This window comes from Eriocheir sinensis, chromosome 48 (genome assembly GCF_024679095.1).
Source record: "Eriocheir sinensis breed Jianghai 21 chromosome 48, ASM2467909v1, whole genome shotgun sequence".
NCBI lineage: Eukaryota > Metazoa > Arthropoda > Malacostraca > Decapoda > Varunidae > Eriocheir > Eriocheir sinensis.
Window position 1 is genome coordinate 11,090,210 of NC_066556.1, and position 144,179 is coordinate 11,234,388.

The 144,179-nt window shown below is 42.8% G+C and overlaps 4 protein-coding genes across 13 annotated transcripts in view; 2 read left to right on the plus strand and 2 right to left on the minus strand.

The window, feature by feature from the left end:
- Window positions 1–11,215: 11,215 nt before the first annotated feature.
- Window positions 11,216–20,404, minus strand: LOC126981588 (protein zer-1 homolog). Of its 4 annotated transcripts, none has more exons than XM_050833009.1 (13): window positions 20,263–20,404; window positions 15,578–16,423; window positions 15,163–15,328; window positions 14,877–15,023; window positions 14,432–14,634; window positions 14,089–14,260; window positions 13,783–13,947; window positions 13,519–13,680; window positions 13,192–13,341; window positions 12,821–12,975; window positions 12,463–12,560; window positions 12,141–12,274; window positions 11,216–11,661 (listed from the first exon to the last, which is right to left on the minus strand). In XM_050833009.1, the coding sequence occupies exons 2-13, from the start codon at window positions 16,357–16,359 to the stop codon at window positions 11,617–11,619; spliced, it is 2,379 nt and encodes a 792-aa protein (XP_050688966.1). In that variant the 5' UTR covers window positions 16,360–16,423; window positions 20,263–20,404; the 3' UTR covers window positions 11,216–11,616. The 4 variants fall into 4 exon arrangements, with proteins under 4 accessions (XP_050688966.1, XP_050688967.1, XP_050688969.1 ...); XM_050833010.1 differs by having other exon boundaries at window positions 20,173–20,362; XM_050833012.1 differs by having other exon boundaries at window positions 20,163–20,362.
- A 10,153-nt stretch (window positions 20,405–30,557) lies between these two features.
- On the plus strand, window positions 30,558–57,764 carry LOC126981589 (PHD finger protein 10-like). Of its 2 annotated transcripts, XM_050833013.1 has the most exons (15): window positions 30,558–30,724; window positions 33,935–34,817; window positions 34,978–35,859; window positions 36,117–36,240; window positions 36,428–36,642; window positions 43,805–43,930; window positions 44,204–44,321; window positions 45,124–45,258; window positions 48,930–49,058; window positions 49,593–49,732; window positions 49,994–50,141; window positions 51,875–52,013; window positions 52,318–52,495; window positions 52,784–52,933; window positions 57,618–57,764. In XM_050833013.1, exons 2-14 carry the CDS (start codon window positions 33,962–33,964, stop codon window positions 52,906–52,908), a joined length of 3,315 nt encoding a protein of 1,104 aa, XP_050688970.1. In that variant the 5' UTR covers window positions 30,558–30,724; window positions 33,935–33,961; the 3' UTR covers window positions 52,909–52,933; window positions 57,618–57,764. The 2 variants fall into 2 exon arrangements, with proteins under 2 accessions (XP_050688970.1, XP_050688971.1); XM_050833014.1 differs by lacking the exon at window positions 34,978–35,859.
- Window positions 53,188–108,211, minus strand: LOC126981591 (ankyrin repeat domain-containing protein 13D-like). Of its 5 annotated transcripts, none has more exons than XM_050833018.1 (17): window positions 108,039–108,211; window positions 103,327–103,482; window positions 96,573–96,827; window positions 96,108–96,243; window positions 73,067–73,191; window positions 72,551–72,596; window positions 72,276–72,419; window positions 69,838–69,881; window positions 68,677–68,816; window positions 68,367–68,433; window positions 67,880–68,038; window positions 63,638–63,766; window positions 59,030–59,180; window positions 58,660–58,821; window positions 57,918–58,080; window positions 57,610–57,690; window positions 53,188–57,283 (listed from the first exon to the last, which is right to left on the minus strand). In XM_050833018.1, exons 3-17 carry the CDS (start codon window positions 96,810–96,812, stop codon window positions 57,010–57,012), a joined length of 2,061 nt encoding a protein of 686 aa, XP_050688975.1. In that variant the 5' UTR covers window positions 96,813–96,827; window positions 103,327–103,482; window positions 108,039–108,211; the 3' UTR covers window positions 53,188–57,009. The 5 variants fall into 5 exon arrangements, with proteins under 5 accessions (XP_050688975.1, XP_050688972.1, XP_050688973.1 ...); XM_050833015.1 differs by having other exon boundaries at window positions 96,573–96,860; window positions 108,039–108,210; XM_050833016.1 differs by lacking the exon at window positions 108,039–108,211 and adding an exon at window positions 107,612–107,630 and having other exon boundaries at window positions 96,573–96,860.
- A 31,471-nt stretch (window positions 108,212–139,682) lies between these two features.
- Window positions 139,683–144,179, plus strand: part of LOC126981592 (cell surface glycoprotein 1-like) — a 6,130-nt gene continuing 1,633 nt past the window's right edge. Inside the window, exons 1-2 of one of the 2 annotated variants that reach the window (XM_050833021.1) lie at window positions 139,683–140,165; window positions 141,929–142,688. In XM_050833021.1, coding sequence (XP_050688978.1) covers window positions 140,156–140,165; window positions 141,929–142,688 — 770 coding nt within the window. In that variant the 5' untranslated portion in view covers window positions 139,683–140,155. The other variant, XM_050833022.1, reaches the window with a different exon arrangement.

Here is a 144,179-nt window from a genome sequence, read left to right on the forward strand (position 1 = left end):
TCACGCTGGTCGCGGGTTCAATCCCAGACAGCCGGGGAATACCTTCTTGTTGTGATTAATTTCTCACGCAGAGGACGTGTGGGACCGAGAGAGTAACAGAAAAAAAGAGAATAGAAAATCTTGTCATTAAACTGGTGGCAAAGCGGTGGGCATCCTATCCTGCGGTTCTGTTGAGTTTCCCCGAAGGGGTAACAGGTAGGATGGCCCATGCTCTCCGAGGATAATAGAAAATGGGAGAGTTGGAGGTATGTCTCTACGGCAACATTGTGGAATAGTGAACCGATAGTGGTCACTGTTTAAGGTCTCAACACACAGAAATTAATCTACATAGAGGGGAAAGTCGTGTAGTGCGGCGACTATGCCTGATGAACGAGCCTCCCATAACCCACTTAGCCAGTGGGGTACCTCTTTGGCCGACTCGGTAAGGAGTGGCTCTCCCGTCACGCTGGTCGCGGGTTCAATGCCAGACAGCCGGGGAATACCCTCTCCTTGTTGTGATTAATTTCTCGTGTGTTTCGATACAAGCAGAGGACGTGTGGGACCGAGAGAGTAACAGAAAAAAGAGAATAGAAAATCTTGTCATTAAACATAGTCAACGCAATGGGTATACTTCTTAAAACTAAGTTGCACTCCTAAATACTTATAACATTGTACTCGGCCTAAGGCGACAGTATTAAAGCTCGGTGAACGACATATTTTGAGACTTGTCTGATATTTAGTTTTTGAGGCATTGACAATCAGACCCATATGTATACAAAGGTCCTCAAGGTGCTGCAGGGCTGTGGTCAGGGTTCCAGGGGAATCACACTGAATGAGGATGTCGTCGGCATAAATGACAATTTCAGTGCCCCGAGGAAAGGAGTGCCGGGCAATCTTATCCATAAGGATATTGAATAACATGGGGCTGAGGACTCCACCTTGAGGGGTGCCTAGGTCAAAGGACTCTTCAGTTGATACTGCACCCTGGAACCATACCCTAGCCCGTCTGTTGTACAAATACTCCCTGATCCACCCTAAAAGTCTCCCTTTCACACCTTTCATGATGAGTTCCTCCATGATAACATCTTTATTGGCCCTATCAAAGGCACCCTTGAGGTCTATAAAAGCTCTGCAGGTGACAGTGTCATTACTCAAACATTTAACAAAACAATTGGCAGTGGAGCGACCCTTCATAAACCCATGGAGATTAGGGGACATCAAGTCACCCACCTTATAAATGAGTCGTTGCAGGATGACCCTTTCCATTAGCTTGCATAAACAACTGGTGAGAGAAATTGGACGAAAAGTGCTGTCACCCTTAGGTATGGGAACAATGAGAGCAGATTTCCATGAAGGAGGCAAAACACTGGAGGAATACGACATGTTAAAGAGATTAAGAATGGGGTTATCAGGCAGGGCAAGGAGAGGGTAAAGGACGTCATAGGTTAAACCATCCTGACCAGGGGCCGTCGACTTGCCAGGCCGAATAGCGCGGAGGAGCTCATCCAAAGTAAGAGGAACACAAGTGTCGTCTACCAGGGCCACATTATGATGTACAAGGGCCATGCGCCGCAGCTGATGGCTGGCAAGAGCATCTCGATGAGCGGCAGGCAGCCCAGCCACAGCAGAGGCATTCATCCATGTTTGCAATAAACTCTGTGCCCTCCCAGCAGGATCAGGATCCCTAACGGGATGGTTAGGTTTGCCCCTGATCCTGTTGACATGGAGCCAAATCCCCCGCAGTGTCCGAGTCTTACGCAGTCGCCCCAAGAAGTCACCCCAGTATCGCTGCCGAGCCTGTTGACGAAGGTCAGTGAGGTGTCGAGCAACAGACACCATTGCATCCCTGGCATCATAGTCGGTGGGGTCACGCTGCCATCGCCGCTGATAGGTGGCAAGAGTTTACTGGCAAGAAAGTATGACAGGATCCTTAGCATAAGAGGAGGAGCAATGAGTGACGGCACATACCCTAGGAGCCCTATAAGATGGGGACACAAAGCCTTCAATAACTGCAACAAGGCCCTGATACAAGGAATTAACATCAGAGAAGGTAGCCTTGGCAACAGTGTACCAAGACTCAACACATGAAACAAGTCTTGGCACTCGGGCAGCAGGAACAGTAGCCTCTTTCTAGGTGTAATAGGCACAAAAGACCAAGGGAGAGTAGTTTCCAGAGCAAAGTGGTCGCTGAGTAAAGTTGGCAACAAGCAAGTCTCAATAGAACACGGGGCATGTTTGACAGGGCTACATAGTCTAACCTGCCACCTTGAGTGTGTGTAGGGACACTGTCACCTGTGAGCGTTACAGTATCTGTGGCATCAAGAAAAGCTTTCCAACGAATCCCATTTACATTGGTGGTCAAATGACTGCCTAGGTCCTTATGACGAGCATTGAGATCCCCCATTAGCAATGATTTTTCTTCCAAGAAGCAACCTGGGAGGTTGTCAGCACGAAAGGCACAAGCATGAACATACAAATTTATACAATACAGGGGACCATTAGGAACATGCAGACACACAATAAGAAACTCCATACCCCCCGTAGCCCCCATCTCATGAAAAGTAACAGGAAGTCCATGTTTGACATATGTTGTTAACCCTCTACTGCGACCATCTCCAGGTCCTAGAGAGTGATTCACATAACCTCTCAACTGTGGCACCTCGGGCCCGACCTCTTGTAGGGCAATGACGTCAGGTTTCTGCGTTATAACATATGAGTGATCAGTGAACCGGGCACGCAGCCCGTTAATGTTCCAGGTCAGGAAGCGATAGGTCGTGCAGGCCATTACGAGGTCAAGGAGATATTCAGGGGCTGCTGCGGAGTGCCATCCATTCTTGCAAGGATGGCCTGCATGGTAGTATGTATGCCCGCTACCGAAGTCTCCAGTGAATCTAGCCGAGAGTAGACTGCGGTCAGGCCAGAGTCACCCACAATCTGGGCACTGCTGCCGGAGGTGTGTGAAGCTACATGGGTTCCCGTAGCCTGTATAGGAGGAACTGAGCTGAGAGGAGTACTGGCTGTTGCCTGAGGCTGGGGATCGGCCGCCGGCGAGAGCGGCAGAGAAGAGGACCCACCAGCGTCAGCAGTCACAGGAGCCGGGCCAGGAGGAGAACATGGAGCAGGGGGAGCAGGGCGAGCTTCCACAGCAGCGAGGCGCACAGAAACTTGAGCCAGGACAACTGAAAGGTTGGCTATTTCCTTTTGTAGGGAAAGCAGAATACTACTAGAGAGGTCAGCAGCAGAAGCGGAGACTAGTGGACCCCCAGCGGGGACTGCAGGGGCAGGTGAGGACTCACTGACAGTGCCAGCGGAGGGTTGTCGAGGTCCAGAGCTTGGTAAAGGAGTTTCCCAGGCATTATGGGCAGGGGGCGGTGCAGGGCGGTAGGCTGCAGGAGGGACAGTTTGATGGGTGTAGGGGTCTGACTGCTCTCGAAGGGGGCTGAAGAAGGGAGCAGGTTTCACAGGACACGCCCTGGAGTGGGCATTATGAGGGCCACCACAATTGCAGCACCGAGGAGGAATGGAGGCACCGTCCTGAATACGTTTCCGACACTCCTCCGAAAGGTGGCGGCCAGCACAGAACCGACACCGAGGCAAGGATCTACACTTCCAGTCCTTATGACCCCAGCGACTGCAATGGTGGCAGAGGTCAGGCTCATGTCAGTAAGGAGTGACCCGCTTCCTGCCAACACCACATATCCACACTTCATCAAGAATGTCACCCTGAACTGAACCAAGTATGCTAGTTGTGGACGCGCCTCCAGTCCCACAAACCGCCTCTTCAGTGACAGAAAGCCCGGAGGAGTGGCTAAGCAGTTCACCGACACATAGGTGGGCACACCATGAACAAGAACTGTTCTTGGTGACCCTTCCAACGGGACCAGGACCTCCCCAAGAAAGCCCTGCGTCACAAGCTGGTCGTACACTGGCCCAGTATCCAGCGTGATGTAAGGAACGTTCCTACCTTCCTTGAACAGCGGGTTGGCCTCTGGGTGCTGTTGGAGGAGTCCCATGAACCACAGGTGTTTGGCAGCCGTCGAGTTCTGACCCGTGGTGAGGGGCCACAACAAACTGCGCCGTGTCTTGGGCACCTGTCCCTGTGTAGCAGTAACACCCGCAGCTGCTGAGACATCCATACTGTGACCCTCTTCCGGGGCAGGAGGGACGAGAGCCGCTTCTGCCGGACCGGGAGGACTCAGCTGAGGCACGGGCGGCGAGGAGGGTGACTCCGAGCGTGACTTTTTTTCCATGGTGTCGGGCGATGGCGAGGAGGTGGAGGAGGCGTCACTGGTTGTACTACCGGCTTGACTGTTGGCAGGACTCCGTGAACGGTCTCTGGGCTCATTCCCAGGAAGGGAGGAAGCACGCTCTCGCCGAAGAAGCTGCCTGGACCGAGCAAGGCGACGTTTTTTGGCTTTGTTTTTCATAACAAAGTCAGTGTGGGGGACGGGAGCGTAAACCAAGCAACCCGCATGCGGGCAGCAGGAGCGACAGCTCCTGCTGTTTTTTTCTTTTTTTTAAGTTGACTACCGCCACTTTTTTGTTATAGTTTTGCAATGTGCGACAGCCTAGGTGTAAATAATTATCCGAAAGGCTTTCTGGTATCACTGAGCGTGATTCGCTGGTCCCTGTCAAAATGCTCCCAAGACGTCATCAACACCGAGCCGGCTGAGGAAAATGGCGTAACCGAGCAGGAGACAGCGTGGTTTGCTGCATGGACCCACGCTACCTAATTTATATGTTGCAGGTAAGGCTTCTTAAATATCTATTATTTTTTGTTCTCTGTTATATACCTATAGGGACTATAGCACATTTTCAGTGTAATTAAGTACAAGCTTACAGTGGTGTTGGCGTAACGCAATTTGCCTTGTGCTTACTGTAAGTACACTGTAGGTATGTGTAAAAATATGACTGGATGTATAATGCAGTTGTGCATGCCATTACAACTGTTAACATGGTTTGCATATATACTGTTACACCACCGCCCCGCACACCACACTCCAAGCGATGCACCCCACGTCGCCGGCCATCACCAGCCCTCCGCGCCCAAAACTAGCACTCTCCCACACAAAGACAACACAAATAACACATGCAAATATACATGAAAATATACCCCCTGACGTAACACTATCCCCCCCTTAGAGAAGCAGTCGACCCGACACAAAAATACATAGATTACACATAAATCAGTTCTCCACCACGTCCTCCACAGTCTCTTCTCGCGCCCCCCTGTCAGCCACGCCGTCGACCAGCCGCCAGTCCTCAGTGGGCTCTTCCACGCCGTCCGCTCCACGAAACGCTCGGGACAGTCGACACCGGCTCCTGGCCTCCTCCCTCGGGGCAAGGTGCCCTCGCCCGGCTGTGACTTCCCCACGCAGCCAAGCTCAAAAACCTCCTGGAAGCAAAGGGTACCTCTCCGGTCACCCTCTCCGGCTCCCGTCCAAGGCCATCACAAGCCTTGGCCTGCGTCAGGTAGTCGAGGCCCAGCAAGCACGGCTCGTCTCGATCGGCGACGTCCACCGGCCGGCGCTCCACAGCGCTGCCCACGCCGATACGAACCTCCACTGGCCCCTCAAGCAGCACACACTACCCCGTGTCAGGCCGCGCCGAGGACTCCTCAGCCCCGGTGTCCACTGTCACGAGTCGTGGCTACATCCGCTAATCCTCCCACTGGCAACGCGCTGGTCAGGCGGTGGCAGCTTACACAAGGCGGGGCTCGGGGGCGGGAGACGGCTGAAAGTCGGCCCCCTTCTCCAGCCCGTCCACATCTCCCGCCCGCGCCGCGTCCCTGTGCCTGGGGCAGGCGCTCGAGCGGTGGCCAGACTGGCCACAATCCTTGCAGCGCGGCTGGAGGGCGTCGGGGCTCTGCCGGTCGAGGGAACGCGTCCTTCGCTCCCCCGGGCGCCGACTGCGCCTATGCCCCTTCTCGCCACAGCCCCCGCACGAACCATGGAAACCCTCCGGGCTCGCCTTCCTCGACGCTGCCTTCATCTTCACTTTCGCCATCCGGCCACTGAGGTCATGGCAGGGCGGGGCGGCCGCCCCTAGGCCGCTGATCGTCGTCAAGAAGGCCCCGAACTCCAAGGCCCTCGCCAGCGCGTCGGACGTGTCCTCGGTCCTTGGCAGGGGGTGAGAGTCCTCGACCGTCTCGTCCCTCAGCGCCTGGCAGTCCACGCAGAAGCGTTGCGTGCCTTCCTTCTTCCCAACTCGGACTACCGCTGAGGGCCACGGACTGTGTGACCGCTCCGTCACTCCCTGCGCCGCCAGCTCGTTGACGGTGCGCTGCAGTTCCTCGATCCCGCCTGGCTGGTGCGATTCGTCGGGGCGGGCTCTTGATGGGCGCACTATTTCCCGTGTTAATGTGCTTCACCAACCCCGTGCGGCCCAGGTCCAAGTCACCCCTGCCGAACACGTCCGCACACCGAGCCAGGGTGTCGCACATCTCCGTCTGCGCCTCCGTCAGGTTAGCGGCGCTCCGGTGCGCCAAATCCTCTCAGGAAGTCGAGCAGCGGCCTCACAGCGGCCGACTCCGCGCTCCCCGACGCCTCCTCTTGTTGCTCCACCTCCTCACAGGTGCCCAGCTTGGCACCAGAGGGTACTTCCCGAGTCTCGTCGGAGGAGTTAGCCACCAGCACTGTGACTGACTCCTCTCCCGCTCCTTCGAGACTCTGTCCGGCTGCCACACCATCAGCCAGCTGCAGGCCCTTCGTGGACTTCACCGTGCCTTCCTCTGGCATCGCGCCCGACCGGCAACACAGGACCCTGGCCTCCGTCCCCGGGGCAAGGTGCAGTCGCTCCACCGCGACTACCTTTGCAGAGTCAACCTCTGGGAGCAAAGGCGCTTGTCCGCGCAGCCTCTCCGGCTCCCGTCCACGGTCGGCACAGGCCTCGCCCTGCGTCAGGTAGTCGAGGCCCAGCAGGCACGGCTCGTCTCGATCGACGACGTCCACCGGCCGGCGCTCCACAGCGCTGCCCACGCCGTTACGAACCTCCTCTGGGCCCTTGGACTGCACGCAGTGCCCCGTGACGCCACACAGCGTCTGTGGCGAATCCTGGAGTCGTGTAGCGGCCAGCATGTCAGGCCGCCCCAAGGTCCTCTCGGCCGCGGCGCCCACCGCCAAGCGGCCTGGCTCGTCCACTGAGCCCCGTAGCGCTGTTGCCAACTGCAGCGCCTTCTCAGCCTCGCCCCAGCCCTGGGCAGCAGCTGGCATCTCGAACTGGGCCTCCCATGCCAGCTTCCCGTCGTGCTCCGCTGCCTTAAGCCTCCCCGAGTGCCGGGAGACCGAGGGGCCGCAGAGGGGAGGGGGCAGACCACGTGGGATGCAAGCCGGCCGGCATGGCGGAGAGGGAGGCGGTGAGAGAGGCCACGAGGCGGGGTGAATGGGTCCGACTCCAGCACCAGCTGGACCCAAGGGAGCGGCTCCGACGGCTCCCCAGCCTCCTGCAGCCTCCATCGGCTCCGCCACCAGGCTTCAGGGGTCCTTGCCAGTGGCCCCACGCGGAGCCCCACCAGTCCGCCACCCCGGCCCCCGCCGCCAGCACACGTGACGCTTCCTGTTCCTCAGCGCACGACTTTGCCACCTCTCGCCGCTGCCATGGGGGAGAGAGCGAACCAAGTGGCCTGCGAGCCGGCTGGCATGGAGGAGAGGGAGGCCACCAGGCGGGGTGAATGGGTCCGACTCCAGCGCCAGCTGGACCCAAGGGAGCGGCACCGTTGGCTCCCCAACCTCCTGCGCCAGCTACTGGCTCCACCACGATGCTACCAGGCTCCAGGGATCCCTGCCAGTTGCCCTAGATAGGCCCCAACAGCCCCGCCGCCCCGACGTCTCCCGCCAGAACTGAGCCTTCTTCCTTCGCGTGCGACGTTGCCACCTCGCGTAACTGCCTCTCCGCCTCCACTTCCTCAGGTCCTGAGCCTCGCCTTCCGGGGTCTGCTGCACCTCCTCCAGCTCTGATCTCTGATCCAATTCATGCCTCATACTGCCCAGCATGGCAGCGATCAAGTCCATCTCGCTCGGTGTAAACTCGCCCGCACCGGCCTCGGCCTTGCCCGCCTCCTCACCCTCACGGCGGCAATCCTGAGACGCCATAACGACACGGCGTAACTCACTGTTCACTACTCACTTATCCTCACTCCCATGACACCAAATGTTACACCACCGGCCCGCTCACCACACTCCAAGCACGGGCAGGCGGTGTGCCTCAACCCCAGACCACCACACACGGGTCGCGAACACCCAGAACAGCAGGACACACCACGCCGACACTCCCAACACGAGGGAAGCAGGGCAGGGCAAGGATGCTCACAGCGCAGATTTTCTACTTTACTGAACAACTCCAACACGTACAGAACACTGGTTTACAAGGCACAATAACTCCCAGTACTCAGAGGGGCACGGACACTGCACAGGGCTTACAAAAGCGGGCAAGGCACGCACAGGAGCGGGCAGGGCACACAGGCAGCGGCGCGTACGTCTATCGCCCCTGTAAGCTGGGCTCTCTCTGCCTGGCCCCGCGGCTCGGCCTGGTGGCTCCTGGCCGGGCCGCCGCGATGCACCCCACGCCGCCGGCCATCACCAGCCCTCCGCGCCCCAAACTAGCACCCCCCACACAAAGACAATACAAATAACACATGAAAATATACCCCCTGGCGTAACAATACATTCAGGGGAGAGTCCCAGAGACCGTGAATCAGTCACATTATCAGTGAGTCAACCATGAAATATTAGTGGCCTCCCCAGGCTCCTCCCTGCCGTCAGGGCCGGATTTATTGGGGGCAATTACTCCGGGGCCCCCCAGGCCAAGAATCTCCTTGACAAAACATTGTAGTAATTATAAAATTGTTTTCTATTATAAAGAATAAATTGTGTGTGTGGGGTACCGGAAAATAGAGAGGCAGGATGCCCCCATCCATTTCAAGGCAGTGCCCTCTTTGAATAACTTGATAAATTGGTAGAAGTAAAATATTGAGGAAATTAAAGTGTGACTATCAAAGTTTAGACAAAACTGCCCTTACCTCCTCCACTAACGACACACCCCATGAGCCATTACTGGCAGAAACACAACAATAACAAATGAGACTTCAGACGAATGTACAGAGAATGACTCAATGACCTCGAGAGCTGCTCTCAATGTTTGTATGTGAGTTGGTCAAAAAATTACTGAGTTGGTCATAATTAACCTTACCCCCCCCCCACTAAGTACTCTTCGGGCCATCCCTGTAAGTCCCACTGATTATGTCTTACTCCTGAGGGGCCTCGGGGTGGGGATTGATCAGTTGGGTGCTTGGCAGGGGCGAAAGGCCCAACACTTAAGTTCGGCCTATGTGTATTGCATAAAAGTACCAGTAATGTTTCTATATTATATGCCATAGCAATCAATCAATCAATGGGGGCATACGCCGGGGGGCATGTCGCCTCCCCCACCCTACGACGCCAATCCCGGGGGTCCCTCCGAGCGAGTCTCCATGCAGGCCCCTTTCCCAACCCGAGTACCTCCCATTAGGATCTATTGACTTGCTCCAACCACGAACTCCGTGGGCATCCCCTTGACCTCCTCCACTCAGGATTGTCTCTTACAGAGACAACCTGATGAGTAGGATCAGCTTCCGGAAAACGTGCCACGTGCCCGTATAGCCGAAGTTGGCGTTGACGGACTATGCAGGTAATATATGTCGAATCAGTCTCACGGAGTAGTCGCAGGTTTGACACAGTCATTCCAGCGATATCCCATGATTCTGCGTAGACACTTATTACCAAAGGCATCAATCCACCTCTCAAAGTCCCTGGTGAACCCCCACTCCAATTTCAAACTCATCTGATATTCCCACCACTGTTTTCATTCTCAATTTTGTACCTTCATTTTGTCCCGTCACCGATTCAACCAATCTTTCTGGTAATCTTTGCCTTCTCAATGCCCATCTTATAATTTCCCTTGATACTTCTCATTGAGAGTAATTAACATTTGGAACGGCTTGCCGGATTCTGTTGTTTGTCATCTCGGTGAATTCCTTCAAACGCCAGCTGGACAAGCATCTTGGTCTGATCTTAAACGAATTTGATTAATTTGTTCTGGTGGTTTGGTTGTTCTTTGGGTGTTTTTATGGATTGTTGTTGTTGACTGTGTCTTGAAAATAGTAGTTGTTCATGCCATCTCATGATGTCATATTAGCCAATCATCTAACCATCTTCATGAAAACCATCCGCTGCAGTTTTGTTGGGGACATTGCACTGTTTTTGGATGGGGCATGTCCCCATCCAGGTAAGAAATCCAGGTAAGAACATGCCAGTAGTAGTGCTACAGACTTTGCTTCATTTAGGGTTGGAAAGGTGCTTCTAATTGACCCATTGTATTGGTTTTGAATGGTACTTGGCACCTCTACTTTAGGAAGGGGAATAAAAATCCATTTATATGAAAATATTCAACAAATGTTTTCAATTGCTTAGCACTCACATACCAATTTCCACCCAATTGGTGCATCAGCTCAGGCTACACACATCACACCTTGCATTTGCACTCTCCATGGAATCACCTCATGCAGCTACATTTACAGTAAAAGTACCTACTAGTCTGTTTCTGAACTGCCTGGAGAAGATTACAATAGATTTTTTTTTTTTTATTACTAGAGAGAGAACAGTTTTACCATAAGTCAAGGGAGCAGCCAAAAATAATTCAAGTTAAAGGCCTTAAACATATGTACTTAATATAAACTAACCTTCAATCTGTATTATAGTGTGCTTTCAGGAAATATTCCTTAATGGACAGTGATGATTTCCCTCCAATGTTTCCAGTCACACATTAGTGGCTTTACTGCACAGCCACAGTATTGAAGACCAATGGGTATGCATAGATGTTACTGTATGTGCTGCACACACTGCCTTTGCTTTCCTTCCTCTGACCACTATTACCTCCTTTTGGTCACAAGGAGCAGTGCCTATATTGTTATGCAGTTAATAATAAAAAGAAACAGATAAGCATCAGCTATATAAATATATTGATAAGTGGTGTTAATTGTTCACTATTAAAGTCCTAGTTGCTACTAATAAATAGTTTACATGACTGACTCTGAAGAGTAAGTGGTTATCCTCTTTCTGAGCAGTAAGTAGTAGCAATGCTGCTGTATACGGGTGTGGATGACTGCACGTAACACTCAGACAGGCTTAACATGATAGGACTAGCTGAATGTCACTGTATGTACAGTAAATATAGAGCTACATGCTAAGTAAAAGATATCATGAATGCATAGAGTATTTATTAAAATTTGCATCAAAAAATCAATTTATAATGAAGTGGAGTTTCGTGAGCACATATGTAGTGACAAATCAATTAATGCCTGATAATATATTACCAACATATTGACAACAAATATAAGTCATATCACTATCAGAAGCTCAAACCATTTACCTTTGATTAATATATTCAACTTTTTTTAAGACAGTGTGACTCGGCATAAAATCTCATAAGTGGGCACAAAAAACTCTTTCCTTACATGAATGCCAAAGAAGTACTTTTCTGTTTGATTAACTCTGCCAAGAAAAAAAATCATCACCAGACACTGTCAAATGAGAAAACAACAAATATCACACTAAAATGTCATTCTAGACACTTATGAATGACTCAAACTTGAATCATGTTTCCTTAAGAATTTGAATCCAAATCCATTCGCTCTAGGGACCCATCCTCCTGAAAAAAAATAAGTACATTTTAGCAATAATCATACCAAAATACTTTTTGTAATCTGTTTTTATCATACTACATAGCATCATTTGTGATATAAAGTAAATTACAATATAAAAATATTTCTTATGCTTTTTTGACAGACCAGTTTCACCTGACTTTTAGTTATTGAATTTAATAGTAGCTACATATCTTGCAGGCTTCAAAGTACTCTAGAAATATAAACACAACTACATAAAAACTTCAATGTACACAAAATTTGTCCCTAAATAATGAAAACACAACACAATTGAAAATACACAACAAACAGTAGTAAAATATAAAGATCCCAACTCTCAACATAAAGGATGAAACTCATTACACTTACCAGTACCACCACCCTGCCAAGATACCTTACAGAACTGATATCATTACATTCCTGACAAGATTACTACATTCCTAAGACTTTACATTGTCCATATGGGTGCTCTAGGGTTGGCACTAACCTTGTAGTGTTGGCATTGAATGATGACAGTCCTTGCTAAATCCTTAATGCGATGGTATGGCGTTGGGGAGGCAAGAAGGGCTTGTAGAAGCTGTAGGCCTCCTTCTTCCTCCACCAGAGTGCAGTACTTTTCAGCTGATAAAATTATAAGAATCAAGTATAAACTGGCCTGTTTGTAACTGTAACCAAAGATAACATAATAATTCAAATACACAAGTATAATCCAATCATCATCAGATCCCATTTCTTGCCATTGAGAGATTAAGAGCCTTGACTAGAAAAAAAAATTACTATAAAGATTGAAAGTTAGCTTGGTGACTCACGATAAACTCGAGTTAGGTTAGCCAGTGCCCAGGCAGCCCAGTGTTGGCACTGAGGAGTGTGGTAAACTTCAAGCAGCCTTAGAATGGGTTCAAATGACCTGAAAAGGAAGGCAACAATGAAATGGTAGAAACTAAAAGTACATACATTAAAAAAACTCAGTCATGTCACTACTTATTCTAGCAATAATATTTTTACAAACTATTGATATTTCAAACAGTACAGTTGCCATAGAATTAAGAAAATTGTAATGTCTAAACTACCCTACTCCACATCAAAAATTTGAAAAAATGTAGGAAAATTGCTTTGTATTAGAAGAAGCAATTTTCCATATACAACATTACTTTTTAAACGTCTCACCTGTAATTAATGTTGCGTTTTGAGGCCAGGTCCCAGCGCTCTATTGCTGCCACCATCCTCTCTAACACCTCGGCCCGTGTGGGGCGATCAATGGTCCAAGCCTCTGCCCCACCACTGGCGATGTGGGACAGCACTCCTGCAGCATTGTAGCTCACCTGCACCACAGACACCAAGGCAGATATTTATTTATTCAAGTAAAAGCTTGCCACTGCATCAGGCAACACAGTTTCAGAATATATAGAGTAAATTAATCAGGCAGCTGCTTTTTCAGGAGAGGCACACTTAACATTGCCAAGGAATGTAAGGAACACTTTATCTGAACAGTTCATATTATATCTGGAGAAAAGATAATCGCCGACTATAAGACTGACCTCAATGCCATCGGAGTTGGAATCAAGGAGGTCAGCAAAGGTGGTGAGGAGATCTGGCGTCATGAGGCGGTGTCTCAGGTCCTTTACCTCTGCCACGTTGCCCAACAGTCCCATCATATTCCTCAGTAACTCAGGTTTATCAGGAAATTCCTTAAGGCATTTAGACATGGAGCACAAAGTTAAAATGTGGAATGTAACAATACATTTATTAGAATAAACATTACAGCCAATGATGACTTACTAATATTACACTTATGACAATTAATGAAATAAGTCACTTAAGAGATTGTTGTAATGGTAATAAAAATTCATGGTTGCAAGACTTACCTTAAGACACTTTTGAAAGTATGTCATTCCCTCGCCATTGAGGAAGCGGAGGCAGTTGACAGGAGTCTCATCTGTAACATTCCACATGGCCGACCAGGCAATCTCCAGCATGTCATCATGCACGTGACTCTGCAGCCGGTCACTAATGAGCTTCAGCATTGTCTGAAAAGACAGACATAGAGAAATTATCAACATGCAAGAAGTAATAAGTCATATTCTCAGAGTAAATTTGAATGTTATCAGAGTAGAATGAAAACAACTCACTTCTATAGCTCCTAAATCTCCAACAAGTTCTTTCTGTTCCCCATCAACTTGGCAGGCAAGAGAATTGAGAAGATAGATGGCAATCCTTCGCACAAAGTCATCTCCGTCTCCTCTACCCTTGATAAGGCGCAGCAGCAGTTGCACTAGACGCCGATACTCAAACAGCTGGTGAGGAAAAATAGTTTATTCTATTGTTGCATAATTTTCAAAGGTCTTGATGTGGAAATTATTTTTTGCTTTCTTAATATGTCCTACAGTGTCTGCATAACTCCCCATCCATTTGTAACCCAAGGTGCTGATACTTGCCACGTCTTGAGGTATCCTGAACTGGCAGAGAGTGAGGCAGCCATTGCGCATCATTGTGGAGTCATTGAGGTGGGTCTCCATGGCGTCTAGCAATACTACTATCATCTTCTGTCTTGCCCTCACACTCAGACTGCTCTTGTCTTCACTCTTGGCTATGTAGAATAGTGATGCACTGTCCAAGAATACAGTGAGAAAATGTTTTAACCATCCCATATCAAATTAAATGAGTAATGTGCTGTTCAAAGAAAATACATTACTGTCATCCAACATAGAACAGGGAAGAAGCAACAACACACATAGATAATACTGTGATCAGCATTAAAAAGCCACATCAGTGATTTACCTTCCGGATATCTGAATGTGTTTCTCCCAGCGGTGCCTAAGCATAGCCAGTAAGATGAGGTTCAGGGCTCGCTGCTGGTAATGGCAGGTCTCAAACCGGAAAATGTGGAACAGTTCATTTAGGGCTTTGACCAGGACCTCAGGCCGATCCAGGTAAGCTGCTGTAGCTGCTAATATCTGTTCTTCATTGGCATCTCCTGTGATCTATACAAACAAACAAAAAAAAATCATTTCTTTTCTGACCAAGACAATTCATACAATAGTTAGTTTATTGACCACAAAAAATATACTGAATCATGGTGTATGGTTGTGTACTACATTGTATGAGGCCATGACTGACTGTATAGTAGATATAATGCCTGTACTTACTTTTACATACTAATAGAATTATGAGCATTGGCAAAAGGGTTTCTAAAATACAAAAAGGCAAATCATAGTTAACTTACCACCTTAGCAGGGATGTGGTTTCTGTGGCAAGCATCATGATGAGTGTTGTAAAGACCTAGAAACTCCAGGGGATTGTTGATGCGACTCCTCAGTCCAGGAATATCACACAAGTCTGTTTCTGAATCTCTGTCTCTGCTCCTCCCTTTCTGCAAAACAATCATATTGTGATCAGCTTTTAAAATTCACTCCTAGTAGATTCCTAAAATAATGCACATATAATTTACATATTACTATGACAATAAGCATTTTTTCTATTTCAACAGAAATTTAAGGAGTATTCTTTACGGTGTCAGACTCTCGGTACTCATCAAAGGTGCCGTCCCCTGACAAGTTTGTGCCGGAAATATCCAAACTTATAAGGTTTGGCAGGCTCATCACCAGGTTGGCAAGTGTTGTATTAGGACACTCAAACATGCCGTACGTCTGGTTGGCTTGTGACACATCTAAAAATCTGAAAAATAAGGAAATGTAAAAACAAAATTAAATAAGATGTACAAGTATGAACAAGTGCAATAATATCAACTAAAACTTTTCAAAATTTCACAAACCTAAATATAAAAATTTACTGATAGCTTCTTGACATACATAGACCACCATAGGCTATTAAAACTATATAATTTATGCATTCATTCATTAAATTTTAACTCATAACTTGTTTCTAATTTTGTGCTTCAAATAAAAAATATAATTTTATACTGACTTTAATGTTTTGATTTCTGAAAGAACTGGGATTGCATCTTGTATTCTCTGTGCATTGTGGAGGTTGATGGAGACTAGATTCTTCATGGGGAGGATGTACTTGATGTCATGAAGGAAGAAGCAGCCAGACAGGTCAAGATGAGTGAGCCTGGTTAGTGGCTGCAGGAGCATGACGAAGTACTCATGGTGCTTGGGCTGTATCAGCTCCCGCACCACCAGCTTCCGCAGGTTAGGGGTTCGTAGGATGTAGTCTCTCTGTTTCCCCTCCTTTATTGGGCTGTTTTCAAAATCATTACTGGACTCAGCATGGGACCAGGATAACACAGAACTTGGCAATATGTCTTTAGTTTTTCCAATCACTAGTGTCATGAGACTGTCACAATACTTGTTTATATTGTCTAATGTTCTTTCTGAGAGTTTACTACAATTACTAATATCAAGTTCAATTAAATTATGAGCGAGAAGAACACTAAGGCCATCGTCTGACACCGATGAGTTTCTCAAATTTACTCTCTTTAGCCTTGTATTTGTCAAATCTCTGAATATATTAATAAACCTATCATCAAGCGCTTCTGGATCCTTGTCTTGCCACAAACTTATTAGTTTTTCACACAATTCTGTTGGGAGAGCCGTGCCTGGTCGCAAGAACCACAGCCCACTATATTGGTGCTTGACACAGAATGTCTCAGGATGACCAATGACATATTTTCCACAGATATCCAGGAGAGGTTCAGGAGAGTTGTCCTCCCATGGACAATGAATGTTTATGTTTCCCACACTCATCTTCCTCTTGTCCTTTGTCTGCCTTCCTTTGTATCTTCTGTTAGTGCATCATCCTTTCCTACCTCTGTAGTGAGAAAAGGCATTGCAATTAATTTAAATCAAAACACATCTTTACGAGAGCTTCTTTCAATTTTGAAAATTTGAAAAAAAATATAACTTTTCTTGGAAAATCTACATTTTTTACAATAAAAATCTAGGGAAGAAATTAGGGGAATAGGCGAGATTCCATAAATAGGACGTGCTACCCTCAAAAGTAACAAAAGGGAGTAGTTGTGTTAATGCTGCCTCACCTGGTTTTGCTTTAAAACCCAATTAATGACAGCCTTGTGTTGACAGAAAGTCAAGCATATGTAGTGCGGCGACTATGTCAGGATGAATGAGCCTCCCATAACCCACTTAGCCAGTGGGGTACCTCTTTGGCCAACTCAGTAGGGAGTGGCTCTCTCGTCATGATGGTCGTGGGTTCAATCCCAGCCCAGGCAGCCGGCGAATACCCTCTCCTGGTCTTGATTAATTTCTCGTGTGTTGTTTCGATACACGCAGAGGTCGTGTAGGAAAATAGAGGAAAAAGAGTAAAATAATGTCAGGATGAACAAGCCTCCAATAACCCACTTAGCCAGTGGGGTACCTCTTTGACTGACTCGGTAGGGAGTGGCTCTCTCGTCACAATGGTCATGGGTTCAATCCCAGCCCAGGCAGCTGGCGAATACCCTCTCCTGGTCTTGATTAATTTCTCATGTGTTGTTTCGATACACACAGAGGTCGTGTAGGAAAATAGAGGAAAAAGAGTAAAATGAGCTCTCAGGGCATGACACGTACTAGTATCACTTTATATGTAAGGAATTTGTACCTATCACTGGCATGTATCAGACGTTATCACTGATTTTGTGGAAGTCTTAGTCTTGGTTTGGGAGGCAGCCATTCCATTACTTTAGCTCCATCACTCTTTAATCAGGTTAGTTTTACACTTTATTGACATGGAATAAGGTCCAGACTGAATGTGTTGTTTTGGCAAAGGCTATAGTTAATTGATTTGCTTAAGAATTTGTCTCATTCCATTTAACGAAGTGGGCTTGTCTTGCTTACTGAGGCATGAGCAGTACATCAGGGCCAGTATATACGAAAACTTTTAAAGGTAACAGTTGGCCTAAGCATTATTAAGTCCCCTATTAGTAATACTCAAAGATTACTAGCGAGTTGACAACCTTTAGCAGGCATCAGTAGGTGAATGGGGTAATGGGGAATATTAGTTCACTGCTAGTCACTACTTGTGTCCAAGATACCCAACCACTGAATAGCTACTGCAGCCTCATCACTTACAAAGTCATAAAAGACCTTGTGGCTAAGCATCCTAATAGTGAGTGAAAAGATGCTGAAAAGGTGCTAAAATCCCTTGAGGTAATGGAGTGTTGCTTTGGCTCACTGATATAGAGTTGGCCATCTCACCTCCCTGGTCACAGGTTCAAATTTCCCCTGAGGAAGGTTGTTGCTCTTGAACTGACCATACACACATAGGCCCGGGCTGTCAGGCTGACAAAAAGCGGCGGGGCTAGAGGCAGCCTGTGTGTGTATGGGAAGTTTTGCACCTGACCAGGCCTGTTGCGGCTACTGGATGAAAAACAGTCAGCGTTTGAAAATTCCGTCGCATAACACCTGCTGCCTGCATGTGTGTGGGCACATGAGGCGCAGCTCATAACTACCTCAGCCAGAGATCTCACTGTCAGTCATGTTAACAACATTATTTAGGATTTTTATCAAGTTATTGAGGATTTTTATCATGTTGACCACATTATTTAGGATTTTATGCTGTATAATGCACTCAAAGCAATCTCCAACAAGTTGTTGTCCAACAGCAGATCCATGTCATCAGCATGGTGGTCCAACATATACTGTTGAACTTAACGACTCAAGGCTGGAGGCTGCAGAACGCTTAGCCTCTGACCTTTCTATTATTTCCGATTGGGGTAAGAAGAACCTGGTGTCCTTCAAAAAAAATCAGTTTCTCCCTTCACCCTCCCACTCACACAATCTTTCCAAACAACTATCCCCATTCTTTGACAACACCCAGCTATCACCTTCCTCAACACTAAACATCTCGGTCTATCCTTAACTCAAAATCTCAACTGGAAACTATATCATCATCTCTTTATTAATCAGCTTCCTCGGCTGGGGCGCTCTGGGCTGCTCCCGCCAGTTCTTTCCCCCTGCACCAGTTGTTGTCCATATACAGGGGCCTTGTCTGCCCTCGAATGGAGTATGCATCTCATGTGTGGGGGGGCTCCACTCACACAGCTCTTCTGGACAGAGTGGAGGCTAAGGCTCTTCGTCTCATCAGCTATCCTCCTCATACTGATAGTCTTCTACCTCTTAAATTCCGCCACAATGTTGCCTCTCTTTCTATCTTCTATCGATATTTTCATGGTGACTGCTCTTCTGAACTTGCTAACTGCATGCCTCCACCCCTCCCGCGGCCCCGCTGCACTCTACTTTCTACTCATGCTCATCCCTATACTGTCCAAACCCCTTATGCAAGAGTTAACCAGTATCTTCACTCTTTCATCCCTCACGCTGGTAAACCCTGGAACAATCTTCCTTCATCTGTATTTCCTCCTGCCTACGACTTGAACTCTTTCAAGAGGAGGGTATCAGGACATCTCTTCTCCCGTATTTGATCTTGCTTTCGGCCACCTCTTTTGTTTCTTTTTTAGGAGCAGCGAGTAGCAGGCTTTTTTTTTATTATTGTTTTCTTTTTTTGTGTGCCCTTGAGCTGCCTCCTTTGTTGTAAAAAAAAAAAAAAAATGTGTGTGGGCCTTGATGCCCCGCCCCTTTTTGTCGGCTGAACAGGCTGGGCCTGCGTGTGTATGGCCAGCTTTATAACTATAATGTTATTTCAACCTCTCATGGACCTCTTCTCCCAAGTATGTGATTCAATTTATCATGTGCTTCAAGCTAAGAAATGTCTTTCATTACATAATATGCTGATAGAAAGATACAGGTTGGATAATGCAAACATCCGGTATGTATCTGCTTGTGGTGACAGGTGCCTTGCAGAATCAGATAATGAGGAGCAAGTCATGTTGAAAAGCCCAGCAAGATTTTTTTTTTTTTAACAAATCCCCAAAAAGTACACATGTAAAACTACACACAAAGATGACTCCATTGTACAAAATACATGTGAAAAATATTTGTCCTGTTATAATAGTTTATCTATCTATATCTCTGATGCCCTGTTCCCTCAAGGATACTTCCCTCAGTGGTGAAGGTGTCACTCACGTTTGCATATACGTTTTCAGTGCAGGGGAAGATGTAATGATACTCAAGGTTACATCTTCAAAATCTCACCTCAAAACTTAATAGAAAGGTTTTTTTTTCCAAAACATGTTCTTTCAAACAATCAAGGTGGTGTACATGATTATTCTATTAATAGTAATATATTTTTCCTCATATAGATGTTACAATTGTAAAGTTGATAGGCTTTCTTGATCTGTTTATTTAGACTCCGGATGTTTGATAAAATAGGCTCATGTTAAGTTGGGCCAGTCTCTAACATTGGCGTTAAGCTTACAAGAATGGAAAAAGTACAAGTGCAAACTCTTCTCGGGGTTAAAACTTAGCAAGACAGTAAACAAGGAAAATATTTCATATACTAGCATTCACATTTGCATAAAATAGCATTTAGGGACACTGTATTCAGCTGTAACTGTTAACAGTGGTGACACCCTCCTCCTGACCACGAAACCCCTCATCGGACCTGGCATACGCAAACCAACGACAGAAAATACAGTTTGCAATTTTTACAACACTGGAACTTGCTGTGTGGGCGAGCCTTTCATCTCTTCAGTCCTGACCGCAGCACACGGGAAGGTCAAGGTCACCTCCAATACTCCCAGCCAAGCACCCCACCTTGCTCTGGCGCCCGTGACCCCGGCCCCGCCTCAGCTGATGCAGCCCAGCACACGGCTGCTGTCCTGCTTGTTTACACGGGCTCTGGGCCGAGCCATCTGGGCTGGCCTGTAGGATCTGATCCCATTGTTCACGAAGGAAAAGAGGATCACTCACTCTTTCAACTTACCCATTGTGTGTGTGTGTGTAAGTGTGTGTGTATATATATATATATATATATATATATATATATATATATATATATATATATATATATATATATATATATATATATATATATAATTTCCTCTGTTCCAGCAAATTTGATGGCTCCCATATAATAAAATATAGGACTTTCAGGCAAAGCTTCATCCAATATATTTGTGTTAATTTTAACTGAGCTATCTATACGATGATTGAAGTTAATGGTCTACTCTGCTTCGATTTAGGAAGTGTATATGAACTGTAGGTAAATATATAACTTGATTTTGTATTAACGTAAACAAATTTCTTTGACGGGAACAGGCGTACTCGTTTACTGATAATTTATCTGTCAAAGCCCTCCCGACAGCTGATGAACGTGTTGGTGTCTCTGAATATTACAGATGCCCATTTCCTAAAGCTATAGACGTATGCTATATTTATATAGCTAGGTCATGATGTTGCCATGTCACCTGGTTCGAGCTGCAATATGATCACCTCCACCCGGGCTACAAGAAAGGAAACATCTTAATTTGACCCAAGGGAAGAGCCTACCTGAAATTGTAGCCCTTATGTCAACACCTTTAAAAATCAATATATTTGAGATGCAGAGAGAGCTAGGTACCCTTAAGGGAAATTAGCTCCCAAGCCTCTTTAAAATCAATCATCAGGGGAAACTTGAGTGTCATTAATTAGACCCGTGACAGCTGCCCCGTGCCCAACACATACAGCCATATATTTCGCCCTATTATTTTAAAGAAACAAACTATATAGCGCTTGAAGATCAGTGTTGTGATCTTCCAGGATAGCTACTTCCTTAATCTGATGAGGTGAATAAAAAAAAAAAAAAGGATAGGTATAGGAATCTTTTAGTGGGATTCACTCATCCCTGTACTTTCACAACACATATGTCGATCTTTTCTTTCTGTCATGTTATTTACAGAAATTTCATGCAAAATTTCTTTATTTATTTTGCTATGAATAGAAATCCGAAGTGCAAGTTATTGGAAATGTATGCTGGAGGTGACGCTGGCTTCCAATAACACTGGCGTGATGTTGACAAAGTGATGGCAGCGTGCCGCCGTGCTGGGAGTGTGAGGAAGGGGTGGGCAGGTACCGTTAATTTCAGTACCGATAATATTGGTACCGAAAACTCTGGTACCAATACCGGCTATATAGATTTACACAGAAATTCAGACCAAACAGACCCCATGGTCCAGACTAGGTAGTCTGTCCACCTAAGTGTTTCTACATAAATCAAATAGCTCCAAAACTCTGCGCATTTCTACTTTAGAAAATATTAAGTTGAAGGAAGTGTCGGTCGAACTTGTTTTTAAGGAGTCAATCGTGTTTCACTGGACCACGTACGTATAGGTACTGAAGGTGGGAGCTTGTTCCATTCAGGATCAAAGGACATTGATCCCGGTTCCATTCTCGCATCACAACGTTGGTGAAGAAAAATTTGGTGCAGTCTGAATTTACTTGTTTACATTTAAGTTTTGTGCCATTATTTCTCGTTCGCAAAGTGTCATCGATCATAAACGATTTTGAATTGTCTACATTCGTAAAGTCATTCAGTAATTTAAAACATTCGATCAGTTTTCCTCGGAGGCGACGTTTCTCAAGAGAACATGCATGTTAAGGGTTGAGAATTTAACCTTTCGTCGTAAAAAAAAAAAAAAAAAAATGCGCAAAGAAGGGATCCTTTTTGTTGCCCGACGTACGTTGAACACCTAATTTAGCAATGTTCTTTGCATGGTGGGGAGACCAAAACTGTATGTACCGCCTACATTCCAAGGGGGGGTCTGACTGAAACTATAACTATTGTAAAGCGGAAGTATTAAAATTGCTTCTTTATATTAAAAGTTTCTTTTAATGAAGCCCAGCATTCTGTTCGCTTCATTTGTTGCATCCGAATCATTGCTGTGAGAATGTGAGGTTTGACGCGAATTTGACACCCGGGGCCACAGGTCCTCGACGCATTGAACGCTTTTGAGTTTAACGCCACGCATTTCGTAATCGAACCTCTTATTTCTTGTTCCAACTTGAAGAACCTGGCCCTTATCCATATTAAAGGGCATCTTCCATCTATCAGACCAAGCTGAAATTTTAAGCAAATCTTGGAGGCTTTGTCTGTCTTCGTCAGTGAGAACCGAGTTACCAATCTTTGTGTCGTCTGCAAATTTACTAATTTACATAGATAGATTTACATAGAAAATCAGACCACACAGACCCCATGGTCCAGACTTGGTGGTCTGTCCTTAAACCTAAGTGATTTTACATTAATCAGAAGACTCCAAAACGTTGCATTTCTACTCTAGTTGATATTAAGTTGAAGGAAGTGACGGTCGAGCTTATTTTTGAAGGAGTCAATCGTGTTACACTGGACCACTGATGATGGGAGCTTATTCCATTCTCGCACTACAACGTTGGTGAAGAAAAATTTGGTGCAGTCTGAATTTACTTGTCTACATCTGAGTTTTACGCCATTGTTCCTCGTGCGCAAAGTGTCATCGATCAGAAACAATGTTGATCTGTCTACATTCGTGAAACCATTAAGTATTTTAAAACATTCGATCAGTTTTCCTCGGAGGCGACGTTTCTCAAGAGAGAACATGTTAAGGGTAGAAAGCCTTTCTTCGTAGGATTTGTTGCGCAAGGAAGGGATAATTTTCGTTGCCCGACGCTGAACACCTTCTAATTTAGCAATATCCTTTGCATGGTGGGGAGACCAAAACTGTACCGCATATTCCAAGTGGGGTCTGACTAAACTATTGTAGAACGGGAGTATTACATCTTTATTCTTAAATAAAAAGTTTCTTTTAATGAAGCCCAACATTCTGTTCGCTTTATTTGCTGCATCGATGCATTGCTGTGAGAATTTGAGGTTTGACGCGATTTTGACCCCTAAGTCCTTGACGCATTGAACGCTTTTGAGTTTAACGCCGCGCATTTCGTAATCAAACTTCTTATTCCTCGTTCCAACTTGAAGGACCTGGCACTTGTCTACGTTAAAGGGCATCTCCCATCTATCCGACCAAGCTGAAATTTTGTGCAAATCCTCTTGGAGGCTTTGCCTGTCTTCGTCAGTGAGAACCGAGTTACCAATCTTACCAATACCATCGTTTATGTAGATAATGAAGAGCATTAATTGGGCCAAGAACCGAGCCCTCAGGAACACCACTATCGTCGATTCCACGAGAACTGGCATAGGTATATTCCTTCAGGGGTGGACTCGCAGACTTGGTATCATTGCTCGGGTGATGGTAGGCTACTTCGCGCTCATTGGCCAATTGTTAACTTGTTCTGATGCGCATAAAATTGACTTTGTATTCCTACCAAAACCCTTTGTGAGCTGTAAGGTAACAGATTGCACCGATAAAAACTAATGCAATAATATCTATATTGATAAGTGTGTGCCTTTTGAACTATTATAAATGAATCTGAAACGACATTCCTAACAAAACTAAGTCAGAACTGCACGTAAACGGACAATATCCAGCGAATGAAACGACTGTTGATGCAAGACTTTTTTTTTTACTACTTTTTACTACTACAAAGCGCTAGGCTGCAGTCTAATTAACTCATTTATTGTAAGATTTCTTGGTATATTTTTTAGGCCTGGCTTAGTACTAACATAATGTGTAGTGATGCTACGGAGTCATAACGTTTTTTTTTTTTTTTTTTTTTTTTGTGTGTGTGTGTGTATTTCGTTGGGGATATACCCTAATGGAGGAAGACGGTGCATGCCGCGCAACCCCCCAGACGGCTGGTAGAGAGATACCCAATTCTTTCAAGGAGGAGGCCCAACAACGGGGCTGACACCCCATCGGCCAATTTTACGTGGAATTACTATAGCGGCGATCGCCGCCATTGGTAACGATCAAAACAAACAAAATGACTGTGAAAGCGGCCCTTAGTAAACAACAGCCAATGAGCGGCGCGGAGACTGTCACTCCAGCAATGACGCCAAGTCCGCGAGTCCACTCCTGAAAGAAAATCTATGCCAGTTCTCGTGGAACCGACTATAGTGACAGGCGCCCATCTGCATGCACTGTAAGTTAAATCCATCGATCACCACTATTTGCTGTCTGTTGCTCAACCATTTTATGATCCATTGGTGTACCTGACTTAATACGTACCTCGTTGCTTTAATTTATAAAGTAATTTATGGTGTGGGACTTTATCAAACGCTTTCTGGAAATCATGATAGTCTATGTCCAGTGATTTGGTTACGTCATAAACTGAGAAAAGGTCGTAATAAAAGGTCATCAGGTTTGCTAGGCAGGATCTCTTATTACGGAAACCATGTTGTGGATCTTTAATTAATGAGTGGCTTTCAAGGGAACTCGCAATTTTGTCTCTAATTATGCTCTCGAGTAGCTTACCTACAACTGAAGTTAGACTAATGGCCCAGTAATTACCCGGTATTTTTTTTTCTCCTTTCCAAAAAAAAATCGGTGTTACGTTTTTCTAATCCGAAGGGACGATCCCTTGTCGCAAGGACATATTGAATACGATTGTGAGAGAAGAGACTATTTCGCTCTTTGTTTCTTTAAGTACATAATAGGATATATACATTGTCAGGCCCTGGACTTTTATTTGTACTAAGGGATTGGAGAGCTTTTAGGACTTCATCGGTAGTTATTGCAAAGTTAGGCAACGCATGAATGGGATTTACGTTAGTACTATTGTCGTCACTGGTGTTGGTGGTAGTGGTGGGAAGACTGCTATAGTATTAACTACCGAGGAAAAGTAAGTGTTTACTAACAAGTTCGCAATGTGTTGTCTTTCAGTCACTAATTCACCGTCACTGTTTGTTAGGCTGAAATTTTATGCAAATCCTCTTGGAGTCTTTGTCTATCTTCGTCAGTGAGAAACGAGTTACCAATCTTTGTGTCGTCTGCAAATTTACGAATGATATTATTGATTCCAACATCTACATCGTTGATGTAAATAATGAAGAGCACTGGGCCAAGAACCGAGCCTTGTGGGACGCCACTAGTAACAAACGCCCACTTTGAGTTAATCCGTCGATCACCACCACTTTTTGTTGTCTGTTGCTTAACCAATTCGCGATCCATTGGTGTACTTGACCGTCAATACCTATGTGGTTTAATTTATAAAGTAATTTATGATGTGAAACTTTATTAAACGCTTTCTGGAAATCAGGATAGACTGCGTCTAGTGATTTGGTTACGTCATGAACTGAGAAGAGATCGTTATTAAAGGTCAATATAGGTTTGATGGGCAGGATCTTTTATTACGGAAGCCATGTTGTGTATTTTTAATGAATGAGTGACCTTCAAGGTAACTCACAATTTTGTCTAATCATGCTCTCGAGTAGCTTACCTACAACTGAAGTTAGACTAATGTGTAGTGCCGTTCATGGGCACTCTTTTAATTAACTATGTAGGTTCATTATACCTCAAAGTAGAATTAATTGTTGATCATTTAAACCACAGAGTAAAATTAGTGGTTTATTCACCCAGTCTTATAAGGCACCATTATCGCACACAGGATCATCACCTGCCCAAGTAATATATGTAACGCGACTATAAGAATGTTACTTGAGGTGATTATTGTTTCGAGATTTTGATGGTGAACTAAGGGTCATAGGACAGGGTCCACTTATTAGAGGTTAGCTTACGTATCTTACATCACTAATTACACTTGTAAATACCATGAATACGGGTTAACAGTAACACCGTAAACTAACATGCACACATGGCAATAAGTAGCACCGACATAATTATTGTTTCCACCCACACGGGGAAACACAGACTCCACCATCCCACACCTTAATTAAGTCCTAACTAAAACTAGTGAGTGTTTGCGCTTATCCATTGTTACCCCTGAGAACGACACACATACCACCCTTTTGGCCTCTCCTTCCTTCCTCTCTTCACACACCCTGCCACAGGCAACCCACAACGCAGCTTCAAAAGTGTTAGAGGTCCAATTCCACTTCTGCCGCCTTCCTGTTGTTTATTAAGTAGGATTTCCGCATAGCTGGGCATGACAACAGAAAACCTTATTCCCGATAACCGATAACTGATACTGGAAGACCTTATCAGTGATAACCGATATTCGTTAACTGGCGACACACATATAGGCGATAACCGATACCCGATACCCGATATAAATCCACAATTCCGATATTAGCTAGCGATAAGTCCGATAGGCGAAAACGATACTATATTGATATTTCAAATAAAAACATAGATGAATTCAAATTTTCATTATCTGTATTTTATAAAACTTACAAAACCTGAAAACCACATGTTGACACGTACATAATTATGGACGGTAATACTGGAAACGCCTAAACCGGTGTTGTGTTATTTGGCGTTCCCATCGTCAACGCTTTTGTTTACAAACACTGGTCTCTCGTGAACTGCGCATGCTCAGACCAGCAAGCGTAGACCTGTACAGTCTCACAAAGCTTTTTAACCGTAATTAAGAGTTGCTGGAAGTCACTGTTATTCCTCTAAACCTATCAACAATGGTGTCTCACAGGGCTCTGTCCTATCACCCACCCTCTTCCTGGTATTCATCAATGATCTTCTTTTCATAACAAACTGTCCTATCCACTCATACGCTGATGACTCAACCCCATAGCTGGGCACGATAACAGAAAACCTTATTCCCGATAACCGATAACTGATAATGGAAAACCTTATCAGTGGTAACCGATATTCGTTAACTGGCGACACAAATATAGGCGATAACCGATACCCGATACCCGATATAAATCCACAATATCGATACTAGCTTGGGATAAGTCCGATAGGCGAAAACGATACTATATTGATATTTCAAATAAAAACATAAATGAATTAAAATTTTCATTATCTGTATTTTATAAAACTTACAAAACCTGAAAACCACATGTTGACACGTACATATAGACGGTAATACTGGAAACGCCTGAACCGGTGTTGTGTTATTTGGCGTCCCCACCGTCAACGCTTTTGTTTACAAACACTGGTCTCTCGTGAACTGCGCATGCTCAGACCAGCAAGCGTAGACCTGTACAGTCTCACAAAGCTTTTTAACCGTAATTAAGAGTTGCTGGAAGGCTGAATCAGACATACAGTACTACTACCACCATCCCCGCTGTTTCTACCTAGAACGACACTCTGTACGAGCTGTATTTATATGTACAAAGTGTCGTTCTAGAAACAACGAGGATGGTGGTACTGTATGTCTGATTCAGCCTTCCAGCAACTCTTAAGGGGGGCGACTACGGGGGGTCCTCCTGCGCATATGGTACGTCCAATAGCTTTGAAATCTTAGAATGTTGTTTATTACTGTAAGGGTATGTTATTCTGTGAATTTCATTGAATTCGAGTGAAGTTTAGGAGAGACTCAAACAAAGCGTATTTTTCGTTTTTTTTCTTTTTCACAGGCTTTATTTTTCAGTTAATCGGTTTGAAAAAAAATGCCATAGAAACTTTGTTTACCTATCTACATTTTGTTGGAAGTAACTTTTTGATTTTTTTTTTTTTTTGTCTTCGAAGAAAAAAAATACAATCTTTTGTCAGTTATTATTTTCTCCTCTCTGTGTCCCGTTTTCTTTTGACATTATTAAAAATCTATTTCCAACAAAAAAATGCCCTTTAGTTGTCGTTTCAACTGATACCTAACAGAAGTCGATCAGACTTTTTACCGATTTTGTGAAATTAATTTAAGTTTAAAAAACTAGTTTTCGAGATATTGCTCCTAAAGATTTTTTTACATTTCATTCCTGTCTTGCCATTTGCATTTATTTGATTGGCATGAAATTTTCACATATTATTGTGTATATCTTGTTGACTTACTGTAGAATGATCAGGCATCTGGGCCCGCGACATTCCCGTGTAGCGCGAGTGCCGCGGGAGTGCCTCGCGGGAGTGCCTTGCTTCTACGCTACTCTCTTGCTTGTTTTCTGAGGTTTGGCCGCTCCATAAGCCCTCTTGATATTGGTGACTCTTTTTCTGGTTGCCTTGCGCTTGTACATCATTTGTAAGGACGTTCTTTTGGCTGGAGAGGAGAGAAAAGTACGACATACTCTTCCCATCTGTGTCTCGCTTGGCACTGACGCGGTGGCACCTCTCTTCCTCCCCTGCCTCTCCGTGCGAAAAAGAGAGGATGACAGATGACAAAATTTACGAAGAAATAAAATTTTCTAATGCAATTTTTACGTATATACGAATGATACCGCATATGTTGACATGAGCGTCTTACGATGCGCATGTCCGACTATGACGCAAAAGCCCCCCAGGGGGAAGGGGTTTTAATTTTACGTAAACAAACCTCACCACATGGTAATTTAGGGTTTCCCGGCCACACTGAGCGAAAAACATGTACTCGTCCGATTTTAAATATATTCGTCAAAAAATACCCCGTAGTTGCCCCCCTTAATGTGTTAAAAAGCTTTGTGAGACTGTATACAGGGCTACGCTTACTGGTCTGAGCATGTGCAGTTTACGAGAGACCAGTGTTTGTAAACAAAAACGCCAGCTTTTGACGATGGGACACCAAATAACACAACACCAGGTGCCTTCAATACCATGGCATGCTCACAAACGAATATGGAATATCAAATTTGAGGCAGTGAATAATCATTTTTGGGGCATAGTTAAATGATTTTTCTCTTTGATATATTAATTTTTTTATAACATTTAAAAAATAACCTACTGTTTTAATGTTGATGATCTAAGTATGAAATCTCTTCACCGAAGATATTTCGTACCCCGAAGTTTTTTCATACAACACCGGGCGCCCGGGCCACGTGTAGGGAGGAGACAACGTTTTTTTTTTTTTTCTTTTCTGAGAGGCGGAAAAAAGTAGCGATTGTCGCTAGTTTGGTTACAAAAGTACCGAAGATACCGATGTTTATTCAAATAAGTAGCGGATGGCCGATAACCCGATTTTGTTATCAGCGATAAAGTATCGCGATAACTTATCGCGATAACGCCTAGCTATTGATTTCGGGTTATATTTACGGTTGACTGCAATGTTTCCTCCATATCTACGCTTTGTCTGACATAATATTATTATTATTATTATTATTTTTTTTTTTACGCCGTTGCCTGTTGCGCCGGTAGGCATCTTCCTGGTGGGGCCTGATGGTCGGCCCAAGGCTTCTTCCAGGTGGGGCCTGATGGTCGGCCCAGCCCGTTCTGGCGAAGGCGAGTGTTTATAGTGGCGTCATCTTGCATTATAGTCTTTTTACTCGCCGCCTGGCTTTATGGTGAAGTCTTATGTTTTCGGGCGTGTTATACTCTTTCTTTAGCCTGTAAGACGATTTTCTCTCCTGAACCGAATGTTTAATTTCGCTATTAAGCCAAGGCTGGACTTCTTCAATATTACTTCGCTTCGCAGAATGTGAAAAATGTGTTCTGCTGAGTGAGTAAATGATTTTTAAACTTTAGTCAGGCTTCCTCTACGTTGCAATCATATGATAGTTGTATTTCTGTTAGTTTTTGTCGGCATTTTACGAAATCTGCTCTTTTGGAATTGAGCACTTTTACTTTATATTCAGTCACTGTTGTATGAGCTCTACTGACGACGCGCACTAATTTATGATCGCAATTAAGAACCGATGATGTTCTACTTTAACATTACTGACTAGGTTATCTTGGGTCGCTGTAACAATTGGTCTAGTATATGTTATTTTCCCGAGTTGGTTCAGTAATTAACCATTTGGATTAGGTAATTCTAAAAATTCAATCATTCTATGTGACTCGCCTTATGTACCCGATCGACAGTGTCGCCCAGTCAATATGAGGGAGATTAAAGTCTCCTAATATCAGTGATCGAGTCGCTATTATTTTATGTGACTACCTTAAAACGCTAGCTGTAGCTTACATTTCAACATCATCTCCGAGTGATTGCCCCGGCGACCTGCAGATGACGGATATATTTAGATTATTTTTTTACAATGTTTACTCACACGCACAAGTGTTCAACGTTAGAGAGAGAGAGCGAGAGAGAGAGATCCATATCATCGAGATATCCAGCCTCCACTCGTGTGAAGACTGAAGAGGAAATGAGCGTGAGCTGCTAGTCATCATTGGTACCGCCACTAAGCAGTCTGGTACCGGTAACGTACCGTTTAGTCGGTACCGCTAGTACCGGTACCCCTATGAGGCGCCGCGCCGCTCTAAAGGCAAAAAAAACTGCGGGCGGTGTGACGTGCATTCTGCCTTCCCTGACCCGCCAGCACACCCTGGCGTTCCCCGGTGGTTAAGGAGGAGAGTTTAGTGTTCAAGGCATCTACAGCTATACTCTTAAGGTACCTTTGCTTCATACTATGTCGAGTTAGTGGTCTGCCCCGGTGAGGTGATCCGCCGCCACAGTGGGCCGGTCTGGGGGCCTTCATCTCTAGACCTCTAGCTGATGCTTGGTATTGTTTCGTAGGTTTTTACGCCTAGATCTTCCTTCTTTTTATTGTTTCATTATTTTCTCTCTGTTTCCAGCTTTCCACCAAGAATCTATTCGTAATTTTTGGCAAATTTGTTGGAGGGGGGCTAGAGGGCATCATAGGTTCATGAGTGTGTGTGTTGGGGTGTGTGCAAGAGAAGCGAAGTAGGGAAATTTTTGGTTAAGATTTGTTTTAGCAACGTGCCAGTATTTCATTACCTACCTTATGAAACATCACTAGCTCTTCATATATCTTTTCTACAAACGTTCAACAATCATGGAAACGCTTTCAAAATCAAATTCAAGGACTATTTTTTTTATTGTTGAAAATAGGGGATAGTATTCACAAAAGCGTAGCCTCCTCTGGCGGCGGCCGCGGCAGCGTTCCATCCCATGTTGCGAGAAATACCTCCTCGCAGAAATAAGTTGCATATGGGGGGGGGGGGTTCCAGGGGGGGCTGCACCCCCCCCCCTGGAGCTATGTGTTGGTCCCAATGGTCTGGTACCAGAAACAACAACAGCTCTCTCCTCCTGAATTTTGCAACATCCAGAAGGTTGAGAATTGTGGGTCCCTGGTACCAGAGACCAGAGCTGCACCGCTGGACTTGGTATGGAGGGGTAGCTAAGGAGATTGATCACATCCTCGTAAGTACTCGGAGGATCCTTCAGAACTGCGGGGTTCACCGGAGTGCTGAGTTCTTTGCAACTGACCATAGGCTTATTGTTGCAACACTCAAGCTTCATGTCAGGTCAAGAAGAATCTCGAGATGCAACAATACTGTGTTCCAGCTCAAGAGGCTGTCAGATCGTAAAGTTCGGTTGGAGTAGTTTAAATATGCTCCCCCACCCAAAACCCCCGATTTTCCATGGGTCCCTCAAGTTGAACCTCTCTGCGAGTTATTTTGCGGCTGCGGCAACGGGCCCACAAAAGGCATTGAAAAGTCAATCTTTTAGTCATTTCCAGAGAAAAATACTATCTCCATGATAAACAGCATTATATTTTGTCCAGAAATAAGCAGTCATTATTTTGAAATTAGTAATGTCATTAAAACGAAACTTTACCAAATTTTTTTTTAAATTAAGCACTTTGAGGAAAACATTGGGGGTGGGGGCTATACTGCTATACCCCCCCCACAGGAATTACGGCCCATTCATCTCCTCCAATGATGTATTTTAGCTGTTCAGGACATAAGTTGGTCTGCTTCCCCAGGATGGGCATGTGTGGGCTATAGGGTTGCCACCTTAAACTCAGAAAAATAAGGAATGCAACATTTCATTCTCCAATATGGAACAAATCCATGTTTTAAAGAACGGGTGGCAACTGCCCTTACTGACAGCCACTGCGTGCTGGTGGTGGAGGCAGGAGGAAGGGGGGAGGGATGTTATGTTGTGTACTTATATGCATTTTAGGATGACCCTTGACAAATACACAATTTTACAAACTGTTTTTGTGATTGACAGAAAAATGCTCTCACCATAATTTTGAAATACTGAATTATATCTGTTTGACTATTCAGACAGCCAAATAAAGGATGGGCTTTTTTTTTTACATCTTTTTGTTGCCCTTGAGTTGCTCTCTGTGCTGTAAAAAAAAAAATGGCATTCCGTATTGGCGGAATAAATCCATATTCTAAGGAACGGGTGGCAACCCTAGTGGGGTAGGGGATCATCAGGGATCCTTTGTTACACAAAAAAGTCCAGCTGCCTCTAGAAAGTTTATGAGCTGCAGTTGGAAGTGTCTCTTGACAGGCAGTTTAACCCTTAAACAATGGGTAGTTTTTATGGAATGTTCTTGCAAGAACATAAAAAAGTTCTAATATATTTTATTTGTTCATTCATATAGTATGAAGTGTTGTAACTCACTAAAAGTAATGGTGAAATCCAAATTAAATACATCATGAAATAGTCATGCTAGAGGGTATGAAATATAGCAGGGTGTGAGCTGCTGGCAGGAAACAGATCTTGAAGGATGTGCTGCCATCAACACAGGCTGGCTAGGGGGTGTCAGAAAGTGCCGCATTTCACTTTTTTTTATTATCCTCATGATTGAATGTTAATAATATGAATTCTTCTATACATTGAAATAATTTTGATAACACATACAGTACTGTCTCCAGGAGTGCGAGTTTCAAGTTTGCGATTCACCGAGTTTGCGATAGGGACCCAAAAAATTCCATTTTTATTGAAAACTGAAATTGCAATATGACCTGAAAGGAAAAGGAAAAGGCTTCTAAAACCTTTTTTTTTTTTTTTTTGACACCTTGTTGTGGTCCTTGACTCCCATTCTCACTCTTACCCACCCCCTGGGCCTTTCCATTGGCCGTGGGAAGCATGGTGAGTGGGATCCGGGCAGCCCCGACCGCGCGCTGGGCCCAAGCAGCTGATGGCGATGGTGATGATGAGTGTCAGCGGCGTGGCTCCCGCATCAGTGCCACCCAAACGTCATTTTCACTGGGGGCTGCGAGTGTGTGGCTGTGCCCATTGTGGGCCCAGGCTCTTCAATTTGCCAATTCTCACTTTCCACATGTTGCACAGGACCCCTTTCCTTTCTTTCATCTCTTCGTTTTCAAAAAGAAGAGATGGAAGAAAAGAAAGGGGTCCCGTGCAACATGTGGAAAACAAGAATCAGCAAATTGAGAAGCCCAAACCCACAACAAACACAGCCACACACACACGGGCCCCGACAAAAACACCGTTCAGGCGGCGCTGATGCAAAGGGCATGCCGCCGACACTCATCACCATCATCACCATTATCAGCCACCCGTCAGCTGCTCGGGCCCAGCGCGCAGCCGGGGCTGTCTGCACACATCCGGGTGGCCAAGCGCAAGATGTCGACGGTTTTCAATTTTCCCCATAAGAATAATGGTTCAAAGTTTGCGATTTCAACTTTTGCGACCCGCAACATAGACCTTTTTATCGCAAACTTGGAGACACTACTGTACTTAACTTACTTTTAGTCCTCCTTGGAGCATGATGAGGATGGTGAAAGGTTTTCCAGGGATTGTGAGATAAATAATAGTTACTGTGATCAGTTACTTCTGATGGCTCCAGCAACTAATTTATTGATTGATTATTCCTCAGCTTATCCAGCCTCCTGGTGCAGCAAGTATGTCCTCTTCAGATCCACCAGCTCCACCTTTACTCTCAGATGAGTCTGCTGCTCCCCAGGATGAAGAGCCATCTGAAGAAGCTGACCTGGACAAATTAAAAGAAACAGAAGCAGCTGTAATGTCTCTGCTAGCATCAGAAGCTGATGAAACTTCTGCTTCAGATGAAGGCCAGACCTTAGTTGCTGTCACTGAACCATATATAGGTGAAGGAGACTCTGATGAATTCCCTGCCAAAGTAGCATCATCAAGAGCATCACCACAAAATAACGATGCAGGTCTTGTTGAGGCAACACCAGGTGAGGTGACTGTAAAGCTTACCACAGAGGGCCTCTCATCCCTCGTGTCATACTCCTCATCTTCAGCAGAAGTGTCAGCTTCAGAAGATAATACTCAGGATGTCCCTGAAAAGAGCAACTCGGAGGATCCTTTGACTTCTGGGAAAAGTATTGCTGATAATGTTAAGGAACCAGCAGCAATTTCCCAGGTGTTAGAGGAGACAGAAGAGAACCAGCATGAAAAGTCCCAGGTATCCCCCGGAGAAGTGTTGGCTGCTGCAGCTGATGCCCTCGCCAGTGCTGTAGATGAGGTACAGGTGGAAGCAGAAGAAGTTGCAGCTATTGAGAGTGTTACAGCAGCACTTGCTCAGGCTGAGGCAGACTTAGCAATGAAAACTGCTGAAGATGATGTGGATGCTGCTGAATCAGATATTCCAGAGGCAGTGGGCAGTGAGGAGGAAGAGGCTGCTAGTGTCCCAAATTCTGTTGTGAAAGAGGACAGCAATGCCACATCTCCCCCTGACACTAAAGTGGGTGAGAGCAGCACTGAACATATACAGAGTGCACAGGAATCAAAAGGTAAGAATGTCTAATGTTATTTTGAGACAGTTAGTTCTCACACATTTTATTAAAGCACCAGGTATCCATTCATCTATCAGGTTATTATAGTTAGTGGTGGTAAATATAGAGATAATGCATATTAAAATGTGGATAATAGTGATGATGGTTTTGGTTTCAGATGCAGTGGAAACTCCACCAAATGTGATGGAGGCTGTTACCCAAGAAGCATTAGTGAGTGCATTTGATGAAGAGACACAAGCTGCTCAGGAGAAGAAAGATGAGGTGAACTTACCAAAGGACAGTCTTGAAGAGGCAGAAGAGGCACTTACATTTGTAAAAGATTCAAGTAATCAGAAATCTCCCAAAGAGATGGAAAAAGTTACCTTCAAAGACATTGTTCAAACCTCTGTTGCTGATGAAAATTCAGATGTGAAAATGGATACTGATACCAAAGAAGTACCAGAAAAATTACCTACTGAACATCCCTCCACAAAGATTGATACCACACAGTCAGCCAAATCAACAGCTGAAGATGCTGATGCAGATACTACAGAGGAAAGCAAGATTACTATTGATAAAGAGGCTAACAGTGGAAAAGGAATAAAGAGACCATTGGAAGATGACACAGAAGAGCCTGCAGAAGACAAAAAGAAGGAGGAGGAGGGGAGAGGAAAAAGACCAAAGAAAAGTGAGCCAGCAATTGACTCTTCTCTGCATCCTCTGGAACAGGAAGAGGCTCAAGACACACCACAGGAAGAGGAAACTGAGCTGATGGAAACAGGCACTACAAGGGACCTAGAACCAGAGAGTGGCATCAAAACACGAAAGAGAGTGGAGCCTGAAGGATTGGAAAAGGGTGACGAAGGAAGTAGAGATGGTGAAGGAGATGAGGTGGGTGAAGATGATGCTGAGAAGAAAGACAATAGTGGTCAAGACAAAGACAAAGATGACAGCAAGGAAGATGAAGAGTCATCTACCCCATCAAGGAGAAGAAAGAAGAAGAGAAGAGCTTATGAAAGACCAAGAGGAGAAGGGGGCAAATTCATGAAAGAAAAACCAGGTACAGTATATAATGAGTCATAAAAAGGAAAGGAGTGAACCTGAATCCAAGTGTATATCTTCAAAAGAAATGTTAGTGTAATTGCAACCTCTTCATTTAATGTATTATTTTTCTTTTAAACATACCCAAGAGATCTTTAGTGATACCTGTGCTTATATCAGAAAGTTATCAAATGGTTCTAATTTTATGTGAGATTTAACTTGATACAAGAGATTTAGTATTAATTTAGTTAAAGTTTACTTTATAATTTTGCACAGATCCATCAATGTTGGATGAGGAGACAAGAATGGACTGCAGTCTGCTGCAGGATGAAGACTCGCAAGGTTCAGCCTCCAGAAGGGAAGTTCGGAGGTTCCGCTGTGAAGTTATTGTTCCAGAGAGGTCTGTAGCCACACTTGGGGGCTCAAAACTTATTTATCAGTCTATAATTTTTTACTGTAATTAATTTCCTCGTGAAAAGTATACACATTTACTTTTTTTGCTATCCTAGTTTAATATGTTGACAAAATATTTAGAAACTGCAAGGTCTCAAGTCAAAACAAGTCACATAGTAAGTGTTCTATTGCAGTACGGAAGTGTTCACTGCCGACAAAGTGGTTGAGTATGTGTGGCCGCTGGAAGGCATCGGAGAACACTACTTCATCCAGGAGCAGATCTCTCAGTACCTGGGGATCATGTCCTTCAAGAGGCGGTACCCAGACCTACGACGCAGGCCCATTGACATGCAAGAACGAGATTACCTCAAGGAAAAAGGCCTTGTGTCAGATATGGCCTGTGATTTAGGTTTGTTTATGAATATCTTTGCTATGCATCCTTTCCTCACTGTTTTTGTTTTGGATTTCAACATACCCCAACAGCTGATGCAATGCCTTGGGATTGGTCATTTTCTACTAAGACTGGGCATACACAGAAAGAGGTATAGCTCTGTTATTTAGTTTAGATTGAATCAATTTAGTATTAATGATAATGTGGTGACTAATCAACTGTTCCCTTTATGGGTCACCAAAGCATCCTCTTTATCTTCCTCTGCCAACCCCATGTCCCATGTGTGTCCCCTCTCACCACATCCATAAACCTCCTCTTTGGCTTTCCTCTTACCTAGTAGCTTTATCTCCAGTATCCTCCAGATATACCCAGCATCTTTCTACTACACATGTCTAAACCATCTCAGTCTTTACTTCTCACTCTGTATGTGAACTGTCTAATGTGGACTGTCCATCTTAGTTACTCATTTTTTATTCTGTGCATCCCTATCACTCCCAAAGAAAATCTTAACATCTTTTCTTCTTGCACCTCCAGCTCTGCCTCCTGTCATTTCATAAGTGCTATTGTCTCCAAACCATGTAATATAGCTGGCCTCACTATCTATCTATCTATTTATATCTCCAATGCCTCTCACTTTCAGCCTTGACCAAGCTCCCCCACTCTGGCTTTCATTTCTCTCATACAACCATCCATGTACACATTAAAAAGCCATGGTGACATCACACACCCCTGTCTCACACCCACACCAACACCAAAACTCTCATTCAACTCACCATTCACTCGTACAGAGGCACTTGCATACTTATTGAAGGATCTGATTCCCTCCAGCAAATGCCCTCCCATACCATAATCCTTAGAGCATCCCATAAACCCTTCCTATTAACCCTGTCATATGCCTTCTCTAGGTCCATGAAAGCAGCAAACAGCTTCCTATCCTTCTCCCGGTATTTTTCAACTAACATTTTCAATGCAAACATTTGGTCTACACAAACTCTCCCTTTCCCTAAAAAAACCTTGTTCATTGCCTACTCTTTTCTGTTATTTTCTTCATCCTCGCATTTAAAACCCTTCCATACACTTTTGCTGCCACACTGAGTAGATTTATTCCCCTGTAACTATTACAATCACCTCTGCTTCCTTTCCCATTGTACAGCGCCACAACATAGCCTTTCTCCAGTCCTCTGGCACCTCATCCTGGCCCCATGCTAGGTTACATATCCATAACATAAATTCCACAACTACATCTCCATACTTCAACATTTCTGCTGTTATGCCATCAGCTCCAGGGGCCTTTCCTACTTTTAACTTCTTCAATGCCTCTATCTCACCTCTCTCCTCCTTCTTCTGTGGATCTGGCCACCCCACATTGATCTTTATTCCCACCCTAGTCACTGCTGCTCTCCCCACACTTTCATTCATTACAGTTTCAAAGTGCTGCTTCCATACCTCCCTTATCTCCTCATTCCCTCTCACAACCACCCCATCTCTCCTCTTCATGCTACAAATGTAACTTTCCTCCCCCCATTCTCTTTTAACTTCTTACCAGAAAAGTTTTTTGATCTGGTATTTTGCTGATATTTTTCTACCCAAATCCTCATCCCTTCTCTTTACTTTCCCTAACCAGCCTCTATACCAACATCTTACTCTCCCTGTACTTCCTCTCCCATGTCTCTCATCTGCTCCATCATATTTCTCTAACATTTTCTTGTAGTTCCTTCTTTTCTCCTCAACTGCCTCTTTTATCTCATCCATCCACCACGCACTCCCTTTCTTTCCTTTTCCACACGACCTATACCCAACTACTTCCTCAGTTGCCCTGACCACTGAACTCTTAACCATTAAACGATGGGTATTGCTCTCATCGAATGGTACTTAGATACAGGTAAAAACAGCTGCTATTTTTTTGTTTGTTTGTTTATTCACATTGTATGAAGCATCTTAACTCACTGAACACAGTGGTGAAATCCAAATTGTGATACTTTGTGTAATTTATAGTCATGCAAGTGGGTGTGAAATGTAGCCAGGGTGTGAGCTGCCGGCATGAAACATTGTTCCAGGCAGCTTGAGGCTGGCCTCCACCCAGGATGCACGTGTCAACACAGGCTGACCACGGTGGCAGCATATGCTTCACACTGAAATAATTCAGACATCTACTTTACTCACTTACTTTCAGTCCTCCTCAGAGCTGGGTGTTTCAGTCAGGGCAACACACACCTTACGCATACCGGTAGCCTTCTTACCCTGCACTGTTGTTGTGGAAGCACTTGCTTGTACAGTACAGTACAATACAGTGCAGTACAGATAGCGAAATAACATCATCACTTTCTAAGTCACTCACTAGTACTGCTGTCACTACTCACAATGTATTCATCATTGTTATCCTTGTACTAAAAATTATCTTCACTTTCTATCCTGCCCTTTCCTCCTGATGCATCACTGTGTTTCCCTGTGTTTTCTTGAGAGGTGCTGGGTTTGGGCTTCAGGGCTACTCAGTGAGGACTAATGATCTAATTTTAAATCTACGAGGGTCAGATATGCTGGCAGACAGCTCCGCAAGTCACACAACCCGCCAAATTTGAGCTAAACATTCAAATTGGTGGCGCAAAAGAGTCTGATTAAATAAACAATGGCCATCTGTGCGGACTGCGCCGGGTTTGATTAAATAAACGATGGCTATCGTTTAAGGGTTAAACACCTCATGAACCTCATTCACTCCTGCACTGTGTTCTATCCCTGCTTCTGCTTTTCCAAGTACTTCCTCCACTTTCCTCCCATACATCTCCCTGTGGCAATTTGTCACTTGCTAGTTCCTTCCTAGCCTTTTCCCTCTTGACACTTTCCCCGTGATGTGTACCACTGGTAATACATCATGCATTTCCAACTGTTGTGTGTTGCGCCGCCCATGGTACATTTGCTTGCAAACACAAAAAAATCTTTTTTTTTTTTTTTTTTTTTTTTTTTTCTTTTTTTTTTTTAGCATATAATATCATTTGATACATGTCAACATAGGATTGAATGAAATTATGACTAACAAAACATTTAGTGTTATTTAGTTTAAGCACAAAAAAAAATATTTCAAAGTTACATTTATCCTATGTGAAAACTTTCCAGTATTTAGCTAAATTTGGCCTCTTAAACCTTTCCTTGCGCATGGTATGGACGTGACTATCCCCTCAGGCGCAGTCAGGCAGCCCAATGGGGGGTCTCTTTTAACCTCTGTATCTCAAAAACTATTCATCACAACTAAAAACCTAAAACACCATTGGAAAGAGGAGGTCCAGATCTATAGGAGTTGGTTATATATGCCTCTCTTGCGAACGTACATGCACGTTCAGGGAGTGTTGAATGTTAACACTTACGTCGGTGCATGCGGGATGATCAGCCATATTGAGAGAACTGCGGTTATCTCTCCTTCAGATTCTGGCAAGGGAGTATTGCCAACTGCAATATTTACAACTATTTGGTCAAAGAATCAGTCAGGTGATAGGTGAAGCTATGCAAAAATGCCGCTATATTGGGCAAGAACATCCACCAGTTACTCGTCCATAGATTTGCCATGCTGGGCTGATATGATTTTCCACCAAATTTAGTGAAGAACCCACTCAATTAGCAATCCTTTGTTGTGAGAATTAGTGTTGGAACACTTTCATACGCAGGAGATTTGAGTGCGGGTGGAGCTTGCAGCGAGCGTTTAGCACCACCAGCAAATATGCCTAACGCTCGCTGCGAGCGTTTAGCAATGAAAGGGTTAATTGTCTTTTTTTTTTTAACCCTTTTTGTAGGATAAAGTAAAACAAATAGGTTCTGTACCACCAAAGACCACACCAGGCCAGGCAGGCAGTTGGACAGTCAGTCAGTCAGTCAACCAGTCAGCCAGTCAGTCAGTTAAGCATTCAGTCAATCAGTTAGTCAGTGGTTCAGTCAGGAAATAAGTCAGCTTATTTAGGTTGACTTTCTGATACTCAGTCAGTCATCTGGTCAGTAAGTCATTCAGTGAGTTAGAGAATAACCTGAAAATTTTGTTTTCATATTGTTCAGCTATATATACCTTTAGTGAGTCAATCAGACATTCAGTCAGTTTGTCAGTCAGTCTGTCAGCTAGTCAGTCAGTCAGGTAGTAAGCGTCAGCCTACTTCTAAAATTGTCTAAAATTTATTGAGTCAGTTCACTAGGAAGTCAGTTAGTCATTTATTTAGTCAGTCAGTCAGTCAGAAAGTTAACTATTTATTCAAGCAGTAGCAAGACAGTAAGTTAACCCTCTCGTTCACCATAAGTTTCCAATAAGTTTCTGTTCCACTCATCATACATTTCTCAGGCCCGACCGGCCTTTTTTTGCCGCCACGATACTCTACATTCCCGGATGTATTTTACCCTCACAGATATATCGTACCCCAATAAATTTGGTATCAATGGCTTCATGAAGATTTGTACTAGAACATGCGCAAATAAAAAGAGGAAAATATAACATATGTAGATATATAAATATATATATATATATATATATATATATATATATATATATATATATATATATATATATATATATATATATATATATATAAACAATACAAACTTGTTTCAAGTGTCCGTATAGAGTATTGTAGACAATAAATCCGAAGCACCAACTCTTCCCCACTCACTAGCTTGAAATTTTGTGGGCCAACTTTTTTAGCCGAATATATGTTTCGAAGCGGAATTTAGTGAGGATTCTTATGGTATCCTCAAATTCCTCATATGCCTATTAGTTCCCAAGTTACACCAAGAAAACTGTACTTTTTCCTCTCCCGTCAGAGTAGGCTAACAAATAAAAATCGCTCAAAGCTCCTCATCTTCGCTCCTTAGAAAGGTTGCCATGTGTTACCATTAAGAAACTTATCCCAACAAATGATGCTCCCAAATTTGACGCAGTTTCACCGAAAACTTAATTTTTAATCAATTTTTAAAATTTTATGATGCGTTTCGCGTCATCGTGCGCGAGGTTAATCACTCAAGTCAGTAATCATTAAGAAATTAGTCAATCAATCAGTCAGTCAGTACATCCGAAAAAAAAGGGAAAAAGAAATGTAAAAGAGATAGATGAAGAAAGATTAGCATGACGGAAAAAGAAAAGTATAGAGAGGGATGACAGAAGGAAAGAAAGAAGATTTTGTAGGATAAAGTAATACTAAGAATAAAGTGTCACAAGATCTCATAAGATAGGCTATATCTTGTAATGAATCAACAAATTGTGTGATCCACATGTGGTACAAGACGCATGCTTTTGAAAGAACAATGTGTGTATGGTGGCTTGTGCCACGGATGGAGCAAAAGAAGCGTGCTCCACTGGTGGCGCACTATACAATGTGATGAATGAAGAACAAGTGTACGGCATAGCGTACCACAGGAGGAGCACGAGTTTTATTGTCTCAGTGGCAGCTTATAAGCAGAGTGAAGCTACACACCTCTCGAGTTGGTGGCTTGCGTGGTATTGAGGCTGGGCCGAGTTGAACCAAATGTGACAGGGAGGAGGCGGCGGGAAGTTCAAATGCAGTAAATGTGTTAATTCCCATTTCTCTTTCATCCTAATTTTGGCTACTACCATAAAGTGATCAGATCCATTAAACATTATCTCGCAACTTTTGCATCAACTACATCCTGTCTCAGCCTCATATCTACAGTTATATAATCTATTATACTCCTCATGTCTCCCCTTGCCCATGTATATCTATGAATTAGCTTGTGCTGGAAGGTGTTTGCCAAGAACAAGCCTCTCTCAGCACAAACAGCCACATGGTATTGTCCATTCTAATTCACTCCATCCTCACCACCAATCTCCCTGTTTCAAACTTTGCATTCACGTCCCCTGACACAAGAATTCTTCTTTCACTTCGAAAGGCTTTTAGATACTGTCCTAAGTCCTCCCAGAATCTCTTCATCTCACTCTTGCCTTTGTTTGACTTATCATTTACTGGTGCATATACACACACCCATGCATACTTTACTATCTCTATCATCCCCATCATCCACACAGTCCTCAAGCCACACCACCCATGCATACTTTACTATCTCTATCATCCCCATCATCCACACAGTCCTCAAGCCACACCACCCATGCATACTTTACTATCTCTATCATCCCCATCATCCACACAATCCTCAAGCCACACCACCCATGCATACTTTACTATCTGTATCTTCCCCATCATCCACACAATCCTCAAGCCACACCACTTTTTTTATATATATATATTTTTTTTAACATCCCTGTCTATTCCACTGGTAGGCTTTCTTCATGGGCCAGATGGTCGGCCCGAGCCCATCGTGGTGCAGGCACTTTTTTTTATAGTGGCGCCAGTTATGTTTGGCTCATGCTGCCCCCTGGAACTCATTCTTGATTCATTGGACGGTTTCTTCTAGAGTCTGGCTTGATGGGTGGTCTTCTGGACAGCTTGTGGGTAGTCTTAGGCCACTCGGCGGTGACTGAAAAATCCCAGGTGGTAGTGTGGGGATTCGAACTGACGTTATCCATGGTGCCGTGAATGTGAGCCCAGCACGCTAACCACTCAGCCACTGCCTACCCAATGCTTACTTTACTCTCCCTACCTTCCCCGTCATCCACACAATCTTCGAACCACACCACCCATGCCCATCCACTCCCGCCACACTCGTGGGTAGACCAGTAACGTACATCCCTCTCTCCCTCTCCCCCCTCTTCCCCCTCTACCCCTGCCCAAATTACAGCCTCTCCCTGCCATCACTCCCACACACCACATCTTTTCAAATGTGTTTTACACCTAATACATACACCATTCTTTCCTTTCTGGAATTCGTTTATTATTTCCCTTCTCTTCCCTTCCTCATTCATCACATTCACATTTATGCAAGCCACCCTAAGGAGCTCCTCCCTCCTCCTCCTCCTCCTCCTCCTCCTCCTCCTCCTCCTCCCCTTCCCTGGGACAGATGGAGACCCCCCTCCACCCGTAGCCACTTTTTGTCCACCTCTGAACGGGCCACTGGCAGCTGGCAGCTGCACTCTTCTTCACCTCCCTTCCACACTCCTTGTTAATATGAACAGTAGATAGTCCCCAACTATTGCAACTTGTCTAATGCAACCCCCATTTATCTGGGCCTGGAACCAATGCTGGGAATGCAGTGGCTGGGTTGATAATGGGATGATGCAATATTTAAATTTTTCTTCTAGGACTGACAGCAGTAAGAAGCGAGGATGTTTTGGACGTCATGTTTAATGACTTTCCTGCAAAATTTGAGGAGTTGCAGCGTCTCTTGAGGGAACGCAAGGAGAATGAAATGAGAGAGAGAGGGAAAGGTGAGTGTTTTATTGAATAGATTTTTTGCTTGTTTCATGTAGAAATAACTTTATGACTGCTGTATTTGCTTCAGATATACAAGAGATAAATAATTAGACATGAGGATCAAATGCTCTTATAATACATTTTCCCTGAAAATAAGTCAGTCACAGAAATGGGTCCCATGTTTGATCAATGTCCAGTACTGTAGGACTGGCATGTGTTAATGAAAGCATGTGTTGTGTTAATTGATGATGTGCTGAAACTGGAAAACTACAATTTGCTCTTTCCAGTGAACTACTCCATGGCCAATATTGACAAATCCAAGATGCAGGAGTATGGAAGGAAAGCTGCTGCTGATGCAGCGCGCTGGAATGCCAGCTTCAACAAAGAGAAGAGAGAAGATCGCAGGTAAGCTACAAAGGCCTGGTGTGGCTTTTCTCTGTTTCTTTCAGCCTGTGTCAGAATGGTAAAAAGTATAAAGATGTTACCTCCATACATTCACCCTTATAGATCACCATTCTAATTCATTAGTGGTTTCTGCTACAGTAAAACACCTTTAAGTTGAAATCACAGGTAAGTTGGCTCGGCAAAATATTAGTTAAAACAATAATTGATTTTGAGTAACTGCTGGATAATAGGCAGAAAATTTACCCTTTTGAAGTGACAGTGTGACATCAATTGGAGATCCAAACTCTGCATGGTGTTGGCATGCCATAGTGGCACACAAGAAAAGTCAGAAAAAGTAGTCTTTAGTTGGCAATGTGCTCTATTGGAGACCCAAAAGCCCCTTTGATACACTGCAGTTTTTGGCCTTTCCCATGAATGGCACAGCATCATACATTTCAAGGAGTGCACTGACTCCTGTCTTGAATGACAAGACACGACCTGAAGCCGTCTCCCTGCTTATAGTGTGTTCTCGGTGTTGTATATAAAGTGTATAGTGTATACAAATATTTAGTTGTGCACCACTCAATCATCCTCAATAGCAGCTCTATATCCTACCAAAGGCCCTCCCTGTGCCTAGATTACAACTTGTTTCTGTTCTGGCAAGTCCCAGGAATTGATAATTGTGCCAACTTAAAAGTTTTATTTACTTCATTTTGTAGCTGAAAGTAATAAACTATATAACGTATGCCATATCTCAGCCCACCTCATGTTTCAACATCTACTGCACTTATTTAATGCCACATAAAATAACTTTTCTTTTCAGGTACAGCTTTGATCTCCAGACATTTACACTGCAAATGCCTCTTGGCCGAGGAAAGAAGCTACCTCCAGAGATGACCAAGATTGGGTTTTATCCAGTGGCTGTTCTCCCTGGCCAATTCACCAACAGCTACAGGGAGTAAGGAGATGCTGTTCTCTGCTGCCTTCAAAACTTTGTACCCACATATAAATTTCTTAAATATTATGTGGTGAAACATTGATACTGAAAATATCTTATTAATCTGTCACTCATTTTGATATCTATCTGTCTATCTATATCTCTGATGCCCTGCTCCCTCGTGGGAACTTCCCTCCAGGGGATGGCCGCGGCAGAAGTGTCTCCATCTCTCCCTGTTCTGGCACTCCCTCTCAGCACATTCAATCCTGCTACTTCCAACTCTCGCTCCAATACTCACTCACCCTGTTGATCCACTTTACAGGTGGTCTTCCCCTGACCCCCTCCCTCAATCCTTTCCTTATACACTCTCCATGAATTCATTCTTCCCCATTCTCATCACGTGTCCAAACCATCTCAATGCACCACGCTTCACCCACTCCACCACTCTACACTCCACTCCTTTCGCTGTTACACCCATACCGAACCGCTCATACACGCTTTCAATACTTTCTTCATCCCATCCTGAAACACAACATGCACCTCTTTTATTAACTCATTTCTGCTGCACGCATTCTCGATTGCTGTGCTGCATTCCATGTCCACGTCTCTGATGCACATGACAGAGTTGGCAGGATAATGCTGTTCCTTATTCCCCTCCTTTTCTCCATGCTCACCACACTTCTTCCTTTCATAACTCTCCAATACACCTACTACCTGTCTGCCCTTCAATACTCTTTTCCTCACCTCACCTTCCATGCTTACATAAAGCTGTCCCAAAAAATTTAAACTCAGTCACCTGCATTCTCTCCTCCCCTAACCTTATCCTACACTTCGTTGCACCCTCTGCTCTAACTCTTTACGGCTTTGCAAAATCAATGACCTATTCTCTCGCCCTCTCAAATACCATAACCTTACTCTTCCCAGCATTCACTCAGCTTTCTCCTCTTACATAGCATGTCTAACTCATCCACTATCCTCTGCAGCATCTCCTCATTCTCTGCCAGCAATACTGTATCATCTGCAAACAGGCCTGCCACCAATGACTCCACATACTTCTCACTTTCAGCCTTGACCAAGCTTCCCCACTCTGGCTTTCATTTCTCTCATACAACTGTCCATGTACACATTAAAAAGCCATGGTGACATCACACACCCCTGTCTCACACCCACACTAACACCGAAACTGGCACTCAACTCACCATTCACGCATCCAGAGGCACTTGCATCCTTATAGAAGGATTGGATTCCCTCCAACAAATGCCCTCCCACACCATAATCTTTAGAACATACCACAAGCCCTTCCTGTCAACCCTGTCATATGCCTTCTCTAGGTCCATGAAAGCAGCAAACAGCTTCCTATCCTTCTCCAGGTATTTTTCAACTAACATTTTCAATGCAAACATTTGGTCTACACAACCTCTCCCTTTCCCTAAAAAAACCTTGTTCATTGCCAACACTTTTCTTATCAGTTATTTTCTTCATCCTCTCATTTCAAACCCTTCCATACAATTTTCTTGCCACACTGAGTGGACTTATTCCCCTGTAACTATTACAATCACCTCTGCTTCCTTTCCCATTGTACAGTCACTGTGCCACAACATAGCCCTTCTCCAGTCCTCTGGCACCTCACCCTGGCCCCATGCTAGGTTACATATCCATAACATCCATTCCACAACTACATCTCCATACTTCAACATTTCTGCTGTTATGCCGTCAGCTCCAGGGGCCTTTCCTACTTTTAACTTCTTCAATGCCTCTATCTCACCTCTCTCCTCCTTCTTCTGTGGATATGGCCACCCCACATTGATCTTTATTCCCACCCTAGTCACTTCTGCTCTCCCTCCCACACTCATTCATTACAGTTTCAAAGTGCTGCTTCCATACCTCCCTTATCTCCTCATTCCCTCTCACAACCACCCCATCTCTCCTCTTCATGCTTCAAATATCATTCTTTTCTCCCACATTTCTCTTTTAACTTCTATCCAGAAAAGTTTTTTCTTCTGGTATTTTTGCTTAAATTTTTCTACCAAAATCCTCATCCACTCTCTCTTTTCTTTCCCTAACCAATCTCTTCGCCGCCATCTTACTCTCCCTGTACTTTCTTTCCCATCTCCCTCTCACCTCATCCGTTACATTTCTCTGTAACAATTTCTTGTAGTTCCTTGTTTTCTCCTCAACTGCCTCTTTTATCTCATCCGTCCACTGCGCACTCTCTTTCTTTCCTTTCCCACACAACTTATACCCAACTACTTCCTCAGTTGCCCTGATCACTGAACTCTTAAATCTCATTCATTTCTTCACTGTGTTCTATCTGTGCTCTTGCTCTTCCAAGTATTTCCTCCACTTTCCTCCTTTTTCACTTGCTAGTTCCTACCTACCCTTTTCCCTCTTCCCATTTCTATTTCATCCTAATTTTGGCTTCTACTGTAAAGTGATCAGCATACATTCCTCTCACAACCTCTGCATCCTGTTGCAACCTCATATCCACAGTTATATAATCTAATACACTCCTCATGTCTCCCCTTGCCCATGTATACCTGTGTATTAGTTTGTGCTGGAAGAAGGTGTTTGCTAAGAACAAACCCCTCTCAGCACAAACATCCACAAGGTATTGTCCATTCTCGTTCACTCCATCCACACCCCATTTCCCAACCACACCACCAGTCTCCCTGTTTCCAACTTTTGCATTCATATCTCCTAACACAAGAATTCTTCTTTTACTTCCAAAGTTTTTTAAACACTGTCCTAAATCCTCCCAGAATCTCTTCATCTCACTCATGCCTTTCCTTCCCTTATCATTCACTGCCAATATATACACACACCCTTGCATACCTTACTATCCCTATCTTCCCTATCATCCACACTATCTTCGAACCACACCACCCATGCCCATCCACTCCTGCCCACACTTGTGGGGAGACCAATAACGCATACCCCTCTCCCCCTTCCCCCTCCACACCCTCCCACAGCCTCTCCCCACCCTCATTCCCACCCCCCCTCACACCACTACCTTTCATATGCGTCTCACACCTACTACATCAATCTTTCCTTTCTGGAATTCGTTTATTATCTCCCTTCTCTTCCCTTCCTCGTTCATTCCATTCACATTTATACATGCCACCCTAAGGAGCTCCTCCCTCCTCCTCCTCCTCTTCCCAGGGGCAGATAGAGCACCCCCCCCCCCTCGTCCGTAGCCACTTTTCGTCCACCCCCGGAGGGGCCACTGGCAGCTGGTAGGGCTAGCACAGTGTTCATTCCCAGAGGGACACAGGGCACCAGATTGTCCAGAACTAATATCACTGAATGATAAAAAGGATAAAAAGACGAAAAAGAAACCGTCCCGTAAAAACAAAGTACTGGAAGTACCCATTCTCCCCTTCAGTTCCACCACAATAAAAATAAAATTATTAAACCATAAAACACTATTAAAAGGGAAAAAAATGTGGTGTACTATCAAGGTCACCTGGTGAAGGCTGGGTAGGGCTTGGCTGCCACTGATGTGTCTGTGGTAGTCCAGCGAGGTGCTGCTAGTTCCCAACAATCCACTGACTTAGCTCTGTCCAGTGGCACCTCCAACCTCATTGGCTACAATACTGCCACTGCACAAAGCTTGATAACTGCTCTATATTTTCACAGTGCTCTTTTTATAACATATCTATATTCTCACTTTTTTGTGATGCTTCTTTATACAGGTATACTCCTCAAGCCTTGAAGACTATGCCTTTAAATACTGTTGTGTCTGCACCTGTCGTCCCAGACCCACTTGGCTCAGATGGAAACAGCTCAGACTCAGAAGAAGAAACTAATGATACAACTCAGAGGTTTGTGGTCCAGTCAGGGTGTGTGCATCCTTCTTTTGATCTTGGAGTTCCCAATGTAATCATGAGTGAGGAAAGCATTGAAAGGAATTGGTTGGGGCAAAGCAGGAGAGCCTTACTATAGACCTAAGCAAAGATTCAGGCAATTTCATTCTTTGAAAAAAAAAATGCTCAAATATATACAAAATTCTTGCAGTTACAGAGTCCCTAGAGTCTGAAATAATACCATTATATTGATTTGTACAAAAAAATAATAGCATATTAGACTTATTTGAATGAAATGAAACCTACAAACTTTTCACTTAGATCATGATAAACAGAGTAAGTGCAACACTAAACTTAAACCAGAACAAAGGTTGAAGATAGTGTAATGACTATTAAGAGTAAGAAATGGACATAGGCAGGTCATATCATACGCAGAACCAGTAACAGATGGACAACGAAAGTAATAGAGTGGCAGCCCAGAAACTGGAAGAGAGTCAGGGCAAGTGAAGGACAGGGTAAAGATTTGCTTGTTGTTACTATTAGTTTCCCCAGGTCAGTGGTGGATGATCCTGTGAAGGAGGAGAAGGGAGGGGAGGCTGGACCTCGCTGCAAAGTATGTAGTGGGACCAAGAACCGTAACAAGGGAGGCAAGCCGGAGCCCCTTATCATATGCGGCAACTGTAAATCTGCAAGTAAGTTACGTGCTTCTTGTAAAATTTGTTTTACCAATCTTTATTCTTTCCTAGAAGTGACAAGTATGCACACATATCTTAATCAGCACCAGAGTAAAGTTGGGAAGGGGGTTTCTAGACTGCTTCTTTGAAATTCATATTCTTCTCTTAGATTCAAAATTTCACCCATGCTTGGTTTACTCAATAATACATTTATGAATGTTGATGATGTAGATAAACAATGTTTCATGGAAGCCTCAAATGTGTTATTGGTTCACCTAGGCCATCCAACTTGCATTGATCTGACTCTGGTGATGGTGCCCAAGATTGAGTCCTACAACTGGCAGTGTATGGATTGTAAGTCTTGTGTCACCTGCAACGATCCTGACGATGAGGACAAGATGATCTTCTGTGACATGTGTGATCGAGGGTAAGGAACCCAACGCTAACATGCACACACACATCTTACTTCAGAAAATAATAATGTAATCATTTATCAGTATACAGAACCCTCCCAAGTTTCGCGCTTGCTTCGTTCCACAGGTATTGCGCTAAACTTGTGAATCGTGAAACTTGGGGTATTGAAAACACTGAAAGAGCGCTTATTTGTTCCAGCCCATGGAGAAGCTGACTTTTTTCCCACTTAACTCCCTTGTTATCTCAAAATATGTACCGTATAAAAAGGAAGAAAATGTGAAGAGAGAATGGGTCATTTTAAAGCTGCAGCTGAAGGCAGCTGGCTGCCCTACAGTTGGTTGACAGTTCTGAATACAAGCTTGTGATTGGCAGAGTCCGATGATGTCATAGATGGCACTCATCCAATCAGCGGCCTCTAACTATGACGAAACGAAAGCTTTGTGCATCTGAAGTCAACATTGATAGTTAAGTCATTAGTTTGTAAACTCATCAAAATTCTAGTCAGAAACTCAGTCACCAGCATGTCAGTTATATTCTCATGAGTCCAGTAAGTTGTTCACAAGAAGAAGAAGAGCATATCAGCTGATCGGCTTAGTAGTTATCCGCGTGTTTTTTCCAGTACCACAATGAGTTCCATGAAGCTAGATAGGCTTGGAGTAACCAGGTTGAGCAGGTCTTGGACTTGAGTCTTGTCCAAGCATGGCCACTGCATTATCATGTCTGGGTCCTCACTGCTAAGTTCTCGTGGCATTTAATTAATGGTAGCAAGCTGTAACACACTCCCTTGTCTATGAGCTAACCACTCACAAACCAACAAATGCTTTCTTTTCATTTTTTTTCTTTTTCTTCAGCAAACACCACAAAGCTAACTCTGCAATGTCTGGATACATTGTTTGTTTTGCTTTTCAGCTGATATATCCCAGAATGCAACAGTCCTCTTTGTGACCAAACTTGAGGCTAAATTCGAGGCAGAGAATTGTCAGGAGATAATTTCGGTGGGAATTTCCCGAGAAATTAGCTTGTGTGACCGCACCTTTAAGCTGCTGGTGTCACACTGGGCCTTTTTCCAATCGCATTGGCGATAGGGGCGACCGTTAACTCCAACTTTTCTGGGTATGCGTCACACATGGCCAAGGTCGGTTGTCCATATTCACAACGTAAACAAAGCAGTTGCCCTGTATCGATTAAATAGTGAACAAAGCAGCTCTGCCAGTCTACCTTACAAGTTTCTTGGTTGGCCATTTTCCACTGCTCCTCACTCCTCAGCCACTGCCATCGTCTGTTTGTTTACATACAGCTGCGTGGTTGCTCGTACCCCCAACCGTTTTCCATCCGTACGGACAACCGACAGTTCGCTCCCGGTTGGGCACACAGGCAATCACGGTTGCCAGTAGCCCCAACGGTTGGAGGAAAACGGCCTGTGTATCACCACCTTAAGGAATCGCACGTGACGCCGACAGTAGGTAGACATGGCCCGTACATGTCAAAGCAACGCGAAACTCGGGGTGATAATGCATGAAAGTCGGGATGGTAAGAATTTAGGATTGAGCGCGAAACTCGAGGATCGCAAAACTTGGGAGGGTACTGTATAAGATTTTCATATATGATTGCATGAGAATATTGCATGAAGACATCACCTTTAAGTAGACAGACTCATGGATGAATAAATGGATGTAAAATGAAATATAACCGATCACACTGCTAGATAGATGTTAGGGTAACTATGTATTCCCTTGCTATATTCAGATACCACATATACTGTGTGGGTCTAAGACGAGTCCCCAATGGGCGCTGGCACTGCAAAGAGTGTGCCATGTGCTCCTCCTGTGGCTCCAAAACACCAGCTGGCAACGAGCACCTGAAGAATGCTGAGTGGCAACATGAGGTGAGAGAGTGGAATTTAAAAGTAGAGAAATATTTTTGCATTTCATTCATGACATTATATTTGTTATATCTTTTCTCAAGTTTTTAATATTTTATTACTCTTCTTGGAAAAATCGTTTATTTTCTACATTTATTAACAATTTTGTCTAACCTTTGATGTCCTACTCTTCTAAATTTCAGTGACATTTTTTCCACCATATGTCCTGCATTGTAGTGTTGCCAGTTTTTTGTTAGTCCAGAAAAATAAATTTAGTATGCAGCAAACTTTATTGCAACTTAACTGTTTCACCTGTTTATTATTACAGTTCAAGAAGGACAAGGACAACAAGCAGCTGAGGTACGCCACCACCCTGTGTGTACCGTGTGATAAGTATTGGAAGCGGCGGCAGTTCTGCTACGTGTGTCTCAAGGTGTACAGGAGCATCCCTGAGGACGGGATGGTTCGCTGCTCTAACTGTCCCAAGTATATCCACAGAGAAGGTAGTAAGTTGACGTGATGCTTTCTTGTTTGGCCATCCAGGCTTGTTAAATGTCATCAGGAATGATAGCAACAGCAGCAGCAGCAATGACCCCATTTCCTGCAGAGGAAGGATGGAAAATATAAAAGTGAACTGCATTGCAAATGTAGTGCAGCAATTTGGACCACTTAGCTGTCATGCCTTGTTTTGCTAATACTTCTTTAGTTTCTTTAATGCCAGATGATTGCTATATTGTTATTTTGATAAAATGTAATGACAATTTGACACTTAAGTGTTTGCGTCTCTTTCACAGCCTGCTCAACCATGTATGAAAGTGAGCGATTTTGCATCAACTGCTTTAAGATGCGCAATTCTACTGCCTTGAACCACTCTCGCATCATAGCAGCGGCCAAGAAGAAGATGGCATCAGGTTACTAGTGCCTTGGACCGTCTTCTCTCACTAGTAAGTTAATCCATTTAGGATGCTCCACAGTGCAGTGTTTAGTATGCATTGAGGAGGCTCTGCTCACTCATTATTGGGGAGGAATTCATGGGTCTAGTATCAAGGGTTGGGACAGTGAACATCCTTGTAGCTGTTGATACTTCACTTTATTGGTGGGGATTATGAACTGTTGTAACCCTGTGACAGTTGCTTCCCTTTCAGCCCCCACTCGATAAAAAATAATAAATACATAAAAAGGGGTGAAAAAGTCTCAATAATGAAGATGGATTATATTTGGCAGTAGTTGTTTTAATTCAAGGCAGCTGCAGTAATCTCTAAATCCCATACATTCTTTCTTTTCTCACACCTTTCATACACATTTCTAACTGTAAGATATGGCTCTTGGAAGTACTGATACCTTGACTCTTCACATATCACAGTACATGAAAAGTTTAGCACTGGAAGGCTCATAAAAGTAATGCAAGGTGTTAGTTCCTCTGAAAAGATGGGTTCATTTAACTAGAGGTGGCATTAACAGCCTATGTAAATCTAAGATAATTGCTAGATATATAAATAGTCTTTTACTGACTTACAATACTTTCATATTGAAATTACCATAAATTAGCAACAGCAAAATAGTAATTTGCTGTCACTGCAATCCATTACTCTTGAGTAAAGCCAAGTTCCCACCTTCACAATTAGGACACTGATTTATACAGATTCGTTCTGGACCCAACAGTCAGGATGACTCGGGCCATAAGATCTTTTGATGTCAGCTATGACGCCTGTAAAATTTCCAGTGATTTAGCTTCTACCTGCCATGACCTAGTTATGGTATTACCATGATGGTCAGCTGCACAGTTGTCTACGATTACACTATGATGAAGCCATGGTTAGGCCACGATAGGTTACAGCTGTTCACTTTTCACTGTGGTTCACTAGGGTTTGCAAAGGTTTGGTTACAATTCATGCAGACTTATGAGAACCATCGACAACGTTATAGCTAATGGTTCACCTGCAGGTCACATCACTGTATAAAATTGTGGCTGACACCTTACTAGAAGATGCTGGTTCTACCACAACATGTAGAGCTAGAAAGGGATTGCAGAAATGATTTAGCATTGGCAAAATTACTGATCAGGCAAAAATAACAAATACTCCAAGAAAGGGAAATGTTTAAACCAAGGCATGTTTTTGCGTCCCTCCTTATAGAGAAACTTGTTTCCTGAAATAAGACAGCCATTTCCATCTCCACTGTAGGATCCAAAACAGCAGAGACTTTTGTCTTCTTTTCCTTCCCTGAGTATCCATGTAATCTCATTCAGTGTCTGAGGGCTGACCCTCATGCTGGGTTTCTGAAATGGTGTTCTCATCATCGATGACTGACCCCAAAGTGACTATTTTGTCACAGACTTCTAGGCCTGACTGGCCCTCGGGTCAGACTCTCCTCTTCCAGAGTGGCATATATGTCCTGATAGTACAGGATAATATAGTGTGTTCTGTTTGCATCCTTGCAGTAGAATCTGACCGCTGCAGACCATAGTGCCACGGCCAACCGGCATGAACCTGCATCAGGGTAATTCTGTGGCCAATTGCGGCTCTGTACCAAACCACAGCAGACCTTAGTCTTTGGTTTACTACAGTTTACTGAGATGATTCCACAGATATCATACTGGTTCCTCCTGATGCCTCCAGATTGACGAAATCAGTACAAATCTCCTTAAAGGTCAGGAAGGTGGGAATGGGGCTTTGCTCCTGATTAAGTCCATAAAGCCTATACTTGGTCACATATCACTTCCTCTAGTGGCATAACATGGACCAGTTTTCTCGTTACAGCTGAGTATCATATCACACGAATCACAACCTCCACTTGTATTTCTTTCACATCAAACTCCTCAGATATTTTGTGAAGTACACATTGCTTTAACTAATCAGCTTTTACAGTATGAAGCATATAAAGTGTGCTATACATATACATAGCTGCATTCCAAACACAGGATTGTAATGTCGGACACATGAAACATGAAGGCTTTTCAAGGAATAAGGTTTCTTGACATATACATAGATGGATATAGCAAAAATAGGTTTCTGCAAGTATAAATAAATCCACAAGTGTCCATCCTGACATTTTAAACTTTTATAGTCACTGCTGTTTACTAATTGTTGTCTAAGGTCTTAATTAAGTAAATGTTTGTATATACAATTAGCACATCACTATAAAAAAATATACCTTTACAAAGTGAACTACATTTTAGTATGGCAAGTAGTGATGTTGGTTGTCATTTTTTCTCTAAATTAAATGTTATAAGCTGCATTCTTCCTACACAAAAAAAAATTATGAGTGAATATATTTGAAGTCATGAATATTATTGTGCTTAAAGTATCCTGATGTAAGTCTCGTAGTATTATAGAAAGTGTCTACCATGAAGCACACCTGCACTAATATAAAAATATATAACTTACAAGCTCAAAAAAGTGATACACTTGTTCTGGCTGCTGAGCAGAAAAATAAGACATGAGTGAGCACATTTAACAAAGCAGTTTCTTTTTTCATATTGATGGGAATTAAATACAAAATAATATTAAAAAATATATATAAAGGCATTACTTAGATGTGTGACACCTTCAGAATAGACCTAGCTTGGGATCAGTATGTAATTTTCCTGTACTTTACAACACAAGAACTCCTCAGAGGTTAAGACTGTACAGTTTTAGGTTTTCAGATTTTTCAATAACATTGTTGCTGGTAGACATACTCAGTACTCATTTTTTGGTTTGTTTGTTTGCCTTAGAAACTAAGAGGAAATCATGACATTTAACCATATCTTAAAAATTAGGCAATTCAGTGTGATGTTGCCCACATATTTTAGTCTGTAATTTTCAGTGAATGTAACCGCATCCTTCAGTAGCCTCACAACCATCATGCACAGAATGACTTGGAGGTTACAAAGCTACTTGAGAATGTTACTCTTGATAGTGATAATACTGGTAGTAAATACAGATTTATTCCTTTGTTAAGAAGCGAAGCAACATTCTCCTTATTGTCAGACAGCCGAATCGGAAATCGATCTTGTGTCGACTTATATTATTGTATTGACTTTAAATTAAGAAACTATGCATCAGTTTTTGTTTCAGCATGATAAATCATGAAAGGAAAGTACTTCAGTGCCCCTACTCACAGCTTATCGTTAAAGTTAGGTGACTGGTAGAGGCTTCTGTTGAGTGAGGTTGATCAACAGATTAACCTGCCACAATGAAGCCACAGTCACAGTCGATAAAATTATTTATGATTTAACTTGAAATCTAATTTAAACCTTCGTTTTCTTGTTTTCAGTAAGAAAGTAATGTTATTGTAATAATTAGATTCTCATAAACAAATTGTCATTAGACTATAATTAACTAATGATATTTTACAAGACTTAACTTTACAGTACTAGTATTATTTTGACAACAATATAAAGTACCATGAAAGACTTGGAAAGTAAAGCTCAGTTTTACTGATAATAGAATATACACTAGCAGTCACACCTCACATTCACCAGCAAAACAATGGCATATATAAAAATCATTAAAGTAAAAGTTAATTAAAAATAATAGTATTATACATGACATCTTGGTATGTTATAGAAATTTGTTCCATTTTTAAAGCACTCCCATTTTTTTCACACTACATAGTCGCCACTGAACTATCAGTGCCAGACAAATAAGGTTATAGTGTGCATATGTCACGACAAAACATTTTTACTTCAGGAAACTGTACAAAATGGCTAAGAAGAGGCACTATGTGTCAACAAAACCTATCAACAAGTTACTGCAGACTATATTTCCCACCAAACAATACATTACACTTTGACAAATTTGAAACCTAATTATAAATTTCCACAAAATAGCTTTGCAACAAACGGTATCATTCATAACGATGAGTACTGTTTTTTTACATAATAGTAGCAAATTATACTTTCATATCCCAACTCTGATAGCTTGCCCAGGAATCCCAGCATTCTTATTTCCCATCAGTACCAAATTAGTACGACTCATAAGTACAATGTATACAATGGCAGTATTCTTAGCTACTTCAATCTAGGCTAAAATATACATTATTTCTCAGTGAGGGACAATTCCAGGATACGCTTTAGAGTTTCCTCTTCCTGTTTCTGCCTTGCTTCTTCTTCTTCCTGTTGTTGTTGTGAGAGGGACAGAGCCATGGCCATCTCAGAGTCTAATATACTTCCTCCTGGGGTTACTGCCAGTCCGCCAGGCACTTCTATGTCTCCCTCAGGCTCCCTGTGTAGTTGACCAAAGGTAGTAGGCTGAGAAGAGAGCTGCAGAACACCTCCCCTCGTGTTCAACGCCAAAGACTCCTCAATGGCTCTGCATGTTGGGAAAATATGATCAAAAGAATACTATAAACCAACACAATATTTGTTGTAGCTTTTGTTCAGTATCAAAGACTAACCCTGAGCCAACAAAAATGGTGAATTATTGTTACATCATTCATGTGATCTGCCTACATGCTGGCTATCTATAAAGCATGTGGGTGTGAAACAACTACAACAGACTCTCTCTAACCCCTGGTATCCTTACTTTGTTACTTTCAGAATTCATTGCTCTTTCTGGATAATTGCAGGGCTCATTAATTAATGCTATTTAGCTTATATTTGTACAATACATAACCAATACAAGCACCTCTTTCTCACCTCTGCAGCTGTGTGTCCTCCACTGTCTGCAGTCCTAGGTGGGCCGGAGTGTTGGGGCGTGAGCCGGGCTTCGAGTTGGGCCTGGATGGACCAAAAAGGTTGCAAATCCCTGCATTAACATACTAGCCAAGGCGACCAGAGAATATATAATAATAAATAGTATGATTAAAACCTAAACAATAAAAAATTGTGTATTAGATAAAGTCTACTGAGAACTGATAACATTTATGGTCTCAGCCTTGCTCTGTTGAGAAAATGGGTCATGGCAGAGTTTTTTATGAACTTGCTTGTGCACAAAGCTGTCTCACCCTTGCCTTCCTGGTGGGGGGCGGTGGTCAGCCTGCAGTGCTTCCCAAATGTCCACTTGATCCTGCTCAGTGCCAGCCTCAACCAGTGACTGTTGAATGGCATATTGCAGCAGTGCATCATCCTCATCCAGGCTCATCTGTAGGTGCTGCTGGTCCGAATGACCTGCACCAATAGAGTTGTACAATATGTTACAACTTGATATTTTGCTGAGCATTGCTAGCATATTGTGCTGGTAAAGGTATCAAGTTCTGAGAAAAAATATAACCTTTTTCTTAATGACTTGCCTGCTTCTGCATATACAAAAATGCACACAAGAAACATTACCTAAAGTATGTAAATATTCTAAATTCATCTTTTCTCAAATATATGTATGTGAATTAATTATAGTTACATTAATCGGCAAAACTTAGCTGTCAAGGCTTTAATTTTTGCTTTATCTGAGGAAAATTTACTTAACCCGGTAGCAGCAATGGGCCAAATTTGTGGCTTTACCATGTAGCAGTGACGGGCAATAGATGATACGTAAATTGATCACAAATGCTTTGATATATATTATGAAGTGGTTTGTGTGAGTGATGATTTTTTTCTCATTTTTCTCGCTTAGAAGGACCATTAAGAAACATGATCCCTGCTGCTACCGGGTTAAGGATGAAATAACTGATGAATGTACATTGTATGACTCCATATTAAGTCAAATAAAGACAGGTTAAAATTAATTTTAGTTATTTCCACCACACTTACCAATGACAGTGTAACTTGATGGAGGATCAAATGCATCTTCCTCTATTACACAAGATAATCTGTCTTCTTCAGTGACTGTGGACACTTTGTTGATGGGAGCATCAACACCAAATATGTTACCAAATGTTATTCTTGCTGTTAGGACATGGAAGAGTGGGATTTCTGAAAACAGAACAAGTCATAAATGTATATTCTGTTTGCATCTTTTGCACTAAAAACAAATGCTATTAAATCAATAAGTACTGCTGCTAAAGTATAATGCACATGGAATAGCAGCTGTGTCTGCAGATTAGATTGGTAATATTATTTATAGTATATCCCTGAAGAAAAGGTGCTCCCTGCTATGCAGATATGCATGACGTTCACTTACCAATTTTCACTGGGAATCCATTGGGCAGCTGCATCTGGATGAAGTGTTTCAATTTGGCAAAATGTGAGGAGCTGATGGCCATGAGGTCCACAATAGGCATCACTTGGTCCTGCAGTTTAAGAGGGTACTCCTCTGCCAGCCATAGGTGTGCCTGGATAGCAGTATAATATATATAAATCATAAGCTCTGATTTTTTTTTTTTTTTTTTTTTTTTTTTTTACAGCTGAGACGGTTCAAGGGCGTAAAAAATAAATAAATAAATAAATAAAAAAATAAAAAATAAAAAAAGCCCGCTACTACCCTTTGCTCCTGAATAGAGATCAAAGGGGTGGCCAAAAAGAGAGGTCAATTTCGGGAGGAGAGGTGTCCTGATACCCTCCTCTTGGAAGAGTTCAAGTCGCAGGCAGGAGGAAATACATATGAAGGAAGATTGTTCCAGAGTTTACCAGCATGAGGGATGAAAGAGTGAAGATGCTGGTTAACTCTTGCATAAGGGGTTTGGACAGTATAGGGATAAGCATGAATAGAAAGTCGTGTGCAGCAGGGCCGCGGGAGGGGGGGAGGCATGCAGTTAGCAAGTTCAGAAGAGCAGTCGGCATGAAAATATCGATAGAAGATAGAAAGAGAGGCAAGAGAGGTGATGTACCCACTAACCGACATCTTTAAGATGTCGGTAAATACTGGCTATGTGCCGAGCCTATGGAAAGTAGCTAATGTGACGCCGATTTTTAAAAAGGGGGACAGGTCAATTGGTTCAAACTATCGCCCAATTAGCTTAACATTGGTTATAGGCAAGATGCTGGAGTCCATAATAGCCAGGAACATTCGGGAGCATTTAGAGAAACATAGCTTAATTCACGACTCGCAGCATGGGTTCAAACAAGGTAGGTCATGCCTCACCAATCTCTTGTCCTTCTACAATAAAGTATTTGAGGCGGTTGACAGAGATGAAAATTATGATGTAATCTATCTTGATTTTAGTAAAGCGTTTGACAAAGTTCCTCACCAACGACTGTTGCTTAAATTACAGGCTCACGGAGTAGAGGGTAAAGTTTTGAACTGGGTCAAGGCGTGGCTTAGCAATAGGAAGCAAAGAGTGCAAATCAATGGTAAAAGATCTGACTGGGGATGTGTTACGAGTGGGGTCCCACAAGGTTCAGTATTAGGTCCACTTTTGTTTATTATTTATATCAATGACTTAGATACAGGAATTAGTAGTGATGTTAGTAAATTTGCAGATGATACCAAGATCGGTAGAGTAATTGAGTCGGATCAGGACGCTAGTATTCTCCAAGGTGAACTCAACAGATTGTATGACTGGGCGGATAAATGGCAGATGGAGTTCAATGTAGGAAAGTGCAGTATTCTGAGTGTAGGTAGGAACAACCCCTCACATAACTATTGCTTAAATGACACTCTCATAAGCAGGTCTGGTGCGAGAGGATTTAGGGTCTTAGTGAGCTCTGATCTCCATCCAAGGGCACAATGCATTCAAGCTAGAAATCGAGCTAATAGGGTACTGGGATTTATTTCAAGGAGGCGTAAGCAACAGAAGCCCCAGTCTTCCTCAAACTATATTTAGCATTAGTTAGACCTCATCTTGACTATGCGGTTCAGTTCTGGTCACCTTACTATAGAATGGATATCAAAATGTTAGAATCGGTGCAGAGGAGAATGACTAAGATGATTCAGGGGTTGAGAAACTTGCCATACGAGGAAAGACTCAAACAGTTAAACCTGCATTCTCTAGAAAGGCGAAGGGTGCGTGGAGACATGATCGAGGTTTATAAATGGATGAAGGGCTTTAATAAGGGAGACATTCATAAGGTTTTGTTGGTAAGAGAACCGGGTAGGACACGAAGTAATGGGTTTAAACTGGATAAATTCAGATTCAACAGGGACATAGGCAAAAATTGGTTTACTAACAGGGTGGTGGATGAGTGGAATAGGCTTAGCAGTCATGTGGTGAGTGCCAATACAATTGTCACATTCAAAAATAGACTAGATAAATTCATGGACAGCGATATAAGGTGGGGTTAGATACACGGGAGCTTAGGGTCAAAGGAGCTGCCTTGTACAGGCCTACCGGCCTCTTGTAGACTCCTGCGTTCTTATGTTCTTATGTTAACATGGCGGCGGAATTTAAGAGGTAGAAGACTATCAGTATGAGGAGGAGAGCTGATGAGACGAAGAGCCTTTGACTCCACTCTGTCAAGGAGAGCTGTGTGAGTGGAGCCCCCCCACACATGAGATGCATACTCCATACGAGGGCGAACAAGGCCCCTGTAAATGGATAGCAACTGTGCGGGGGAGAAGAACTGGCAGAGACGGTACAGAACGCCCAGCCTAGAGGAAGCTGATTTAGTAAGAGATGAGATATGAAGTTTCCAGTTGAGATTCTGAGTTAAGGATAGACCGAGGATGTTTAGTGTTGAAAAAGGTGATAGCTGAGTGTTGTCAAAGAATAGGGGATAGTTGTTTGGAAGATTGTGTCGAGTGGATAGGTGGAGAAACTGTGTTTTTGAGGCGTTAAAGGGCACCAGGTTCCTCTTGCCTCAATCGGAAATAATAGTAAGGTCTGAGGCTAAGTGTTCTGTTGCCTCCAGCCTTGAATCGTTAAGTTTCTGTAGGGTGGGTCTTCTATTAAAAGAAGTTGAGTAATGCAGAGTGGAGTCATCAGCGTAAGAATGGATAGGACAGTTCGTTTTGGAAAGAAGATCATCAATGAACAACAGAAAGAGTGGGAGATAGGACAGAACCCTGTGGGACACCATTGTTAATAGATTTAGGGGAAGAACAATGACCGTCTACCACAGCAGAAATAGAATGGTCAGAAAGAAAACTGGAGATAAAGGTACAGAGAGGATAGAAACCGTAGGAGGGTAGTTTGGAGAGCAAAGATTTGTGCCGACCCTATCAAAAGCCTTTGATATGTCCAGCGCAATAGCAAAGGTTTCACCGAAACGACTAAGAGAGGATGACCAAGAGTCAGTTAGGAAGGCAAGGAGATCACCAGTAGAACGCCCCTTGCAGAACCCATACTGGCGATCAGATAGAAGGTCAGAAGTGGAAAGGTACTTTTGAATCTTCCGGTTAAGAATTGATTTAATAGCTTTAGATAGACGAGAAAGTAAAGCTATAGGACAATAGTTTGAGGGATTGGAGTGGTCAACCTTCTTGGGCACAGGCTGTATGAAGGCATACTTCCAGCAGGAAGGAAAGGTAGATGTTGACAGACAGAGGCGAAAGTTTGACCAGGCAGGGTGACAGCACGGAGGCACAGTTTTTAAGGACAATAGGAGGCACTCCATCAGGTCCATAAGCCTTCTGAGGATTGAGGCCAGAGAGGGCATAGAAAACATCATTTTGAAGAATCTTTATAACAGGCATAAAAGAGTCAGAGGGGGGGATGAGTAGGAGGAATATGTCCAGAATCGTCCAGAGTGGAGTTTTTAGGAAAAGTTTGAGAGAAGGGTTCAGCCTTAGAGATAGATGAGACGGCAGTGTTGCAGTCAGGACTGAGGAGTGGAGGGAAAGATGAAGAAGTGAAGTTGGGGGAGATGTTTTTGGCTAGATGCCAGAAGTCACAGGAAGAATTAGAGAAAGCAAGGTTTTGGCATTTTCTATTAATTAAAGTTTTTGGTTAGTCAGAGAATAGATTTGGCACGATTCCGGGCAGAAACGTAACATTCATGGTTAGCATTAGTTCGAAGGCTCTGGTACCTTTTGTGAGCTGCCTCTCTATCTGTGACAGCATGAGAACAAGCGTGATTAAACCAAGGCTTTTTAGCGTGAGGAGTAGAGAAAGTACGTGAAATGTATGCCTCCATTCCAGAGACAATCACCTCTGTGATGCGCTGAGCACACACAGAGGGGTCTCGCTCCTGGAAGCAATAATCATTCCACGGGAAATCGGAAAAGTACATCCTCAGGTTGTCCCACCGAGCTGAAGCAAAATGCCAGAAGCATCGCCTCTTCGGTGGGTCCAGAGGGTGTACAGGAGCAATAGGACAGGATACAGAAATAAGGTTGTGATTGGAGGAGCCCAACAGAGAGAACAGTTTGACAGAGTAAGCAGAAGGGTTTGAGCTAAGGAAGAGGTCTAGAATGTTGGGCCTGTCTCCAAGACGGTCGGGAATACGTGTAGGGTGCTGTATGAGTACTTAAAGTACTTTGTGCAGATGTAGGCATACAGAACAATTTTTGAAGTGCAATTATTATTATTATTATTATTATTATTATTATTATTTATTATTATTATTATTTTTTTTTTTTAATATTCAGAGGACATCAAAAGCAATTTTCTTCAAAAGGTAGAGTGGTGAATCAAAAAGCCATTTCATCATTTTGAAAAGTGGTCAAGGTAAAAATGACCTAAGGGAGGGCCCAGTCATGGTCAAATGCTCCTGTATCCTTTAAGCATCTTACAACTTAAACACAGTGAAATATATATCCATATCTTAATTAAGACCTTCATTCATCAGGCAATTATGTTGCATTTATGGTAACATCTGGTGCAATACTATGAGTGAGTCAACTTGTATCAGTATTTTCCTACTTTAAATTTGTTACTTCATTACTGTGATGGAAATAGTGATTGACACTAACCTTAAAGCTTTGTACTTTCTTGGCAACTTCTTTAGGTCGGCCAATGTCTCGTCCTTGCAGGTCCACCTCAGGGTTGAAGTATTCCTCTGCCGTAATATTGGTTGGATTGTTGAGGCTGCAGGACTCACTCTAAAACAAGAAAATGTCATAACATCAAAGGCACACTGACATGCATAATTGACTGTACATTACATTTCAAAGTCAAATAATGCTATTTTAAATTAATGTAAAGAAGAGGTAGGCTACTTAAATCTTAGGAGAGGACTCTGAGCCTTAACCCCTTCAACATGAGGACGCATATACTGTGTCCTTGTGTGCCCCGTACCATATCCGAGGACACGTATACTGCGTCCTGGCTCGCTTTAGCCAGCATATGAGTTATTTCTTCCTGGATATTGTACAATAGTTTTTAGGATGTAGGTCGTATATGATACGGTGTCTTATTTGACTTTCACTGTTATTATTGTGTAAGAATGTAAGTGTGTCTTGTGCGCATTTGTACTTCACAGTAACAATCAATTCTAACAGAAAATAACAAAAATAATGAGAAAGAAATGATATATGTGTATGTGTGTGGAGTTCCTCTTCCCTCGAGTTGCCAAGTGGCTGACTAGTGCATTGTCTCACCACCACCTCAGCTCTGGGACATGGGGTCACACGGGAGCTGTGGCCTCCCCTCCCTGCCTCCCCCTCACACCCATCTCACTATCTCTGTTTTCTTTTTTTCTTTCTTCCTACCTCCTCCCTGCAGTGTGTGTGTGTGTGTGTGTGTGTGTGTGTGTGTGTGAGAGAGAGAGCGAGAGAGAGGCATCAACAAGTTACAGCTTGATTCTGCTGACATCATCATCATCATTTCATCGACGCCTGCTCCTAGAAGCTCCCACCACGGGATGGTCACGGCAGAAGAGCTTCCAACTTTCTCTATCCATACACTCCCTCCTTGCCTGCTCAAAGTTTCTCAAAGATCTTTCCCCCCTCTCCCTAATGTACTCTTGCACCCTATCCCTCCATTTCACTGGAGGTCGTCCTCTAGCATTCCCTCCCTCTATCTCACTCACATACACCCTTCTGGTCATCTTACTCTCCTCCATTCACTCCATGTGGCAAAACCACTTTAAAGTCTGTCGCTTCACTTCTTCCACCACTCCACACTTCTTCCCTTCACCCCTGTGACACATTCCAAAATGCTCGTACACACTTTCATTACTCATTCCATCCATTCCAGCTAGAGGGCGGCAGAAGAGAAAGGAATGTATGAGACTGTTGTCTATAAATGTGAATGGTTTAGGTGGTGAGGAAAAGAGGAGAGTGATGGTTGAAAATTTTGTAAATGGTAGAGTGGATGTGTTGGGAGTGAGTGAAACACGTATTCGAGGAACTGGTGTGAGTGATGGTAGAGATGGTGGGAGGGAGTGCCTAGTGGATGTCTGTGCTGAGAGGGGAATGTTCCTAGCGAACACCTTCTTTCAGCACAAGAATATCCACCGATACACGTGGAGGAGGGGAGAAGATAATGAACAAAAAGGATTGATTGATTATGTGGCAGTAGATGAAAGGCTGAGAAAAGAAATTTGTGATGCAAAGGTAGTAAGAGGAATGTTCGATGGATCTGACCATCTTGCAGTGCTGGCAAAGTTAAAGCTGAAAGAAAAGTGGGTGTTTGAAAAGAAAGGTGAAGTAAAAAAGGAAATACTGAAGACAGAAAAGTTACAGGAAAAAGAAATAAAAGATGAGTATAATCGTGAAATGGCAGAGGCTTAAAGTGAAAAATGGGAAAGTGTAAAAGATAATACAAATATTGAAAAAGTTTTTGGAACAATTAAAGAAATAATGGTAACTACAACAAAAAGAGTGTTAGGGATGAAAGTGGTGAGAGATGGAAAAAGAAAAGGAAATTCATGGTGGACAGAAGAGAGGAGAAAAGGGAACTTTTTAAGAAAACTCAAGAAAGAAATGTGGCTGAGCAAGTAAAAAGGGAAAGGAAAAAGAAATATAGAGAATGCAAAATGAAATTAAAACAAGTAATAAAAGAAAGTAAGAAGAGAGCTGATGAAGACTTTGGAAAAAGACCAAGTGAAAAATATAAAGGGAACAGGATCATATTGGAAAGAAGTAAAAAATGAAAGAAATGCAGAAAATATCTCCTCAAGTAAAATAAATGAAGTTATGAATGAGAATGGAAAGATGTTGAAAGACGGGGAAGCTGTGAAAGAGAGATGGAGAGAATATATCAAAAACTAATGAATTTTGAGGATGGACGTCCAGCAGCTGTAACTGCAGCAGTTTTGAGTCGAGGTAGAGGAGGAGTATATAAAGAAAGAAGTATAACATATGAAGAAGTAAATCAGGCAATAAAAAGATTAAAAAATAGATAGGCAGCAGGAATTGATGGAATCACAGCAGAAATGTTGAAGTGTGGAGGAGATGTAGTTGTTAAATGGATGGTCAAGATATGTGAAGTAGCATGGGAAGGGGGGGTGCCAGCAGACTGGACAAAAGCCATCATTGTCCCAGTTTACAAGGGGAAGGGCAGGAGAGGGGAGTGTGGGAGCTATAGAGGTATAAGTCTCCTGAGTATACCCAGAAAGGTATATGGAAAAGTCATAATAGAGAGGGTGCAAAGACTTGCAGAAGAGAAAATCAGTGAAGAACAAGGAGGCTTCAGGAAGGAAAGGGGATGTGTGGATCAGATATTTTCCTTCAGGATGGTAGTAGAAAAAATAATAGCAAAAGGAAAGAAACTTCACACTGCCTTCATGGATTTGGAAAAAGCTTATGACAGTCGATTGGATTGCATTGTGGGATGTTTTAAAGATTTATGGTGTGGGACGAAAACTGCTTAGTGCAATAAAGTCTTTCTATGAGGATGCATCTGCATGTGGCAAAATTACTGGAGAAACAAGTGAACATTTTGAGATAAAAGTGGGCTTAAGACAAGGGTGTTTCATGTCACCATGGTTGTTCAATATTTATATGGATGGTGTTATTAGAGACATTAAGGGCAAAGTTGGAGAAGTTGGAGTAAGACTTCGATGAGGGAAGGAAGTGGGTACTGAATTCGATACTGTTTGCTGATGACACGGTGCTCATTGCAGAAAATCAAAGTGATCGTAAAGTTCGGTTGGAGTAGTTTAAATATGCTCCCTGACCCTAAACCCTCTGTGAGCTATTTTACGACTGCGGTGGCTGCAGCATCGCCGTGGCCGCCGCCAGAGGAGGCGACGTGCTTTCATAAACATTATCCCCTATTTTCAAGAGTAAAAAAAGGTCCTTGAATTGGATTTTCAAAGCATTTCCATGACTGTTGAAGGTTTGTAGAAAAGATATATGAAGAGATACTGATGTTTCATAAAGTAGATTATGAGATACTGGCACGGACCTAAAATGAATCTTTACCAACAACTACATCTCCTCCACACTTCAACATTTCTGCTGACACCGTGACCAAAGTGCTTATCTCCCTCTCCCTGTATCTCGATCCCTCCCATCTGTGTGTGTGTGTTTGTGTGTGTGTGTGTGTGTGTGTGTGTGTGTGTGTGTGTGTGTTTGTGTGTGAAAAAGAGAGAGAGAGGAAATAGGCTGCTCTCTCTCTCTTTCTCTTCGTATCAGTGAGGTGTCAGGCTTTTGATCTCTCTCTCTCTCTCTCACACGCACACATACACACGCACACACACACAAGACCCACCTCCAGAAGGACGGCCTTTCAACCTTTTACTCCGTGAAATCTGTGCATATTGCCAGTGAATCCATGATCTTACGTCTGTGTCCTCCCCTTCCCTCTCCTCCACTTTCCTCTAATCTATTTTTATCACAACTAATAGCTATAAGGAAATTCAATTCAGCAGATACACGTCATCTACGCATAACACAAATTTCTCTATATTTATGCATACATCTTAAAATTATCAAAGAATTTATGTTACTTTATGTGCACCATTTAATTTTGCATATTTTTATATATAGTACATGATGATTATTTTGAGTTTATGGCTTAAAACTTGTTATATTTAGTAGTGATATTTCAAATTTGGCGAGCGCGGCCAGCCCGGATACGGGGCAGGGCGCTATATTCACCCAGCCGTAGTGAAAGGGTTAAGACAACTATGCTCATGACAAATTTTGCAGTGTTGAAATATTCATGAGCATTCAAATATATTTATGACATACGTAGTGTTTGCATACAAAACAGTAAAAGATGAGACCAGGACATGCAGATACTACTGTAAGCCTGTTTTTACAAACCTCTTCAGATGAAGAGGGAGAGTTTTGCTTCTCCTCCACTTCAGCAATGTTTAGGAAAGACTGAATAGGACTCCTAGGAGATGACTTCTCCTTGTCAGCATCAGTGAGATGCTCGGTTCGAGTCTTTGTCACAAGCTCTACATTGGTTGCAGAAAAAACCTGGAACATTAAGGTTGCAATTCAGTGTTATTCAGATTAGGATAACTTATTTATTATACCAGTCACATCACCACCACCATCACCACAGGCCCTCAGCTAGGATCCAAGGACAAGAGAGGAAAAAATAAGGTTGCAAGGACCAAACAGCTATTCATATTCAGCTCCAAAGTTAAGTGCATTTCTATATATTCTCAGGTTTACATACATTTTCATTACTTTGGTTTATTTGCTTCAAAAACATATCAGAGCAAGCTCTTTAAGAATTTATCTTACAAAAAATATTAAACTATTTCCACGGGTAGGGGCAGACGTAGGGGCTGACACTTACCTTACAATCATGCCCATTAACATTTTCACTTCTGTCACTTCGCCAGCCCCAGATGCCAGCTTTATCCCTGAAAAGGAAACAGATGATATTGAAGAGTTTGGTAATAGAAACAAAGGTTCAATGCATATGCCAAGTCTGACAAAACTAAAAATCCCATTCAAAGTAAAAAAACTCTCACAAGCTTTGCAGTGCATTAGTAATGAGATTTAAGGTCAACCCACACCATACTGTTAACTCTTGGAGGTACATGTCATGCAAGACAAATATTCATGTGATCCCGGCCCTGCATAGAATGTGGTTAACAACACACCTCTCAAAGCTGATCTTTTCAGTGTCAATGTAGGTGATGGCAATAGGTGTGGTGAGCCTCTGGGACAACATGCCAGGATGTGGACGCATGTAGGCCTGTGCCTGCTCTGGTGGGAGTGTCCGCATGTTCTCCATGTAGACCTGTGTGGAGATTGCAGACAGTCCAGTCACACCACAAATCACACTGAAAGATCTTTAGTCAAACCTCAAAAGCCAATATGCAACCTTTGTACTGTCTATCTTTATGCATTGCAATGTCTGTGAAAAAATGCCTTTTTATTTTATTTTTTTCTTCAGAATATCTATTACAGTCACCTCTCGATTAACACGAGTTTAAATAACACGTTTTTTTATTTAACACAAGTTGATATTTAAGGAAATATGTTTAACTAACACGATATGTTCGATTTAACACGAGTTTAATCGATTACGTCACCGCGCGGAGACGCTGTCTCTCTCCTCAAAAAAGTTGACAATCCAGACAAAACTTGATCAATTCTTCCAAAAGAAGACAGTAGAGGTCCAGGAGTCGGAGGAAGAGGAAGGAGACACAAGTGAGGAAGGAGAGCGGGGTGAGGATTTGGCAGACGACGACGACAACCAGTGATGCATCAACAGTGATGGTGAGTGTGAGGACGTGTTTTTGTTGTGTCAGTGACTTACAAATGTAATGTAGCAATTCTTTCTTTAGAAAACTTTAACTTGAAGGAGTTATCTTTGTCACCAATAGCATGGGTAGTCAAAGGAAGAGGAAGGAGGCAAGTGAGGCGGAGTGGCGGAGGTGAAGGGAGTGCGGGGTGAGGAGGGACGGTGGCCGACGCAGGTGAAGAACAAATTTAAATAAAATGAGAACGTGTGTTTGTTGTTTCCGTGACCCACTAATGTATTAAAACCGTTTTTTTAAGGTTAGAGTAACAAAATCCCCTAAATAGGCAGACTTTCCCAGTGTCCAGGAACGTAAACCCCCCAATTACCATTGTTTCCTATGGGGAAATTATGTTTAAATAACGTGATTTTAAATAACACGACATCTCCAGGAACGTAACCCTTGCGTTAATCGAGAGGTGACTGTATACTGTTGTGGAAATAATAAATTCATTTTGTATTCTTACTTGACCTTTGACCTACCTCTCCTTGTGACACAAAAGGAAACCAAACTCACCTGCCCAGTCTCATGATCCACTTCCATCATTGTGGCACCATCAGCTGTGAGTGGAGGAGAGGCAATGGTTTCAGTGCGACAGTGACCTACATGAGACTGGAAATCACCATTTAGTGGTAGAGTACTGTGCTCTAGATTGGGGAAAGTTTATTGAATATGAGCATAAATTATCATCATCCCCATCATTTTCATTATCATCTTCACTAATTAACAGGGTTGGCGGTTTAAACCAAATGGTTTAAACCAATAAAAAAAACTGGTTTAAACCAACTAATAAAACCATTGTTTTTCTTTTGTGTGTATCTTGTTAGTTTCATCAGTATTGTGGTTTTAACTATATGTAAGATTTTAATTATGTACAGCAGGGTTGGCGGTTTAAACCAGGGGTGTCAAACTCAAAACCCTTGGAGGGCCAATTCATGCTCTGAAGTGCCGTCATGGGGGCCAACAAGGGTAGAAAATACATTGACAAGATTGAAGTTACCGTGATACTGGCCATTTATGACTATCCATGGGCCATGAGTTTGACACCCCTGGTTTAAACCAAAAAACAATCAATAAAACCAGTGTTTTTTGTGAATCTTTTTTAGTTTCATCAGGTATTGTGGTTTTAATTATATGTGGTTTTATTATTTTTATTATGCAGTCATTTTACTAACACCACGTCAGTTGGTTAACTCAAATCTCTATTCAAATGCTGTAACTCAAGAGTAACTGAAAACATAATTTTGGTATATATATATATATATATATATATATATATATATATATATATATATATATATATATATATATATATATATATATATATATATATATATATGTACCAAAATTATGTTTTCAGTTATTTGAACAGCATTTGAATAGAGATTTGAGTTTACCAACTGAAATAAACCACATATAATTAAAACAAAACACTGGTTTTATTGATTGTTTTTTTGGTTTAAACCAGGGGTGTCAAACTCATGGCCCGCGGGATAGTCATAAATGTCCCGTGGTATCACGGTAACTTCAATCTTGTCAATGTATTTTCTACCCTTGTTGGCCCCCATGACGGCACTTCAGAGTATGAATTGGCCCTCCAAGGGTTTTGAGTTTGACACCCCTGGTTTAAACCGCCAACCCTGCTGTACATAATTAAAATCTTACGTATAGTTAAAACCACAATACTGATGAAACTGACAAAGATACACACAAAAGAAAAAAAAAAAGGTTTTATTAGTTGGTTTAAACCACTGTTTTTTTTTTATTGGTTTAAACCATTTGTGGCTTAGTGCAGTACAGTATGTTATATGCATTTGCTCAATAAGTTTCAGAAAACAATAAGTATGAATAAGTATTGTACTACATTTGAATTTACACATAATCTAGCTACCAGTATTTTTCTGTATGCATTGTTGGAGAGGATTTTTTTTAAACAATTTATCTGCTGTTATATATATATATATATATATATATATATATATATATATATATATATATATATATATATATATATATATATATATATATATATATATATATATATATATATATATATATATATATATATATATATATATATATATATATATATATATATATATATATATATATTTGCCACTTCACTAAACAGCAGATAAATTGTTTAAAAAAAACAGGAAAGTGCCTCTCTCTCTCTCTCTCTCTCTCTCTCTCTTACAGCTGTTTTTGTAGCATGCAACTGGAAAATTAGAAGAGGTCTTCCATGTTTTACTACTCTTTAACATTGCAATTAAAAAGCATGTTAGAGAAGCTGCATTTTGCCTCTTTTACAGATTGTATGAAGATCAAATGAATATTTTGCTAAATCCATCTCTAAATCTATCTATAATTCCTTTTCAAACTCATATATGTATATACGGATACAATTACTGGAATAAACATACTGGAAAAAAAAAGTGGTTTAAACCAAAAAAAAACATGGTTTAAACAAAAAAACTGGTTTAAACCAAAAAAAACTGGTTTAAACCAAAAAACTGGTTTAAACCAAAAAAAAACATTGTTTTTGTTTAAAAAAAAAAAAAAAAACATTGTTTTTTGCCAACCCTGCTAATTAAGATGAGGATCCAAAAGTGGAGAAAGAAAATTTATCTGAAGGGAATACAGATCGCCCTGGCAAGAAAGCCATACCACTATGTAAATCATTATCTTTATTTCCCGCATTTCCTGAAGTCATGGGATGCATGAGAGTAGGATTCAGTTCCAGGCTCTGTGACCTTTTAAGAAAATAAGAAAAGAAAAAGATTGGGATTCCTTTTCTCAACTGTTTCCTTCTGTATAGTGGAAGAACAAGGAAGGCTACTTGCATGATGAGTCATGGGGCTAACAGTTCCTAATGCAAAAATATCAACATACAAAGATGAATACAGAAGAGTGTGACTGAGGAACAGATCTTTTTTAAAAAGTCAGTGGCATACCCTGCCCCTTGAAGATGTAGCTCCTGTTTCCTCGCTGCCAGCTGGTCTGATCAAACCCAATTAGTGTTGTGTCAATGCGCACATTGGAGCCACTCTTGTATACTCTGTAGGTGTCACTTGGGCACATCCGGGACACAAGTGGCACTGCAGGGGACACATCAACCTTAATATCTCTGTTGTCATCAATATAATCAATTAGTACATCCTAAAGTAGATCTTGATTCTAAATGCATATGTAATAATTACAAAATTATATAGATAATAGTATTTCTTACCCCAACTTGTGAATTCCCACTTCATCTCCACATAGAAGTCTGGAGCCTATGAAAAGAGAAAACACTGTAAGTACAAAAAGCCTCTTTATCCTTTGATTTACAAAAAAACTGATGAGATTTTACCTTGATTGTTTCTTCATTCTACATGAGGCTCTCAAACTATCTCACACTATTTAGCTATTTGTTGCAGCACTCTGACTAAAGCAACCTATGTTATGAACACTTGACCACGGTCAAAAGATAATCCCTATATTAATCATGTTTTATGAAAAAAATTATTTAACATCAATCCAGTAGTTTTTCTAGAAAGAAAAAAGAAAATGAGAAAAAAAGGTCTTTTTTTTGTTCAATATTTTGGTTTTGGTGTTCACTAAATACTTCTGAAAACCACTCCCTCCCAAACCAATAGTTTGAAAGTGGTCTGCAATTTTTGGTGTCCTGCCCACTTTAAATCATAAAGTCACATTGAAAGCACTAATCCACATCAGTACAAGTACATCCTGTTCAATGACTTGCCTCCTTAAGCTTGGAGAGCAGTGTGGGGATGCCGGCGATCCTAGAGGAGTAGCGCTGCATGTCCCGCCCCTCCAGTACCACCCCCAGGAGCTCCGGGTCCCCTGTGGCTGTTGCCTCCTGCAGCACTGCCACATGCCAAGCAGAGCTCAGTTAGAAGGGCTAGAGCTTCTCTACATGTAACTGTGTGTATATATATATATATATATATATATATATATATATATATATATATATATATATATATATATATATATATATATATTACCCTCTCGAGTTTCGCGCTCGCTTCATTCCGAAGGTATAGCGCTAAACTCGAGGATCGCGAAACTCAAGGTATTAAAAACACTGAAAAAGCGCTTATCTATTCAGACCCTTTTTTTTTTTTATGTGGGTTATGGCGCCGGTAGACCATCCATCTGGGCCTGATGGTCGGCCCCGAGCCTGCCATGGTGTAGGCAACTGTTTATAGTGGCGCCATTTTAATTGGCTCATGCTGCCCCCCTGGAGTTCAATTGTTTTCCTCCTTTACTCCCTTGTTATCTCGAAAACGTACCTTGGAAAAAGGAAGAAAAAAGGAAGAGAGAACAGGTTGTTTTACAGCCACAGATGAAGCCTTACGATTGGCTAAGCTCTGAAAACACGCTTGTGATTCGCTGGGGGGTCCGATGATGTCATCGCCGGCGCTCACCCGGTCAGCGGCCTCGCTGCCTTAAGGCAGTATCACACCCCTAGCTAGTGTCAACTCGGTGGGAAGGAAAAAGCACTGTGTGACACCAGCTTACGGATAACCGTGAACTCGCTCCCGGTTGGGTATACAGGCGTTGCCCGTAGCCCCAACGGTTGGACAAAAACGGCCATTGTGACACTGCCTTAAGACAGTGAAGCCGCTGATAGGGTGAACGTTGGCGATGACGTCATCAGACTCCCAGCGAATCACAAGCGTGTTTTCAGAACTGTCAGCCAATCGTAAGGCAGCCGCCTTCAACTGCGGCTTCAAAACGACCCGTTCTCTCTCTCTCTCTCTCTCTCTCTCTCTCTCTCTCTCTCTCTCTCTCTCTTGCCATACCCACAATGTTTGGAGGAAAACGTCCAGTGTGATACTACTTTTAAAGCTAGTGTGCGTGACGCCGATGGTAAGTAGACGTGACCCATGCGTGTCAAAGCAGCGTGAAACTCAGGGTGATAATGTGCGAAAGTTGGGATGGTAAGAATTTAGGACTAACTGCGAAACTCGGATAGCGCGAAACTCGAGAGGGTACTGTATATATATATATATATATATATATATATATATATATATATATATATATATATATATATATATATATATATATATATATATATATATATCTCAGTCTCACGCCCCAGTTTCACGATAGGATGCATTGACGCTAAATAGGAAGGCAGAGGAGGGAGGAGGCAGAGGAGGGGGGAAGGGAGAGAGGAAGGAGGAAGACAGAGAGGAGGGAGGGAGGGAGGCAGAGAGGAGGGGGGAAGGGAGAGAGGAGGGAGGCGGGGCAATGGACGTTAGGTTGCTCCTGAGTGACGTCACAGTTAGACTGTGACTTCATGCTTTCCTATTGGCCAGCAGCTCACTCAGGGACGACTGCTATTGGTCGAGATTTTCTCATAGCAACATTATCCTAAAAAAAAAAAAATTCACGCGCCGCCACACTGCAGTGTTGCCAGATTGGGCTACTTATAGCAAATTGGGCTACTTTTGGGTCTTTTGTGCTACTAAATTTTGACATTTGCGACTTGCTGCTTTTTGGACTACTTTGGAATGGAGTTCCAGCCAATGGACCGTGGAGTCATTCGAGCTTTCAAAGCCCATTACACCCATATTGTGTATGACCGCGCCATCAAAGCCATCGACTCATCTACAACGGTTACTATGCTCGACTTCTGGAAAAGCTACAACATCCGGGATGGGCTAGAGGTTATCAAAGAAGCCTGGAACTGTGTGGACACACAGACAATGAACGCCTGTTGGCACCAGCTGTGGCCGGATGTAGTGAATGACTTCCGGGGGTTCGGCATCGAGAAGGAGGTGAGGGCTATCGTGACGTTGGCCCAGAGGATCGGAGGCGAGGGTTTCACAGACATGACCGAGGAGGATGTTCACGAGCTCCTTGATTCACACAGCGAGGAGCCTAACGACGAAGAACTCCTCGACCTGGTTGACATGATGCAGCCCAGTGCACAAGGTGACGATGAGGAGGAGCAGCAAAAGCAACGCTCCTTGACATTAAAAGGTCTATGAGACTTTTTTCACCACACTGAATTGTTGGGTCAGCAGGCCATGGAGATGGACCCAGTGATGGATCGGGCAGCAAAATTTAAGCGTGGATTAGAAGCACTCCTTCTGCCATACAGGGAGGCATATCGTCACCTACAGGTTACTGCCAAGCAGTCCACAATCACCACATTCTTTCGGCCTAAGTCTGCTTCTGTGTCTGTCATCGCTGAGCCTTGTGCAGAGCCCCCTGTTATCGAGGAGGAGGAGGAGGAGGATGTCGACGACCCACTGTCTTGTTGACAGCACAGTGCCATACTGTGTTGTCACCACCCAGCCACCTAAGTCCAGCAGGTCCGACCCCAGGGTGAGTGTTGATTACATATTGTTGTCTAACAAGGTCTTGTCTCATTTCAGTCATTAAAAAGAACGAAAAAAAACATGTTTTATATGACGTGTCAGAGGTGACTTCCCCAAATGCATATTTTCCCATAGGGTTATAGTCCATATATATATATATATATATATATATATATATATATATATATATATATATATATATATATATATATATATATATATATATATATATATATATATATATATATATATATATATATATATATATATATATATATATATATATATATATATATATATATATATATATATATATATATATATATATATATATATATATATATATATATATATATATATATATATATATATATATATATATATATATATATATATAGCTCAGTAGAAGGTTAGGTATATATATATATATATATATATATATATATATATATATATATATATATATATATATATATATATATATATATATATATATATATAGGGCAGGATATATCAGACAGGATTGAGGCGTTTTAGGGATCGAACCCCATTGTCTTTCTCAGCTGTGGCGAGGACCTTCTCAGGCGTTTTAGAGAATTGTTAGGCAGGATACGTGACGCTGGTGGGTCACCAGTAGTGTGTGGCGTCCTGCCAAGGAGGGATGGATGGCTGTCCAGGGCGATAGCAGTGAACAGCAGACTTGCTGAGCACTAATGGGTGGCTGTTAGTGGGACCTCTTCTTTGGCAACGACGCCACGGGATACACTTGACGTTCAAGGGTGTTGAGGCTCTCTCAGACTCCCTTGAGCGAGCACTTGGTACCCTGAGGGATTTTGTAGTATAGGCGGGGGGGTTAGGAGTAAAGGTAGCAATGGGAGGAGTAATGGTAGGGTTAAACTAGCTCATAATATAACCAGGCAGCTTAGAAGTAATTCTAGTGGAGTAACAGAGGACGGCTAAGAATCTTCTATACTAACAGCAGGAGCCTCAGAAACAAGATAGACTTACTAAGGGGTGAAGCTTGTTCAGAAAATTTTGACATAATAGCGATCACTGAGACATGGATAGACTTTGCTAATAGAAATTTTAGGTCAGAATTTGAAATAACGGGTTATCAGATGTTTCACAAAGACAGAAGGGGCAGAACGGGAGGTGGAGTTGCGCTATATGTTAAAGACTCACTTAAATGTTTAGTTAACAACTCAGTCAAAACTAACATGGATTCAGAATCAGTTTGGGTGGACGTTTACAAAGGGAAAGAAAAACTAACTCTAGGAGTTATATACAGGCCACCCAACCTTAACAGGCAGGACACGAGTATATTACTACAGGAGATTGGCAGGTATAGTATTAGTAGAAATGTCTGCGTAATTGGTGAAATTAATTATAGGAATATAGACTGGGAAGATCTAGTGGGTGACCTGGAAGCCGAGGACTTTCTTGAAGTTATACAAGATAATTTCCTTAAGCAGGTAGTTACTGAGCCTACCAGAGGAGATAACATATTAGACTTAGTCCTAACCAATAATGGGAGGTGGGCGGAGAGTTAGAAAATAGTGATCACAGAACGGTTCGTTTTAGGTTGGTAACCCGTGATCCAAACCCAGTGTTAGTGCCAGATTTTAGAAGAGCAAACTACGAGGGGCTTCAAGACATCTTGAAGGGTAAACTTGTATAATTTATGGATTCATGAGGGCCATAACTGATTATTTGAGAGACAGTAGAACCAGGTAGAAATTTCTTACAATAATTTATTTAGAGTAATAGTAGAGGGGCAAGAACATCATATAACACATCTAACAATTATAAAAGAAAAAAATGATAATAATTTGATGACTCGTTTAATAAAACACGATATTGGGTTAAAGAATGTAATTTATCAGAAAATAAAGAATGGGAAACACATCTCAGGGAACTATCTAGATTAGTTAAGAAAAACACCAGGATAGCAAAAAGAACTATGAGATCAAAGTAGCAAATGAGGCGAAAAGTAATCCTAAGGGCTTCTTTCAGATGTATAGAACAAAAACACGGGAGAAAATTGGACCGCTGAAAACAAACACAGGGGAGCTAGTAGAAAATTACGAAAATATGAGCACATTGTTGAACGACTACTTCCTTTCAGTATTCACACAGGAGGATCGAACGACTATACCGGAAAGAGTTCAGGTGTACGAGGGCGGGGATGGCGATAAATTGAGGGATATAATCATTACCAGGCAAGTAGTTCAGGATGAGATAGATAAGCTTAAGAAGAACAAGTCGCCAGGTCCTGACGGGATATTTCCGAGGGTATTAAAGGAGCTAGGTGATATAATCAGTGACCCACTAACCGACATCTTTAAGATGTCGGTAAATACTATGTGCCGAGCCTATGGAAAGTAGCTAATGTCGATTTTCAAAAAGGGGACAGGTCAGTTGCTTCAAACTATCGCCCAATTAGCTTAACATCGGTTATAGGGAAGATGCTGGAGTCCATAATAGCCAGGAACATTCGGGAGCATTTAGAGAAACATAGCTTAATTCACGACTCGCAGCATGGGTTCACAAAAGGTAGGTCATGCCTCACCAATCTCTTGTCCTTCTACAATAAAGTATTTGAGGCGGTTGACAGAGATGAAAATTATGATGTAATCTATCTTGATTTTAGTAAAGCGTTTGACAAAGTTCCTCACCAACGACTGTTGCTTAAATTACAGGCTCACGGAGTAGAGGGTAAAGTTTTGAACTGGGTCAAGGCGTGGCTTAGCAATAGGAAGCAAAGAGTGCAAATCAATGGTAAAAGATCTGACTGGGGATGTGTTACGAGTGGGGTCCCACAAGGTTCGGTATTAGGTCCACTTTTGTTTATTATTTATATCAATGACTTAGACACAGGAATTAGTAGTGATGTTAGTAAATTTGCAGATGATACGAAGATCGGTAGAGTAATTGAGTCGGATCAGGACGCTAGTATTCTCCAAGGTGAACTCAACAGATTATATGACTGGGCGGATAAATGGCAGATGGAGTTCAATGTAGGGAAGTGCAGTATTCTGAGTGTAGGTAGGAACAACCCCTCACATAACTATTGCTTAAATGACACTCTCATAAGTAGGTCTGGGATTTAGGGGTCTTAGTGAGCTCTGATCTCCGTCCAAGGGCACAATGCATTCAAGCTAGAAATCGAGCTAATAGGGTACTGGGATTTATTTCAAGGAGCGTAAGCAACAGAAGCCCCGAAGTCTTCCTCAAACTATATTTAGCATTAGTTAGACCTCATCTTGACTATGCGGTTCAGTTCTGGTCACCCTACTATAGAATGGATATCAAAATGTTAGAATCGGTGCAGAGGAGGATGACTAAGATGATTCAGGGGTTGAGAAACTTGCCATACGAGGAAAGACTCAAACAGTTAAACTTGCATTCTCTAGAAAGGCGAAGGGTGCGTGGAGACATGATCGAGGTTTATAAATGGATGAAGGGCTTTAATAAGGAGACATTCATAAGGTTTTGTTGGTAAGAGAACCGGTAGGACACGGTTTAAACTGGATAAATTCAGATTCAACAGGGACATAGCCAAAAATTGGTTTACTAACAGGGTGGTGGATGAGTGGAATAGGCTTAGCAGTCATGTGGTGAGTGCCAATACAATTGTCACATTCAAAAATAGACTAGATAAATTCATGGACAGCGATAATAGGTGGGGTTAGATACAGGAGCTTAGGGTCAAAGGAGCTGCCTCGTACAGGCCTACGGCCTCTTGCAGACTCCTGCGGTCTTATGTTCTTATGTTCTTATATATATATATATATATATATATATATATATATATATATATATATATATATATATATATATATATATATATATATATATATATATATATATATATATATACCTTTGATGTCTTGAAAATATTGATTGCTATATAACAGTATAGTGATGACTGGGGCTGTGTTGCGAGTGGAGTCCCACAGGGGTCGGTACTGGGTCCACTGCTTTTTATCATTTACATCGAGTTGGACACAGGAATTAGTAGTGATGTCAGTAAGTTTGCAGATGATACCAAGATCGGTAGAGTAGTTAAATTAGGCCAGGACGCTAGCGTTCTCCAGGATGAGCAAGACAGACTATATGATTGGGTGGGGAAGTGGCAGATGGAATTCAATATCAGGAAGTGTAGCATTCTGAGCGTAGTTAGGAATAACCTCTCAGACAATTACTCCTTAAATGACACTCCTCTAAGCAGGTCTGGGTGTGAGGAGGACTTGGGAGTCTCAGCAAGCTCCAACCTCCATCTTAGGGCTCAATCTTCGGGGAGGCGGTGGCTGAACGGATAGTGAGACGGCCCCGCGTTCAGGAGGACGCGAGTTCAATCCCCGACCGGTGCCACCAAGATGGGATTTTTCAGCCACCGCTGAGTGGCTTAAAACTACCCATATGCTGTCCAGAAGACCACCAATCAACCCGGACTCTAGATTCTAAGATTAAAGATGAGCTCCGGGAGGGCAGCATGAGCTAATGCAAGATGGCGCCACTATAAACACTCGCCTGCGCCAGAACGGGCTGGGCCGACCATCAGGCCCCACCGGGAAGAAGCCTTGGATCGACCATCAGGAATTCAGGATCCACTGGGAAGAAGCCTACCGGTGCAATAGGCCGAGGCAAAAAAAAAAAACATTCAGGCTAGGAATCATGCAAAAAGGGTACTGGGTTTCATCTCAAGGAGTGTAAGCAATAGAAGTGCTGAAGTCATCCTCAAGCTTTACTTAGTATTAGTTAGACCTCATCTCAATTATGCAGTTCAGTTTTGGTCACCCTACTATGGAATGGATATCAAGATGGTAGAATCTGTACAGAGGAGGATGGCAAAAATAATTCAAGGGGTGAGAAACTTACCATATGAGGATAGAGTTAAGCATTTAAATCTGCATTTTCAAGAAAGGCAAAGGTTATGAGGAGACTTGATTTGTTTATAAATGGATGAAGGGCTTTAATAAGGGGGATGTTAATAGAGTTTTGGTTATAGGTGCCATGCACAAAACATCACAACATCAAGAAGTTCATGCTCGCCAGGCTCTGGGGGACCAACAAACTGCACCACGCTCCTCCGTTGGTGCTGAAGGACAGACTTTTTGCCAAAATGCCATCCTTTTGTGGCATGCTGGGGTGCAGAAATAAATGGAACAAGTTTCCCAATAAGTCTTTCTACGGACTACCAGCTTTGGACGAGATACAGGGACTGAAAGGGGAGAAAATAACGAGAACGCTGATGGCAGTCGCTGGCCAACCGGTCAAGTGACTTGTCCGAGGCACAAAGGAGACATTGCTGTGTGCAGTGGTCATTCTTTAAGTGGTGCAGTGTTATCAATACTTTAGGGTAGGCAGTGGCTGAGTGGTTAGCGTGCAGGCCCTGCATTCACCACGTGCTGGACGACGTGGGTTCGAATCCCCACGCTACCACCTGGGATTTTTCAGTCACCGTCAAGTGGCCTAAGACTACCCACATGCTGTCCTGAAGACCACCCCTCAACCTGGACTCAGGAAGAAACTGCCCAAGTGAATCAAGAATGAGTTTTGGTGGGCAGCATGAGCCAAGAATAAATGGCGCCACTATAAATATTGCCTGCGCCATGACGGGCTTGGGCCGACCACTAGGCCCCTGAAGAAAGCCTACCGGTGGGGAAAAAAAAAAAAAAAAAAAAAAAAGGCAATAATTATGCAAGGAATGTAAGCTACACCCAACACAGTAACTCGTCAGGCCCAACACCCAGACCCACAGCTCGCAACATTGTACACAAGTCCTTTGATTGCTGAAATAATTATTTTTACTCTGAGCACTTACATTCTCTGTATCTTAAACATTGAACTCTTAATTTTTGTAAATAAACTAACCTTGCAAAATTTTAACTAGTTATTATAAACTGTCTTTTCTTAATACATTAAAGATTAACCTCATCGAACCTGACCTAACTTAACTAAATCTAGCCTAAATATACTTGACGCTTGCCCTGCTGCCAAAATGTGATAAACGAAAACGCCCTTGATATATTCCCCCTCCCCAGACCATATTTTAAGAAATAATTCCCACACACAGGTGATTTGCTATGGAAAACAATACATCAATGTGTTGTATGAGCAGAAAGTACTCAATGCAGCACAAAGGTGTCCTTCAGTGTGACTGGTGTACTTCTGAAATGATGGCCTAATGTCAATCACCAGAGTAAGTTGGGTGTAATTCTGGGGTGGTAGCTGTCTGTTAATTGCCTCTGCAGTGCAGTGGTTAGTGTTCCTAAATAAGAATCTGTAGGTCTGGGTTCGAATCCTGTCCCGGGCAGATGGCATGCAGCTCATCCTGCTGCTCCTCCTTCCTTTAAGGCCGGTCAATTATTCAGTAAGTACAAACATATACTGCAGTCCGTCTCCCGCCCGAGCCCCACGGGTTGACACCTGGCAGCCGTGCTGGAGGACCTTCCTGAAGTAGTGCTCCTCAACAACGGAGAGGCCACCCATGTCCGCGGGGGCAGGTTAGACCTGACGCTGGTCTCTCGTGCCCTGGCAACAGGCTCATCATGGCGGGTTCACCCCACGCTGACCAGCGACCATTACGCTCTCTCCACCACCCTAAGAGTGGGCCTGCCGCCACTGCCTCTTCCCCAGCCCCGGTGGGACGTTAAAAAAGCGGACTGGGTCAAGTTCCGGGATGCCCTCAGCCATTGGTGGGGCACGTATGAGCTGGCGGATGACTTGGACCATCGTGAACGAGGCTTCACGGCGGCCGTCGAGAGGGCAGCAGAGGCAGCAATCCCTAGGAAGGCCCCTGGTTACCGCTACCGAAGGGATTGGTGGTTCTTCAACGAAGAGGTCCGGGAGCAGAACCACCTTATCAACATCCACCGAAAACTCTACCGGAGGCGGCTGACCCCCACCAACCTTGAGCTGCTGCGGGAGGTGGTGCAGCACGCCCGCCGCATTACATGGCACGTCAGAGGCAAAATGGCTCGAGTGGTGCGCCAGCTTCAATCAGCACACCAGCCTGGGCGACCTTTGGGCCAAGATCAACACTGCCTCCGGAAAGAGACTGAGTAGACCTCCCGCACACCCCCATCCACAGCAGGAAGCTGAGAGGCTGGTGGACATGTTCGTCTCGCGGGGCTCCAGAGTACAGCTTCCAGCGCAAGTGCGTCGGCTTTAGGCCGACCTCAGGCCGGGGCGCGTGGCTGCCATCGTGGCGGCGCGGGGCAGACAGGACGTCAGCGACCAACCCTTCACTCGCCACGAGCTGGTGCAGGCCAGGAAGGGACAAGACACTGCGGCTGGCGCCGACGGCATCATGTACTCCATGCTGGCTCAGGTCGGGCCTGCCGGAGATGAGGCAGTACTGGCCCTCATCAACCACTCCTGGCGGGAAGGCCGCCTTCCCATCGCGTGGAAGACAGCGGACATCCAGCCCATACCCAAGCCCAGGGAGCCCACCATGCCTCGTCCTATCTTTCTGATGAGCTGCACGGCCAAGACTGCGGAGAGGATGATACTCACTCGACTGCAGTGGTGCCTGGGGCCCCTGCACCCGCACGTATTTGGCTTCACCAGAGGAGTGGGCACTTCTGACAGCATCATGGCCCTCCTGAGCCTCGTCGACAACCGTCCTGCCGTTGCTGTCTTCCTGGACCTGGAGAAGGCGTTCGAGCTTGCCAGCGCTCACGCTATCCTTGCTGCGCTCGTGCGCAAGAGCATCCAGGGACGGCTCATCTCCTGGATTGAGGACTACCTCCAGCACAGGCGCACCAGAGTCAGGTTCCAGGGGCTGCGCTCCGCCTATCAGGAGCTGGAAAATGGCACACCACAGGGCGGAATCCTCAGTCCTCCCTTTTCAACATGTTCCGTTCCGGGAGGGCACCGCTCTTCTCAGCTACGCCGACGACCTTGTATTGGTCGTCACCGGTCCCGGCAACAAGGTTGCCAGGGCCCAGCAGGCCCTTGATCTTGTCAGCGAAAAATGCAGGGAGCTGGGGCTCAAGGTATCAGCTGAGAAGTCTAGGGCCATGATGTTCAAGGACGCCCAACTCTTTATACAAGACGTCAGGCTGGCCTGGATCCCCACCTACCAGTACCTGGGGGTGTGGCTCGACAAGGGCCTGTCCTTCATCAAGCAGGCCACATACCTGAGGGAGAGGACCCAAGCGAGGCTGAACGTTATGAGGGCCATGACAAGAACTCATGCAGGCGCCACATTTCCAGTCCTGCGTCTGTTCTACATGCAGGCTGTGCGGGCACTCATTGACTACAGTGCGCCTGTCCTCATTGCGCTCTCCCCCACACAGCAAAGGAGGATCAAAGCAGTCCAAAACAAGGCCATGAGGACCATGCTCGGGGCGCCGGGCTGGGCCAGCAGCGGTGTAATGCAGAGCGAGACCCGCCTCGTGCCCCTGGCCAGCAGGGTCCAGCAGATCGTCGCCTGCCAAGTGGCCAAGGCCCTCCACAAAGACAGGGAGTCGGTGGCACGAGCGGCGCTCTGCAGAGTCTTGCCACAGAGGTGGAACCTGTTCACCGGCAGGACCTGGCTGTTGAAGGTGGCTGAGGCTGCCAGCCCCCTACCCCATCTCGACCACCTGCGGCGGGAGGGGCCTGACCGTCCAGCCGCCACCTCCGTGGCAGCCCCCAACCGCCGAGATCATCATAAGAGAGCTGCCTGCCAGCAAGGTGCGGTGCACACAGGGGGAACTCCTGCAGCACGCGCTCATGGTGGTGGCTCAGGCCAACGCGGGGAGCTGTGCCGTCTACTACACCGATGGCTCAGTCGACCCAGAGAGAGGCGCGACAGGCGCGGCGGTCGTCACCGGCAGAGAGACGCTGTCATGGAGGACATCAGATCACTGCTCCACCTTACAAACTGAGCTGTTGGCCATCAAGCATGCCCTGGAGCATGCCCTGCAGCACCAGGAGGGGCCTGTCGTGCTGCACACCAACTCCCGCTCCTCCCTGCAGGTCCTGCAGCAATGGCGTCCACCGGCTGACAACGTGCGGCTCGTCACCACCATCCTGGGCCTTACCCAGAGCATCGCCGCACAGGGGCGGCACGTCAAACTAAACTGGGTGCCCAGCCACGTAGGCCTGCGTGGGAACGAGGCAGCCGATGCAGAGGCCCATGCAGCCACCAGCATGCCAGCCATAACCAGCAATGTCCTGCCCAGCCTGCAGCAGGTTAAAGTGCAGGCCAGATGCGCTACCGCCGGCTCCGCAGAGGACCTACACAGGCAGGCTGAGCGGCACTCGTGGCAGGGGGCCTGGTACGCCAGGGCCACCGACCACCAGCCACTTCACCCCGGCCGGGAGCTGGATAGGGCGGACCAGGTGACGCTGCACCGCCTCCGGCTTGGGTACTGCACGCTCCAGGAGATAAGGAATGACTTCGCGGGCCGGCGTTGTGAGCACTGCGAGGCCGTCGCTCATCGCCCCCTGGTCCACTACCTGCTGTACTGCCCTGCCACGGCCCAGCTCAGACAGCAGCCCACCGAGGACCCGCAGGATGAGGAGGCGAGAGCCGCCCTTGTGCTCCGGCGGGCCCAGACAACACTACCGCGACTCCTGGAGGTGGTGCTGACTGCCCCTCCTCCACGCTGACCGCACACCGCTATACTCCCCCTGGTGTGTGATGTGACCCAACCAGCCACCAGGGTGGCCCTGACACTCCCCCCAGCGGCGGGCCGTTGCCCGCTCATCGACATATATGTACTTATTTACAATATGTAAGTTGTAAAAATAAAGAAAGAAAAGAAAAAATTTACACACCTGTCCAACCAGCAGTGCATAAACACCCAGTATTAATTAGGGGTTATGTTCCTCCACCCAGGGTGGGCTGGTTTGGCACTGACAAAGGTGAATAGCCAAGGAGCTTAAAGACAAAGCCTTCAAATTTGGGACACATGAGTTTATGGACTGGTCGAGAAATACAGAAATAGGTAAAACTACACACACACACACACACACACACACACACACACACACACACACACACACACACACACACACACACACACAGCTCACACCATTCCTTTGATTGATGAATCACTTTTTTTTACCCTGAGCAGTTGCATTCTCTCTACCTTTTAACTCCATCTTTTGAAGGTAAACTATTTACTTTATACAATCTAACCTGACCTAATATAACTAAATCTAACCTAACTATACTTGACCTGTGCTCTGCTGCCAAAATGTGATAAACAGAAAGGAATCCCTAGATATAACCCCCCTCCCTAGACCATATTTTAAGAAATAATTCACACACACACACACACACACACACACACACACACACATGCACACACACACACACACACCACCGCCACCATCCGTGGAGTAAACATCAACGCCACTGGTCATCTACTGCCTGCTTAAAAAGACCAGGAAATGCGAATTATTTGCCTATGTTGTGGGGGAACCTTAGGATAAGTCCTGTCTCCCAAAGGGAAAAATGACATAAAAAATGAAGGAAAGCATCAAGACGTGATAAAGTTGTCAAACCAGAGTTACCAGGGCAAAGTGGAGGGAGAAGAGACAGTTTACGAGTTGGACAATTACTATTCTGATCATCATGGTTTCCCGGGTTTCTCACCAGCTCAAATGCCCCCGGGATTATTTCCCCAGTTGAGAAGACTGGAAAAAGAGGTAGAAGCTTCAAATAAAGAGGTAAGGGGACTAAGGGAAGATATAAGGAAATTTATAAACATCGTCGATGATCTGAAAAAAGAATTGGTAGCATGAAGTGAAGATAGAAAACTAAGGAAGGAGAATGAAAAACTGCAAAAGGGAAGTGCCAGAGAGGATAACACTGATGACCTGATAAAGGCGGTGGTCAAGGAAGAAATATTGTAAAGGGTAAAGGGAAATAAATGGTGAAGGTGAAGTAGGCGTGGAAAATAAGATTAAAAAAATAGTTGATGTGGAAATAAATGCACAGAAAAAGAAAATGAAAAAGGGAAAGGAAGTTTCAAAGAAATTTTGAAACAATAAGAAAGGGAAAGAAAAGTGAAGATGGAGCGTGAGGTTGTCCAGGTAATGAGAAATAAGGAAGACTTGGTATGAGAATTGACAGAAAAGTCAGAGTGTGATAATCATGGGTGTTAGAGAAGAGACGGCACAGAGAGAGAGAAATCTGATATCAATTAAGCGAAAGAAATACTGATAAGCTTAGATGAAAATGCCGGAATGTTGACAGAGGAGGTGGACGAGGTGACGAGACGGAAAATATGAGGAAGGAAAAAATAGACCAATCAAGCTGAAGTTAAAGTTACAAACAACAGCTGAGACAATCATAAGTCGGAGTGGAATACTAAAAGGTATAGAATAATAAAGAGAAACAAACATAAGAAAAATATGAGCACAGTGGAAAGTTAAAATGAGGGAAATTGTGGTCGAAGCAAAGCAAAGAAATTAAGAAAGAACGGAGTCAGAAAAAGAAAGTTTTTTTTGAGTGTGAAACGACAGTGATGAAGTGGTGGATCAGGAAGAAGGAAGAGCTCTAGTAAAAATCCGCAGCAATAGGGAAGAGATGGGAACGAAAAAGCTTGGCTTAAGGACAGTGGACGCCTGAAAAAAATATTTCACAGTAGCTTGCTGATGAATTTACACATGAATTCAATTGATTTAAATAAGAAAACCTGCAAGTTTCATCCATATTGACCAAATGTTTTTTGCGCAAAAATTCATTTACATAAAAATTAGATCGTTTTAACAGAATGTTTAGCAAATAATATTGAAATAACTTTTCACACTATGGCATTGTAATTGCGGCCTTCTACTTGTTGTATCAAATACTAAAGTTCCAATGTTTAATATTTTGTTTATATTTTTGCATTGTCTAGAAATAAATTGCATTTTTTTTCATCAATTTTTTTTAATAAAAAAATCCATATAAGAAAATTAATACATTTTCCCATATGTTGCACAGTGGAAAGTTTCTCCTACCATTTCTCTATCCTGAGGTATCTTCCAAATTTTGATTGCTTGAACAGTAGTGTCGATATTATTGCTGAAAGTGCAATAATTTATGCTTTGAGAAAAATGGCTGAGGAGTGTCTTTTTGTGCGTACTGCGGCATGTAGTATAGACATGGAGATGCCATAATGCGTTATTAGCTATTATTATTTATTGATATTCATTGTGTTTGATTGGAATGACATTCGGTCCCTAATACTAAAGTATATTGGGGACTCGCAGATTATTATCACAAACAGGCGGGGTGTTGCAAGTTTTCGCACTAAATTCCCCCTACCTCGTAGTCTTCACCATTGACTTTCTCCTTCTTTTTCTAATACTGTGGCATTGTTCGGCGAATCTCCTGGATCTGAAGTCCTTGTAGAGTCCTCTTGAATGCTCTAAAGTCTCACTGTGAGTGAGGGAGGGCAAGAGGGTTTGTGATGTTGCCGAATATTATGATAATGTGTTGTTTTAGGAAATATGACAGAAACACTAAATAGTACACAACAAATTAGGAGTAAACAACGTCTATTACGACTCCTATTGGTCTCAAGACAGCGGGCACTCCCAATAAACCACTATAATTAGAAGTTTTTTTTAAAGCATTTATAATGGCCATATGTGCAATGTAACTTGAGAGAAAACTGTAAAGAATTAGGGTACACTGTGGTATTTTTGTCTCAGTTTTGCCAGTGTGACCCCAAAACATGATTTTTCCCAAGCGTCCACTCCCCTTGATGTATGCTAATGTCGACAAACTTGTATAAAAAACTTAGAATTTAAAGACTACCTGAACAATGTAAATGTAATGTGCTTCACTGAAACAAAACTAGCAAAAGGAACAGAAATGGTGGGAAGAGGAGTGCAATTACAATATATATAAAAAGGACAGAATGGGAAAGAGTGGTGGAGGGGTGGTGATACTGGTCAAAACAGATTTAAAAATGATAAAAGTGAGAACAGGAGCAGAAAATACAGAAATTTTAAGTGTTCTACTACAGTTGAAATGCAGTGAAAAACTAACAGTAATGGTGACATATGAGCCCCACACACAGCAAGCTGGGCAAGTGTAATGTATAACAACCTGTTAGAAGGTACGAGTAAAACATTAGAGGATATTATTAGAAATAGCAAAAATGTAATTGGACTTGATTTTTACTAAAGGAATAGACTTGTTAAGTGAAGTGTAACAAGAGTGCCCATTGGGAAGAAAGTGACCATAAAATATTACAAATAGAAATTGATGAAGAATGTGAAGAGACTGGATTAGAGAACCATAAGGAGAAAAGAAATTACAATAAAGCTAGGTGTAGTGATTTGAAAGCCTTTTTTGAGCAGCATAAATTGGACAGAAATGAAAGAGCCGAGAAAAGTACAACAAAAATATGACTACTTTCTTAAAACTTATAATGAATTTGTAGTAAAGTGGGTACCTTACTATGTGATAAAGAAAAGAAGGGAAAAAAGAGTGGTTTAATACAAGATGTCTGGAAGCAAAGAAAAAGAAGGATAAAGCATGGAAAAACTTAAAAAGGAGAAGGAATGCCATAAACAGGAAAAGCTATAGACAAGCTAGAAATGATTACACCAAAGTGAGGAGAGAAGAAAAAAAAGTATGAAAATAATATAAAAAAATGTGAGGATCCAAAACTTTTTATAGACACATAAATTATAAATTAAGGAAAAAGAAGCAGTAAATACGATCAAAGTTGGTGACCAAGTCTATGAGGAGGCAAAGGAAATCTGTGAAATATTAAATGAAAACCTTCAGAAAGTATTTACTCAAGAGACAAAATATGAAGAGAGGGATTAGAGAGGTGTCAAAAGGATGGAAAACATAAAAGTGGATAAAAAAGAGACACTGGAGCTATTGAAATCACTAGCTGACAATGGATCCAGATGAAATATCACTGAAAAAGTGCAGTGAACAGTTTCTAGAACCAATTCATAACATTATAAGTGGTTCAATTAAGACTGAAGAAGTCCCGGTGCAATAGAAAAGGGCACATGTGGTCCCACTAAATAAGAGCAGAAATAAACAAGACCCTCTACTAAACCAGTGATTCCCAGTCTTTACACCTTGGAGGAACCCCTGAAATAATTGTTCATATCTCGGGAAACCCCAACCTACAGCATAATGTTATATATATATATATATATATATATATATATATATGTATTATATATATATATATATATATATCCTGGCTGAATGGCTGAGGATAAGATTCAGGCCGTTACTATTCGAGTTGAGTAAGTTCAGATCACCGTCATTTGTAATATATATTTTTTTCAAGATTTCTTGCAGAACCCTGGTTGGTTGAGAATCACTGCTCTAAACTATAGACCGATTTCCCTAACAAGTGTAATGTGCAAACTGTGTGAGAAGGTAATTAAAAGAGTGGATGGGACATCTGGAAAGAGAGAAGATAATAAATGAAAGTCAATTTGGATTCAGACAGGGTAAATCTTGTGTCACAAATCTAATGTTTTTATTCAAGAGTAATAGATATAGTACAGGAGAGAGACAGATGGGCAGACTGCATATTTTTTACCTAAAAAAGGCATTCAATAAAGTTCCACATAAAAGATTGCTGTGGAAACTAGAACATAGAGGAGGATTAGGGAGAAAAATGAGAGAATGGATGAAAATTACCTGACAGAGAAATGATAACCATGTTAAAAGATGAAAAATCAGATTGGAGATGGGTCACGAGGGGAGTGCCACATGGATCAATGTTAGTGCCAATAATGTTTTTAATATAGTCATTCCTCAGTTTACGAGTTTAATTCGTTCCAGAATTTTACTTGCAAACCAAAACACTCATAAACCAAAACAAATTTCCCCATTTAAATTAATGTGAATCCCATTAAATATCCCTCAAATACATTAAAATAAGAACCATTTTACATAATTAATTATTTTATACAAAATCAAAATGATTTCACTAACAAATAGCAATTATAAATAATATAAATAATATAGTATAATAATTCAAATAAAAATAATATATATAATATAGTATAATAATTTAAATATAAATAATATAAATTATATAGTATAATATGTAAATAATACATAAATAATAGTGCTGAAAGCACAAAGATCACACACTAGAGCACCAATGTAAGCGTAAATGAATGCACAGTTGCTACCTCCGTGAACATGCGTGTTATGCACCTGAAAGGTGCCATGTGCATTATGATCCAGATCCAGAGTGTACAACGCAAACTGAAGGCGGAGTCACACTGGGCATTTTACTCCAACCGTTGGAACTAGGAGCAACCGCGGTTGCCCATCACCCAACTGGGAGTGAGTAGTTGGTTTAGGTAAACATCCCTGTCCTCCCTCTTTGAAGCCATGATCGTACCCACAACTGCTTCTTCCTTCAATTTAACTGTAGCAACAGCCCTAACTTTTGCAAATGGCACCATGTGGATACAGGGTGTCTGGTTTGTTTATGTTGTAGATACAGGCAACCAACCTTGGTCGTGTGTTACGCACACTCAGAAAAGTTGGAGTTGCCAGTTGCACCTACAGCCAATGCAGTTGGAGGAAAAAGGTCCAGTGTGACACCAGCTTAAGACTCTATTCCCATTGTTTTCCGCTCTGAGCGTCTTGTGGTGAAAAAAAGGAACCCACGCTCTTGTCTTTGACTTGTACAAACAGGATGCTCATACATCGTCACCACTCGTAAACCAAGGCAATTTTTTATTAATATTTTTGCTCATAAATCAAAGCACTCGTAAACTAAGGCACTCATCAACCGAGGTATTACGGTACATAAATGATATGCCAGAAAAAGTAAAGAGTTATATGAGTATGTTTGCAGATGACACCAAACTGCTTATAAAAATAAGAGATATGATTGTAATAAACTGCAGAAAGATTTAAATGAAATACATGAATGGAGTAAAGAATGGGAAATTGAGTTCAACAAAAAGATATGTCACACAAAGAAAATGGGAAAAGGTAAAAATAGACCTTGTAGAGTGTATAGGATGGGAGGGACAATCATTGACACAGTGAAGGAAGAAAAAGACTTAGGAATCATAATACAAGATACACTGACACTTGAGAAGCACATAAATAAGATATTCGGAGAAACGCATAGTTTGCTGCAAAATACTAGATTGGCATTTTACTATTTGGATGGGGACATGATGAAGAAAATAATAATCACATTGATTAGACCAAGGTTTCTGTTGTTCACTGATGATCTTCTTTCCAAAACGAACTGTCCTATCCATTCTTACGCCGATGACTCCACTCTGCATTACTCAACTTCTTTTAATAGAAGACCCACCCTACAGGAACTTAATGATTCAAGGCTGGAGGCAACAGAACGCTTAGCCTCAGACCTTACTATTATTTCCGATTGGGGCAAGAGGAAACTGATGTCCTTCAACGCCTCAAAAACACAGTTTCTCCACCTATCCACTCAACACAATCTTCCAAACAACTATCCCCTATTCTTTGACAACACTCATTTATCACCTTCTTCAACACTAAACATCCTCGGTCTATCCTTAACTCAAAATCTCAACAGGAAACATCATATCTCATCTCTTACTAAATCAGCTTCCTCTAGGCTGGGCGTTCTGTACCGTCTCCACCATTTCTTTTCCCCCGCACAGTTGCTATCCATTTACAGGGGCCTTGTCTGCCCTCGTATGGAGTATGCATCTCATGTGTGGGGGGGCTCCACTCACACAGCTCTCCTTGACAGAGTGGAGTCAAAGGCTCTTCGTCTCATTAGCTCTCCTCCTCATACTGTCTTTCACCTCTTAAATTTTGCCGCCATGTTGCCTCTCTCTCTATCTTCTATCGATATTTTCATGCTGACTGCTCTTCTGAACTTGCCAACTGCATGCCTCCCCCCCTCCCGTGGCCCTGCTGCACATGACTTTCTATTCATGCTCATCCCTATATTGTCCAAACCCCTTATGCAAGAATCAACCAGCATCTTCACTCTTTCATCCCTCACGCTGGTAAACTCTGGAACAATCTTCCTTCATCTGTATTTCCTCCTGCCTGCGGCTTGAACTCTTTCAAGAGGAGGGTATCAGGACACCTCTCCTCCCGAAATTGACCTCTCTTTCTGGCCACTCTTTTGACCTCTATTCAGGAGCAGTAAGTAGCAGGCTTTTTTTTAATATTTTTTTCTACACCCTTGAACTGTCTCCTTAGCTGTAAAATTTTTTTAAAAAATAAAAAATGCAGCAGTTGTTTGGTCACCACACATAAAAAACGATATAAGGAAACTCAAAAGGATCCAATAGAACTATCCAGAACCATCAAACCTGTCATACGAGACTAGATTGGAGTAACTCGGCTCCCAACACTCGAAGAAAGAAGAGAAAGATAGCGTTATACAGGAATACAAGTGGAATGGACGTGTTGGATAGAAACGACTTGATCAAGACAAAATGGGGGAGGCAACTAAGAGGACACAGCAAGAAATTGAGAAAAGGAACTTGTTTGAAAGACATAAAAAAGTACAGCTTTCCTCACCAGTGTAAGAATACACGGAATGAACTAAGCAAAGACACTGTTGAAGTGGGCAGTGTCCATATAATGAAGGAAAAGTTGGAGAAATATAGATTGGGAGACAGGACTCCCCGAGGTTGAGTTCAGGCCCTGTATACTACAAATAGGTTAATACACACTCACACACATATAGCCTTCCCTATTTATGGAAGGAATGCCATAAATAAGGAAAGCTATAGACAAGCTAGAAATTATTACACCAAAATGAGGAGAGAAGAAAAAAGTATGAAAAGAATATATTAGAAAAATGTAAGGAGGATTCGAAACTTTTTTTATAGACACATATATAAGAAATTAAGGAAAAAAGAAGCAGTTAATACAATCAGAGTGGGTGACCAAGTCTATGAGGATGTAAAGGAAATCTGTGAAATATTAAATGAAAACCTTCAAAAAGTATTTACTTAAGAGACAGAATTTGAAAAGAAGGATGAGGAGAGGTGTCAAGAGAATGGAAAACATAAAAGTGGACAGAGGAGATACTGGGGCTATTAAAATCACAAAAAAATGGTGGTAAGAAGGCAATGGGTCCAGGTGAAATATCAGATCAATTACTAAAAGAGTGCAGTGAAGAGTTAATAGAACCAATTCAGGACATTATAAGTTGTTCAATCAAGACTGGGGAAGTCCCGGTGGAAATGGGAGAGGGTATAATATGTGGTCTCATTATATAAGACCAGAAACAACCAAGAGCCTCTGAACTATAGACTGCTAACAAGCGTCATGTGCAAGTTGTGTGAGAAGATAATTAAACGACAGTGGGTAGACCATCTAGAAAGAGAGAAGATAATAAATGAAAGTCAATCTGGATTCAGACAAAGTAAATCTTGTGTCACAAATCTAATATGTTTTTACTCAAAAGTAATAGATATAGTGCAGGAGAGAGATGTATGGATGGACTGCATATTTTTGGACCTAAAAAAGAAATTTGATAAAGTTCCACATAAAAGATTGCTCTGGAAATTAGAACACAGAGGAGGATTGGGGAGAAAAATGACAGAATGGATGAAATATTACCTAGCAAAGAGAGAAATGAGAACCGTGTTGAAAGATGAGAAATCGGACTGAAGAAAGGTCACAAGTGGAGTTCCACGGGGATCAGTGTTAGCACCTATAATGTTTTTAATACATATAAATGATATGCCAGAAAAAGTAGTTACATGAGTATGTTTGCACATAACGCCAGACTGCTTAGAAAAATAAGATATGAGGATGATTGTAATAAACTGCCGGAAGATTTAAATGAGATACATGAATGGAGTAAAAAATGGGAAATGGAGTTCAATGAAAAGAAGTGTCACACAATGAAAATGGGCAAGAGTAATAATAGACCCTGAGGGGTGTATAAGATGGGAGGGACAATCATTAACACAGTGAAGGAAGAAAAGACTTAGTAACTATAATACAAGAAACACTAACACCTGTGAAACACATAAATAAGATATTTGGAAAAGCATATAGTCTGCTGCAAAATATTAGAGTGGCATTTCACTACTTGGATGGGGACATGATGAAGAAAATAATAACAACAGTGATTAGACCAAGGTTAGAGTATGCAGCAGTTCTTTTGGTCACCATACAAGAAAAAGGACATAGGGAAACTTGAAAGGATTCAAAGAATTGCAACTAAGATGGTACCAGAACTATAATGTCTGTTGTAAGAGACTAAATTGGGGGAACTGGGCCTACCAACACTCGAAGAAAGAAGAGAAAGAGGAGACCTGATAGCATTGTACAGGAATACAAGTGGAATGGACGTGTTGAATAGAAATGATTTAATCTAGATGTTAGGGAGGAGGCAACTAAAAGGACACAGTAAGAAATTGAGGAATGGGACTATTTGAAATACTTAAGGAAGTACAGTTTTCCATACAGGAGTGTGGATACATGAAATGGACTAAACAAAGACACTGTTGAAGTGGGCAGTGTCCATAAAATGAAGGAAAAGTTGGACAAATATAGATTGGAAAACAGGACTGTCCAAGTTTGAGCTCAGGTCCTGTATACTACAAATAGGTTAATACACAAAGGATAATAAAGACGTGCCTTGCCCAGTAGCAGGGCTTTGCCGTTAATTGAAGCAGACAACACTTACTGCGCCATCCCATCAATAAAAAAATATTTGAGAGAAGGCTTTCCCTTGCCCTTATTTCTTCCCGAGTGTTAAAACTACTGGTAAACACTAAATAATCAACTTCATCCACGTAGGATATGTGAGACCACCTACACGTATAATTTCCAAAATGGATCTTTTCCAATGTATATGGGTCTATATTTCCTAATACATATATGTTTTCCTTATATCTCTTTGCTGCATTCTCTGGTAGCTGGTAATAATAGGTAGAGTAACCTCTAAATGTAGCCATCTCCAGCTTCGCCTCCGTGTGTCGGTCCCCCAGAGCCAAATGTAAACAAAGTAACCCTGTTGTGAAGTGTGAACAGTTACTCTCGTGCACGACACCTATAAAAGAACCAGGTAGGACACGTAGCAGTGGTTTTAATTTAAATAAATTCAGATTCAACAAAGACATAGGCAAGAATTGGTGAACCAATAGTCGTGGATGAGTGGAACAGACATGGCAGTCATATTGTGAGTGCCAATACCAGAGATACATTTAAAAGAAGAGGTTGGATAAATTCATGGATAGTGATGTAAGGTTGGGTTAGGCTTATAGGAATTGCCTTGTACAGGCCAACTGGCTTCTTGCAGTCTCTTTACATTCTTATGTTCTTATATAAAAAATTAGTCATAACACTATCTTAAAGTCAATAAACTAAAAAACTATGGGTAAAAACTGTATGCAGAAGTCATGATAAATTTAAGGATATAATACAGATTATTTAATGAAAGTATTTCTGTCTGTATGCCTCCATGTTCACTATGCAGACATTCAGCCAAGAGTGTAGACAGTCCAATGTAAATGCAAGGCTCTCACCTGTCCAACCATCTGAACTTTCTACGTTGACATTACAGTGGTGCCGCAGCAGCACCCTTGAGGACTCCAGGTGGCCAAGGGTGACAGCCAGCATGAGGGGTGTGCGGCCTCGAGGGTCGCGCAGCTCCTTGTTGTGCTGGAAAATCACATGAACGTCTGATGACCACTTGGACACCACCTCCCAAAGTTAAGTTAGTTGGAAGTTTTTTCATATAGATGTATGGATAGAGTGTGAGTTGGAAATTTGTTAAAATGGGAAGGTGGTCAGAAGAGAGAGCATGAAGGGTTTGCCAGGTGGAACATGTTGCAAGATTAATGATTAGCTCATGCTATTCCTGGGCATTTGAACCAATCTGGATTTTTAATTAATCAACCAGGGTTATTCTATGGACAATGTTCAGAAATCTGTGGTGCCAATCATAGGTTATGCTCACAACAAATAGAAAAAAATGTAGCTACACTAACCTTGTTTTCCGTAAGCTCCTTTTCCAACTTGCGGTAATTGTTGTGCCACACCAGGTAGTGGAGCGGATAGACATCTGGACCACCTTTTTTCTCCACTTCTTCATGTTCCACCTTTGTGTTGTTTCTCTCACCATTTATTTCATTCTCCTGGAGGGAATTTGCTCCTTCCAGCTTAAGGTCTCCATTTGAAGGGGATGTGTCACTGGCAGTGTTGCTTTCAGCACTGCCATAATCATTCATAATGGCAGTCGCACTCTTTCAGCAGAGAAGCAAACTTTTCTAACTTAACTGAAATTTTTTAGATAAATTGTAAAAAAGATCATAATCATGAAATGTAATAAACATGCAGCAGATCAAATGAATAATAATTAAATATGGTAGGATAATGATTTAACATGAAATGTACCAAAGAAACTCTTGATAAATCAGTTTGTGCTAAACAGAAATGTTAGCAGTATTTTAGTAAATTTATTAGATTGTTACCAGAGAAAAATCAATACTAAATATTCAATTACTGACATACAAAAATGTGGAAAGGACTGAACAAGCCCCATCAAGGGATGAGAAAACATGGGAATGATGAACCCAGCGTTGCGCCAAAATTTTCCCAGTCTGAAATCATCCCACTGCGCCTGCACAGTACTGTACTGCAACTACTGTTTATTAGGTCATTTTCAGCTCCAACACACCAGAGAAACACTTTCTGCCATTGTAAGCTGATGCATGACATTTAAAGTGAATAGATGTGGCAGTTCCTAGAAGTCTGCATCATGTTAACATGTTATCTTTACTACTGTTTATTGGGTCATTTTCCATTCCAGCATACCACACAGACACAAGAGAAACACTTTCTTCCAATGTAAGCTGATGCATGGCAATTTAAATGAATAAATGTGGCAGTTTCTAAAGAGAAATCAGTATCATGTTAACTTTTTTTTTTTTTTACAACAAAAGAGCCGGCTCATGGGCAACAAAAACAGTGTATAAGAAAAAAAGCCCGCTACTTGCCGCTCCCAACAACAGAAAATAGTAGTGTCCAAAAGAGAGGTCAATTTCAGGTGGAGAGGTGTCTTCATACACTCTTCTTGAAAGAGGACAAGTCATAAGCAGGAGGAAATACAGACAAAGGAAGGCTGTTCCCGAGTTTACCAGTGTAAGGGATGAAAGAGTGAAGATACTGGTTAACTCTTACATAAGGGGTTTGGATAGTAAAGGGATGTGCAAGAGTAGAAAGTCGTGAGCAGCGGGGCCGCGGGAGGAGGGGAGGCATGCAGTTAGCAAGTTCAGAAGAGCAGTCAGTGTGAAAATATCGATAGAAGATAAAGAGAGAGGCAACATGGCGGCGGAATTTAAGAGGTAGAAGACTATCAGTAAGAGGAGGAGAGCTGATGAGACGAAGAGCCTTAGACTTCACTCTGTCCAGAAGCTGTGTGAGTGGAGGCCCCCTACACGTGATATGCAAACTCCATACGAGGGCGGACAAGGCCCCTGTAAATGGATAGAAACTGTGCAGGGGAGAAGAACTGGCGGAGACGATACAGAACGCCCAACCGATTTAGTGAGAGAGGAGATGTGAAGTTTCCAGTTGAGATTTTGAGCTAGGGATAGACCGAGGATATTTAGTGTTGAAGAAGGTGACAGCTGAGTGTTATCGAAGAATAGGGGATAGGTGTTTGGAGGATTATGTCGAGTTGATAGGTGGAGAAATTGAGTTTTTGAGGCACTGAAGGACAAAGGGTTCCTTTTACCCCAATCGGAAATAATAGCAAGGTCTGAGGTTAAGCACTCTGCAGCCTCCAGTCTTGGGTCATGTAATTCCTGTTGAGAGGGTCTTCTGTTGAAAGAAGTTGAATAATGCAGAGTGGAGTCGTCAGCGTGTGAGTGGATAGGATAGTATGTTATGGAAAGATCATTGATGAATAACAGGAAGAGAGTGGGTGATAGGACAGAGCCCTGTGGAAGACCACTTTTGATAGGTTTAGGGGAAGAACAGTGACCGTCTACCACAGCAGAGATAGAACGACCAGAAAGGAAGTTGAAGATAAAGCAACAGAGAGAAGGATAGAAACTGTAAGAGGGCAGTTTAGGAAGCAAAGATTTGTGCCAGACTCCATCGAATGCTTTCAATATGTCTAGCGCAACTGCAAAAGTTTCACCGAAACAACGGAGAGGATGACCAAGAATCAGTTAAGAGAGCAAGAAGATCGCCAGTAGAACGCCCCTTGCGGAACCCATACTGGCGATCAGACAGAAGGTCAGAAGTGGAAAGGTGCTTTTGAATCTTTTGGCTAAGGACTGATGCAAAAGCTTTAGATAGACAGGAAAGTAAAGCTATAGGGCAGTAGTTTGAAGGATTAGACCAGTCTCCCTTCTTAGGCACAGGCTGTACGAAGACGTACTTCCAGCAGGAAGGGAAGGTAGATGTTGATAGGCAGAGGCGGAAGAGTTTGACCAGGCAGGGTGTCAGCACGGAGGCACAGTTTTGAAGGACAATAGGAGGCATTCCATCAGGTCCATAAGCCTTCTGAGAGTTGAGGCCAGAGAGGGCATAGAAAACATCATTAGGAAGAATCTTAATAACAGGCATAAAGGAGTCAGAGGGGGATGAGTAAGAGGAATATGCACAGAATCGTCCAGGGTGGAGTTGTTACAGAAAGTTTGAGAGAAGTGTTCAGCCTTAGAGATAGATGAGATGGCAGTGCTGCTGTCAGGGTTAAGGAGAGGAGGGAAAGATGAAGAAGTGAAATTGGAGAGGATATTTTTGGCTAAGTGCCAGAAGTCACAGGAAGAATTAGAAAAAGCAAGGTTTTGACATTTTCTATTTATGAAAGAGTTTTGGTAAGTCGAAGAATAGATTTGGCACAATTCCGGGCAGGAATGTAAAGATCATGGTTAGCAAGTGCGAAGGCTCTAGCATCTTTTGTGAGCTGCCTCTCTATCTTTGATAGCACGAGAACAAGCGTGATTAAACCAAGGCTTTTTAGCATGAGGAATAGAGAAAGTATGTGGAATGTGTGCCTCCATTCCAGAGACATTCACCTCTGTGATGCGCTGGGCACATACAGAGGGGTCTCTCTCCTCCTCCTCATCATCATTTCATCGACGCCTGCTAATAGGAGCTCCCACCAGGGGATGGACATGGCAGAAGTTTCCAACTTTCTCTATCCAGACACTCCCTCCTTGCCTGCTCAAAGTTTTTCAAAGATCTTTCCCCCCTCTCCCTAACATACTCCTGCACCCTATCTCTCCATTTCACTGGAGGTCGTCCTCTAGCATTCCCTCCCTCTATCTCACTCACATACACCCTTCTGGTCATCTTACTCTCCTCCATTCACTCCATGTGACCAAACCACTTTAAAGTCTGTCGCTTCACTTCTTCCAACACTCCACACTTCTTCCCTTCACCCCTGTGACACATTCCAAAACGCTCATACACACTTTCATTACTCATTCCATCCATTCTACTCAAACCACAAGCACTCCTCAAATAACTCATTTCCAGTGCCTGCACTCTAGTCCTCTGACTTTCATTCCAGGCCCATGTTTCACTTGCATATGTGAGGGTTGGTACTATTATTGTATTTCTCAAATTCCTCTTTACCTCCATGCTCACACTTCTGCCATTCATGATTCGTCCCAAAGACCCTACCACCCTTCTTCCTTGCAATGCCCTTTCTCTTGTCTCTCCCTCCGTACCACCATGCTTACACATAACTGATCCAAGGTACTTAAACTCATTGACCTCCTCCATTTCTTCTCCATTCAAAATTATTTTGCATTCTTTTTCACATTCAATTCCCACTCTATATGGGCATACAAAATCTACAACCTCACTTCTACTTTGCTCACAAACCATCACTTTACTTTTATTGACATTTACTTTCAGCTTTCTCCTTTTACAGACACTATCAAAAACAATGACCAAATTTTGTAAGTCACTTTCATTTTCTGCAATGAGCACTGTGTCATCAGCAAACAGTATCAAATTCAGTACCCACTTCCTTCCCTCATTGAACATTTTTACTCCAACTTCTCCAACTTTGCCCTTCATTTCTCTAATAACACCATCCATATAAATATTGAACAACCATGGTGACATGACACACCCCTGCCTTAATCCCACTTTTATCTCAAAATGTTCACTTGTTACTCCACTAATTTTGCCACATGCAGATGCATCCTCATAGAAAGACTTTATTGCACTAAGCAGTTTTCCTCCCACACCATAAATCTTTAAAACATCCCACAATGCAATCCAGTTGACTGTCATAAGCTTTTTCCAAATCCATGAAGGCAGTGTGAAGTTTCTTTCCTTTTGCTATTATTTTTTCTACTACCATCCTGAAGGAAAATATCTGATCCACACATCCCCTTCCCTTCCTGAAGCCTCCTTGTTCTTCACTGATTTTCTCTTCTGCAAGTCTTTGCACCCTCTCTATTATGACTTTTCCATATACCTTTCTGGGTATACTCAGCAGACTTATACCTCTATAGCTCCCACACTCCCCTCTCCTGCCCTTCCCCTCGTAAACTGGGACAATGATGGCTTTTGTCCAGTCTGCTAGCACCAACCCCCCCTCCCATGCTACTTCACATATCTTGACCATCCATTTAACAACTACATCTCCTCCACACTTCAACATTTCTGCTGTGATTCCATCAATTCCTGCTGCTTCTCCATTTTTTTATCTTTTTATTGCTTGATTTACTTCTTCATATGTTATACTTCTTTCTTTATATACTCCTCCTCTACCTCTACTCAAAACAGCAGCTGTTACAGCTGCTGGACGTCCATCCTCAAAATTCATTAAGTTTTTGAAATATTCTCTCCATCTCTCTTTCACAGCTTCCCCGTCTTTCAACATCTTTCCAGTCTCATCCACAACTTCATTTATTTTCCTTAGGGAGATATTTTCTGCATTTTTTTGTTTGTCACTTTTTTCCAATATGATTTCCTGTTCCCTTTATATTTTTCACTAAGTCTTTTTCCAAAAGCAGTAATCATTCCACGGGAAATCGAAAAAGTACATCCTCAGGTCGTCCCACCAAGCTGAAGCAAAATGCCAAAAGCATCGCCTCTTCGGTGGGTCCAGAGGATGTACAGGATACAGAAATAAGGTTGTGATCGGAGGAGCCCAACGGAGAGAACAGTTTGACAGAGTAAGCAGAAGGATTAGAGGTAAGGAAGAGGTCAAGTATGTTGGGCCTGTCTCCAAGACGGTCGGGAATACGTGTAGGGTGCTGAACCAACTGCTCTAGGTCGTTGAGGAGAGCAAAGTTACTTTGTAGGCTTGTTCACCAGGCTGGTCAGTGAAAGAGGATGAAAGCCAAAGCTGGTGGTGAACATTGAAATCTCCCAAGACGGAGATTTCAGCGAAGGGAGAGTGGGTCAAGATGTGCTCCAATTTAGAGTTCAAGTATTCAAAGAATTTTACATACACTGGGTATTTGATATATGCAAGTTCGAAATATGCGAATTCGCTCATATGTGACAAACCTAAATGTGCCAAGTATTCGTTTTATGCAAGAAAAATTTGCGACTATGCGAGTACCGGCGCTGGTGCGACTGGTTGGTGAGGTATGGTGGCCGACTCGCACTAGAGGGCGGCGGGTGCATATGTTTTCCCGCACTTTCTTCGCCTATAATTAACCTTTTCCTCCCTCTGATCCTAAAGTTAATACTCAGGTAGCTAATTATCAGCTTAAATCGTAGACTTTGGGTGTGTCTCCCTGGAAGCAATCAATGTGCTTTGTTGTTGCTTTAGTGCTTTATTATTGTGAAACGGTGCCGGAATAAATAGTTAGAGGGTTCAAAAACGGGTCATGGAACATAACTCCCTATAATTAATGGGATGATAGGTTCGATATATGCGAATTCACATTTTATGAGGTTTTTGCAGAACATAACCCTCGCATATAACAAATACTTGGTGTAGTTAGTAGAGTTAGGTGAGATATAAACAGCACAGATGTATTTAGTAATAGAATAACAATGAAGTCTTAGCCAGAAGGTGGAAAATTCTGAAGAGTCAAGGTCGTGGGGACGAGAGCAAATGATGTCGTTGCGCACATAGGTGCAACATCCAGCTTTGGATTGAAATTTAGGATCGAGATAGTAGGAGGGAACAGAGTAGAGATAGCTGTCAGTAGTCTCAGAAATCTGTGTTTCGGTGAGGAAGAGAAGGTGAGGTTTAGAGGAGGAGAGATGGTGTTCCACAGAATGAAAATTAAAACGAAGACTGCGAATGTTGCAGAAATTGATAAAAAAGAGATTCGAGGAGTTATCAAGACACTTCTCAAGTCAGCAGCCAGAAGGGGAGTCTTCCCTGTGGGAATTTGTGGTCCCCCCCCTCCCCCGGCGGGGACTCTGAGGCATTTATGTTGTACGCTATTTTGAATTTTGAATTTTTGGAAATGGTGTGTATGTTTTGTGAATGTAGTGTGGTGTGGATAGAAAGATGAGCTGTCTTAAGAAAGCATGCTGAACTACTCTCTGGTGTTGATGAGACAATAGGGAAACGGTTAGTGAGGACATGGGAAGGGTCTTTGGAGGGCTTCAGCACCCTCCTCACTTCCCATATACATACTTCACCGGGAGTGGCTTGCGCCCGTTTCGGTAGGTGTCTTCCTACCTCCTCCAGCTATTTTTCATTCTTTACTGCTGTTTATTGGGTCATTTTCAACTCAAACACATGACACAGACGCCAGAGAAACACTTTTTGAAAATACCAGCTTATATTGAGAATATACGTACCCAAACAAGGCAAAGTCACGTAAAGAATCTTCTGCCTGGGAATATTTGGACGCCTGCACCAAACTCTGCACAACACTGGGATCCTCAGAGGACAAACTGTTGCTCCATTATGTTCACCCACATTTCCTACTAGTGATGGGTGATGCTCAATTTTTTCTGTAATTGATTATTTTGATTACTATTGTGGTCAGTAATCAATTATATATAGTAACTGAATGCTTTTTTATTACTTGCACCTTAAAATAGATTAAACACAAGTATATAGGTAGAGTATAATATATACATATTATAGTTTGAGTACTCTCTCTCTCTTAACCAAACATTAACCCTCTCGCGCACGATGACGCGTTTCGCGTCATCAAAGGGTAAAAGGTCCTGGCACACGATGACGTGAAACGCGTCATTAAAGTTAAAAAAATTGATTAAAAATTAAGTTTTCGGTGAAAGTGAGTCAAATTTGGTAGTGTCATTTGTTGGGTTAAGTTTCTTAATGGTAACATATGGTAATCTTTCTAAGGAGCATAGATGAGGAGCTTTGAGCAATTTTTAGTTGTTAGCCTACTCTGACGGGAGGAAAAAAATACAGTTTTCTCGGTGTAACTTGGGAACTAATAGGCATATGAGGATTTTGAGGATACCATAAAAATCCTCACTAAATTCTGCTTCAAAATAAATATTCGGCTAAAAAAGTTGGCCCACAAAATTTTGAGCTAGCGAGTGGGGAAGAGTTGGTACTTCGGATTTATTGTCTACAATGCTCTATACGGAGAATTGAAACAAGTTTGTATTGTTTATATATAAATTTTCTTTTATTTTTATTTGCGCATGTTCTAGTACAAGTCTTTATGAAGCCATTGATACCAAATTTATTGGTGTATGATATATCTGTGAGGGTAAAATACGTCCGGGAATGTAGAGTATCTGGCGGCAAAAAAAGGCCAGTCAGGCCTGAGAAATGCATGATGAGTGGAACAGAAACTTATTGGAAACTTACGGTGCGCGAGAGGGTTAATAAATATAGAAAAATATCTTACCTACCTAGACATCTTACCAAGACGGGTTCCACAAGAAGGGAACCCAACAAGTGCCAACACGCCAGCAGAATACATATTTGTGTAGTTACTCTTAACACTAAAACTATTAAGCTGCTGCTGGAATGTGTGTTGATTGCACTAAGTAAAGACTAGTTATAAAATATAATGACTTATATGTATATAAGTAAAATAAGTATTTATAGGTATTTATATTGCTGTAAGTAGTATAAAGTAATTTAGAGTTAATATGTTCTTTGACCAGAGTGTTTAGGGACTATAGTTAAAATGAGATCATATGAAATTATATATGAGAATACAATGGTATTAGTATGTAGGGGTTAAAATTCGTATAGCCTTTGACCAAGGTACTCTGCTAGTTTTCTTTTAAAGGATAACTGTGTCTGGCAGGCTATTCCACAAAGCAATCACTCGGAGTGAGAAGTATCGCCTATGTATTTCTGTGTTGCTGTGGGGTAGAAATATTCTGTGTGAATTTCCACGGGTCCTAGATGATGTCTGGAGGGAAAATAACTCAGAGGGTTGCACAGGAGACAGGCCATTGAGAATCCTCCAGACCTTGACTATGTTAGCTCTAAGCAGTCTGCCATGCACAGAAAAGAGACCCAAGGCATCCAGTCGGGAGGCATAGTCAAGAAGCGAAAGTCCAACAATCTCCTTGGTCCATCGTCATTGGACTCTCTCAAGCATGTCGGTATCACCTACATACCCTGTGTGCCATACAACTGAACAAAATTCCAGCACAGGACGGATATGAGAGGTGAGAAGAGATTTCATAAACTCAGGCTCACGGTTAACTGTGCTCTTAATAAATTCGACGAAATTCCTGCAGCTTTATTTGCAAGAGAGCGTATGTGGAGATGAAACTTCAATGAAGTATCAACTTGGACCCCTAAATCTGATGCAGACTGCACAAACTGTAAAGGATTTCCTCTAATATAGTAGTCAGAGTACGGGCCAAGATTTGGAGCAGATCCTCGGAAGAACCTAAGAACACGGGTCTTGTCCGAGTTGAGCCTGAGCCCCCAGGATTCCACACGTGACACCAGTAGGTCTACATCTCTCTGCACAGATGCAATATTGGTAAAATTCTAGTGTTTGCCCATACTCCCCCCTCCCCCCATACAAGCCTGGGGACCTGGTGGGAATGCGAGGTTTCGGGTGGGGGACACAAAATCCGTCGCATTCGCGAATTTTTTTAGTGGGGGGGGGGATCAAAACTCCCTAGATCTAGGGAAATTCCCTAAATTTAGGGAATTTTTCCTCCCACCACCACTAAAATATGCGTTTGCGACAAATTTAGTGTTTCCCATACGAAAACCATGCACTCACTGGATCCCCAAGCTTGTTTTGGGAGAGAAGCGTAGTGAACCCACCAAACGATGCTCACCTCACCATCTGGTGTGGCACTGGCAGCCATCTGTACTCACATAAAGCGCCTCCACCACACTCATGCCCTCTCACTAGTAGGTTGTCACCTCATCGCAAGGTTTCTGTCCTCCAAGTAGAGTCCGTGGCACCAAACACAGTGTATCTTCATTGTTTATCACTGACACAAGTAAAACCACCGGCTAGCCTTTAACAATACTGCAGCTTGTGCAGGAAGTGCAGGCTCTCGAACCTCTTGCCCGAGCTGTTTGAACACGTGAATCCTTACTGACCGGATTTTGAATCTGCTTCACGGGCTTGTATTCCCAGTATACAAGGTGATTGTGGATATTGACTCCGCGCCTCCAGAATACGATAATACACCTCCATATATCAAAGTAAAAAAAAAAAAAAAAAAAAAAAAGTACTTAAAAGTAAAGAAGCCAAATTAATCCCCTTCCCCCAACGATCTTGGGGGACCTGCGTGAACTCGGGGTATTTGGGTGGGGGAGCATATTTAAACTACTCCAACCGAACTTTACGACCTGCTAATGAGGGGTCTTTGCCCCCCTGGATTGTCCTGCTAACCAAGGGGGGGCTGTGCCCCCCCCTGGACCCCCCCTCTTAAAGGTGCGTGTTCTAAAAAAAAAATAACGACGCGTGGTGGACCTGGTCTCACATGCGTGGGTTAATCGCTAACTAAACGTACCATCGCTAACCTAGCGCACCATCGGAAATAGTATTAGGTAAAGGTGCGTGTTCCCCAAAAAAATAATAAATAACCACGCGTGGTGGACCTGGTCTCACCTAGCGTATCATTACTAACTGAATCGTTGGCAACGCTGTTCATATTGCAATGGCGTCGCCATGTAAACACATCGTCCATATGTATAATATGCCCTTAAGTACAATATGGAGGCGTAATATCGTATTTTCGAGGTGCGGAGTGATTTTCAATAATTACCTTGCGTGGTTTCCGTACGTTGTAAAAAAAAAAAACGGAATGTATGAAATTTCCCTATATCTAAGTAATTGTAAAGAATTTCCCTACATCTAGGGTATTTTTCAACCCCTCATAACTCAAAAACTATGCATTTGCGACGCATTTCATGCTTACCACCGCATTCCCCAGTCTCAATGGTCCCCTAGCCAATTTTGGTTGCGAGGGGTGAGTATGGGCAAACACTAGAATAGTACCGCAATATCTAACAATGTAAGAGAAGACGTAGTCTTATTTATCTTTTGGTATATTTTCAGATCATCAGCGAAAATTTTGTATTTACAGGTCAGACCGTGAGCCACAAAGTTAATATAAATGAGAAAAAGGGTTGGTCCAAGGGAAAAAAATAGCTGAGAATTTAATCAACAAAAATTAAAATGGAACTTACAAACTCATGACTTTTAAAAATTATCAAGTAATCGTTTGGTAATTGATTACTGGGAATTATAATCGATTACTGAGAAAATTTACCTTGTAAACGATCTAATCAATTACACCCACCACTACTCCCTACCTTATGCTTGGCAACCGGTGCTCCAGGACCAAGACTGAGCTGTTCCACGCCAGTCAATGTTTACATACTAAGAGCAATAAGGAAAACCACATTCAAGACTCAAGAGCAGGAAGGTATCAGTCTACAGCAGTAGGTTTCCCTGGTTCTCATAGCCCTGCCCCTTACCAGGCGTTTTAATTACGTTGGACTGGAGGAACAATACCTTAATTTATAACATCATTTGCAGATGCAGTTTATATGATGCACCTATAAAATCGAGCAGTGAACCAATGTATGAGACCTTAGCAAGGGAATTATTATCGTGGGGTAAATGATAGAGGCAGGCACCGTTTCTCCAGCATTACTGATTACCTATCTAGCTGCTCAAGGCGTCCTGGGGTTTGCAAGAGCTCCCGGTACAGGAGACCCACTGCCACGCTTGTATTCAGCCTGCTGGTCAGCTGATGGGTCACAGTCTGGGTGACGGGACCTTGCCAGGGTCGGTATTCTTTGACGCAATCAACTCTCATGTCATCTATTTCCAAAGGCTAAAATGGAGTTTAATCGGGTTTCCATGGGTGTTTTTCACGTTTAAGGTACAGAAGAGGGGTCAAACTACCACCAGGGTCATAAATGTACCTCTGGAAATGCCCAAGACCCCTTCAAATACCCTGTCAAATGTGAGTGTATAAGCGGTGAAGCGTTTGAGAATATGGTCCTGGCAGTTTAAGCCCCCAGGACAGTGTGGAGCCAAAAGCCTCCCCAGCAGGAGACACAGTCGTCTTATTATGAAGCTCACCTCTCCACCTTGTCTCCGGGGCGCTGGCTGGAGGTGGTGCTTGAGCTCGGCCTCACACACCGGGGTACATGCTGGCAGGGCGGCAGGTGAGGCAGGTGCACGAGACAGGTGAGGGAGGCGGGTGCTGCTGCTGCTGTCGTCTGCTGGCCGAGGGTTATTTCGTCAGGACACTGATTCGCTCGGGTCATAATGATACCCCTGTCTATTCCATACCCTTCTCTTCTATTCTATGCTATGCTATTCTATTTTATTCTATTCCCTCTCTATGCATGTCTATGTTGGCCGAGGGTTATTTCGTCAGGACAATGATTCGCCCGGGTCATTATACCCCTGTCTATTCTATGCTATTCTATGCTATTCTATTCTATTCTATTCCCTGTCTATATCTATCTTGGCCGAGGGTTATTTCGTCAGGACACATGGTTCGCCCGGGTCATTATAATTATGATACCCCTGTCTACGGTATAGTCTTAAGTCGGTCTCACCCAGGTGAGTCACTGCCATTACCCCGATAATTAAGCATCAAAATATGAAGTAATAATTATGTGAGTAGCCTCGAAAGATCGACGTATCCCAAAGCACCTTGACTTGCTGCTGTTTCGGTTCTTTCCTTTCCGACGACAAGTATAGGTAGCCTATGCTATATATATAGGCCACATCGAGAGACGAACAGATAGACGTGAATAAAGCTATTACACTAAGGCTTGACAATATCCTTACTTGGGCAGAGTGCGGTAACATATGAAATTGAACAAAGTATTTTTTAAGGGGAGTGGTCTCTTGGGAAAAACGGCGTTTTGGGGTCACACTGAGAAACAAATACCACAGTGTACCCTGATTCCTTACAAGTTTTCTCTCGAAGTTACATTGCCTTACGGCCATTAAAAATACTTATACAATTGAAAAAATAAATCATACACACACACACACACACACACACACACATTTATATATATATATATATATATATATATATATATATATATATATATATATATATATATATATATAGATATATATATATATATATTGGTGTATCAGGAGCGCCTTCTCTCTCGAGACCAATAGGAGTCATATGTTGTCCTCCCTCACTCACAGTGAGGCTTCGGAGCAACCAAGAGGACTCTGCGGTACAAGGACTACTCAGATGCCATTCCAATCGAACACAATAAATATCAATAAATAATAATAGCTAATAACGCATTATGGCATCTCCATGTCTATATATATATTACATGCCGCAGTACCTATGCACACACACACACACACACACAAAAAAAAGCCGTTTTTCTCAAAACGTAATTTATTGCACTCGGCAATAGTATCGACACTACTGTTCAAGTAATCAAAATTTGGAAGATACCTCAGGATAGAGGAATGGACTACTATATAGTCCGGCAAATCTTAAGTGGCGGCTCTGACGTAGACAGCCCACTAGACCCTGTTGCCACGACTCCAACTGACCTCGCACACCGTGCCTCTCACACCCTTCTCTCTCTCTCTCTCTCTCTCTCTCTCTCTCTCTCTCTCTCTCTCTCTCTCTCTCTCTCTGTGTGTGTGTGTGTGTGTGTGTGTGTGTGTGTGTGTGTGTGTGTCTCTCTCTCTCTCTCTCTCTCTCTCTCTCTCTCTCTCTCTCTCTCTCTCTCTCTCTCTCTCTCTCTCTCTCTCTCTCTTTATAGGAGAAACTTTCCAAGGTGCAACATATTGGAAAATGTTTTGCATTTTCTGATACGATTTTTTTTGTCAAAAACTGATGAAAATTTTAAAAAGAATAACTTTGCAATTTATTTCCAGAGAATGCAAAAGTATAAACAAAATATTAAACATTGGAACTTTAGCATTTGATACAAAAAGTAAAAGGCCGCAATTACAATGCCATAGTGCAAAAAGCTTATTTCAATATTATTCGCTAAACATTCCGTTAAAACAATCTAATGTTTATGAAAATGAATTTTTGCGCAAAAAACATTTGGTCAATATATGGATGAAATTTGCAGTTTTTTTTTTTTAATTGAATCGATTGAATTCATATATAAATTCATCAGCCAGCTACGGTGAAAAAAAAATTCAGGCGTCCACTGTCCTTAAATGATTAGGTATGGACTGCAATACATCAATAAAGATCAAAGATTCCACCGGCTACTAGGCCGGCCTACAGATCATTATTTGCCCGTGCACCATGTGACAGGCCTGTGGGTGTATATGAGTGGTGGCACATCCTTTACCCATCTTATGAATGAAATCCCGGAGGCAGAAGAAAACTGTCCGGCTAGAATAATTCTACCTGTTATGCCGGATATTATCTTTTATTACAGGAGCTGCCTATATAAATGAGTCACCTGTAGAATCAAGCATCATATTACCGGACATGTGCCTTCCAGAGGGTCAGCAAGAATATTATGTCTTGTGTCTGGAAGGTTTTTAGTATCTATAGTATTTCCACGTGAAACTGGCCGATGGGGTAGCGGCGGGTGCGGGTTTAGCTAAGCCCCGCACGTTGCCACACACTCTCAACACTTCTCGCTTCCTCTCAGCTATTTACTACCTTTAAATGAATTTAATTGCATAATTGGATAATCCAATAGGGTCATATATAGTGTTAAGATTGTTTAGTTTTTAGGATAATAAAGATTTTGTATAAATACAACGACACTTGACAATGTTGTATTCCAACTATGTCAAGTGTCGTGGTATTTATACAAAATCTTTGTTATTATCCTAAAAACGAAACAATCTTAACACTATATAAACCTATTGGATTATCCAATTATTTGGACTTTTTAACTCATTTGGGGACAAATCTAGGGATTTGACAAAATCTGAGGATTTCTGGGGAAATTCATGTACTTATCGGAACCCGCACCCGCCGCTACCCCATCGGCCAGTTTCACGTGGAAATACTATAGCCGCTATTATAGGCATAGATAAGAACCTTCCAAACACGAGATAATTATATAATATTCATGCTGAACCTCTGGAAGGCACTTGTCCGGTAATGATCGATGCTTGATTCTACAGGTGATTCATTTAGTCTGGCCTTTATATAGGAAGCTCTTGTAATGAGAGATAGTATCCAACATAAAGTGTCATTTGCCACACATTATATGTCGTGTTCTTTTTTAGCATTATTATCCAAAGTTTGATGGGGCCGTGGCTGTATACGAAGCTCTTCTACTACAGTCTGATTTGTAATAAATGTTCATTGGTGGTTTTGTCTCAGGTCTTCCTTTTGATATTCCATCCACCTCTTCCTCGGTCACCCTCTATTTCTTCTGTTCTGTATACTACCATTCCAATTACTTTTCTTCCTACATAGTAGCGACTCCTCTCTTTTCATAACGTGTCCATATCATTTCAGCCTTGCTTCTCCCTGTTCCCTTGATGTAAGTGTTTCGTATTATATCATCTCCAGTAATCTCACACACCCATCGCAACGCCCACACGACTAAAGTTCTTCTCTCTTCTTCTCCAGCGCCGTTTTCAAGCTTGAGCAGTGGCGGATCCAGAAAATCACTTTTGGGGGGCCCGATGGTAAAATTTCATAAGTTAGCGACAGCCTCAAAACAGTGAAGACCAATGGATAGTGATGGCGGTTCTTTGCTTAAAATCCGCATAAGTTAGCGACAGCCTCAAAACAGTGAAGACCAATGGATAGTGATGGCGGTTCTTTGCTTAAAATCAACGTATATGTGACAAATGAAAGAAACAAATCAAATTGTACATCCGACCAGTGAAAAGACAGATCTGAACAGGTAGAAATCATCACCATACGAGCATTCGAAGAAAACTAAACGTTTATTTCGATATGTAAGCGGCAATTAAGGGGGATCATAATACAGGTCATATAGAAATTACAAACCTAACCTTTACAAAAAAGTTAATATGTAAAATTAGACACAGCTGAAGATAAAAAAGGAATTCTTATAGAGCTTCTTTTACATGGGATTGAGGTAATACATCTGCAAAGATTGGCTGATCTAAAGATATATATTTACAAATTCCCAAGTATTCAACAAGTGCCTCACAAAGCAAAGTGTAGTCGGCTGTTTTTTTCGCCGAATTTGCCGAACTCTCGACTGAAATGGGGATATCACAGTGGCAACGTTCCCACTTTTGGGGATTTGTTCCGAAATTTGGACTTTTTAACTCATTTGGGGACAAATCTAGGGATTTGACAAAATCTGAGGATTTCTGGGGAAATTCAAGTACTTATCGGAAGTCTTGAGGGAATTTTCGAGTGAATATTGTTTAAGTGGTATCTATTATATGTTCTACTGGCAAAAATATAATCAAAATTATAGGAGAATAAAATCTGACAGCAGAAAAAAGTCTACCTTATTATTTTGTCAAACTTTTCTTTGATTGAAGTGTGTTTCATTTGATATATGTATGTACTGTACGTACCGCCCGTGGCGTGAGTCACGACAGTGTTTATAGCGGTCAGCTGACAGATTTGAATGTGCGTCTGTCTCAGCCTGCTACTCTCAGGAGTCAGGAGGATGTAGCTTCACGTCTCCCTCTGAGACAAGGCCACAACGTCGGTGCCACCTTCCACTGCATAATTTTATGAGGTATTGTAGTTGGTCCATGATGATGTTGTGGAATGGTGCTAAACTATAGTCTTGATAATCTAATGTGTTCGAATGTTTTTAGTTTTGTACCTAGGGCAGTGTGTGTAAGTATGTGTGTGTAGGCAAGTGAAATAGTGCACACTTCAGTGTGTAGATAGCTGATGACCTCTGTCTTTGATGGAGTAATTAATACAATGACTTACCATGTATATATTAATTTGCATCTCTATAATTTGTATGTTGCTAACAACGAACACGAAAATACTTTTATTTAAACATTATAAGTAAGGAAAATCTTTTGGGGAATTATGGTCCAAATTTGGGAATTTTCAGCCCTAGTCTGGGGAATTCTTATTCTGACATTGTGGGAACACTGCATAGTGGACACAGAGGAGGGCAAGTCCGTTCAGGCGCTCTTGGCCGACGGTACTCCTCAGATAGGTTTTCAGCCTTTTCAAAGCTGAGAAAGACCTCTCGGCTTCCGCGTTGGAGACTGGAAGCGTCAACAGAGTTTTCAAGAGAATGGCGAGATTGGGGAACATGCTGGTGCTGGCGTGTGCCTGGGCTTCTTTGATAGTTTGGAAGACCGGAATAGATAATGCCCAGCGCACCGCTTCCGCCTTCACAAGTGTCGGGGATGCGATGTCGAGCTCGTAGAGCTTCGCCGCTTGAAGCACAGCCGCAACATCCGTTTCGGGGCATTTTTGGAGTTGCTTGAGGTGAAGTGCGACAGGCAGTGTGTCGTCGCAGAACCGACTCTTCAACTCAGCCAAGACGTGGTCCACGAACGGAATGTACACCGCCCGGCGGTAGTACTCCTCAGCATTCTCGCACGGAACATTTGATGGCTGGGTCTGTCGTCCACAGAGTCGTGGCACAGGGATGGTACCATGCGATGACCCCACCTCGACCAAAAGCTCTTCCGCTTTCATGAACACGTCGTGGAAATGATTCTCCGCATCTGCTCTGAACTTGTCAAAAATGGTCTCGATGCCACGAATCGTGGCATAGGCTGACACCAGGTCGCCATCTTTTCTCTGAAGAGTTCGGCTCGGCTCGAGAGTATACGCCAATATGCACTCCACTACAACCAGTCCAACGTGAAAGCGGTGAACACGTATGGCGATGAGAAGGAGCCCAGTGGTGCCGTCAAGTTCTTCCTCGAGGAAAACAGCGATGACAGGCAGAAATTCAACGAAAACCAGCACTGCGTCATGCCTCTCAATCCACCTGGTGGGGCACAGGGGAACAAGCTTTTCGCGCTTGGCCGAGGTAAGCTTGACAACCTCTGTGAAGCGGAGAGAGCGCATATTCGAAGAATGAACGAAGTTGTACACCTCGGTCAGTGTTTGAAGAGCGATCCTCACTTCCTTGACGTCACACGCCTTCGTCAGTACTAGATTATGCCGGTGGTTAAAGCAGTGGACTGGCTTGGCCAGGGTGTACTTCTTCATGAGTGCTGCGGCACACCCTTTGAATTTTCCCATCATGGCACTTGCTCCATCGAAACCAAGTCCCCTGCACTTGGCCATGTCCAATCCGAGGTCTTCAACGGTGCGCAAAAGGAGCCAGGCTAAACCTTTACCGGTGAGGTCATGGGCGTGCACAAAGGCAAGGAAGTCTTCCCTTATTTCCTCTTCGAAGTGCCGAATGACGATAGTGGCCTGCACTAAAATTCACTTTCTGCTTGCATGTGAGGAATGAAGTTACAAAGATTTTTTCCTAGGCTTGCTCTATAATATTCAATATACGATTCCGTAACTTAAATACTGAAAATAAATAAATAAAATCCCGAGTTCTCCAGAAATGCAACAGAAAGGTACCAGTTTTAGTTTTGACTCTCAGAAAGTGGACATTTTAGCAGAGGGGGGGGTGGGGGGGCGTCCGCCCCCCCCTGGGTACGGCGTACTACGGCCCTGTACGAGTATATAGATTGTTAGATGAGTACGGGGCCCATAAGAGCGCGGGGCCCTGGGCACGTGCCTGTTGTGCTCTAGCCCTGCAGGAGGGTGAAAAATTACATCAGACACCGAAAAAATGTAAATCTTGCCTGAGCATCCCGTCCACCTCCACATAGTAAAGTCCAAGGAACCTATAGAGGAGGATTTTTTTTAAAGTTTGGAGGACAGCGTCCAGAGCTATCTAGCGGAGGCCGGCTTCGTTCCCCAGCTTATTTTAGTTATCCTAATATTTTTTGTGGGAGGGCCCGGGCCATCTGGATCCCCACCCCCGTATCCGCGCCTGCATATGCCTACAGCTGACGACAGATTCCGTATTATAGTTGCAGCACATTATAAGCGAGTCAGTTCTGTACCCACTATCCGCATACACTCGAGATTTTCTGGGGGGCGGAGATTTTTTTGGGGCCCTGGCCACCTGGGCCCCCCCTGTATCCACCCCTGAGCTAGAGAACATTGCCGGTCCCACCCACCACTGTCCTATAAAACCTTCCTATCCCATTAATCTGTAACCGGCACATATAGCTACTCTTCTTACTGTATACTGTCACACTAATGCCCCAGACCTGAATTCTACTGTTTATTTCTTTGTTTATGTGGCCTCGTTTATCTACAATTGTTTCCAGACATTTGAATATCTCCACTCTTCTGATCTCTCTCTCTCTCTCTCTCTCTCTCTCTCTCTCTCTCTCTCTCTCTCTCTCTCTCTCTCTCTCTCTCTCTCTCTCTCTCTCTCTCTCTCTCTCTCTCTCTCTCTCTCTCTCTCTCTCTCTCTCTCTCTCTCTCTCTCTCTCTCTCTCTCTCATTCACTCCCGACCTCTCCATTCACTCCCGACCTCTCCTGAGAGACGGACGTGACCTCACCCCGCTGCGGTCGCCACAGCCTCGCTTACCCGCGTTGCCCGCCTTGTCAACCCTGTGTTTTCGTTGTGCTCTTGGGTTTGCGTTTGCTTTCACGTGTGTTTGTGTATTCTTGCTTGTGAACCTTGTGTATTGCCTGTGATTTCCCGACGCGTGTTTCATGTGTGTTCGTTTGTGGTTTCTGTGAGTGTGTCTGCCTGTGGTTGCCTCTGTGATTTGTGTTTCCGGTGTTTTTGCGTGTGATTTGGCTGTTTCCGAGTGTTCTACGTGGGTTTCAGAGTGTTTCGAGTGTGTTGTTGTGTTTCCGGTGTTTTTGCGTGTGATTTGGCTGTTTCCGAGTGTTCTACGTGGGTTTCAGAGTGTTTCAAGTGTGTTGTGTTTCCGATGTTTTTGCGTGTGATTTAGCTGTTTCCGAGTGTTCTACGTGGGTACCAGAGTGTTTCGAGTGTGTTGTTGTGTTTCCGGTGTTTTTCGAGTGACTTGGGGGTGTTGAATCGTGCTTATGCTTGAGTTTCTGACTGTTTCTCGTGTGTTTCGAGTGTGTTGTTGTGATCCCGAGTGTTTTCACGTGTGATTTGGGTGTGTCGGGTTGCGTGAGTTTCTCGTGTGTTTCTCGAGTGTTTTTTGCGTTGTGCTTGCCGACACCTCACCCTCTGAATTCCCCTGAGGATTCAATCTGCTCCTCCTCACTACACCCTCTTTAAATCCCCTAGAGGGTTAACCCTTCCTACCCCCCTCTCCTCACCTCACCTAAGCCCCCCCACCCTCGCTCACCCCACCTCCTCTCTGCTCCTCCTCACTACAAATCCCCTAGAGGATTAGCCCTTCCTACCCCTCCCTCACCTCCACATATTTCTAAGCCCCCCCCCCTCACTCACCTCACCTCTTTCCTAACCCTCCTTGATCTCACACACCTCACCTCACCTCTTTCCTAACCCTCCTTGATCTCACACACCTCACTCACCTCCTCTCTTTCCCCCTCTTCACTCACCTCACATCCCTTCCTACTCCTCTCTCTCACTTTACCTCCTTTCCTAAACCCCCTCTCACTCACCTCACCTCCTTTCCTAATCCCCTTCACTCTGTGTTTTTATCTCTTTCATTTCAGGCAATCATTAATCACTTTCAGCTAAGATGGCGCCTAAGAAGTGCAGTACTTGTAACGGTAGCTTCTCAGCTCACTTTTTTACAGGGCGTTCTGTTGTCTGTCGACTGTGTGACTCTCTCCAGGCAGCATCTCGAGACAAGACTGCAGGAGCAAGAAGAGAAGATGGAAGCAGGTCAGAATAAAATAATAGAGCTTTCTCGCACTGTTGCCTCCTTGCAGGAATTCATCCAGGCTAACGTTGCCGTGGTGCCAAACCCTTCTCCCACCGCCCCCTTGCCCTCAGCGGTACCGTCGACACCAGCGGACAACACCACGCAGCTGGAGGGTGGTAGTGGCACCGCCCATGATGGCTTCACCGTCGTGAATGGAGGAGCCAAACCAGCCAGACAAGCAATTTATCCTGTTCATTGCTTCAACAGGTTTGCCATTCTGGAGGAGGAGGACGAGCAGGAGAGCACCTTCCTGGTGGGTGACTCCATGATTCGCCAGCAGGTAGTTGAGTTCTGCGGCAGAGTTCCTCGTCGAAGACGGAACTATTGCTATCCTGGTGCTGGGATCGACGATATAACTGCTGCTCTTGAGGAGATCTCCCCCCAGGCTACTAATGATTCACTGTTTGTTATTCACACAGGTACGAACGACGTCACCACGACCCGGTCTGAGGAACTCCTGGACAAGTACCGTAGGCTCATCCAGCAGTATAAGTCTAAATCCCCTAACATTTTGATTTCAGGAGTTCTACCACGGACGTGGGCGGAGAGCAACTTCTTCAGTAAGGCCTTCAGCCTAAACAACCGTTTGTTTGTGGAGTTCTTCAACGCCTGAGACAATTTCTACGGACAAAGTGAGCTCTTCCACAGGGACGGAATGCACCTGTCTCCCATCGGGGCAGCCAGATTCGGAAGGCTCCTCAACGACGCAGTACGTGACACCCGATCAAAAAACGACCCTCAGCCACGTCCCTCCACCCCGCCCATGTAAATAGACGCCATGCATGCATCGCAACAAACCCGTAACCGTGATCCCGCAAGTACCACCATCTCTATTACCAAGCCTCTAGATAACTTAAAAATCCTTAGTTTCAATGCGCGTAGCCTAAAAACAAATTTGATGAACTGAGATGTCTTGCTCTAACAGAAAATTTTGACATAATTGCTATAACCGAAACATTTATCGACACCACAAATATTGATTTAAGTTCCGAATACAACATAGATGGCTACAGACTCTTCAACAAAGATCGTGTAAACCGTAGAGGCGGTGGCGTCGCCCTTTTTGTCAAAAGCTATTTGCAACCCACTGACAAAACACCAAGAGACAGTAACGTTGAACATTTGTGCGTGCGAGTAAACACTGAAAAAGTCAGTTTAAATATATCTGTCACCTACAGGCCTCCCGGGCAATCACTCGATGACGACCTTGAAATGTACAGCGTTTTAAGGCAGTCACTTAATAACAATGACTCACTGATATTAGGAGACTTTAACCTCCCCCATATCGACTGGGCGACACTGTCAGGTACAGAAGGCGAGTCACATAGAATGATCGAATTTCTAGAAGAAAATTATCTAAGCCAAATGGTTTCTGAACCAACTCGACAAAATAACATACTCAACCTTGTTATAACGACCCAAGATAACCTAGTCAGTAATGTCACGGTAGGAGAACACCTCGGTTCTTGCCATCATAAATTAGTGCGCGTCGACAGTAGAGCTCAAACATCAGTGACTGAAAATAAAGTAAAGGTGCCCAATTTCAAAAGAGCTAACTTCGTAGAAATCCGACAAAAACTAACAGAAATACAACTATCGGATGACGGCAATGTAGAGGCAGCCTGACTAAGCTTTAAAAATCACTTACTCACTCAGCAGAACACATTCGTCCCCTTGTGCGAGAAGCGAATTAACACTAATAAAAGCCCACCTTGGTTTAATAGCGAAATTAAACACTCTGTCAAGGAGAGAAAATTGTTTTACAGGTTAAAGAAAGAACAAAGCACGCCCGAAAACATTAGACTTTATAACGATGCCAGGCCACGAGTAAAAAGATTAGTATGTCAGGCAAAGCGTAGATATGAAGAAAATATTGCAGCCAACTGTAAAAATATTCCGAAATCCTTCTTCAGTTACATAAACAACAGAAAGGCGATCAGAAGTGGAGTTGGACCTTTAACAAACAGCGACGGTGCACAAGTGACTGACAACCAACACATTGCAAACCTCTTAAGGTGGAAAATTATTTTTACGGTCGAAAAAATCAATTTTTAAAAAATCTCAGTATGAACGTGCTAAGCTGGTGCCGAGGTAATGCGCCGCACTGCCAAGCGCTAGAGCGTCATGGTGGCCTTTAATTAAATACCTACTACCCTACGCACGGGGGATTTAAACATATATACTGTCACTTATCTTTGTGTATCTTCTATTTGCATCCTTTTTTTCCAGATTTTTTTTGTGATTATATGTAATTATGGTACTGTATGATAGTCTCTCCACATCTCCCCGCGGGGAGAGAGTGAGTGTGTAGCGGGGAGGGGGAGGCAGTATTGATTTTGTGGAGGGGGAGGGTACACGCGCTCTGCATTCACACGTGCGTTTCTTTTTCGCCAGCTTATACCGTCTTCCAGTGGATTTTCAGACAGTATGGTAGTGAAGAGGAGTGAGGCTGCAAAGAAACGTATGAAGGTGTCTAAATCTACTTCGAGGAAAATCAATTGTGAGCACACCTTCCCCGTAGCAGTGACCTGAGATGACCTGAAAGAGCTTCCTTGGAAATCTGACCTCTTGAACATTATCAGAAGAGTTAGATAAGGAACGAGACATAGTTGTGTTGTGCTAGAAAACATCTCTGTACCGTACATTGTCACCTAAACATAAAAGTGCGTTTTTCTCAAAATGAAAATTTTAATGTAAAGAATTATATATTTCGACTTGTATTGGGACGATTTTTATTTTTTTTGCAGCATAATACTCAGAAGAGAATGATCTACAAAACTACATATTGAGATTCGTTAATGTCGAAGTTTGTAGGATCTGTGACTTTTTTTCGGAAGTTTTTACAGAAAAAAATTACCGCTTGAATTGATTTTGTTTTGTGCACTTATTATTTGCGATATACAAATGATAATATGTAGTATTGTTCCGTTGGGTGTCTTTTAAATCTCATATAAAGGATATTCCTTTACTTTGAATAGTTTTCTGTGAATACGATTTTTTTTGAGAATATGTAAAACTTAAAAAAAAAAAATCATCAATTTTTATGAAAATTATATCAGGGGTACCTCACAGTCTAGTGTTTGAACTATAAACAAATCATTAGTCTAAACGAAAAATTACGCCCGCAGGAGATCAAAATGTCTGAACACGACCGTAAAAATGACTTTCCCCCTTAAACAGTTACTTTTCCTCGGTGTTTAATACTAACAGTCTTCCTCTCACTACCACCAGCACCAGTACTAATGTAAATCTCGAGCATGCATTGCCTAATTTTGAAATAACAACCGATGAAGTCCTTAAAGCTCTCCATTCATTTAAAACAAATAAAAGTCCCGGACCCGATAAAGTATATCCTATACTGATTAAGGGGGAAAGTAATTTTTACGGTCGTGTTCGGACATTTTGATCTCCTGCGGGCGTAATTTTTCGTCTAGACTAATGATTTGTTTATAGTTTAAACACTAGACTGTGAGGTACCCCTGATATAATTTTCATAAAAATTGATGGATTTTTTTTTTTTTAAAGTTTTACACATTCTCAAAAAATTCTTATTCACGGAAAACTATTCAAAGTAAAGGAATATCCTTTATATGAGATTTAAATGACACCCAAAGGAACGATACTGCATATTATCATTTATATATCGCAAATAATAAGTGCACAAAACAAAATCAATTCAAGCGGTAATTTTTTCTGTAAAAACTTCCGAAAAAAAATCACATATCCTACAAACTTCGACATTAACGAATCTCAATATGCAGTTTTGTAGATAATTCTTTTCTGAGTATTATGCTGCAAAAAAATTAAAAATCGTCCAAATACAAGTCGAGATATATAATTCTTTACATTAAAATTTTCATTTTGAGAAAAACGCACTTTTATGTTTAGATGACAATGTACGGTACAGAGATGTTTTCTAGCACAACACAACTATGTCTCGTTCCTTATCTTACTCTTCTGATAATGTTCAAGAGGTCATATTTCCAAGGAAGCTCTTTCAGGTCATTTCAGGTCACTTCTATGGGGAGGGTGTGCTCACAATTGATTTTCCTCGAAGTAGATTTAGGCACCTGGTCCCCTTTTGTCTCTTATAATACATGTAGGAATGCACAATGTATTCTACAAGACAAAATATTACTCCCTCGGAGGGGAGGGTATAACTGGGCGCCACCCAACTCATTCATTGTCGCCAGGTTTATGCATCAAAGCCACCTGGCTGATAATCTGCAAACTCGCGGCTTTTTCTTTCATTTCTCTTCTTTTTTGGTTGGTGTGGAGAAATACTGGCTTTATCCATTTGTTTTCTTGTTATTGTTGCCTCAGGAGTTGAAGGGTTGCCTATATAGGCAATGTATCTATTTGCCTCATATCCCAAGTTGTGCTCAAGTATTATGAGCTGAGGCATAAATCTTACCCTTTTTAGGCCAGCAAACTTTGCTTTATTTTGATGTAGCAACAGCTTTCCGCTTCCCCATAGTGTCTGAAAATCCACTGGAAGACGGTATAAGCAGGCCAAGGCGAAACGCACGTGTGAGGGCGGAGCGTGTGTACCCTCCCGCGCCACAAAATCAATACTCTGCCTCCTCGCTACTCACTCACTCTTCTCGCGTGCAGATGTGGAGAGACTATCATTCAGTACCATAATTACATATAATCACGAAAAAAATCGGAAAAAGAGGATGCAAATAGAAGATACACAAAGAGAAGTGACAGTATATATGTTTAAATCCCCCGTGCGTAGGGTAGTAGGTATTTAATTAAAGGCCACCATGACGCTCTAACGCTTGGCAGTGCGGCGCAGTACCTCCGCACGAGCCGCGCAAGTTCATATGGAAATTTTCAAAAAATTGATTTTTTCAACCGTAAAAATGACTTTCCACCTTAAAGAAACAAAGAGCGGAATAGTCTCCTCCCTCACAACCGTATTCAATATGTCCTTGCGACAAGGCATCGTCCCTTCGGATTGGAAAAAGGCTAACATGACACCGATTTTTAAGAAAGGAGACAAAAAAAATACCAGGTAACTACCGACCCATTAGTCTAACTTCAATTGTAGGTAAGCTACTTGAGAGCATAATTAGAGACAAAATTGTGAGTTACCTCGAAAGCCACTCATTAATTGGGGATTCACAACATGGCTTCCGTAGCAAAAGATCCTGCCTATCAAACCTATTGACCTTTTGTAACGACCTCTTCTCAGTTTATGACGTAACCAAATCATTGGACGTAGTCTATCTTGATTTCCAGAACGCGTTTGATAAAGTCCCACATCATAAATTACTTTATAAATTACTGCAAATGGTGAACAAGCCTACAACTTTGCTCTCCTCAACGACCTAGAGCAGTTGGTTCAGCACCCTACACGTATTTCCGACCGTCTTGGAGACAGGCCCAACATTCTTGACCTCTTCCTTACCTCTAATCCTTCTGCTTACTCTGTCAAACTGTTCTCTCCGTTGGGCTCCTCCAATCATAACCTTATTTCTGTTTCCTGTCCTACCGCTACTGTACATCCTCTGGACCCACCGAAGAGGCGATGCTTCTGGCATTTTGCTTCAGCTCGGTGGGACGACCTGAGGATGTACTTTTCCGATTTCCCGTGGAATGATTACTGCTTCCAGGAGAGAGATCCCTCTGTGTGTGCCCAGCGCATCTCAGAGGTGATTGTCTCTGGAATGGAGGCATACATTCCACGTTCTTTCTCTACTCCTCATGCTAAAAAGCCTTGGTTTAATCATGCTTGTTCTCGTGCTATTAAAGATAGAGAGGCAGCTCACAAAAGGTTCCAGAGCCTTCGAACTGCCGCTAACTATGACCTTTATATTTCAGCCCGGAATCGTGCCAAATCTATCCTCCGACTTACCAAAACTTCTTTTATCAATAGAAAATGTCAACACCTTGCTTCTTCTAATTCTTCCCGTGACTTCTGGCATCTTGCCAAAAATATCTCCTCCAATTTCACTTCTTCCTTTTTCCCTCCTCTCCTTAACCCTGACGGCAGCACTGCCGTCTCATCTGTCTCTAAGGCTGAACTCTTCGCTCAAACTTTCTGTAAGAACTCCACCTTGGACGATTCTGGGCATATTCCTCCTACTCATCCCCCCTCTGACTTCTTTATGCCTGTTATTAAGAATCTTCCAAATGATATTTTCTATGCCCTCTCTGGCCTCAACTCTCAGAAGGCTTATGGACCTGATGGAGTGCCTCCTATTGTCCTTAAAAACTGTGTTTCCGTGCTGACACCATGCCTGGTCAAACTCTTTCGTCTCTGCCTATCAACATCTACCTTTCCTTCCTGCTGGAAGTATGCCTTTGTACAGCCTGTGCCTAAGAAGGGTGACCGTTCCAATCCCTCAAACTACCGCCCTATAGCTTTACTTTCCTGTCTATCTAAAGCTTTTGAATCAATCCTTAACCGGAAGATTCAAAAGCTCCTTTCCACTTCTAACCTTCTATCTGATCGCCAGTATGGGTTCCGCAAGGGGCGTTCTACAGGCGATCTTCTTGCTCTCTTAACTGACTCTTGGTCATCCTCTCTTAGCCGTTTCGGTGAAACTTTTTCTGTTGCGCTAGACATATCGAAAGCCTTCGACAGAGTCTGGCACAAGTCTTTGCTTTCTAAACTGCCCTCTTTCGAATTCTATCCCTCTCTCTGTTCCTTTATCTCCAGTTTCCTTTCTGGCCGTTCTATCTCTGCGGTGGTAGACGGTCACTGTTCTTCCCCTAAACCTATCAACAGTGGTGTTCCACAGGGCTCTGTCCTATCACTCACTCTCTTCCTGTTATTCATCAATGATCTTTCCAAAACATACTATCCTATCCACTCACACGCTGACGACTCCACTCTGCATTATTCAACTTCTTTCAACAGAAGACCCTCTCAACAGGAAGTACACGACTCCAGAGTGGAGGCTGCAGAACGCTTAACCTCAGACCTTGCTATCATTTCCGATTGGGGCAGAAGGAACCTTGTGTCCTTCAATGCCTCAAAAACTCAATTTCTCCACCTATCAACTCGACACAATCTTCCAAATACCTATCCCCTATTCTTCGACAACACTCGGCTATCACCATCTTCAACACTAAACATCCTCGGTCTATCCTTAACTCAAAATCTCAACTGGAAACTTCACATCTCCTCTCTCGCTAAATCAGCTTCCTCGAGGTCGGGCGTTCTGTATCGTCTCCGCCAGTTCTTCTCCCCCGCGCAGTTGCTATCCATATACAAGGGCCTTGTCCGCCCTCGTATGGAGTATGCATCTCACATGTGGATGGGCTCCACTCACACAGCTCTTCTGGACAGAGTGGAGTTTAAGGCTCTTCGTCTCATCAGCTCTCCTCCTCCTACTGATAGTCTTCTACCTCTTAAATTCCGCCGCGATGTTGCCTCTCTTTCTATCTTCTATCGATATTTCCACGCTGACTGCTCTTCTGAACTTGCTAACTGCATGCCTCCCCCCCTCCCGCGGCCCCCACGACTTTCTACTCATGCTCATCCATATACTGTCCAAACCCCTTATGCAAGAGTTAACCAGCATCTTCACTCTTTCATCCCTCACGCTGGTAAACTCTGGAACAATCTTCCTTCCTCTGTATTTCCTCCTGCCTACGACTTGAACTCTCTCAAGAGAAGGGTATCAGGACACCTCTCCTCCCGAAATTGACCTCTTTTTCGGCCACCTCTTATGATTCTTTTTTAGGAGCAGCGAGTAGCGGGCTGTTTTTTATATTATTGTTTCCTTTTTTTGAGTGCCCTTGAGCTGCCTCCTTTGTTGTAAAAAAAAAAAAAAAAGGTATTGACGGTCAAGTAAACCAATGGATCGCGAATTGGTTTAGCAACAGACAACAAAGAGTGGTGATTGACGGATTTAACTCAGAGTGGGCGCCGGTCACTAGTGGCGTCCCTCAGGGCTCGGTTCTTGGCCCAGTGCTCTTAATTATTTACATCAACGACATGGATGTTACTCAATAATCGCATTAGTTAATTTGCAGACGACACAAAGATTGGTAACTCGGTTCTCACTGACGAAGACAGGCAAAGCCTCCAAGAGGATTTGCACAAAATTTCAGCTTGGTCGGATAGATGGGAGATGCCCTTTAACGTAGACAAGTGCCAGGTGCTTCAAGTTGGAACAAGAAATAAGAAGTTCGATTACAAAATGCGCGGCGTTAAACTCACAAGCGTTCAATGCGTTAAGGACGATTGACTCCTTTAAAAACAAGCTCGGCCGTCACTTCCTTGAACTTAATATTAACTAGAGTAGAAAAGCAACGTACCCTAAAATTACCAAAAAATATCACTAAAATCAGTATTTTGCGACACTGTGTACCTGATTATCCTATATGAGGTCACAAAACACCTGAGAAAGACATTTTCTTGATTGCAGGTGTAATTAGATGATATATTATATTTTCCTTGTGAAAAAAGTAAATATTCAAACTTTATATCGAAGATTCAATATACGTTTCAAAACATACACGTCATGTATGTTTTGGAACTCCTGTAGTCATGGGTTCCTAATTACACCTTTTAATTATTATCTCCCAATACTGAGAGCATTATTTTTCAGGATATTTGTGCATCTTCTACCTGTTCATCATTCTGTCTGTCTGTATGTTTACGTCTGTTCATCCATATCTTAACTGTCCGTCAACTGTCCATTTGTCTGTTTGTCTGTCTTTGTGCAACAAATATTGTGAGGAAAAAATGCACTGGTGGAGATGAGATTCAATACCATATTCATGACATAACAAATCTAAAAAACATTCCACTAAAAAGTTTTATCACACATTCAGACCAAAAGTGAGTTGACACTATACTTTGCAGGAAAGGCCCTTGACTTGCCTTGAGCATTTTTCACAAGAAGCAGAAATATGTTTCATTGTTGTGTCAGGAACAGAAGCCAGAAGCAATCATGCTGATCTGTCTGAAGAGCTTCAAGAGCACAGCCATGAAGAGGCAGACACTTTGATCATTCTGCACTCAATTGATGTCAGTAGAAAATCTCCTGCATCACATCTTGATGTATATTCGCCTGATACAGCTGTTTTCCTGTTATTGATTAGCTGGTATTCAAACCTGTGTGACACAACTAGATTGATAACAGGGAAGAGTTCGTAACAGCATGTTATAGACATCAAAGCAGTATATGATTCTCATTCACCTGAGAAAGCTAAGTCCTTGCTTGGATTTCATGCCCTGACAGGCTCTGATACTACTGGAAGATTTGCAGGAAAAACAAAAGGCACCTGCTTCAAAACCTTTCAGTCGTGCAGTCCTTGCATTCTATTGGCCCTTTGGAGCCTTGGAAGGGAACAAGAGTAACCATGTCAAGAGACCATAGAAGCGCTTGAGGAGTATGCATGTCTGCAGTATCTACAGTCCACGGAACAGACACACAAGAATCTCAGAACTCCGCTGGTACATGTTTTCACAAAAAACATAAGAACATAAGAACATAAGAACGCAGGAGTCTGCAAGAGGCCGGTAGGCCTGTACGAGGCAGCTCCTTTGACCCTAAGCTCCCGTGTATCTAACCCCACCTAATATCGCTGTCCATGAATTTATCTAGTCTATTTTTGAATGTGACAATTGTATTGGCACTCACCACATGACTGCTAAGCCTATTCCACTCATCCACCACCCTATTAGTAAACCAATTTTTGCCTATGTCCCTGTTGAATCTGAATTTATCCAGTTTAAACCCGTTACTTCGTGTCCTACCCGGTTCTCTTACCAACAAAACCTTATGAATGTCTCCCTTATTAAAGCCCTTCATCCATTTATAAACCTCGATCATGTCTCCACGCACCCTTCGCCTTTCTAGAGAATGCAAGTTTAACTGTTTGAGTCTTTCCTCGTATGGCAAGTTTCTCAACCCCTGAATCATCTTAGTCATCCTCCTCTGCACCGATTCTAACATTTTGATATCCATTCTATAGTAGGGTGACCAGAACTGAACCGCATAGTCAAGATGAGGTCTAACTAATGCTAAATATAGTTTGAGGAAGACTTATGGGCTTCTGTTGCTTACGCTACTTGAAATAAATCCCAGTACCCTATTAGCTAGATTTCTAGCTTGAATGCATTGTGCACTTGGACGGAGATCAGAGCTCACTAAGACCCCTATATACCTCTCGCACCCAGACCTACTTATGAGAGTGTCATTTAAGCAATAGTTATGTGAGGGGTTGTTCCTACCTACACTCAGAATACTGCACTTCCCTACATTGAACTCCATCTGCCATTTATCCGCCCAGTCATATAATCTGTTGAGTTCACCTTGGAGAATACTAGCGTCCTGATCCGACTCAATTACTCTACCGATCTTGGTATCATCTGCAAATTTACTAACATCACTACTAATTCCTGTGTCTAAGTCATTGATATAAATAATAAACAAAAGTGGACCTAATACCGAACCTTGTGGGACCCCACTCGTAACACATCCCCAGTCAGATCTTTTACCATTGATTTGCACTCTTGCTTCCTATTGCTAAGCCACGCCTTGACCCAGTTCAAAACTTTACCCTCTACTCCGTGAGCCTGTAATTTAAGCAACAGTCGTTGGTGAGGAACTTTGTCAAACGCTTTACTAAAATCAAGATAGATTACATCATAATTTTCATCTCTGTCAACCGCCTCAAATACTTTATTGTAGAAGAACAAGAGATTGGTGAGGCATGACCTACCTTATGTGAACCCATGCTGCGAGTCGTGAATTAAGCAATGTTTCTCTAAATGCCCTGAATGTTCCTGGCTATTATGGACTCCAGCATCTTCCCTATAACCGATGTTAAGCTAATTGGGCGATAGTTTGAAGCAACTGACCTGTCCCCTTTTTAAAAATCGGCGTCACATTAGCTACTTTCCATAGGCTCGGCACATAGTATTTACCGACATCTTAAAGATGTCGGTTAGTGGGTCACTGATTATATCACCTAGCTCCTTTAATACCCTCGGAAATATCCCGTCAGGACCTGGCGACTTGTTCTTCTTAAGCTTATCTATCTCATCCTGAACTACTTGCCTGGTAATGATTATATCCTCAATTTATCGCCATCCCCGCCCTCGTACACCTGAACTCTTTCCGGTATAGTCGTTCGATCCTCCTGTGTGAATACTGAAAGGAAGTAGTCGTTCAACAATGTGCTCATATTTTCGTAATTTTCTACTAGCTCCCCTGTGTTTGATTTCAGCGGTCCAATTTTCTCCCGTGTTTTTGTTCTATACATCTGAAAGAAGCCCTTAGGATTACTTTTCGCCTCATTTGCTACTTTGATCTCATAGTTCTTTTTGCTATCCTGGTGTTTTTCTTAACTAATCTAGATAGTTCGACGTACCGGCCCCTGAGATGTGTTTCCCCATTCTTTATTTTCTGATAAATTCCCTTCTTTAACCCAATCTCGTGTTTTAGTCCACGAGTCATCCACTTAGGATCATTGTTTTCTTTTCTAAGTGTTCGCTGTGGTATATGCTGTTCTTGCCCCTCTACTATTACTCTAACTAAATTATTGTAAGACATTTCTACCTGGTTCTCCTGGCTCTCCAATCCGCAGTTCTGGCCCTCATGAATCCCTAAATTATCCCAGTTTACCCCTTCAAGATATCTTCGAAGCCCCTCGTAGTTTGCTCTTCTAAAATCTGGCACTAACACTGGGTTTGGATCACGGGTTACCGCCCAGTCTAACCTAAAACGAACCGTTCTGTGATCACTATTTCCTAACTCTCCGCCCACCTCCAACTCACGTAGCAAGTTCCCATTATTGGTTAGGACTAAGTCTAATATGTTATCTCCTCTGGTAGGCTCAGTAACTACCTGCTTAAGGAAATTATCTTGTATAACTTCAAGAAAGTCCTCGGCTTCCAGGTCACCCACTAGATCTTCCCAGTCTATATTCCTATAATTAAAGTCCCCCATTACGCAGACATTTTACTCATACTCGCCCTGCCAATCTCCTGTAGTAATATACTCGTGTCCTGCCTGTTAAGGTTGGGTGGCCTGTATATAACTCCTAGAGTTAGTTTTTCTTTCCCTTTGTAAACGTCCACCCAAACTGATTCTGAATCCATGTTAGTTTTGACTGAGTTGTTAACTAAACATTTAAGTGAGTCTTTAACATATAGCGCAACTCCACCTCCCTTTCTGCCCCTTCTGTCTTTGTGAAACATCTGATAATCCGTTATTTCAAATTCTGACCTAAAATTTCTATTAGCAAAGTCTATCCATGTCTCAGTGATCGCTATTATGTCAAAATTTTCTGAACAAGCTTCACCCCTTAGTAAGTCTATCTTGTTTCTGAGGCTCCTGCTGTTAGTATAGAAGATTCTTAGCCCGTCCTCTGTTACTCCTCTAGAATTACTTCTAAGCTGCCTGGTTATATTATGAGCTAGATGTCCCCTCCCATTACTCCTCCCATTGCTCCCATTACTCCTCCCCCCCTCGCCTATACTAAAAAATCCCTCAGGGTACCAAGTGCTCGCTCAAGGGAGTCTGAGAGAGCCTCAACACCCTTGAACGTCAAGTGTATCCCGTCACGGGCGTAGAGGGCGTCGTTGCCAAAGAAGAGGTCCCAATTGTCGACGAACAGCCACCCATTGCGCTCGCAGTGCTCAGCAAGTCTGCTGTTCACTGCTATCGCCCTGGACAGCCATCCATCGCCAAGCAGCAGGACGCCACACACTACTGGTGACCCACCAGCGTCACGTATCCTGCCTAACAATTCTCTAAAACGCCTGAGAAGGTCCTCGCTTGGCACACGAGAAACGTCGTTTCCGCCACAGCTGAGAAAGACAATGGGGTTCGATCCCTCGCTTGCCATACACGCCTCAATCCTGTCTGATATATGGCCCACCCCTGCCCCTGGGAAACACCCTCGTCCTGTTCTTATCCTTGGAGCAAAAATACCTGTCAACATAACGAACCTGACTATCACCAACAACAAGAACCCGACGGTCGGAAGGGGGGCCAGGAGGGTGGGTGAAGGGGAGGGAGAGGGGGATGGGTGGGGCGGGACCTGCTGTGAAGAACGAGGAGAAATTGTGGAAGAGGTGGAAGGTGGAAAGGGGGAGGAGGAGGAGGAAGAGGAAGAAGGAGAAAGGGAGGGTGAGGTGGTGGAGGGAGGAATGGACGAGGAGAGGGAGGAGGAAGAGGGGGAAAGGGAAGGTAAGGGACAGGTGTTGGAGGGAGGGACGAGCGAGGAGGCGGAGGACAAGGAGGAGAAAGAGGGAAAGGAGGAGGAGGAGAGAGGGCGGGAAGAGGGGAGAGGGGGGACGGAAGAGGAAGGCGAGGAATTTGAGGCGGAGGAGGAGGAGGGGGAGGAGGAGGAGGAGGAGGAAGGAGGAGTAGGTGAAAGGGAGAGTGAGGTGGGGGAGGGAGGGACGGACGAGGAGAGGGAGGAGGAAGAGGGGGAAGGGGAAGGTGAAGGACAGGTGTGGGAGGGAGGGACGAGCGAAGAGGCGGAGGACAAGGAGGAGGAAGAGGGAGAGGAGGAGGAGGAGGAGGGTGGGCGGGGAGAGGGGAGAGGGGGGACGGAGGAGGAAGGCGGGGAGGAGGAGGAGGAGGAGGAGGAGGAGGAAGAGGAGGAAGAAGAGAAAGAGGGGTGGGAAGCGGGGAGATCGGAGATGGTCGAGGAGGAGGAGGAGGAGGATGGGAGGGGCTGGTGTGTGGTTGAAGTCAATACGAGCGGGGAGGCGGACGAGGACGAAGCGGCCGAGGCGGGGGAGGAGGACGAGGAAGAAGAGGAAGAGGAAGGGGAGGAGGAGGAGGCGGGGCTTGTTGCTGCTGCACTAACCAGTAAGTGTACCTGGGCGGCGAGAGTCGTAACCCTATTCTCTAACTCTATGATCCTCTGATCATCCTTCTGAGTCTTAACGCAGAACCTACAAACGTCCTTGGAAAGAAAGTACTGCTTGGCCATGCGAAGGCCACACCCAGAACAACGCTTGAGGGACGTCATGGTGAAGATATGGGCGAGGCAAGACGGAAACAATTAGGCGCGTTAAGACGATAACAAAGTACGCAGCTGCGGTGAGGTCGTCAGGTCAAAAATGTGTATCTAGGAAAACAAACCAACAGCTGCTGTGAGGTCGTCAGGTCAAAAATTGTATCTAGGAAAACAAACCACAGCTGCGGTGAGATCGTCAGGTCAAAATGTGTATCTAGGAAAACAAACCACAGCTGCTGTGAGGTCGCAGTCAGGTCAATTCCCGGGGAAAAGGGTGTCTCGGTAAAAAGGCGCGGTTATTTCTACCCACCATGACAAAACATAGGCCAATATTAATATACTGAGAAATCACTTATGTAAAGAAGATAATAACTGTGTTCACTAGGTTTGCGCGGAAAGTGGATTATCTAGTGTTTTGAGTGGACTTAGAAATTAACGTAGCTTGGCGCGCCTGATTCACGTAGTCCTATTATCACAGCACAGTAAAGTATCCTAATAATAGAAGGAGAAGAAAACACAAAAGCAATATAAAAAAACACAAAAGCAATATAAAACCGTGTAGCACTGGGTTGGCGTGAAAGAATGTTGAATTTAGTGTAGATGTGGGAAGCTTAATACACTTGTCCTAGGAGTAACTGTGGATCACTATCTAACTAAGTAAATACTAAATCAGAACACTTAGCGGTCTGTAGTAGAAGGCAGGGTAATCCTCCTGGTTTTGTAGTCCTCCAGTACAGCAGCAGTTACACAGAAGCACAGAACGCCTCACACCGCGAAAGCAGAGGAAAACAGAGGAAAGAGCGAGTTGGCACCACACAGCAGCGGGGCAAAGTCACGTGTGAACCCAAGGAAGGTCGCGCGCTGACTGAAGGAAGGTCGCGCGCTGACTGAAGGAAGGTCGCGCGCTGTAACATGCAGAAGGGGAAAGGTTGCCTCCGACAAGAGGAACTTTTCTGCCACATATATGGAGGGCACACTATCTGGCCATGATTTGGACACATGCGGATCAATCAAATCAACAACTGCCACCACCAACAGACTTTGGGTGGACTGAGAGCGATGGTGCATTCTGGCAAGTCATATGCCTTGAACCACCAGCCCCTGAATCTGTACTACTGCTCATCAAATGTGCATGCCAGAAGGGATGCAGCACCAGGAAATGTAACTGTAACTTCACAAATCTACCATGCACAGATCTTTGTGGTTGTTCTGATGAATGCCAAAATACATCAGACATTACTTGCATATCTGAGTCATTTGACATAGATGATGATAACAGTGATGAGGAACAGTAATATATAGAAATATATATGATTGATGATTGATAGTTTATTGTTGCAAGTAAACAACAAAGGAGAAGGGAGGAGCATGCCATCTCAACCCCCAAGCAGTACAGAGTGTGATTATACAACTAAGGATACATGTGGAAGTAGCCCCAGGAAACTAAAAAGATACAATGGTAGGGGTGTGAAGTCTGATATGCATTCATTCAATTGTTTGAAGGAATACGAAAGAACATGCATTTATGTTTACAGTGTACTTTTTCGTGGTTACTGTGAAAATCTGTCAAAGTTATCCATTAGTCCAAATTTATTTCGTCTTTTTTCTTGTACACTGGACAAAGGGAGTACCACTATATGGCCAAAAGGGTTCGTATTATGTTTTAAGTATTTAGTGTACATATGATGTATATATATATATATATATATATATATATATATATATATATATATATATATATATATATATATATATATATATATATATATTTTTTTTACAGCAAAGGAGACAGCTCAAGGGCACAAAAAAGTAAACATTAATAAAAAAAAAAGCCCGCTACTCGCTGCTCCTAAAAAGAATCCAAAGAGGTGGCCGAAAGATAGGTCAGTTTCGGGAGGAGAGGTGTCCTGATACCCTCCTCTTGAAAGAGTTCAAGTCGTAGGCAGGAGGAAATACAGATGAAGGAAGATTGTTCCAGAGTTTACCAGCGTGAGGGATGAAAGAGTGAAGATGCTGGTTAACTCTTGCATAAGGGGTTTGGACAGTATAGGGATGAGCATGAGTAGAAAGTCGAGTGCAGCGGGGCTGCGGAGGGGGAGGCATGCAGTTAGCAAGTTCAGAAGAGCAGTCAGCGTGGAAATATCGATAGAAGATAGAAAGAGAGGCAACATTGCGGCGGAATTTAAGAGGTAGAAGACTATCAGTATGAGGAGGAGAGCTGATGAGACGAAGAGCCTTTGCCTCCACTCTGTCCAGAAGAGCTGTGTGAGTGGAGCCCCCCCACACATGAGATGCATACTCCATACGAGGGCGGACAAGGCCCCTGTATATGGACAGCAACTGTGCTGGGGAGAAGAACTGGCGGAGACGGTACAGAACGCCCAGCCTCGAGGAAGCTGATTTAGTAAGAGATGAGATATGAAGTTTCCAGTTGAGATTTTGAGTTAAGGATAGACCGAGGATGTTTAGTGTTGAGGAAGGTGATAGCTGGGTGTTGTCAAAGAATAGGGGATAGTTGTTTGGAAGATTGTGTCGAGTGGATAGGTGGAGAAACTGTGTTTTTGAGGCGTTGAAGGTTCTTCTTGCCCCAATCGGAAATAATAGTAAGGTCTGAGGCTAAGCGTTCTGCAGCCTCCAGCCTTGAGTCGTTAAGTTCCTGAAGGGTGGGTCTTCTATTAAAAGAAGTTGAATAATGCAGAGTGGAATCATCGGCGTAGGAATGGATAGGACAGTTCGTTTTGGAAAGAAGATCATTAATGAACAACAGAAAAAGAGTGGGAGACAGAACCCTGTGGGGCACCACTGTTAATAGATTTAGGGGAAGAACAGTGACCGTCTACCACGGCAGAAATAGAACGGTCAGAAAGGAAACTGGAGATAAAGGTACAGAGAGAAGGATAGAAACCGTAGGAGGGTAGTTTAGAAAGCAATGATTTGTGCCAGACCCTATCAAAAGCTTTTGATATGTCCAGCGCAATAGCAATAGTTTCAAAGAAACGTCTAAGAGATGATGAACAAGAGTCAGTTAATAAGTCTATTAGATAACAAGTAGAACGCCCGTTGAGGAACCCATACTGTCGATCAGATAGAAGGTCAGAAGTGGAAAGGTGCTTTGAATCTTCCGGTTAAGGATTGATTCAAAAGCTTTAGATAGACAAGAAAGTAAAGCAATAGGACGGTAGTTTGAGGGATTGGAGCGGTCACCCTTCTTAGGTACAGGCCGTATGAAGGCATACTTCCAGCAAGAAGGAAAGGTAGATGTTGACAGGCAGAGGCGAAAGAGTTTGACCAGGCAGGGTGACAGCACGGAGGCACAGTTTTTAAGGACAATAGGAGGCACTCCATCAGGTCCATAAGCCTTCTGAGGATTGAGGCCAGAGAGGGCATAGAAAACATCATTTTGAAGAATCTTTATAACAGGCATAAAGGAGTCAGAGGGGGGATGAGTAGGAGGAATATGCCCAGAATCGTCCAGAGTGGAGTTTTTAGAAAAAGTTTGAGAGAAGAGTTCAGCCTTAGAGATAGATGAGACGGCAGTGTTGCCGTCAGGACTGAGGAGTGGAGGGAAAGATGAAGAAGTGAAGTTGGAGGAGATGTTTTTGGCTAGATGCCAGAAGTCACGGGAAGAGTTAGAGAAAGCAAGGTTTTGACATTTTCTATTAATGAAAGAATTTTTGGTTAGTCGGAGAATAGATTTGGCACGATTTCGGGCAGAAATGTAAAGTTCATAATTACCATTAGTTTGAAGGCTCTGGTATCTTTTGTGAGCTACCTCTCTATCATTGACAGCACGAGAACAAGCGTGATTATTGTTAAATCAAGGTTATTTTTATAACAATCAATGGTCTAGGTCAGAGCTTGTTTAGAAAGTGTATGTTATTTTGCCATTGGCAAGTCACTGATACACCTTATACCCCTCACATGAGTTTTTTTGTGCATTCGTGCAATAATTATTATGTTTTCAAGTGCGGTAGTTAGTGTTTGGATATAACTGAAATTATTTGAACATGTATATTTTTTTAATTTACTGCCTATATAACAATCTATATTTATTTTAAAAAGGTCTAGTAGTTGAGGGTATGTAAAAGCTGTAACAATATTCCACATTTCCACAAGAAGTGAGAAATTGGTAATTTTATTATAAAATTTGGACAGAAAGGACCAAAAATCTGAATATTGTAAATACTTTGAGTCCGTTATGATCAATAATGGCTTTCCCCATCTGTATTTGTTGTTCCTGTTCTTTTTTTTGTGTCTAATTAGTGCCAGAATATTTTCTCCTCTGCTATATAGTAGCTACATATGTGGCAAAAATCCATAAAATCACCAAAAGTTTGGGCAAAAACGGAAAAAAAATTGACAAACATTTTTCTTCAATAGAGGCCAGATGTCCACAACTTCCATACATTAGCTCATTTTTAACAATCTGTGCACACGGAAGTGACAATTCGTACTCCACTAATGGGAGCAGTGACATCTCAAGTAATGGACGGCTTACTCTCTTGATTTTGCGGCAGAATTTTGGAAAATTAACCGCTATGGTGCGAATCGCCATAACTCCCTTACTTCTGGGGCTACAGTAAGTTTTTGGTATCAATCGACGGCACAATAAAAGAACTATATTTTTTAATTAGCGACCGGGCTCGAAAACCTACTCGAAAGGGCTTGGTGGAAAATGGAAGCTCTTTTAATACAAATTAATAATCAGAAAAAAATTGGAAAGCATTAAATAAATAAAAAAGAAGAAGTCATAAGCAAAAAACTAGGGCGTGCCCAAATCGCGGCAAAAGGGCCGAAAAACAGGCTATTTTGTGACGGCTCGATGACGAACTTGGAATCGAGCTATCAAAAAATCCTTCGAGTTGGTTAAACGACATTGCCAAGAGGGGCTACATGGTAAAGTACAGCCTTCTAGAGGCAATATCAAGGCCACACTAGACAAAAACGGCAAAGTGTCTGGAGTTCGTCAAAAGCACTCTCGACAGGTTTTACGTTTCGTGCTCTAGCGGCGAAACTACTGGGAGTAGGGAAATGTTATGCACCATATTGGAAAGCACATTGGCAGGGCTAAATCATTTGTTAAATAAAAAAAAAATTAAATTCTCAAAAAATGAGTGGTTTTCAAGGTTGGGAACTCAAAAATAGTTTTTTTTCAGTCGTTTTTCGCGAATTTATTCGATTTTTTACCCTTTCCTGTCGGTTTTCCAGCCTGGTCGCTATTTACAAAATATAGCCTTTTCATTTTTCCGTCGATTGATACCAAAAACTTTACTGTAGACGGCGAAATAAGGGATCGAGTTATGATGAGTCGCTGGGGCTGGGGCAAGTGTCCGTTCCATGAAAATAATAGGGTTCACTGATGGGAGATATCCTTTAATATAGTTAAGTGCCACAAGTTCTTAAAGGTGGAACAAGAAATAAGAGGTTCGATTACGAAATGCGTGGCGTTAAACTCAGAAGCGTTCAATATGCGTCTTAAGAACCTCTCGGTGTCAAAATCGCGTCAAACCTCAAATTCTCGCAGCAATGCATCGACGCAGCTATTATAAGAAAGCGAACAGAATGCTGGGCTTCATTAAAATAAACTTTTTTATGAAAAAATAAAGATGTAATACTCCCGCTTTACAGTAGTTTAGTCAGACCCCACTTGGAATATATATGCAGTACAGTTTTGGTCTCCCCACTATGCAAAGGACATTAATTGCTAAATTAGGTGTTCAACTTCGGGCAACAAAAATGATCCCTTCCTTGCGTTCAGTAGTGCATCCAACTATATATAAATAAAAAAATAAGTGCGTTCAGTTGAAGCTTGCACCTTGAGCCTAGCGAGAGGTTTGTAAGCTGCTCTGTGATTGGCTGCCGCTCCTCTCACTCATTTATCACTGACACACTCTTTGATGCGACACACCTCTGTATTTTTTGCTCTAACTCATCTCGTATGCAAGATCAGTCGTTTTGGTTGATACCATTATACTCAGCAATGATTGTAGATCTCAGGTATGTTTGTCAATTATCTGTAAACCAAAAATTAAGGAAATTACGGAGTGGCGAAGTGAAAGATGGAGTCATAAATGTTTATACCCCATTTTATTCTTCGCTGATTATTTCGTGGAGCTGCTAAACGACAGTTCATCATTAGTGATCTCGATGCTTACCAGACAATGTTATGCGATCACGATAGTGTTGTCATATTTTAGATAGCAGCATGAGACAGGCTGCCTCTCGCCTAGCCAAGAACGCTGGAGTTGCCACACTAAAAGTTTTACTGGTATACTCAGTAGTTAATTTATTTCGCATAGTACGTATTTGTTAATTTCACTACTGAACAGAAGAATGATAGTGGATTAGGTTCATTATGAAAGGCAATTGCATTTGACTAAAAACATACGAGATAATGCGGGTAAAAGTGAAATACTGGGTTGTAAATGTTTATACCACTCTTCATTCTGTGTTAGTTATGTCATGAAATTAAAAAAAAACTAATGTTATTATAAATCGTGTCATGTGATAGAAAAATGTTTCCTGAAGACGATGACACTATCAGAGTTGTGTTAAAATGGAAAATAAGGAAGACATACACCATTTAATGACAAGATTTATGCGCAGAACCGCAGTCTTCCTGCCGCTGCCTGTCCAGTAACCCCGACTCCGCGGCCGTTACGCCGAGCGCCCTGCTGCCGAGACACAGCTACATCTTGTTATAAAAAGCTGCCGAACTCCCTTCGTCTCCACTTTATCTAAAATATGACAACACCATCGTGTTCAGGATAACATTCCCCATCAGATGCCACCATTTTTATGAACTGTCGTTTAGCAGCTCCATGAAATAATCTTTCACTTCGCCACTCCGTAATTTCTTTAATTTCTGGTTTACAGATAATTGACAAACATACCTGAGATCTACAATCATTGCTGAGTATAATGGTACCAACCAAAACGACTGATCTTACATACGAGATGAGTTAGAGCAAAAAATACAGAGGTGTGTCGCATCAAAGAGTGTGTCAGTGATAAGTGAGTGAGAGGAGCGGCAGCCAATCACAGAGCAGCTTACAAACCTCTCGCTAGGGGTTCAAGCTTCAACTGAACGCACTTTTTTTTATATAGTGCTACGTCACGACTGATTCCTTAAAAAAGGAAATTCAAAGTTTTGGAGCCATTTGATTTATATAATTTTACTTAAATTTAAGGACAGTCGACCACCCAGTCTGGACCATAGGGTCTGTGTGGTCGGAATATCCATGTAAATCTCTCTCTCTCTCTCTCTCTCTCTCTCTCTCTCTCTCTCTCTCTCTCTCTCTCTCTCTCTCACACACTCACACAGAGAGAGAGAGAGAGAGAGAGAGAGAGAGAGAGAGAGAGAGAGAGAGAGAGAGAGAGAGTCGTAGTGCGTTAGGAAAAACTTGAAGGAACCACTGTTCTTCCTCTTCCCCTGCTATCTCCTCCAATGTGTATGTAGTTCCTTCTTGGTGCTCTCTCTCTCTCTCTCTCTCTCTCTCTCTCTCTCTCTCTCTCTCTCGTGGGTGTGCCCTTGGGCTGGGTTGAGCGGGCAAGAGCAGGGCGGGGCGGGGCGGGACGGGGCGGGGTCAAGCATAACCTTGGGAGAGGGAGAGACGGGGAAAGGGTGGGAGAGAGGGAAGGAGGGCGGGGCATTCGTTACTCCCATTATTGATTTATAGACGTCAGTTGCTCTCCTTCTCTCCTTCTCTGTCCCTTGTCCGGCCACTCGTCTCCCTTCACACTTCCTCTCTTTATCAGTGTCAGTTAAGGTTGTTTGTGGAGGTAAATTGTCTTTTTTTTGGGTTCTTCCTTTCTCATATTATATTACCAAACACCTTTCAATGCCTCTTGCTTGGTCTCTCTCTCCCTTCTTATATTGAGCTGTTCCTCGTCATCATGCGTAGGACGATTTTTTACACACACACACACACACACACACACACACACCACAGGAGAGAGAGAGAGAGAGAGAGAGAGAGAGAGAGAGAGAGAGAGAGAGAGAGAGAGAGAGAGAGAGAGAGAGAGAGAGAGAGTAACCCAGTGCGCGGCTGGCGTCAACAGTTTAATGCGAAAGTTCAAGTTAGCTTTCTCTCTCACCCCTTTATGTACCCCATACTCTCTCTCTCTCTCTCTCTCTCTCTCTCTCTCTCATACAGCTAAATAACCAGATAGATTGATCGATAGATAGATAGATAGATAGAGAGAGAGAGAGAGAGAGAGAGAGAGAGAGAGAGAGAGAGAGAGAGAGAGAGAGAGAGAGAGAGAGAGAGAGAGCAGTGGCGCAACAAGGAGATAAGAGGTCAGAAGGGTCACTTGATGCCCCTTTAACATAACGGAATTCTTGTTTTCACGTTATCTCCTATGAGAGAGAGAGAGAGAGAGAGAGAGAGAGAGAGAGAGAGAGAGAGAGAGAGAAACCGGTTTATGTGTGTCTAGCTATATATGTAGATTTTTTCCCCGTTTGTTTAGGTTGACTTGACTGACTCGCACTTCCGCATTGGTTGTCATTTTGGTCTTGGAAACTTTATTATCTATTTAACAATGGTAGTAGTATTTTGAGTAGTATATAGGCTAGTAGTAGCAGTAGTAGTAGTAGTAGTAGTAGTAGTAGTAGTAAATCAATAGTAGCCTATATATTAATAATAGGAGTATACTAGCCGGGTATGGTAGTACATGCTCATTGCTGTTGGTTGTGCAGGTCGTTTTTCCACAAATATTGTTCATGTTAGCTGCCTTTACTTTGCAAGTACGAGCTAGGGTAACATAATAATCTTGTATGTATTATAAATATATGGGTTCGTCTTGTTATTTTATCTCCCGCCTATAATATCGCTTGTGGCTTTATTTGCTCATCTCCAACAGTACCTACATATATGAAAGATACGAATACTACTACTACTTTTATTGTTATTTTTGCTTTTATTATTATTATCATTATTATTGATATTGCTTCTGGAGCTGCTGGCGACGCTTGGAAGCTCCCCGCGCACCCCAACAGTGCGCATTTCACAAGCAAAAATATTATTTCATGAGCCTCGATTTGCAGTTCATGCTTCATGACAGTACTGTAAAGCGTCTCTGATTTACGTCGATGCGTAAAAATGGGAATAATCACCGATTAGAACACGAAGAGAGAAAAAGTAGACCATTTTAGCGAGAAATGCAACCCAAACAATAGTGGTGATGGCCAGACGTGGGTCCCGCTGTAAGGTGGGGAAAAATCGATAATTCTATGGTTACTCCAAGACCCGAAACATGCAGCTTGCACAGTGATCGTTGCAAGCACTCCCTCTATCCGCTAGTGAGGGCCATAGTGCTCCTGCGTTGGGAGAATGACCACAAGTCAGTAAGTGAGGAGGCGCGATCACCAACGGGAAATGACAATTGACTACCCGCATCCCCACCGCTGCCTTCTCCTAGTGTGAGCGCCCCTCTCCCTGCCCTGACGCCCCTGCCAAAGATGGACAGCAGTGAGTACCAGCCTAACACTCGTTGTAACAAAGTGCACAGGCCAGGTGAGGGCGGGGCTGGCCGAGGGGTGCCAGGTGAGGCTGTCCTACCTCCGCCCTGGCCTACCTGTGACCTGCCTCACACCCGCGCCACCAGTCCAGCTTTTCCCGTCACCGTCAGGGCTCCTGTAATCCCCTCTCATTGTGTTGCCTCCCCTCTCATCCGGTTGGCTCCCCTCTCACCGTGTGGGCTCCCCTCCCTCTTGATAAGATACGTGACGATGAGATAAGACTCATGTCCTCAGGTATGCCAGTCAGTCAGTCACTCATGTCATGCAGATTTCTTTGACTCCTTATTCACACCAAAAGAATCAAGGCTCAATGGGGTCTTGCTAGAAGCTGTAGGATTATAACCAGTGAAAACATATTTAGCACTTTAACTGCAGTGGTATTGACATCAGTTTGGTGATTATTTATTTTGGCTTGATAGATTATTAAGAGTACATGCAGTGCACCTTTAGATACATTTGATAAGTGATATCAACAGGTAGACATTTGGAGAAGGTAATAAGTAAGAAACGTTGATATAAATTTATAAAACAGCGTGGCTATACTTACCAGTACATAAAATGCTGTGACTAGACTTTTATGAAATAGTGTGGCTAGACTAATATAAAATGACATGGCTAGGGTTTTATGAAACAGTGTGGCTAGACTAATATAAAATGATGTGGCTTGGCTTTTATGAAATAGTGTGGCTAGAATCATATAAAATGATGTGGTTTGGTTTTATGAAATAGTGTGGCTAGACTAATATAAAATGATGTGGCTAGGCTTTTATGAAATGATGTGGATAGATTGATTTGCAATTGTGTGGCCAGGTTTTTATAAAATGATGTGGGTAGACTGATTTACAATTGTGTGGCCAGGCTTTTGTAAATTGATGTGGGTAGACTGATTTCTAATGGTGTTACTAGACTTTTATTAAATGTCTGGCTTGGCTATTGCAACATGGTGTGGCTAGGCTTTTTATCTTTATATGAACTTGGATTGTCTGTTGCTATAATTTTCCAAGCAATGTGCACATTTAGGGAAATGTGAATAAATCAGGACAGAACTAGTAAATATAAATTGTGCTACCTTTTAAGAATTCCTTTATATTAATAATGAAAATTTAGCCCATAAAATACTTGGAGGTTTCTATAGTTAGTTTAGATATGGTAAATGTATCTGCTGATATCTTAAGCTATACTGTCCACTTGCTTTCTTACCTTAAAAATGAGTTTTCATGAGTTCATGGGCCCAAAGGGCTCTGAAGGCCACAGTAAGCTTTAATTAGTTCATACTTGATGTTTCTCAGTATAGAAAAAGGTAATTTTTAACATAGAAATGTAAATTCTAGCAATGAAATCACATGACCATAAGATGTTTTAATTTACTGATATTAATGCACTATAGTAAAATTAAACATTTTATTCAAGCCATCATCCTTGGTAAACACAGCAAATCTCCCTGATAGATAGGATTATGGGTAGAGGTTCAATAGTGTGACTCGTTGGATGCAACTTCACTATAGACGTGAAGTTGTGAGATGTGAACTCATTGTGAGATATGAATTTGTGAAATGTGAACTCATTAGATATGAACTTGTGAGATGCAAGATCTTATTGTATTTTGTTTTAATTTTCACTGATTGCATTTTGGCAGAGCTAGTGTGAGATAGATTGACAATCTACAGTTTTTAGTATTTTACTTCCATGACTAACACTCTCCTTGCATTGCAGACGACGCAGCACAGTCACCAGAATCCCTGGTTCCTACTGAATCCAAAGATGAATCCTCACTCGGCACCAAAGAAGATGTAGCCCGCTTGGCCGATCGGCTCTCCCTGCACAGTATCCCAAGCATCGACCGCAGCGATGGCTCAGCCAGCCCTGATGTCGCAGCTAGTGTCCCCAACCTGGCACACACTCCCCCAAACTCCCCCAAGACACCCATTCTCTCTCATACCCCTCCCCCAGAGCCTCCTCCCAACCAGTCTCCACGCCCACCCTCCACCTCCTCCGCCAAGCCCTCCATAGATGCTATGGGCTCCAGCCAGAGTCAGAGCCAGAGTGACCCTCCGTCCCCCAGCCTCTCCAGTCACCACTCAGACCCTGAAGACTCCCGAGGCTCTGATGACCCTCCCCCACCGGCCCCTGCTCCCCCAAGCAACGACTCGGTGCTCCATGGTGCATACGGCAGCAGTCCCCCCTCATTGTCTGGCCTCTACAGTGGCACTGGAGGCCTCTACAGCAGCAGTCACCCCTCATCGGGTATCTACAGTGGCTCAGCTTCATTGGGCAGCATATACGGCAGTGCTGGGCCGCCGCCAGTTCCGCCACCCCCCCTGGAGGAGAGTGGGGCTGTAGGAGGCTTCCACCACCGCCGGGAACATTCTCTTAACTCCATCCACTCCATCCATTCTGTGAACTCCTTTAAAGAGTTCTATGACAAATCAACCCTTAACCAGTTCATCTCCACTTCTCCCAAGCTCTCCAACAGGTACTTAAGTCTGTGTTTTTTTCATAACAAGCTATTAAGAGATTGATATAATTTTTTTTCTGATATCCTTCATTATGAAATTCCTTTTATAGATATGGATGTGACAGAATGTGAAAATGAATCTTAAAGGAAATGTGCTGGGTTGTATGTTCTTGCAATCTCTGTCTACTAAATTTAAAAAAAATTAAAGTTGCTCTCTTGTTCTAGTATATGAGTTTGTCTTTTAAGTGCTACCACAGTTCAAGGCTTCCACAAGGATTTTTTCACTAAGGGTCCTAAACCCCTGTGCTTTTTGTATGGGGGTCTATAGCTATAGCTTGAGGGTCTTAAACTTGGAGGTCCCATCTCTAATTTTGTGAGTCAGATTCATTGGCTTCATGTATCATTGACAATGCAGCAGGAATCAATGATGTGACAGCATGTGGTTTTGAGATTGATTTATCCTGGAGTATGCACAGGCAGATGACTTGGTGAAAAGGGAGAAACGTAGGCTTGAGGGGCCTGGTTTGAAAAGCTATTTTGGAAAGATAACATGCTTCCTCAAAAGCCAGACACAGATATTTCTGTGCATCCTATTCCAATTTCATGTATATTTCCTCGAGGTCTCAGGCTATTGTGAGCTTTGACGATGCTTATTTACTTACCATGAAGAAGCATTTAATAATAGGAATGGATGGCTTGACTAGGATTTATCAAGGTTGGTGGATCAGCAGTCATCATTAGTCATTTTACCCTTGTTAATTTTCATTGGGTACTACATGTCTTAGTTACCTCAATCTCTATTTTTTTCTTTCTCTTTTAGCTTTATAGAGTTGAGCCTCCATTTAATGCTGAACAGAAAAGATATGTACATGTAAAATGGGAGCTCCCATGAAATGGGCTACTACTACACTTTAGTGCACTGTGTTACTTTGTTTCCAACATTAGATATGATCACATCAAACTGACACTAGAATGCCCCACACTTTAACATGATGTAGACAGTGTCCTTCAAGTTGTAAAAGGCACACACTCTAGTGTAGGGGTCCTTAAAATGTCTGCTTCCTCCCTTGGGCATGTGATGTGTGTCTCAGACCACCTGCTTGATGTGGTACACATTAGTGTCCTGGGAGGAGGGCACAACAATGGATGATAATTTAACTCATCGAGCTTGTCATTAAAGGCTCTTTCAAACTTTAGATAACAGACTAAACCATTTTATATCTTTATATGATATTTGAACTTGGTTAGGAATCAAACTGCTCACTTTTCATCTTCTATTACCTTGCTCACTGAGGTTGAAAGTAAAAGGTTCACCCCAACCATTCAGTCAGCCTTAATGTGGTGAGGGGTAACTGGCATGTCTGTAATTAAGTCCTGTGCTGGGATAGATTAAAGTCATAGGTTCCCCTCATTGAGTGAAGGTTGAGAGAAAGGGTGAGGGGATTCTCACTGTGTGGGTTAGGTAGCAGAAGACCCCACATAAGTAGTTTGATTCCTGGCTGGGCTAGT

Bases quoted from the DNA above. Each gene is read 5' to 3' on its own strand.
- LOC126981589 (XM_050833013.1), top strand. From the start codon at position 33,962: ATGTCCTCTTCAGATCCACCAGCTCCACCTTTACTCTCAGATGAGTCT. The intron at 36,643-43,804 runs GTTTGTTTATGA...TTTTTCTTCTAG, and splicing joins AGATATGGCCTGTGATTTAG to GACTGACAGCAGTAAGAAGC. The intron at 52,496-52,783 runs GTAAGTTGACGT...TCTCTTTCACAG, and splicing joins GTATATCCACAGAGAAGGTA to CCTGCTCAACCATGTATGAA.
- LOC126981591 (XM_050833020.1), bottom strand. From the start codon at position 96,812: ATGAATGATTATGGCAGTGCTGAAAGCAACACTGCCAGTGACACATCC. The intron at 68,039-68,366 runs GTAAGTGTCAGC...TTAATGTTCCAG, and splicing joins TTAATGGGCATGATTGTAAG to GTTTTTTCTGCAACCAATGT. The intron at 57,691-57,917 runs GTGAGACAGCTT...TGGTCCATCCAG, and splicing joins CCCCCACCAGGAAGGCAAGG to GCCCAACTCGAAGCCCGGCT.
- LOC126981588 (XM_050833009.1), bottom strand. From the start codon at position 16,359: ATGAGTGTGGGAAACATAAACATTCATTGTCCATGGGAGGACAACTCT. The intron at 15,024-15,162 runs GTAAAGAATACT...ATTGTTTTGCAG, and splicing joins AGTACCGAGAGTCTGACACC to AAAGGGAGGAGCAGAGACAG. The intron at 13,342-13,518 runs GTAAGTCTTGCA...AAATGCCTTAAG, and splicing joins ACTTTCAAAAGTGTCTTAAG to GAATTTCCTGATAAACCTGA.